This window comes from Vipera ursinii (assembly GCF_947247035.1).
Source record: "Vipera ursinii genome assembly, chromosome: 1".
In the NCBI taxonomy this organism is placed as follows: Eukaryota; Metazoa; Chordata; class Lepidosauria; order Squamata; family Viperidae; genus Vipera; species Vipera ursinii.
The window spans coordinates 337,207,995-337,352,173 of NC_139512.1; the positions used below are offsets into that span (position 1 = coordinate 337,207,995).

At 42.5% G+C, this 144,179-nt stretch overlaps 1 protein-coding gene across 2 annotated transcripts; it reads right to left on the reverse strand.

Annotated features, from left to right (window-relative positions):
* Window positions 1–8,406: 8,406 nt before the first annotated feature.
* ELN (elastin) lies at window positions 8,407–100,828 on the reverse strand. Of its 2 annotated transcripts, XM_083376457.1 has the most exons (32): window positions 100,688–100,828; window positions 61,452–61,499; window positions 59,785–59,826; window positions 55,127–55,159; window positions 53,112–53,183; window positions 51,430–51,603; window positions 49,065–49,100; window positions 45,639–45,686; window positions 45,080–45,151; window positions 44,122–44,154; window positions 43,868–43,942; window positions 43,386–43,430; window positions 41,944–42,006; window positions 41,351–41,395; window positions 40,638–40,736; window positions 39,516–39,581; window positions 29,767–29,958; window positions 26,466–26,513; window positions 24,243–24,362; window positions 24,088–24,150; window positions 23,836–24,003; window positions 22,084–22,137; window positions 20,199–20,399; window positions 18,648–18,689; window positions 17,394–17,552; window positions 16,422–16,469; window positions 15,206–15,244; window positions 13,962–14,030; window positions 10,890–10,928; window positions 10,199–10,222; window positions 10,014–10,061; window positions 8,407–9,208 (listed from the first exon to the last, which is right to left on the reverse strand). In XM_083376457.1, exons 1-32 carry the CDS (start codon window positions 100,767–100,769, stop codon window positions 9,183–9,185), a joined length of 2,373 nt encoding a protein of 790 aa, XP_083232583.1. In that variant the 5' UTR covers window positions 100,770–100,828; the 3' UTR covers window positions 8,407–9,182. The 2 variants fall into 2 exon arrangements, with proteins under 2 accessions (XP_083232583.1, XP_083232584.1); XM_083376458.1 differs by lacking the exon at window positions 49,065–49,100.
* Window positions 100,829–144,179: the final 43,351 nt, after the last annotated feature.

The following is a 144,179-nucleotide window of genomic DNA, read 5'->3' on the forward strand; positions in this document are numbered from 1 at the left end:
GTGGGAAAATCGATTTCCTCCGAGCTACAAAAGCAAGTTAGCGCTACTTTCACGGGGGAAGCCCGGATCGCCCAGGGCTAATCCCCGAAGGCCTGCTTGGCTTCGCTGAATCCAGGACAACTCCTGGGCTGCGTGGAACAAAAGCTCTGCATGCGGACGGTTTCAGGGTAAGGGAGGTGTGCATTTGGGGAAAGGTTTTCTTTTTCCCCTCTAGCAGTTGTCACTTCCACTCTCACCCCCCCCCCCGATATAGGTAGTCCTCGATTTACAATAGTTCATTTAGTTGACCGTTCAAAGTTACAACAACACTGAAAAAGCGACTTATGAGTGTTTTTCACACTTTACGAGCATTGCAGCATCCCCATGGATGGTCAAGTGATCAAAATTGGGATGCTTGGCAACTGGTTCATATTTATGATGGTTGCGGTATCCAGGGTCGTGTGATCAGTTTTTGCAACTGATTTCAAGGCTCTGGTTCAGCTCCCAAATCTTAACAGCCGCGTTACTAACTTAATAACTGCAGTGATTCACTTAACAATTGTGGCAAGAAAGGTCATAAAATGGGGCAAAATTCACTTAAAAATGTTTCACTTAAGGTAAAGGTAAAGGTTCCCCCGCACACGCGTGCTAGTCATTTCCAACTCTAGGGGTCGGTGCTCATCTCCGTTTCAAAGCCGAAGAGCCAGCGCTCCGAGGACGTCTCCGAGGACATGTGGCTGGCATGACTAGATGCCAAAGGCGCACGGAACGCTGTTACCTTCCCACCGTAGTGGTCCCTATTTTTCTACTTGCATTTTTAGGTGCTTTCGAACTGCTAGGTTGGCAGAAGCTGGGACGAGTAACAGGCGCTCACTCTGTTACACGGCACTCGGGATTTGACCCGCCAAACTGCTGACCTTCTGGTTGATAAGCTCAGCGTCCTAACCCACTGAGCCACCGTGTTTCACTTAGCAATAGACATTTTGGGCTCAGTTGTGGTTGTAAGTAGAGAACTACCTGTAATCTGTACTAATAGGGTGTTCCCCTTTTACACCTTCACAACAATCCTTCCAGGTAGGTTAAACTAAAAGAAATACATGACATTCAACTTCACACAGCATGCTTATTTGTAATAAGGGTAGTCCTCTACTTACAACCATTTGTTTAGTAATGGTTTGAAGTTACAACACTGACAAAAATGACTTAGGACCATTTTTCACACTTACGACCATTGTAGCATCCCTACCATCGCATGATCCAAATTTGGATCCTTGGTAACTGGCATGTATTATGTGACAGCTGCACTGCCCTAAGGTCATGTGATCACCATTTGTAACCTTCCCAGCTGGCTTCTGACATGCAAGTCAGATTTCCTTAATGACCACATGGTTCATTAAAATAACTGCAGTAAATTGATTAACAACTATGGCAAAAAAGGTCAAGTGTCAAAGCTCACTTAACAACTGCCTTGCTTAGCAATGGAAACTGTGGTCGTAAGTCAAGGACTACCTGTATATAATTTGACTTAGCTAGGCTGAATTTATTGTTTAGAGTTAACTGCTGTTAAATTTCCTGCGTAGTTCCTGGTGTAGTGAGTGGCTATGGAAAGTAAGTCCCAGGTACACCCTCAGAACTGGGGATGGTCCCAGAATTACGAAGAAGCAGGACCATCAAAGATTTAAGCCACATGTAGGCTGAGCTCACAAAGTTCATTTACAGTGTCAAGTAAAGGCTTAGTAACTTTACTTACATAATATGAAAACTTTGATAGGTTTTTTTGTAGGTTTTTTGTGGTTATTTCAGTTAATTACATACATCCATAAAAAGTCTGAATTCAAGAATCTGATCTACTGTGCTCTGTGTCACTGTTGTAAAATGCTTACATTTCTACTCTAGCGTAGAACCCAAAACTTTTCAAATTACACATATTCAGAAAGCCATATTAGCAATTCACAGTTCCTTTATCTGGGAATGGAAAATCGTGCTTTTCTGTACACAATGTGGCATGGATTCATCTTTCTTGTGCACAGGTAGTCCTCAGCTTATGGCTACAATTGGGACCAGAATTTCTGCTGTTAAGCAAGGTGCTTGTTTAATGAGTGGCACCCAATTTTGTGACCTTTTTTGTCATGGTGGTTAAGTGAATCACTGCAGTTTTAAAGTGAATTATACCATCATTAAGTGAGTCTGGCTTCACCCATTGACTTTGCTTTTCAGAAGCTGGCTGGGAAGGTTTCAAATGTCAATCATATAATCCTGGGATTCTACAGCTGTTGAAAATACATGCCAGTTACCAAACACCTAAATTTTGATCATGGGACAGTGAGGATACTGCACTGGTCCTAAGCGCAAGAACCATTTGTAAGTCACTTTTTTCAGGGCCAATATAACTTTGAATAGTTGCTAAACGAATAGTAGTTGTAAGTTGAAAATACGCTGGTATCTCAGTTGTGCAATGTGGTTTGGGGTGATTTGTGTAATAATTGCTGACATCAAAAAGACACAGATAGGTGATGTGAGCTGCAACTTATGAAACTATATGCCTTTTAATATATTTTGTTACTTAGAAAAGGAAATTACCCAGAAATTACCAGACTCCTAGTACATTCAAGTTCAACTTTCCTCTTTACAGTTTCTGCAGAGAAGTCTTTTTCTCTTTTTCATGATATAAACTGTAGATTGCTCCATCATCTATTATATATTAACTCTTTCTTAACTATGAGTGGATGCCTTTTACCAGCAATGTCTTCTGTTGTCTGTGCTATTCCCAGTTGCTCTGAAATTTAATTTAATTTTAATTTAATTTAATTTAATAACATTTATATACCGCCCTTCTCCCTGAGGACTCAGGGCGGTTCACAGGGCAGAATAAAATAGTGAATACAAACATTAAAAAAGAGATTAAACAAATTGCCCTAGTTAAAAACAATATAAATACAACACTAAAAACCCCAAGAAAAGTTAAAAAACAAAAAATAAAATAACCCCAACACTCCCCCTCAGGCTAGGCCGGCTTGTACAAACAGAAATGTCTTAAGATCGCGACGAAAGGAGCGAAGATCGGGCGCCATCCGGAGCTCAACCGGTAGCTGATTCCACAGCTCCGGAGCGCCCACAGAGAAGGATCTCCCCCTGGGGGCCACCAATCGACATTCTCTGATCGGTGGCACCCTGAGGAGGCCCTCTCTGTGGGAACGCACAGGGCGCAGGGAGCTTGATGCCGGCAGCAGATGTTCCCTGAGGTACTCCGGCCCCATGCCATGGAGTGCTTTAAATACCGTTACCAGTACCTTGAATCTCACCCGGAAGACAACTGGCAACCAATGCAGCTCACGGAGCAGAGGCGTAACGTGGGAGTATCGGGAGACTCCCAACACCACTCTCGCGGCTGCATTCTGTACCAGTTGGAGCTTCCGAGTAGTCCTCAAGGGCAGCCCCATGTAGAGAGCGTTGCAGTAGTCCAGACGAGAGGACACGAGCGCATGAGTGACCGTGCATAAATCGTCCCGGCTAAGATAGGGCCGCAACTGATGCACCAGGCGAACCTGTGCGAAGGCCCCCCTAGTCACGGCTCCTATATGGTCTTCCAAAGTGAGCCGTGAATCTAGGAGGACCCCCAAGTTGCGAGCCCTATCTACGGGGGGTAATAGTTCACCCCCCATAACTAGAGGTGGAATGTCCGAATAAATCCGGGACGAAGGTATGCAAAGCCACTCAGTCTTGTCGGGGTTGAGCTGGAGTCTGTTCCTCCCCATCCAGACCCGAACCGCCTCCAGGCAACGGGACATCACGTTGAGGGCATCACTGGGGTGGTTTGGGGTCGAAAAGAAAAGTTGGGTATCATCAGCGTACTGATGATACCCAACTCCAAAGCCACGAATGATCTCACCCAGCGGCTTCATGTAGATGTTGAACAGGAGAGGCGAGAGGACCGACCCCTGAGGAACTCCACAAATGAGAGACCTCGCGGTCGACCTCTGCCCCCCTGCCAACACCGACTGCGAACGTCCCAAGAGATAGGAGGAGAACCACTGTAAAACTGTGCCTCCCACTCCCAATCCCCTGAGACGCCGCAGCAAGATACCATGGTCGATGGTATCGAAAGCCGCCGAGAGGTCTAATAGGACTAGGACAGAGGAATGCCCCCTGTCCCGAGCCCTCCAGAGATCATTCACCAGCGCGACCAATGCCGTCTCCGTGCTGTGCCCGGGCCTGAAACCCGATTGGTACGGGTCTAGATAATCCGCTTCATCCAGGACCAAAGGGAGCTGATGCGCCACCACACTCTCAACAACCTTCGCAAGAAAGCGAAGGTTGGAGACAGGACGAAAGTTGTTCAATACAGCCGGGTCCAGGACAGGCTTCTTGAGGAGAGGCCTCACCACCGCCTCCTTCAAGACGGCGGGGAAGATACCCTCACTCAAAGAGGCCGATATAACTGCCTGGAACCAGCTGCGTGTCCTCTCCCGGGCTGCATAAACCAGCCAGGAAGGGCACGGGTCCAGTAAACATGTGGTGGTGCTCAGCCTCCCCATGATCCTGTCCACTTCCTCCGGAGTTACAGAATCAAACTCCTCCCAGATGGTATCGACAAGACCACCCGTGTCCTGATCGTCAGACTCTGCCCAGTCAGAGTCCAAACCGGTCCGAATCCGAGCGATTTTGTCCGACAGATGTTGGTTAAACTCCTCGGCACGTCCCTGCAAGGGATCCTCCCTCACCTCCTGATTTAGGAGGGAGCGAGTCACCCTAAACAGGGCGGCTGGGCGATTATCTGCGGACGCAATAAGGGTGGCGAAGTGGTTAGACCTCGCCTCCCTAATTGCAGCGAGATAAGACCTAATATAGGCTCTTAGTCGCAATCGGTCGGGTTCGGATCGGCTGGACCTCCAACCGCTCTCTAGGCCCCGTCTCCGACGCTTCATCTCCCGGAGCTCCGCAGAAAACCATGGAGCCCGACGGGATCTGCACCGGGTCAGGGGCCGCAAGGGTACAACTCGGTCAAGGGCCTCAGTGGCCGTCCTTTCCCAGGCCTCCACTAGGGCCTCGGCCGAGCTGTGAGTGAGGGAGGCAGGTGGGGACCCCAGCGCCGCCTGGAACCTTTGGGGATCCATTAAGCGTCTGGGGCGGTACCATTTGAGTGGTTCCAAACACCCACGGCGGGGGGTGGCAAAACGGAAGACCAGCCGCAGGAGATGATGATCGGTCCATGACAGGGGCATAATAATTGGAGAGCCCCCACCAAGATCATCTAACCACCGTCCAGACAAGAAAACAAGGTCAAGGGTGTGGCCTCCTTCATGAGTCGGTCCCGTAATTACTTGCGTCAGGTCCATGGCCGTCATGGAGGCCATGAACTCCCGAGCTAACTCAGATGATCCTCCCAGCGATGGTAGGTTGAAGTCCCCCAAAACTATAAGTTTCGGGAACTCAACCACCAGCCCCGAGAGGACATCAAGCAGCTCAAATATTCTGCTAGTCTGAAGTTTTATTTCAAAAGATTTTTAGCACATTTTATATACTGCGTTTTCATATAAAGGATCCAACTGATAGCATGATACATTTTTACCATGTTTTTATCTAATCCAGAATTCTACTTCCAATCATGACCAACCAGAAACTTCAGGAAAATCCATAAGATAAAAAATGTTTATCGGTTCCCAGCATCAAATATTCAGATATGTTGCCCTAAAACATGTGATTCCAATTACTTATAATGCCTATTAGTCACTATAAATGCTCCGCTTCACATGTACATTTGTTTTTTAAAAAAATCTTTTTTAAAAGATAAGAAAGTCATGAGCCATGGCTAGATTTGCATTAAAAGACCAATTTACTGAACACGTAACATTCATTGGAGAAATTTATATCCCCTCCCCTTGAATACTGCAATTCTGGGTGGTATACAATAAACAAGATACAAAAATGAAATAATATGGGTTAAGATCAATGAACAACCAGTGATTGGTGATTAAGGAATGACATTTATTATGATCCTGCAGGCACGAACTCATTCTGGCCCCCACACCTGAGCCAAAAATAGAATAGAATAGAATAACAGAGTTGGAAGGGACCTTGGAGGTCTTCCAGTCCAACCCCTTGTTAAGGCAGGAAACCCTATACCATTTCAGCAAATGGTTGTCCAATCTCTTCTTAAAAACTTCCAGTGTTGGAGCATTCACAGCTTCTGGAGGCAGGTTGTTCTACTGGTTAATTGTTCTAACTGTCAGGAAGTTTCTCCTTAGTTCCAGGTTGCTTCTCTCCTAGTTTAGTTTCCATCCGTTGCTTCTTGTCCTGCTTTCAGGTGCTCTGGAGAACAGCCTGGCTCCCTCTTCTTTGTGGCAGCCCCTGAGATATTGGAACACTGCTATCATGTCACCCCTCACCCTTCTCTTCGTTAAACTACACATACCCAATTCCAGCAACCGTTCCCTATATGTTTTAGCCTCCAGTCCCCCAGTCATCTTTGTTGCTCTTCTCTGTACTCTTTCTAGAGTCTCAACATCTTTTTTACATCGTGGTGACCAATACTGGATGCAGTATTCCAGGTGTGGTCTTACCAAAGCATTGTAAAGTGGTATTAGTACTTCACTTGATCTTGATCATTTCAGCAAATGGTTGTACAATCTCTTCTTAAAAACCTCCAGTGTTGGAGCATTTATAACTGCTGGAGGCAAGTTGTTCCACTGATTAATTGTTCTAACTGTCAGGAAGTTTCTCCTTAGTTCTAGGTTGCTTCTCTCCTTGATTAATTTCCATCCATTGCTTCTTGTCCTGCCTTCAGGTGCTTTGAAGAATAGCTTGACCCCCTCTTCTTTGTGGCAACCCCTCAGATACTGGAAGCCTCCAGCAATCATCTTTGTTGCTCTTTCCTGCACTCTTTATATAGTCCCAATATCTTTTTAGATGGTGATGACCAAAACTCAATGCAGTATTCCAAGTGTGGCCTTACCAAGGCATTATAAAGTGGTATTAATGCTTCATGTGATCTTGATTCTATCCCTCTGTTAATGCAGCCTAGAACTGTGTTGGCTTTTTTGGCAGCTGCAGCACACTACTGGCTGATATTTAAGTGATTGTCCACTAGGACTCCATGATCCCTGTCACAGTCACTACTATTAAGCAAGGTACCACCTATGCTATATCTGTTAGATAGCGACCAATGTTCAAGCCTGTCAAGATCCTCTTTATCTTAAGCATGTCTTCTGGAGTGTCGGCTATTCCTGCCAAGTTGGTGTCATCTGCAGATCTGTTGAGTTTCCCATCTATCCCCTCATCCAAATCATTGATGAAGATGTTGAAGAGCACTGGGCCTAGAACAGAGCCCTGGGGCAGCCCACTACACACTTCCCTCCATGTAGATGCCGTTCCATTGAGGACCACATGCTGAGTACGGCCGGTCAGCCAGTTACGAATCCATCTGGTGGTGATGCTGTCTAACCCACATTTTTCTATCTTATCAAGTAGTAGGTTGTGATCTACTTTATCAAATGCCTTACTGAAGTCCAAGTAAATTATATCCACAGCATTCCTATGGTCCAGTAATTTTGTCACCTGGTCAAAGAATGCAATAAGAAGTATATGCTGTGTATATCCTGCCTGTTTGTTTAGGTTTTGGCCCAGTATATTCTGCTAACCCAGAAAATGCAGTTTGATAATCAGGCTAAACATGTTCTAACACATTTAGAGTAATTTATTCTAATAAGAAGGGCTCAGATATTAATAAAATTTAAATCTTAATTCTATTAAGATATTAATTAATTCTGTTAATTAACTGAAGTATAAGGTGAAACCTGGAATTGATATTTCCAATAGAAGCTGTAATCTTGAATATAATTTATAAAGTCAACAATAACAGATAAATATATTCACATTAGGTGGGTGGTTTTTGCTTTGTTTAAGACCAAGGACAACACATAGCCTCAGAGTTGCTGGAGCTCAGCAACTGTATTCTGCTATCAAGGCTATTGGGAAATTAAGTCCAGATCTGATCAGGTAAGTCAATACAGATAGTCCTCAACTTACGACTGAAACTAAAATTTCCATTGCTAAGCAAGGTGGTTGTTGTGCCTGATTTTACTACCTTTTTTCTCACAGTTGTTAAGTGAATCATCTGGTTGTTAAATGAATGTGACTACCCCCATTGACTTTGCTTGTTGGAAGCTGGGTAGAGAAATTGCAAATAGCAACCATATGATGTGTTGGATGTTGCAACCATTGTAAATACATCCAGGTTGCCAAGCACCCACATTTTGATCACATGACCCTGGGGATGCTACTATGGTTGCAAGGATGAGGACTGAGTATAAGTAACTTTTTTGAGTGTTGTTTGAACAGTCACTAAACATATGGATGTAAGTCAAGGACGACTATCTTTTCTGAAAATAGCAAGTGAAATAAAGAGAGAGAGAGAGAGATTACCTTTAAAACATTATTTATTAGTCAGGTTTTATTTATTTTATTTTTTGGAAAGCAGTTACTGTTCTTCTTTATAAAAAGTGTCCCATCCCAGTTACATCAAAGTGATTAAACATGAAGATGTGGAGCAGGTTGGCTGGTCATGTACAGGGGTCCCTGGCCAGCCCGTTCATTGGGAGCTGGACGATGTCATGCCGGCGCCCACATTAGGTATGGTATGGATGCTGTGGCCTGGCCGTGCTAATCCACCCAGGCCTGGCAGCCAGCAGAAGCTCCAGGATTAAGGCTAATCCCATTGGCACTGACAGCTTGGCCTGAGCTGCTCCCCTCCAAACGGGGGCAGTGTGTTCAGGGGGAAGGGAAGAATGGCCTGGCAAGGGGCTCACGGCAAAACTAGGGGCGTCCCCCCCACGCACTTAGATCCAAAGAGGAGCCAGCAGAGAGAGACCAGGAAAGAAGCAGGCCAGCTGGCCGATGGCTCCTGTCCCCCCACTTGTGGGTATGGAGCTCAGGAGTGGGTTAAAGTGCTCAGGCTGCCCCCTCTGAAAGCAGCCCTCCTAGGCTGCAGCACCAAAAGGCCCCAGGGAGCAGAAGGCAGGGACGCTCCCTGTGGGATGGTTGTAGCACCAGTGAGAGGGAGGGGGGCCAGCCGGGGGTGGCAAGGCATGGGGCTGTGTTGGCAGCGGCGGTGGTGGAATCTCTGCTTTTCTCAGGGGGGTGGGGGGGTACATTCGAGACCAGGCAGTAGCACCAAAGTTCATGAGGTGAATGGTAGGCTGTCTGGGCTACTTCCTCTTCCGGCCGACTCCTCCTGAAATCAGAAGAGAGAGACAGAATGACCAAGCAATCCAGCAGGTGGCTGACAGGGGCCAACCCAGAAATGGGCCTGGGGATTCTGACCTTGGCTGGGTGGATGCAATGTTCTTAACCGGTTCGTTGAAGACTTAGTTGTTTTATTTGGACATGTTCAACTTCCAGCAGAAGAAAAATATGTGCAGCTCAAGGCTGAACTGTGGCCTTCTTGGTGCTCTCTGAATTTGGTTATTTGTTTGCAGGTATTTCCTTACCCAACTAAGTAGCTTCATCAGTGCCATAACCAAGCAACCAACCAAGCTAAGAGCACCAAGAACTCCATGCATTCAGCTTGAATAACCTTAATGTTCTTTGTTGTGTTTGTGGGTTAGTGTGATTTATTTAACTGATGATTCTGGAATTTAAATAGCAAAACCGTTAGGCACAAATAAGAAGTTTGGATTTTGGTATTGAAACCTATAGTAGATAGCTTTTATGGCATGCAATAGTACCTAGTAGAATCTATTCTGGACTTGGAAACCAAGCAGGGTCAAACTCCCACCAGCTACTCCTAGATCTCTCCTGAGGATCCCTAACAACTGCCTTCACTGGTTCAGAAGACGATTACTGATGAACAGGGTGTCAGAGGTGCTCAGGCATTTTCCAGCTAACTGGAGCACCAAGTCCACCCTGCTAGAATCAGATCAGCCAATCAGTTGCCCTGTCATCTTATTTCTGACTATCTCTGAGCACGGCGGTTTTGGAAATAAAAAGAAATAGCAGCTCTCAAACAAGTTATCGGTCAAAGCTGTGGTGCCACTTACTTTTGTAGCCAAGTGCCCCCAGGACTCCATAAGGCTTGGGAGGTTTACCTACAGGGAGGGAGGGAGGGAGGGAGAGAGAGAGAGGGGGGGGGGGGAAGAGGGAGAGGGCGTCATTCAAGGCTAGTTAACCAGTTAATTTCTGGATTATCCTTTGCATTTTCCTCCCCCTAAAGTACTGCCCTTACCTCCATAGCCAGGTGCAACTCCACCTGTGAATCCCAAATGAGAGAGAAAACCTTGTTAGCATTGCTGTTACCCCTTTTTAGTTACACCCCCACTTCCCACTATGCCAAGAATCCCTCAGAAAAATAAGCTCATCTAAAGCACTTCTTTGTCAGTGGCTGGATTCATGCATTGCAGTAAGCCATCCTTACTGCCATCCTGCAGTAAGCCATGATGTAAACACAAATGGCTGGTTCCATACAACATGCAAAGCTAAAATCGGAGAAACTGCAACATATACTCAATGAAAATGAAGTAGTTTCTGGCTCTGTGGATTGTGGGAATGCAGCCAACGTGGGTTGAACTAGCCATGGGTTTGAGAGCGCATGATATGAATACGGCAATTGTCTCATTAACTCAGGTTTAATAGATTATGAGAAACCTGGTCATTATGCTTTGAGTGTTGTATCAACTGGGCCAGTCTATTTTCTTTATTAATAACTCCTGCAAAGGGTTTTGAATGGGCATTGCTTTGTTAATAAAAAAAAATTAATCTTACTGAGGTAGTACGGTCACTGGGTGAAAAGCACCATTTGCTAATCATTGCCCTCAGGTCACAGGTTGGCTACTCTGGCCTGTCAGGGATTAGTCAGCCCAAAGCCCCTTCTTGCATTTGGGTCTGCCAGGACCTGAGTCCTTCCCTTGACAACGTACCTGGGTAAATAGGAGATAATCCAAAGCCAGGGCCAGTTGCTGCAATAGAGGGGAACAGGTGGGAGAAAGCATTTTGAAGGGACAAGCATAGAGGACACTTGATTCACATAGTTAAATGAAGTATTGGAGAACTGAGGCAGCCAAAGATTTTGCACACTTGTAAAGAGGACTCTTGCAGTTAGAGTACCAAAAGCAGTGTTTCAAACAACGTACTGAAAGCTAGCCAATGCGTTTCAGCATTGTATGCTGGTTGTATCCTTCCATGTGGTCAGGTTATGCTACAGTTGTTTAGTGTGATTCCAAAAGCTTGGATTAGCTGAATAGATTGTGGTTAAGCTAAGCTATAGACAAGCACATGCAAACTCAGCTGGTGTGCCTCCTGACATCATTGTGGAGTTTTTCAGCCCACTCAGCATCACACAAGTGCAGCTGTGGGCCTGTGAAAGCTTCAGATCCCACTATCTAACTAACATGTTATCTTTTGGTAGAACATTGACTCTTGAATTCCATTCCAATTTACAGCTCTCTGGCATATTATTTTACATAAACTTGGATATTTTTTTCTCCCTCTAGTTAAAAGGAAGAAAGAGAAATGCAGGAATTTGTTTGTCCTTACACAAGATAATCCACTATGTTGGAACAAATGTGGGAAGATGGGAAGAATCTGTAGAGTCTCTGAACGTGCTCAATCTTTCTATCACCATGGCTGAGAGTCAGAAGAAAGGTAAGGTGTTGTTCAATCATAGGAAAGAATGGTATTTTTCTCCACTGACTCAACAGCAATTAGAACACCAGCACTGGAACCCCGCAGAAACAATAAAAATAGCTCTTTAGAAGGGCAATCTCATTGCCCTTATATCATTGATATAACTTAAATCAAAGTTTCTCAACCTTGACAACTTTTAAGATGGGTGGACTTCCACTTCTATAATCCACCAGCTAGCAATCTTTAAGATGGGTGGGCTTCAGCTGCCAGAATTTCCCAGCCCCCATGCTTTAAGATGAGCGGACTTCAGCTCTCAGAATTCGTTCCTGGCTGGGAGAACTGAAATCCACACAGCTTAAAGCATGTGGCTAGGAAATCCTGGGAGTTGAAAGCCATCCATCTGAAAATGGCTAAGGTTGAGAAATATTGGCTTAAATAAGTACGTTTCCAACTACCCATGCATGGTAGAATGATTTATCCAGTTATAAAAGTGTGGACTGAGGATAAATAGGAATGAGATATTTTTGCAAAATCTCACATCTTTTGTGAACTTTGAACATGGACAACTTCTTCTATGAGAAAAAAGTCCTTTGTGAGGATCTTTCATTTCCCATTCTTGGAGATTTGGGTGTTACTTGAACTCTGAGCCTCCTTTCCCATCTGCCATCTATGCTTCCTCCCCTGTTGGTAGAAATCCTATTTTCTTAATATCTGGTTTGGGACTTCACCATCCCCTGGATACTGCAGTCTTGTGCAAAAGAATGAGAGTTGCAGGAATTGGGTATGTCTAGTAATTTAATGAAAAGAAGGACTAAGGGGGACATGATAGCAGTGTTCCAATATCTCAGGGGTTGCCACAAAGAAGAGGGAGTCAAGCTATCCTCCAAAGCACCTGAGGGCAGGACAAGAAGCAATGGATGGAAACTAATCAGAGAGAGAATGACCTAGAAATAAGGAGAAATTTCCTGACAGAACAATTATTCAGTGGAATGGCTTGCCTTCAGAAGTTGTGGGTGCTGCATCACTGGAAGCTTTCAAGAGACTGGACAGAGTTCTGCTTGAGCAGGGGGTTGGACTAGAAGACCTCCAAGATCCCTTCCAACTCTGTTATTCTGATATTTAGTTTTGTCATGTTTGTATTTGTTTTATTCTATCCCAGATGTTTGTAGTCTGAATTAGTTCTATTTAAGCCTCCGAGAGCCTTTTAGGATTGCAGTGTCATAGAAATATGTTAAATAAATAAAGATATTGTCACTTGAGGCTGGAGGCAGAGGTGAGCTCTACCTATGAGTGTAATAAGGTTAAAAGGTGATAGGGAGAAAGATACCTCCCTCATTTGATTAATATTTATTTTATTTATTTTTATTTTAATTCCATTTATATCCCGCCCTTCTCCGAAGACTCAGGGCAGCTTACAAGCTTAGCAGTAGCCTTCATTCTATGTATATGCCTGCTTATTAGGGCTTTTCACACACACCCCAGCGGCATTATTACAAAGTCAGCTTAGTTGCCCCCAACAATCTGGGTCCTCATTTTACCTACCTCGGAAGGATGGAAGGCTGAGTCAACCTTGAGCCTGGTGGGATGCGAACCTGCACTAATTGCAGGCAGCTGGTGTTACTTAAGGAGGCATTAGCCCACTGCGCCACCAAGGCTCTAATAGGATTGTTGCAATTATTTTAGCTGGTTGTAAACCAATTCTGATTTGACTGATCTTGGAAGCTGGTTAGTATGTGGATGGCAATTACTTGTTAATACCAAAGCTAGTCACTAGACTGGAATTATTATTTTTTTTTAAAAAGCAGCCGTAGAGAACTCTGGCAAAACCATTTTACTATACTGCTAAGAAAACTGCATGGATATAATCAGTAAGAACTGGACTTTTTTTTTTTAAAAAGAAAACTTTGAATTGGTTTATAGGTGCATTAAGGTTAAAGGGGAAAAATTTATAGCCTATTGTGGTCACTCGGGTTTCCTTCCTACATCATGAATGAATATTCTTCTATTTTGCATTGCAAGAAGCAAAGTTTGACATTGCTCAAGGATAAATCTAAGCTTACAATGACTAAAATAGATAGCAGTATTTAAAATATAGGGCATGCTAGCTGGGGAAGTCCACACATTTTAAAATGATCAAGGTTGAGAAACACTGATCTCTAGAGTATTTCTACAAATCCCTATTTATTTTTTTTAAAAAATGGTGCATTCTCACATTTAACAGGTGCATTCTCACATTTCCAGTTTTGAAAAGATTTCAAAAGATTTCACTGAGTTTCAGGATGACACAGGTGTGGCTATAATTCCCACCCTGAATTGCCCTCCCCCTGCATCCCATCAGAAGCATCTTTGCCCACTAGGGATCAGACCTCCAGTTCCGGCACCACCTCCGTAACCGGTTCCTCCCAGTCCAGGGACTCCGAATCCTCCTCCAACGCCTGTTTTTTTTTCCAAAAAAAAAAAAAAATCTCCATCAGAAACAAACCATATATCTAGTTGAAATGCAGTAGGGAATATTTGTGTTTTGGACTGATTGCACTTGAATCTACCAGGAAGGATCTTGGAAGAGAAGTAATGCTAATTTTTTTATGTGTAAAAAAGGATAGTGAATTTAAATTACATTAAGAATTGCCAAACACTTGGTTTAAATCTTGGTGAATTAATCCAGACCTGAACATACTCTGTTTAGTATTAATATGAGTTGAAGAAGCCCACTAGAGGCTACAGTCCTAGTAATATAAAAGGCAGAAATTTTCCTGACCCTTTAGATGATTTGGATTTAAATTCCCATGTATCCCTTCCAGCAGAGCCAATAGCAAGGACATGTGAATGTTGTAGTCCAAAATATCAAAGAGTTCTGGGCTAGGGCCTTCTGTGGTCAGCACAACATTAGAAGCTAATGGTGTGAAATGATAATTATCAAAGCCCTATAGAAATCCTGAACATGCCCTACCCAATAGTTGCTAGTTCTGAACATCCTAAAATCCAGTTGCCGTTCAAGCACATCTAACAGAGGCCTCTTTTGGCCTTGGCTAATCCTAATTTAGATAGCAGAGTACTGGGCCAACTGTTCTAAGAGGACCTATGGGATCCACTTGGTGATCCATTCTAGGAGAACTGAGAAGAGGTTAGTCTAAGAAAGAACGGGTAACTAATGGTATGAACAGAAATGTTGGCAATCACAATAGGAGAAGATGAAGTCAAAGTCAGGGAGGTGATCAACATTCATGGTGGCCATTTGAGAACCAAAGCAGGACATTTGGCACTGCCTCTATTCTGGGAATCTGATCCTCCAATTAAAGAACAGACTTCCGGGACAGTTTGATGTGGCCTGGGGAATAACATTGGGCCTTGCAGGTCAGCTGGCTGACAGCTCAGCCGGGCTAGAGAACATTCTTCAAGTTTATAAGCAACAGAATCTGTGTGACAGAGCCTAACTGCTTTCATTCATCACACCCTGCCAAACATATTGTGTTGCATCCTTTTCTCATATTAAGACAACTCTGCATATTCTGGAGTCAGGAAGAATCCAGGCTGAGCCCCTATAGCTAAAGACAGAGCCATAATACCTAAGCCAGTTCCAGCAGTTCCATACTCTGGACAACCATCTTACCTGCCACGCCAGTTCCACCCAATCCAGTACCTGGGATACCTGTCAAAGACGGGGAGAAAGTCTCAGTGGTGAATCCATAGCAATTCTTTTTTCTCCTGAAGGCTGGAGGCTTCCCAGATGGCAGCTACATCCACTTTTCCATTTTTTTCACCCAAGAGATGTTTTGTCTAGAGCTTGCTTTTCCTAATGCAGTTTTTCTTAACTGTAGCAACTTTAAGCTGTGTGGACTTCAACTCCCAGAGTTCTCTGGGAGCCCTGGCTAGGGAATTCTGGGAGTTGGAAGTCCATACAGGTTAAAGTTGCCAAGATGCGAAACTCTGTCCTAATGGTTGTTCTGAGCTAGTACAAGAAATCAGAGAGCAACCATTTGGGAAGACAAAGTTTTTGGCCTTTTGGAGTTGTCTCCAGATACATAAGGGGAAAAAAAACCTGTGCAAGAACAGAAGGGATCCCTGTTAATGGCATCCATTTGTTTTGGTAGGGCCTGAGCAGGACAGCTTCCTGCTAGAACACAGGTCCGCAACCCACGGCTCTGGAGCCGCATGCGGCTCTTTCAGCTGTCTCCTGCGGCTCCCAGTCCTCTGCCATGTGCAGTCCAAAAAAAAAAAAGTGGGACTAAAAAAGTTCAACCAATCAATTCATATATGCAGGGTAGGTGCATATCTCGCCTTGGCTACACTCTTCAGTCAAACCCTGTTCTGCGCATGCGCGCATGTACTCGCATGTGCACACATTTTTTGCGGCTCCCAGTTTTTCCTTTTGTGAGGGAACCGGTTCCGAGTGGCTCTTTCACTGTTTTAGGTTGCTGACCCCTGTGCTAGAATGTATCCAGATGAATATGTCAGTGGCTAAGAAGTACCATTTTGGATCAGTCCTACACAGTTAATGTATGCAGAAATTGCATAAACCAAAAGTGACTTTATTCTAATCTAGTTCTGAGTAACAGCAAAAAACCCCATTTATTTTGCATCATCCTCTCACCCATTATGCTCCTTGGCCTTCTCAAAGCTAAATGTGCTACTCACTCCCAAAAGGTTGTTTTCTCCTGTTCTCAGCTGATTTTTTTTTCTTTTGTCCTCCTTCCCTCCCTCCCTCTCATTCTCTCTCTTTTTCTCTCTTTCACTTTCTCTTCCTTTCATAGACATATTGGTCTGTACCTATTTCGAGGAGTTAACATGATGAATTACAAGCATTTTTTTTCATTCTGCAGAGATACCGTATTTAGGTGGTTTGACTCCTGTTTGTCCTCCAATTATGGGAATGCCTGTGAGATAAGAAGAAATAATTCCCATCAGAACCCTTTGCCAGAGATAATTTTTGCCTGTCAAAATGGGAAATTGTGAGCTAGGCTGATTCTCTAGGAAATTTCTCCTGCCTCAGGAAAATCTGCGTATTACTGGTAGTCCTTGATTTACGACCATTTTTTAACAACGATTCAAAATTGCAATGGTCTAGAACAGGGGTGTCAAACTGCTGGCCTGCGGGCCGGATGCGTCATCCAGAAGCCGCGCCCACCCCATTGCCGGCAATGGCAAAACTGTCCCGATACGATGCGTGACATCACGTGATGTCACGAGTTTGACTTGTCTGGTCTAGGAAAAAGTGACTTACAACCCATTCTCAAAGATATGATTTTCCTACTATTCCTGCATTCATATAATTATAACTTGGGTATATGGCAACTGACTCAAATTTCCAAAGGTTGCAGCTTCTTGTGATCACGTCATCCTGCTGTGAACTTTTCAAAGAGCTTCTGACAAGCAAAGTCAATTGGGGAAGCCACATTTGCTTAATGACCTTGTCGTTCACTTAATGACTTTGTCGTTCGCTTAAGAACCATGATAAAAATGGTCATAAACTTGGGTTTGGTCACATGATGACATTTCATAGCTGCATCACTTAGCCACTGAAATTCCAATCCCAATTGTGGTCAGAGCCATGGTGGCACAGTGGTTAGAATGCAGTATTGCAGGATGACTCTGCCGACTGCTAGGAGTTTGATTCTGACCAGCTCAAGGTGGACTCCATCCTTCCAAGGTCATAAAATGAAGACCCAGATTGCTGGGGGCCATATGCTGACTTCATAAATTGCTTAGAGAGGGCTGTAAAGCCACACTGTGAAGCAGTATATAAGTCTAAGTGCTATTGCTATAAGTTAAGGACAACTTGTACTCAGTGAAGCACAGACCTGCACCAGGAAGTCTGCCCCCAGGTACGCCACCACCTCCAGGTACGCCGCCACCTCCAGGAAGGACGCCACCTCCAGGTACAACGCCACCTCCCGGAAGGACACCACCTCCAGGAAGGACACCACCTCCAGGAAGGACACCACCACCTGGCACAACACCTGTTGTACCATGTATAATGAGTTTGATTTTTTGTTTTAATTGAGGTACAGACAGTATTAAATAAGAGGAAAAGAAAAAAGACAAGATCAAATGTTTCCCATTCTGGCCTTTCATCTCCACTGTTAGGTTTAGATGGCTTCACATAGGTCAGGCATGTTAAACTCCTGGCCCGTGGGCCTGGATGCGTCACGCCGAAACTGTGCCCACCCCATTGCCGGCAATGGGGGAAAAAGTCCCAATATGTCGCACGACATCACATGATGTCACAAGTTTGACATGCCTGACATAGTGTTCTACTCCTGTTATATTCCAGCTTAATAAGGAGTGTTTTTAAGAATCCTAAAATGGCAGCATATCCCCTTTGCTCTTGCTTTTAATTTCTTTGTGCTTTATACTTCCGTGTAACTGATTCATTCATGAATACTGATACTGTGTTAAAAAGCTGTACTTTTTATGCAGTCATATATCTGAAAGTTTTCTTTGTGTTGCCTCATCTCCTTCTGACCCAGACAGGCTGTCAATTGACACTGTCATTATCAGTTGGTTTGGTGCTTGTGTAAGCCAAGTTTTCTCACCTCATTCCCCGCCAATGAAATAATGACCAACAAGAACCTTTCTGACTGAAGTGACAGAGCTATCCCAATCCTAAGATACTCAAGGGCAAAATGTACAAAGGAGTGACTCCATACAAAAATTAAATTAAATTTATATTTAATTTCAATAAGATAACATAAATTGATTGCCATCACAATTAATAATGTTCCCTGCCAGTCACTTCCAAAAGTGATAATTCAGTTGCAAATTTTAGATGGTTCTGGGAACCCCATTCAAAGCTTTCAGAAGCCACATGCAGCCCTAATAGCCTTAAGGTGTGCACTTTCCCTATATATGGTATCAAAATAAATTCCTAATTTCTGCCCTTGGCCCAACTCAGAAATGGCATTGTGGAATAGAGGAACTCATAATTGATCTTGTCAATTTGGCATTTATTCTGAAAAGGTGCAGAGCCTTTTGTTAAATGGGTTACAAAGAGAGAAAATTATATTTCCCAAGAAAAGCTAGCTTAAGTAAGGATGGGTGCAGACGAAACTCACCATATTTGGCTGCTTTGGCGGCTGCTTTCGCTGCTGCTGCAGCTATTCAAGTTATTAGGAGAAAGAAGAACAGAAGAATTAAGCAGTCAGAATGCGAGCAAAGTTCAAGTTTCTAATATCTCATTAAAGCACTGCTTCTCAACCTTGGTAACTTTATGATGTGTGGACTTCAACTCCCAGAATTCCCCAGACAGCAGCCAGGTGGATGGACTCACAGTCTATGGAGATTCTCAGTCATTCAGGTCATGGTGGTCCCAAAGGTGCTTTTTCAAGAGGCAACTGGACTTTCTTGTTTTTCTTTGAAGATGTTTCGCTTCTCATCCAAGAAGCTTCTTCAGCTCTGACTGAATGGTGGGGAATGGAAGGATTTATATTCGTTGCAGACAGCTGGTCATTTGCATTCTTTTAGAGAGTCATTGAGGCCACTTGGAGGTTATCTGTATCCTCAAGGTCACCTGTAGTGCAAATGGGTGTGGAGACTTCTTGGAACTGCTGAAAGGACTGTTGTAGACTGGAGATAGATGATGTCGTATCCCACCCCCTCTTTGAGAGAAGGTGTTCAGTTTTGACATAGATGGCCTCTTTGACCCCTCTTTCAAACGAGAGGTCCTCTCTGTCCAAAATGTGGACTTTGATGTATTCGAAAGAGTGGCCTTTGTCTTTTAAATGCAGATGGACTCTGAATCTTGTCCTGATGGGTTTGTTCTCCTTTGTTGTGCACATGTCCACTGTCTTGTCTTTTGTTTTGTCTTGGCTTGATTTGGTAAAGTTTGATTTTGCTTTGTTTTGCTTTGGATTTCATTTGGTTTTGATTTGGTTTGATTTTGATTTTGTCAGGCAGATCTACCAATCTTTTGAAACACCACTGAGCATGTGTTTAATAACAACAATGAAAAGGCTAAAACAGTATACAAACCATATTTCTTTGTCACGGTTTTCACTGATGGATCCCTGATTTTTTTTTCTATAAACCAGTGTTTCTAATCTCAACAACTCTAAGAGATGCAAACTTCAAACTGGCTTTCTGGCTGGGAATGTCTGGAAGTTGAAGCCCATGTATTTTAAAATTGCTGAGATTGCTGCTATAAACAATCCCGCCTTTTCCTGGATTTCCTGCAGGAGTATTTGAAAATCAAAAACTCAAAGGTAATACAGAATAACACTGCTTTGACTTGCAATACAGCTTGTCAAATACCTGAAGAGAATTTGCATTTCAGCATTTCTAAATAGGAAAATAGAAACAATCTTGGAGGTGCCTTAGTTATGGAACTCTTCGCTCTTAAAGGCTTCCTTGATCCTCTCCTACTAGGTCTGAGGAGGGTAGGGAAATGTTTGCTATTGCCAGAAGTATTTATGCTGCTGGGGAACTTGTTGTTTTGTTCCTTACCATTGTTAATTAAATTTGTAAGGGCATTTCAATGATTTAGCTTAGTTGCCTTGTATTATGAACTGGTCAGAAATTCTGCTATGTTCCCAAAGAAATACTAATGTGTCTGGGAATAATAAAATGAATATAGCTGGCAATAAGTGTTGGCATATAGAATTACTTACCTCCAGCTCCTGGGATTCCTCCAATGCCAGGCACAAGTCCACCACCAGCACCAGGAACCAGGCCGCCAACTCCACCAGCACCAGGATACAGGCCTCCAACACCACCAGCACCAGGATACAGGCCGCCAACACCACCAGCACCAGGAACTAGGCCGCCAGCCCCTCTTCCAGGCACAAGTCCTCTTGTTCCACCAGCTCCTGCTAAGGCAAAGCAAACATTGTTAAGAAAGAGACAGTTTTCTGTTCCATTGTTTAAGACTAGTTTTAAAGTTCTCCAAGGGCGATATTTAGTTCAAAACATGAAGCCTGTGTGCTTTGTACTTTCTCCTACACCACCATCTTTTTTTCAGCATGCTTGCAGGCGGCTACTTGTATTCTTATTATAGTGGTTTTTTCTCTGCAAAATTAGGCTGCTCAATGCAGCACTTTTCTGCAATTGTTTGTGCCCCCCCCCCCCGAATTGTACTGCTAAAATTCAGACATGTCAAACACAAGGCCCGGGGGCCAGATCCGGCCCGTGAAGTGGTTTCATGTGGCCCGCGAAGCCATCCTGGAAACAGTGAGGGAACGGCCCCCACTGCCTTGGCCCTGGCCCAGAGACCCTCCTTCTGCCAGAGACCCACAGATCTGTCCCACTCCAGCCCAGGCCCCCATAGGCACCCTTGATGCGAACCATGTAGAGCTGGCCATGCCCACCCAGTAGGCCATACGCACCTTAGCCATGCCAACCCAGCAGGCCATGCCCACCCAGGCCACACCCACCCGGCCCCGAGGGCAACCGCAATGCTGGTGCGGCCCTCCATGAAATTGAGTTTGACACCCCTGTGCTAAATGATGCAGTGATATTCTCATGGGGAATTGCAGATTTTTGTATTGGACTAGGATTTTACCCTTCTGCTATCATACCATCTTATGCAATTTCTCCAGCTCCAACGGAAAGCCAGATCAAAGTTTGGGCATCTTAGCTACTCCCCACACAATGCTTATGAGCCTCACATTTATAAATCTATTATCTGTCATTTAAATCAGTTGTACTGTATTCCTTAAAATTCTAGAGTGTAGGCATAAAGCTTTTCATTTATAGCAGAAGTAAGCAAGTGTAGTGATGAAGGTTTTGGGCTAGGACTGGGGAGATTCAGGTTCAATTCCACGAACAGCCATGGGTGATATTGCTCTAGTGACTCAGACTAACCCTCTTCAGCAGCTGTTATTACAGCAATAAAATAAAGGGAGATTCTCATGTAAGCATCCTTGAGCATTTGGAGGAAAGTGGGATAAGCTTACTGGTTCTAGCAGTAATAATAACAAGCATCAACTTATTTGCTGGTTTCATCATCCTGCTTTTTTCTCATGGTAAATACGTAACCTTTGAGAATGGTCTGGTGAATGTAGCTTGTATGGCTGTATTGACACACGGGCATATTTTATTTTTAAAGTCCGTGGTTCTGCATGATATGCTGAGCCACCAATGATCAATTATTAAACGATGAATAAAGAGAACCAAGGCCATGGATGGTGAGAGACAAAATAAATCTGAAGCACCTTTTCTGACTCACACAGTTTATTAGCAGGTACAAGCTTTTGTGAGCTGCATCACAGGCTCTGTGCCAGTTTATTAACAGCCTATGCCTGTTAATAAACGTATTCAGAAGAGGTGCTACCATATTCATCCTGATTTTTTTCACATAAACTAATATTCATACAATGTGTATAACAGGAGATAAGAGAGGGATCTAGGACAGAGTCCTCTTCAGATGCTATGTTCTCTCCAAAGGACACAGTCTCCTTGGAGCACAGCGCTGAGTGGTCCCTTTGTCCCAGTACTTCTAACTCAGTGAACAGATTTTCCTAAATTGTTGCCTGTGCTGGACTGAAGTGACCTTACCATATTTTGCTGCCTTGGCAGCTGCTTTTAGAGCAGCTGCAGAACTTCCCGGAACTGCAAATACAAGAGGAAAAAAAAGATGAGGTCTTCATCAGCACCTATTCTGCATAGTTCCCCAGTTCATCGCAGGTTTAGGAATTACCCCAATGGAAGCCTAACTTCAGCTGAATAACCATGAAACCATGATTGCAAACTGTATGTGAGTCAGCCGAGTGTTGTGGTTTCCAAAAAGGCAAACACAATTTTAGGCTTCATTGGTAAACATAGTGTCCAATCTATGGGAATATTCAGCTGAAGTATTGTACCAACTGTAGGCACCAAATGTTAAGGAATCAGAGGATTCAGAACAGTTTCAGAAAAGGTCAACAAAGATAATAACCTGAAACAAACAGAGATTGAAGTTGTTAGACACGTTTAAGCTTCGAGAAAAAGAGTCTGGAGAGAAATATGGTAGCATGCTTCAAATATTTAAAAAGCAACCACATAGAAGAAAATCAGTATCATTACAGAATGCAGGGACATGGAATAATGGATTTAAGTTAAAGGAAGGCCATTTCCAATTGAATGTTGGAAAAACTTCCCAAGGGTAAGAACAAGTGAAGTGTGAAATGCTTGTAGTCTTCTCTTCCCTGGATATGTTCATCCAGAAACTGGATGCCACCTTTTAAGAGATGCTTTAACTTGGATTCTTGCGCTGAGCAAGGACTTATTTATTTAATTCATTTATGGAACAAACTTACATAGCTGCTCATTTGCCAGAAGCAATTCTGGGTGGCAAACAGGTTACAATACAATTCCAACTCACCTCCAACTTGACCTAAATGTTGATATGATCTAACAGGGTAGAACAATGGCTTATGACCCTCTTTTACCGGTCTAACTGTACAGAGCGTCCTCTCGTATGGTATTGTGGTTTGGTATGCTGGTCTGACAGCCGCGGATAGGAAAGTATTACAGAGGGTAGTGAGCACAGCACAAGACATTGTGGGCTGTCCCCTGACACCACTGGATGACATCGCCAGGGCTCGTTGCCTTGGAAGAGTGAGGAAGATTCTCAGGGATGACTCACAACCTAGACGGTATCTCTTTACTCTCCTACCATCCGGTAGGAGATATAGGAGTATAGCCAGCCGTACCAACAGGCTGAAAAATAGCTTTTATCCGTGGGCTGTTAGGCTTTTAAATGGGACATAATCTTATGCAGAATTGACTTGGGAGGCCGGTGTGTGGGGTAGTTGGTTCACATGGTGTGGTAGGATGGAGGGTTTGTTGTCACTGTGTGTTGGGGAAAGGGAGCACGGGGGGAGGCTCAGCTAATCTCAATGTTCACATGTGGTACTTCGACAATAAAGGTTTATTATTATTTATTATTATTACTTGCATCCAGAAATCCACCACCCTAGTTCCATCAGATCGGAGCTCCAAAGCCTAGGGGAAAAGCCAGGTCTTCACTGCTTTCCCGAAGACCAACAAAGTCTGTACTGTACAGGCATCGTGACAGAGAAGGCTTACTTCCAAATTCCCCCCAAGTGACACTATTTCAGTCCAGAGCTGGACTGAATGACCTAAATATACAGAAATTTCCCCCTGTTGAATTAAACTGCTAACCACTCATTCTAGAGTTGACACAAAATGGTTGGTTGTGCTTGGTTGTATGCCACCTAGAATTGACTCTTAGCAAGGTGGGTAGCATGAAAATAACATTGGAAGTAAGGCTGTGCTTTTATATTTCCTATATGCATAACAACTTACCTAGTCCCACTCCACCAGGTCCCACTCCGCCAGGCCCAACTCCTCCAGGCCCAACCCCGCCAGGTACAACTCCACCAGGTACGACCCCGCCAGGCCCGATCCCACCAGGCCCAACTCCGCCAGGCACGACCCCGCCAGGCCTAACTCCGCCAGGGGCAACCCCAATCCCTGAGAAAAAAATATTGAAAAAATAGTCTGATTATATGGACCAATTTGTGTTGCAATGAGAAAAGAAACATGTTGTCTATTTACCATATGCTGCTGCTTTTGCTGCTGCCTTAGCTGCTGCCGCTGCCGCTCCTGCTGTTCCAGCTCCTAATGTGCATAGAAACACAGTTAGGTTACAGGACAGAATCCATACAGGCATGGAGCTGGGACTGCTGGCACCCCAAGAACTCCACCAATACCTGGGATGCCAATGCCACCAGGGATGACGCCACCAGGGCCAACGCCACCAGGGCCAAAGCCACCAGGGCCGACGCCACCAGGGATGACGCCACCAGGGCCGACGCCACCTGGAACCCGTCCTAGGGAAAGAAATTATGAAATTGGAGTGGAAACTCAGCAGAAACTCAATTGGAGTGGAACTTGGTGGGAACTCAAAGAAGATTCACCAAAGTACTTGCCTGCCAGCCATACTTATTCAGAAAACCCATGCAACACCAATGCTGCTAACCATCAGGGCAGACTCAGGAGAGAATTGCCTGCATGCTACTATCTAACGATCATATTAGAGCAAAACCAGTCTATATCAGATTGTGGTTCCCAAAGCACTAATCTCTCCATGCTCATTCTGTAATCCCACCACATACAGGATTCTATTCATGTATATGTTTCCTCATGCAGGCAGTGACACAAAGTTTGAGGGAGATTTCACAGGCTGTTTGTTGGCTCATGACTCTGGTCCCTCAGATTTGTGGGATGCACAGGCACAGTGCCTCTGTTTGGGGAACAGGGATTGGTGGGATGCACAGGCTTATCCTTTTTATGGATGACCTTCTATATGAGGAATTCTCTTCTGTGACAATTCTGCTCAGTGTCTTTTTTGGGGGGGATTTCACTGATTCAAAAGATGTGTTTTATTCCTCAATATTTTCATTAATATCATTGCTACCCTTCCAGTGGTGGGATTCAGCCGGTTCGCACCACTTCGGCAGAACCGGTAGCTAATTTTTTGTTGCCCAGGCCCAGAATGGACTTCCGGAAGTGGCATCCACACAGAGAACCAGTTGTTCACCTATTTGAATCCCACTACTGTGCCCTTCCATATATTGTATGTGTCAGTTTAATGTATGGGTCTGTTTGATATAGTGGTTTAAGGCACCAGGCTAGAAATCAGGATACCATGACTTCTAATCCCATCGTAAGCACACAGTTAAGTGGGACTCCTTGAACCAATCACGCTCTCTCTCTCTGTCCTGGAGAGGTGATTGTGGAGGTTAAAAATCCACATAATGCCCCTCCCCTCCTCCACAGATCACAGAAGTATCACTGCATATAGCCACTACTTCCTGTATAAGTAGACATAGGATATATCTGGGCATTCAAACAATCTACGTTCTGCCTGGAAAGCCTGAATCTTGCAACTTGCACACGTTAAGAAAATCAATTTGATTTTCTAAATTTTTATTTTGCATAATTTATGGTTAGAGGGGGAAAAATTCAAAGTATAATTTCTAGTTTTGTTTTGGCTAGATAACTAGGGAAAGTGTTAAGAAATATGTAATCAATTGAAACCTTTCCTGATTTCAAACATACTCTAGGGCAACAGGCATGCTGCATTAAATCTTACTGCTGTCAGAAAGCAGAAACTCAAAATCTCCTAGTTTTCCCCACAAAAATATTTCTCTGTTCTCCACTGCGCTGCACAGATTGACGTTTCTCAACCTCGCAGTCTAAAAGAGCCTTGGTGGAGCAGTGGGCTAATGCCTCCTTAAGTAACACCAGCTGCCTGCAATTAGTGCAGGTTCGCATCCCACTAGGCTCAAGGTTGACTCAGCCTTCCATCCTTCTGAGGTAGGTAAAAAATTTTTTTTTATTTTTTTTAATTTTAATTCCATTTATATCCCGCCCTTCTCCGAAGACTCAGGGCGGCTTACAAGCTTAGCAGTGAGGACCCAGATTGTTGGGGGCAATAAGCTGACTTTGTAATAATGCCGCTTAGGGGAGGGTGAAAGCCCTAATAAGCAGGCATATACATAGAATGAAGGCTACTGCTAAGCACATTGGTTTCTGCTTCTTAGATTGTAAGCCGCCCTGAGTCTTCGGAGAAGGGCGGGATATAAATGGGATTTTAAAAAAAAAGATGCATGGACTTCAACTGTCTATTTGACAACATTGCAGCATCTTGTTTGCAGTAGTAGTTGTAACTTCATGCTGGATTTACCTACTTGCCCTCTAGTTTGTGAGATGTCACTAAGGTGGCACACTTACTAAGTGCAAGTTTGCCTATCTCAGGAACTACTTTAATGGTGAGAGAAAGAGAGAGGGGGGGAGGGAGAGAGGGAGAGGGAGAGCAGAAGGGAGGGCCCAATCCTACAATGTGCACTGCAGTGATATCTGCCTGCCTTGAGTTTGCTACAGCGACCCTCCCCCTCAATAAAGAGATCTGAAATGATTGGGAGACATACCGTATTTTGCTGCTTTAGCGGCAGCAGCTGCTGCTGCTGGACTCACTCCTTGCAGATTCAAGCAAGAGAAAAAACAGGAGGTATAGCTTAATAATAGAAACGTAATGCATTTCAAATATAGTCTTCCACCTTGCTGTGATAATAATGCAAAACTGACATTACCCTCATTTTAATCTTGCGCTAATTTTAAGAAATACTGTATTGGAAGTGTACCTTAGGGGCCAAAGGGAAGGAGATGAAACAATTTATTCGAAATTTTTGCTGGCATCAGCAAAAGCTTAGCTGGTGCTGGGCAGTTAAATCAGCCTGGCTTGGTTAAAACTGGAAACGGTCCAGTTGTGTAAGGGAGATGAGACCTTCCCAGCCACCACTTCTGCTTTTGTCAAACTTTACTTCATGTCCAGAAGCTCCCTTTAACAGACACCCAGGTAGGGAGTGAAGAGAAGGGGGTTGCAATAGAGGAAGATGAGTTCCCTTGCTCATTTTGGCTCTGGCCACTCGAAACCTGAGCACTGGAGAGGAAAAGTCCCAGATGCGCTTTAATTAAAATACAGGATTGTAGTAAGGTGAGCTTTTTACTGGTATCCTATTATTCTCTTTATTGGCCATGGAATACAAGTAGTCCTAAACTTACAAGAGTTCATTTAGTGACCGAAGTTACAATGTCACTGAAAAAAGTGACTTATGGCCATTTTTCACACTTATGACTATTGTAACCTCACCATGGTCATGTGATCAAAATTTGGATGCTTGGCAACTGACTCATATTTATGACGGCTGCAGTGTCCCGGGTCATGTGATCCCCTTTTGCGACCTTCTGACAAGCAAAGTCAACGGGGAAGCCAGATTCACTTCATAACGGTGTGACTTAATTTAACAACTGCAGCGATTCACTTAACAACTGTGGCAAGGAAGGTCATAAAATGGGGCAAAACTCACTTAACACATGTCTCACTTAGCAAAAGAAATTTTGGGCTCGGTTGTGGTTGTAAGTCGAGGACTATCGGTATATAAATTCTCAAAACGTAGTTATTTTATTCATGTGCGATTGCATTCTTTCCTAGGAAATCACTGCTTCATGCATGCATTCTTTACACTGTGGTTTTCAACGAATGTGATCGTTGCAAAACGTGGTTTTTCATTTCCTCCTTTCCCCTGATTCATTTGCTGTTACCTTGCATGGGAACTTAGGTAAAGGTAAATTTCGTGTCCTTGTGTGTGAGTGTATACGCTTATAACAAAGGACAGACAGCAGCAGGAAGCGAATCAGACACTAATCTTAAAATGTGGGGTGCTGCTGGTGCTGTACTGCATTGCAAGGAAATGGAGTAATACAGAAAGCGGGTGGGATGTAATTTTAACATTAAAAGAGCCTACAGGGACAGAAGGCCTTCCCGTTCAATTCATCGTCTCAAAACGTTTTTAATTCCAGTCAACCTCCTTTTCTGCCACCCCAGAACTGGATTCAGAGGAAGCTCTTCTCACGCTGTCTGCTTGTGTTTGCATGCTGAGCCAATTAATTTCACACTCAGCCGCAGCACACTTCAAAGCATTAGATCTACTAGACTTTTGTTTTGCAGCCCATTTTTAAAGTACGAGTGGCAGGTTGTCTGATTGGTGAAACTCTTCGTCTCACCTTGCCTCCCCATAGAGTCAATATAGCTTTCTATTTGCAGGTTGTTTTTTTTTTAAGTAGCTACATTTCAGGTCCCTCTGATACTGTAGTTCTTCAACTGGGCACATCCTGCGGTTTATGGAGCAATTTGCTTGTTTCTAAGTTAAAGACTCAGTTTGGGAAACTACTGCCTACATGCTTGCATAAAATATAGTCTCTGTTTTTTTGGGAGCGGGGGCGATGACACTATTTGAGACTGGGAAAAACTGGTAATTGGGTCAGACGGCTTAAGAACACTGCTCTTGTATCTACTGCTCAAGTATTTTTGCATAAAGTCAGGCAAAGACACACAATCTCTGATGATCCTATTGTCAAATACAGCCTGAACTGATTGCGTTGTTCCAATTAGAGGTGGGCAGTATTTGTATAGTATCTACAGCAGAAAATGTGTGATGATAATTTGTACCATTACTGTATTAGTTAAAGTAGTATTTCTTAAATTATTTTCATATAATTAATGTTCAGGAGTCAATAAACAATCTGAAATTTCACAAAGGGGTCAATGAGCTGAAGAATTTGGGAACCCCCCAGATTACACAGTGGCTGCATTTGAGTGAAGGAGTTGAGGATGTCTTGATTTTTCAGCTTTCGATTGAAAGACTTCACACCACTACCTCTCATTGCTTTCAATTCTTACCTGCCTTATAACAATTCAGGAAAAGGAAGTAAACATGATTAAGAGTTTGACTGTTTTGCTTTGTTTTCTGTTCCACTCAGCGGGTTCCTGGGCAAGACAGAGTCTAATAATTGTTTCTTTTTCCCTTTTTCAAGGCATGGGGATGTGGGAAGGGACTTTTATAACTCCAGCATCTGTGGCATTGTGAAGCCGAACAATGTTCTTTGTACTCTCTTACTCAGTACCTGGAGAGAGTACCCAGATGGCTCATAAGCTTTTGTGCTCCTTCTCAGCTTTTTAAGATCAGCTGATAGACAACAATCCCAAACTGCTTTTGAAAAGATGAGGAGCATGGACTGAAGCAGCATGAAAGTGTCTTTGGTGTCAGGATGGAGGAAGAATAAATAAGGGGTGGGTGGGTTCAGCTCTGCTTCTTGTGTGGATGTTAAAATTAGGTTTCTGCTTCAGTTACTAGGATCAGAATGACTGTGATTACTGGTGTTGTTTGAGATTGATACTGCTATTTGAGCAGATATCCCCTGCCCTCTGTTCACATATGCAACACAGTATGTGTCTGTCTGTCTGGTAGTATTCTAGGTTTTGTGGTGGTGCAATGGTTAGAATGCAGTATTGCAGGCTAACTGAGCTCACGGCCAGGAGTTTGATCCTGACCAGCTCAAGATTGACTCAGTTTTCCATTCTTCCGAGGTCGGTAAAATTAGGACCCAGATTGTTGGGGGCAATATGCTGACTCTTTAAATTGCTTAGATAGGGCTGTAAAGCACTATGAAGCCGTGTATAAGTCTAAGTGCTATTGCTACTGCACTTCTGCCCATTGGACCCCTACTTGGTGATATAACCTAAAAGCAGTGAATAGATAATATGTTTGAAGCCAGTGAACAAGTTTATAACTGAGAGCTGTTGGACTAAATGGGATTGACTATTTGGGATATAGAAGCAAACTCCGGTTTCATCTCTTCCTCCTCTTTCTCTTCCCCTAAACAACTTACCTCCCACACCAACTCCTCCTGGGCCTACTCCACCTCCAGGAAGTCCACCAACTCCAGGAAGGCCAACACCACCACCACCAACTCCAGTTCCAGGGACTCCTGGAAGGCCAACACCACCAACTCCAGTTCCAGGGACTCCTGGAAGACCAATGCCGGTACCACCCACTCCAGTTCCAGGGACAGGTCTGCCACCTGCAAAGAGAAAGAAAGCCATAAAGGGTACAAGCAAAACAGGCTGGAATTGGGAGAAGGGAGTCATGAATCTCTTGAATGTTGACCAATATTGGTTAGTTAGTGACCAATAATTAGCATTAATTTATTAGAACAGCAGAGGAGAAAAGAAAACGTTAACTGCAGAAAAATGCTTTTTTCAGAAACTTCCATTGATGGACAATAAAGAAATAAGTACACACAAACATACACAATCAGCCATAAAAGGCTGTTGGGTGAAATGATAGTAAAGGTAAAGGTTCCCCCACACATGCGTGCTAGTCGTTTCTGACTCTAGGGGACGGTGCTCATCTCCGTTTCAAAGCCGAAGAGCCAGCGCTTGTCCTAGGACGTCTCCGTGGTCATGTGGCCCGCATGACTAGACGCCAAAGGTGCACGGAACGCTGTTACCTTCCCACCGTAGTGGTCCCTATTTTTCTACTTGCATTTTTACGTGCTTTAGAACTGCTAGGTTGGCAGAAGCTGGGACGAGTAACAGTTGCTCACTCTGTTATGTGGTACTGGGGGTTCAACCCGCCAAACTGCCGACCTTCTGATCGACAAGCTCAGTGTCCTAACCCACTGAGCCACCATGTCCCTGAAATGGTAGTATGGTAATGGTAATCTCCATGGGTAGTATAGTAGCTTTGCAATCCTCAAACCACAAAGAAATGGAAGGATTTGCGGGTGGAAGGCTAGAATAGCACAGTGGTTAGGATAGTAACCTGTGATTTAGGAAATTTCCAGATCACTTAAATCCAGAACTTTAGCCACTTGTTTATTAGGTCAGTCTTCCTGGGGCTGACACCATAATATACGTATAACTTTTAGAAAGAGTATAATTCCATTCATCCATAGCTGACATGCTGACTATTAGCTGGGTTAATAGGAATTATACTCCAGCATAGTTGGACTGCATCAAGTTAACAAAGGCTAAGCAAAAAGGAAAAAGAGTTTTACAGATAGTCCTTCACTTATAAACACAACTGGGACTAAAATTTCCACTGCTAAGCAAGGCAGTTGTTAAATGAGTCACGCTGCCCAATTTTACGACTTTTGCCATGGTTGTTATGTGAATCACTGCAGTTGTTCAGTGAATTGTGTGTCATCAAGCAGATCTGGTTTACGCAGTGGACTTTGCTTGTGGGAGGCCCCTGGGAAAGTCAGAAATGATGATCACATATCCCTTGGATGCTGCAACCAGTGTAAATGGTTGCCAGTTGTCAAGCTCTCAGATTTTGATCACATGGCCCTGGGGATGCTGCAATGTTGTAAGTGTGATGACCAATAGTAAGTCACTTTTTTCAATAGCACTGTAATTTCAAATGGTTGTAAGTCAAGGAGTATCTCCAGTATAGTAATTTGTAGTATATTGCATTTAATAAAACTATATGGTACTTCCCAATGTTACACATTTAATGCATTGTACAGTCAGTAATAAAAATACCAGTACTAACCATAACTAAGTTTATAATAATATTTAATTTTGAAGTATGGGAAAGAACAAAATGACATCAAAACTTTTCTTACAGCAGCCATTTAAAGGAGCTCCAAGGGAGGAACTAAGAATCTAACAGGGACATCCTATTGTAGGAATTATGTCTCTCTCTCCCCCCCACCCTGTGCATTATTTTGCTTATGTGCCATTAAATCAATGTCAACTCTGGCCAGATTTTCTCCAGGTGAATCTGTCCCTAACCTGGTCCTTCAGGTCTTCCAAAGATTGCATTATAGTAATTTAAACGTATGAGGACACCAGAATCCAACATCACAACCCCTTTCATGGACAGACCATTACCTCCTGCGGTTGGGCCTCCGTCACGTCACCCCCCGCTGTCAGGAGGCGGAACCGACCAGGTGGTTCCGCCCCAGGCGCCTGATGGACCCAGATAAATTCCAGATGGCGCTTGGACCGATTCCCACCTCCCTCTCCCACAACCCGGTCGAGTCCTTAGTTGCCTGGCAACAGGCTGCTTCGGAGGCTCTCGACCACGTTGTCCCTTTGCGGCCTCTGACCCGGCGCAAGTACCGACTCGCCTCTTGGTTCTCCAAGGACCTGTGGGAGATGAAACGCCAGAGAAGGGGCCTAGAGAGCATTTGGAGAACCAGTCGGTCTGAGTCTGACCGAACACAGTTAAGATCCTTTTCTAGATCTTATCTTGTGGCAATGAGGGTGGCAAAGCGCGCCTACTTCACCACCCTCATTGCGTCCGCAGATAGCCGCCCGGCCGCCCTATTTAGAGTGGTCCGCTCCCTTTTAAGTCAAGAGACGGGAGAGGACCCCCTACATGGACGGGCTGAGGAATTTAGTAAATATCTGGTGGACAAAATTGCTCAGATTCGGGCTGGTCTGGACTCTGACTGGGCAGTATCTAACGAGAGGAAAACGATGAAGTTGGCCGAGTACATTTGGGAAGAGTTCGATCCTGTGACTCCAGATGAAGTGGACAAGATCATGGGGAAACTAAGTGCCGCCACATGTTTGTTGGACCCGTGTCCCTCCTGGCTTGTCTATGCATCCCGGGAGGTTACACGAGGCTGGCTCCTAGCAGTTATCAATGCCTCACTGAGTGAAGGGTACTTCCCTGCCGCCTTGAAAGAGGCGGTGGTAAGGCCCCTCCTCAAGAAACCGGCACTGGACCCAGCTGTTCTAAACAACTTCCGTCCTGTCTCCAACCTTCGCTTCCTTGCGAAGGTCGTTGAGAGCGTGGTGGCACGACAGCTCCCTTTGAACCTGGAGGAAGCTGAATATCTAGATCTGCACCAATCGGGTTTCAGACCCGGGCACAGCACGGAGACGGCATTGGTCGCACTGGTGAATGATCTCTGGCGGGCCCGAGACAGGGGTTATTCCTCTGTCCTGGTCCTATTAGATCTATCAGCGGCTTTTGATACCATCGACCATGGTATCTTACTGCGTCGTCTTGAGGGGCTGGGAGTGGGAGGCACCGTTCTGCGGTGGTTCTCCTCCTACCTCTCGGACCGTTCGCAGACGGTGTTAGCAGGAGGGCAGAGGTCAAGCCCTAGGCCTCTTAATTGTGGAGTGCCTCAGGGTTCGGTGCTCTCGCCCCTCCTGTTCAACATCTATATGAAGCCGCTGGGAGAGATCATCCGTAGCTTCGGGGTGAAATATCATCAATATGCTGATGATACCCAGCTATTCATCTCCACCCCGAACCAACCCAGTGATGCCCTCGATGTGATGTCCCGTTGCCTGGAAGCAGTACATATTTGGATGGGAGAAAACAGGCTTCGACTCAACCCGGCCAAGACTGAGTGGCTGTACATACCGTCATCTCGTTTAGTCCAAGAGGTTCCATCTCTGACTATAGGAGGAGAGATGTTACCTCCCATTGATAGAGCACGCAAGCTGGGCGTCCTCCTAGACTCACGACTCAGTTTTGAAGATCATATTGGAGTCGTGGCTAGAGGGGCATTTGCACAGATTCGTCTTATATACCAATTGCGCCCCTTTTTGGACCGAGATGCCCTACGTACAGTCACCCATGCACTCGTCACCTCCCGTATTGATTACTGCCCTTGAAGACCACCCGGAGGCTTCAGCTGGTGCAGAATGCAGCTGCACGGGTTGTGATGGGAGCACCCCGATACTCCCATATTACACCCCTCCTGCGTGAGCTACATTGGCTACCAGTTGCCCTCCGGGTGAGATTTAAGGTGCTGGTACTTACCTTTAAAGCCCTACATGGCTTAGGTCCGGGATACCTGCAGGACCATCTGCTGCCGGGAACAAATTCCCATTGTCCAGTACGCTCACACAGAGAAGGCCTCCTCAGGGTACCATCAGCTAGGCAATGTCGGCTGGCGACCCCCAGGGGGAGGGCCTTCTCTGTGGGAGCACCAACCCTATGGAATCAGCTCCCCCCTGAGCTTCGGAGGGCCCAAAACCTCCAATCCTTTCGCCGCGGCCTCAAAACACACCTGTTCCACCAGGCTGACCTGGACTGACAAGTATTGTAATTAATTTATATTTAGAATTTTTAATTTATTTTTAATTTCTTTAATTTTAATTTATTGCACAGATGATTTCAATTTTATTTTTATCTTGATTTCTGTACTTATTATATGTTTTGTTGTTAGCCGCCCTGAGTCCTTCGGGAGATAGGGCGGGATATAAATCCCATCAATAAATAAATAAATAAATAAACATGAACTACTGTAACTAAGTTGTTTGTGTCCAGAAAAGGGTTAAAAGGTGCTGTTTGGTGCTTCTAACTAGAGAGGTTATTATCATCACTATCCATGACAAGGATGCTGCCAAGAAGAATTTGAAACTGTGACTTGTTTTTCTGGAGAATAGCAACTTTACAGTTCATGCAAACTGTTTAAGTCCTATACCACAGAACCATCCATCTGCAATGCTATAATTATTGTAATAGTAATTATAATAATATATTATGAGAGAGAAAGTATGCTTTTAGCTGAGCTTGACTTTTAATAATGTCATAGTTAAATTTTCTTGGCAGTTATCCGGAAGTGGTCACTATCTTTGTCGTCATACAGGAAAACTTTTTTTTTTAACTTCACAGTCTAACCACAGTCCTGGGATTTCCCATGTCAGTGCCAACCACAGCCTGCTTCAGTTTCTGACTTCAAGAGCCACTAGGTGCTGCTGCCTAGGTAGAACTCCTCTTGTTATAAATAGAATCCTATTAATTTAATAATTATTTTATTTACTGCTGCATAAGCTGTGATTTCAGCTTTTGCGACTACTTAATTCAGGGATGGTGAGGATGTAATCATAAAATAAACATAATATTTCCTGAATATTTAGTGCTGCTGCTGAATCCCCATAGGTACAGAGATGAAAACCTCTTGCTTCAGAGAAGGTCTGTCAAAATGGGAAGTTACTGATTATTAAAAGCTTACGGTTTTTAATACAATTTGTTGGTTGGAAAAGATAGCAATAGCAAAAGTATTTGGACTCATATACCACTTCACAGTGCTTTACAGCCCTCTTTAAGTGGTTTACAGAGTCAGCATATTGCCCCCAACAATCTGAGTCCTCATTTTACCCACCTCGGAAGGATGGAAGGCTGAGTCATCAACCTTGAGCCGGTGAGGATCGAACCCCTGGCAGTCAGTAGAATCAGCCTGCAATACTGCATTCTAACCACTACACCACCCCATGATGCTCTTTCTACCTGTTATCTCAATAGTTCTTGACACACGAATCGTGGTAGATCATTGTACCCTCAAGCTACCCTGTGACCACCACAAGCCTATTCTTCTATTTTCTTCTATTTTACTAGGAGGAGCTGCCACAAAGAAGAGGGGTGTGTGTGTCAATCTATTTTCCAAAGCACCAAAAGGCAGGATAAGAAACAACAGATGGAAACTAATCAAGAAGAGAAGCTACCTAGAACCAAGGAGAAATTTCCTAACATTGAGAACAATTAACTAGTGGAATTTATTTATTTATTTTATTTATTTATTTGCCTTATTTGCCTGAATGGCTTGCCTTCAGAGGTTATGGGTGCTCCATCACTGGAGGCTTTTAAAAAGAGTCTGGAAAGCCACTTGTCTGGAATTGTATAGGGTTTCCTGCTTGAGCAGGGGGTTGGACTGGCTCTAGAAGGCCTCCAAGACCCTTTCAACTCTGTATATTCTAGGTCTAGGAAGTTCAAAACCTTGCATGGAATGACATGCATGTTGTAGCCAGAATGATCCACTAGATGGCAGCCTCTTTCCTGGATGGCTCTGACGGGCTGAATCATAGACATGGAAAAGGAAAGAGTGATGCTCAAGGTGACTCTGCTTTCAACACATTTGAATTCCACCCACGCCTCACCTCCACTTCTGAGGAGAAATAAAGACTGCCCATAGAAATCAATGGAAAAATCCAGACTTTCACCGCAACTACCACTGACTAATACATTGAATGGTTTCAAAAAAGTCTTTCCCATTCTTTCCGACACTGCTCAGTTCATGTGTAAAAAAAAATGATAAACATTAATAAATGCAGTCAAGCTGTGTGTAAGATAATGGAACAAAAGATGAGCACTATTTTATTCTTCCATTGGAAATTATGTTTCTGCCTTTCTTGTAAAAATGAAAATGATGTCTCAAAATCCAATGGAGAAATCAAGCTGCTATCATAACTAGGCAGCAGGACCTATGTAGCAACAACCCTCTCACTTAAAATCTTTCTTCTTTCTCCCACTATGTAACTAAAGCCCATATTCTTTCACTTCCTTCCGTTATATATTCAAGATGGACAGTATTTAATATGTATTTGTTATGTATATGTAGGGGTGTGGGTCTATACATATATGTATATAGTATTGTTAGGTATGTGTCATGTATGTATTCTATTTTGAGAGCGGGCAACTAAATTTCATTTTTGATGTGTGCCGTTCTGCCCACAGTAAAAAAAAAGACAATAAAGGTTATATTATCTTATATTTTCCCAAAGGGTAGACTATAGAAAGAAGGAAGTTATATTGTAAGCTAGTAACCTAACTTAAAAACTAGAATTAGAAGCCACTTCTTTATTATTATTTATTATTATTATTTAAATTTCTATACCGCCCTTCTCCCAAGGGACTCAGGGCGGTTCACAGGGCATATATAAATAACGATACAAAAGTTAAAAGGAAATTAAACCAGTGCCCAATTAAAATGCAACAATAATAAAATACTAAAAAACCAATTAAAAACCCATATTCCCCCATCAGGCCAGACCAGCTAATTCAAATAAGTGGGTCTTCAACCCACGGCGGAAGGATCGGAGGTCTGATGCCATCCGGAGCTCAACCGGCAGTTGGTTCCATAATGCCGGAGCACCCACAGAGAAGGCCCTCCCCCTGGGGGCCACCAGTCGACATTCCCTGACCGGAGGCACCCTGAGGAGGCCCTCTCTGTGGGCACGCACTGGGCGGAGGGAAGTTGACGCCGGCAGCAGGTGGTCCTCAAGGTAACCCGGACCCATGCCATGTAAGGACTTAAAGATCATGACCAGGACCTTGAACCTCACCCGGAAGACAACTGGTAGCCAATGCAGCTCGCGGAGCAAAGGTGTAACATGGGAGTACCGGGAAACTCCCAAGACAACTCTCGCGGCCGCATTCTGTACCAGTTGGAGCCTCCAAGTGGTCTTCAAGGGAAGCCCTATGTAGAGAGAATTACAGTAGTCAAGGCGAGAGGTCACGAGCGCATGAGTGACCATACACAGGGCATCCCGGTCCAGATAGGGCCGCAACTGGCGCACCAGGCGAACCTGGGCGAAAGCCCCCCTAGTCACGGCCACTATATGATCTTCCAAGGTAAGCTGTGAATCTAGGAGGACTCCCAAGTTGCGAGCCCTATCCACGGAGGGTAAGAGCTCACCCCCCCATAGACAGCGATGGAACATTTTGGATGTCCCGGGATGCCGGAATGTACAGCCACTCAGTCTTGTCAGGGTTGAGTTGAAGTCTGTTCCTCCCCATCCAGACCCGAACCGCCTCCAGGCAACGGGACATCACAGCGAGGGCATCACTGGGGTGGTTTGGGGTCGAAATGAAAAGTTGGGTATCATCGGCGTATTGATGATACCCAACTGCAAAACCATGAATGATCTCACCCAGCGGTTTCATATAGATGTTGAACAGGAGAGGCGAGAGAACCGACCCCTGAGGAACACCACAAACGAGAGACCTAGGGGCCGATCTCTGCCCCCCTGCCAACACCGACTGCGAGCGTCCCAGGAGATAGGAGGAGAACCACTGAAGAACTGTGCCTCCCACTCCCAATCCCCTGAGACGCCGCAGCAAGATACCATGGTCGATGGTATCGAAAGCCGCCGAGAGGTCTAATAGGACTAGGACAGAGGAATATCCCCTATCCCGAGCCCTCCAGAGATCATTCACCAGAGCGACCAATGCCGTCTCCGTGCTGTACCCGGGCCTGAAACCCGATTGGTACGGGTCCACTCTTTTCTTTGCACCCTTTCCATTTATTGATTGCTTTTCTATCTTTCAAAATGAAATATTGTTTTATTCTGTTCAACATTTAATAAAAAATTTATATATAGTTAAAAAAAGAATAGGGAAGATAGAACATCACTGTGCCTGGAACATCCAGCTTGTACATCTAAACAAACCTAGATAATTCATCCTTTGTAAAAATGGCAACTGCAGAGGCAGTAAAAACAGGGAAGAGAAGGAAGGCTTTCTGGGCTGAAGTGTTGGATTTCAAGATAGCTCAGAGCCCATGTTACACATTTGTTTCTGGATTTTACTTTGAGCCCAAAAGCCACCGATGAGGCGCACCAAAGGAAAAACACATCAGAACTGATGCTCCTGCCCCTTGATTTTAATGCAGGATAGACATTTGGGCAGAACTTCAGGGACTGGAAAATAGCGCACAGTCTCACTATCTTGCTTGGTGAAACCAGACGGTGCTGTGGTTTCCTTAAATCCCTTCAACTGCTTGACTCCCCATTGCCAACTCACTTCTTCAATAAAAAACAGATGACAGGCTGAAACAGTCCAGGAAAAAGTGGTAGAAAGCAGTATTCTACAATTCCTAAAGCTCTCTGGAGAGCAGATCAGGTGCACCTAGGAAAGATGCAGTATTTAGTACCTAAAGAGGAGGTGCTCAAAATCCATCCTGTTTGATCCTACACTTCTTTATTTGAAGCTATCCATGTGACCTTCCTCCATATCTCAGATTCTTTTTTTTTTGAAGAACACAAGAAGCAACCATCAAGCTTAGCATCCTGGTCCCACAAAGACAAGAATAAAAATTGTCAGGAATTCTGGGAGTTGAAGTCCATGAGTCATAAAAAAGTCGAGGTTGCCTACCCCTGGTCTAGGTAGAAAGTCTGGAAGAGTTAACATGGTTTGTCCAGTAGCTAAAAAAAGAGAAGAGAGGTACATTTTTGAGGACAGAAGAAAGGGCTGAAGGCGGAGGATGGATTCCTTCTTCCTGTGCCTAGTTCCTCCATGCATGGAGGCATGATTGTTACAGTCAATTCACAAAGCATCAGGTGAAAAGACCCCAAAGGAGCAGCAACAAGTGGAGAAGAATCAGGCATCTCCCCATATTTCCTCTCTCCAAACCGCACCTTTCTGCCAGTTTTTGTTAAAGCAGATGGCAACATTTGGTTGACCTCAGCAGATCTCAAATAGGGTTGGGCCTGATAAGAACTTAGATGACCCATCACCAGGAAATCCCGAAGTTGAAGATTGCACTAGGAAGTAAAAAGTCTCTCTTTGAGGGAGACGGGCTGCTCAGAAATGTGAAAAATAAATAAAGAAAAAGAAGAAAGAAAAAAAAATGTCACTGGAAGATAAATGATATACCATTTTCATCCTGTTTCCAAGAAAACAACATGGATGTGTCAGTGAAGTCAAAATTAAGCTCAAAGCAAGAGAATTTCCTTTTTCTCTGCCAATTCTAAGTTATTCCACAGAAGATTCTTGGTGCCTTATTTAATTTAGTCTGTACATTCTTTATCCTCCTAAATTTACTTCAGCTTCAGTTCCAGCTTCAATTCTACTTCAAGCTCATCTAAAGAAGATGAACCAACTCACCGTAAGCTGCTGCTTTAGCAGCTACTTTGGCAGCTACGGCTGCTGCTACTGCTGGTCCACCGGCACCTGAAGGAAAGAAAAAGGTGAGAGAAGGATACTTTTCTTACTACCTTTGGGGTGCTGATGTCAACAAGAAAAGATGTTCCTACTCTATCTGGATCATGGAGGGGTGGATTTCAGAAAGTCATGGCTGTGATGGCGGAGGTAGCATGGTTGTGGAGAGCACATTTAGTTGGGCTAAATGAGCCTTACACCTGCATATATTCCCATAGCCATCTAAAACAGAGGTGCCTAAAGTCTTGTTGGACCTCCAAATCCAATGGCATAGGCTCTTCAGCGCTCCATACCCTACTGACCATAAGGGGCATAGGATATAGAGGGAGAGTTAATGTTTAATGTGTCCCCCTCTTTGTTAATGTGTCACCTCCTCTTTGTTAATCTGCAGTCATTTCCATCTAGCTTTTCTCTCAGGGACACATACACAGACATTATCTTGGACTTCCTTCCTAGTAGGATGTAGCTAGCTAGGGACTAGGCTTGGCCTATCCCTATTGTACTTCCTGTATATACATCTCCATTATGTTTTAGTTATAATACCTGCTTCACTAATCATTGATCACATCAATGTGGGTCTCAGGAATGCCCACGTGCACTCACAGAATGCTTCAACCTCCACAAGGTTTATGAGTCCAGGGTCTTTCTGCTGAGCTCTGACTTCCAAATATGGCTGGGCTTATCCACTTCTGTGATGGAACTTCAAGGCAAAGTGAGGATGACTCCTCATGACCAGCTAGTTCTGGATCATTTCAGATGCACTCTACTTTTTTAGGTGAGGGAGAGAGAAGCAATGGGCCTCCAATTTTGCTGGACATGCATCAGCCCTAGCCAAGGTGCCAAGGATAATGAAAGTTGGACATGGCCATCTTCTTCATAGCTGACTTATAATATCTGGGAGTGACTAGGCCTCCAGTAGGTAGGGGCAGAATTTGGGCAATATAGATCTTAATGTTATTCATCGTAGTTTTATTGATATCATGGTAGCCCATAATGAACTGTCCTTATTCTCAGGCAGTCATCCAGCAAGATATATTTGATATATCTTTCCAATATATAGGAAATTACCTATTCCTCCTGGAACACCACCAGCACCAGGCAACAACCCTCCTCCACCAAGGGTCCCAATTCCAGGGATGGTGCCTGCTCCAGGCAGAAGTCCAGCACCTTGTGAGAGAAAAGGAGGGATGCATATTGGCCAAAGTTCCTAGTACTTTGACTCCCAGCAGAATGGAGGGCAAATATTTCTTATCCCGGCATAATCCATCTAAGACATTTGACCTCCATGTCTCCCAACCTCGAGTTACTGTGGATCTCAAGGTCTGAAAAGAGAGGTTCTCTGCAGGATTGAATTCTATAGAAGGAACATCTCCTTTTTTATAGCCAAGAAAGTACTATTAAGGCACTTTGTTCCAAAAATTTTAAAAATTAGAGCAAATATTCTTTAGGTGATGGAGGTTCAGTGACTTGTTTAGGCAGTGGATACTCTTGTATGACGTTGTAGGTTCAAGAAAGTATGAACAAACAAGAATAACAAATAAAAAGATAATTTAAAAATGGCTAAAGTCTCATGAGGTTTCACGTGATAATCCACAGATATTTGAGATTTAGCCACGTTTTTTTAAGTTGTAATTTAACAGTTATGATTAGGAGCCCTAGGGACCACAGAGGCTGCATAGGTTCTAAAACATTAAATATTTATTCACCCTGGAAATCCTGCAGGGTGAATTTTGAGTACGTACTGCAGAAATGCTGGTGGTTCTTTTTGGTTCGTTACTTACCATATTTTGCGGCTGCCTTAGCAGCGGCAGCCTGAGCTCCTACACCTGCAGAAGAAAGCAGACGAACCTCAGACATTTTTGTGGGGGTTTGCTTTCATTTTTTATTCTAGTGGCTTGCCCTGTCTGGTGCCCTGTCACTAGGGTATAAAATGAGAGAAAGCCCCACTTCCTACTAGTATTGATGCCTTACCAGTTTGGTAATGAAACATCTACAAGAAAACAATCGAGCTTAGAGAACACCCAGGACCCCTCAGTTCCTCTCTGTCCTATATTCTGATGAACAAAATCAAGACAGAGTCATCTGAGTTTTATTTTTTTCTTCTGCTGGCTTCAATCTCTTGACTCTGTGATTGCTTCACCATGTCCATCCTTAAATATTCTTTCATACCTTCCAAGGTCATCTCTAAATTCCTTTACAGATACATTGCCAAACACCATCAATCAGCAAAATCTGGAGCGCCACAGGCTCCTCACACCCCTGGCATTCTCTGACTATGTCACAATGCCATATTTGCCCTGAGCTGTAAGACAATAAGACAGGGCTTCGCTAACACTCTTGTCTGACCTTTAGCCAAACACACAAAGACATTTACCTGTACCCGTTGGATAGCCAGGTTTCCCTCCAATTCCTCCAGCATATGCACCAGCTCCCCCACCTAAAACCACAGAGAGAAGGCAGATCTTCTTGAAAATAGGTATTAATATTTTTGTCTAATACAAAATATAAAGAAAATTGGAGGGAAAAGAAGACACTGGGGCTCTTCTTGATAAAAACACCTCCCACATATTGAAAAGTGGGATTATGTCTCCTTCAACTCATCCCTGTTGTCTTAGAGAGACAGAGATCTCTTAGTTCCTAATATTTGTATGCCTTCCCCAACCCGGTCCTTTCCAAATGTATTAGACCTCTACAACCATAATCCCAAGGCAGCTGGAAGGTACAGGATGGGGGAAAGGCTGTTCTGCATCTAATTACGGAACTAGATCTAATTTCATTCCACTCTTATGCTTGTCATTCTGTGGGCAGCAGGCTCAGAAGATTTGTAGATAATTTTCATTTCTGCCTCCTATCCAAAACCACAATTCCAATCAAAGCCATGAGACCTAGAACTAGATTCAAACCAAATGACATAAATTGGTAAGGAAAACTTGCTCACATTCTTAGGCTTACTATGAAGCCTGATGCCAAGCTTCCTTTTAAATGGATGGCTTACCTGGTCCATTATTAATTCCTTATTCAAAACAGTTATATAGCTGCCCGTTTTAAAAACAGATCTGGGTGGCTTACAACTGACAAAACAATATATAAAACAGTAACAAATTAACGGAAACAAAAGCAGACACAGAAAAACTGCTCTGATGCACCCACATTATTGTCCCATCTTGACCTCACCCTATTCCAAAGCCTCTTCCTGAGGGAAGAATCAGGTTTTAATGCTCTCTAGGGGGCCCATCAGTTCTTAAGGCAGAGGCTGCAAGGAAAAGGCACAGTTCCTAGGTCCCATAAGATGGCAATGTTTAAGGGAAGAAAACTGAAGTGTGCCCAATGCATCAACTCTAGTGGGATGGACACATATCTTCAGAGAGGCAAATAACCTGGTCCCACACCATGTAGGGCTTTAAAAGTAATAACCAGCACCTTAGACTGCACCCTAAAAAAAACTGGGAGCCAACACAGCTTCTGCAACAGGGGTGTAATATGAGTGGAACTGGGGACAACTCAATACAGTATGCATTGCTGCATTTTGGACCCTTCGTAACTTTTGGGTGGACTTCATGAGTAGCCCCATTTAGAGCATGCATCAGTAATCCAAACTGGAAGTGACCAAAGTGTGAATGACTATGAGCAAGGCCTCCTGATCTAGGAAAGAGCACAACTGGTATACAAGACAGAGTTGTGCAATGTGGAATCCAGTTGATAATTTAGTTGATTTAAGGTCTCAAGCAGTGCCCATTTCTATCAAGCCCCAGACATTGCTTGCTGCACAACCTCTGAGTAAAGGATTTAGAATGGAAGAATGTCAAGAGGACTCACCGAAAGTCGGCTTGCCAGCACCATAAGGCTTACCATAGTAACTACCTGGAAAGAGAACCATTTGATCAGAACATGCATACAGGAAGCTGGTCCCTTACTGAGACAGACTATTGCTCCAATTAGGATAGAATACAGTCTTGTGGGCTGCTAGGAGTGTTTCTCAACCTTGCAACTCAAAAATTGTGGACTTCAACTCTCAGAATGCCACAGTCAGTCATGGCTGGCTGAGGAATTCTAGAAGTTGAAGTTTGTACATTTTAGAGTTGCTCATTATATTAGGCCAAACCTATAATTTACAAGCCACAACTGTTTCACACAAGAGACTTTATTTTGGGCTTGCAATGTTATGTAAAGAGAGAGAGAGAGAGAGAAAGAGAGAGAGAGAGAGATCACCTTCTAATGTAGTCAATATATATAGATTATTTGGACAAATGTTTCAGAGATGTGTAAAGCAATTTGCTAAATTCTGGATTAAGAATCACCTGGGAGTTTTGGTGCCTTGATGGGATAACCCAGAGGTAGGCCTGGTTGCTGTCCACCTCCAATTCCTCCAAGTCCTGTAACATGAAGAAGAGGGCTGACAGGAGAAAGGTCACAAACTAACAATGACCTAATACATTTTCCTCCTGCACTTTGTAGCCAGGAACCAGAATAGATTGGTCTCTTCCTCAGCTACCACAGAACCAGGGTATATATGTGGTGCAGCCCTATTTTTTTAAAAAAAAATACAACCTACCAGGGATTCCAGCAAAGGCTCCTGTTCCAGCTCCTGAAAGAGGAGAAGGGGAAAGCATGTTAGAAATTGGACATAGCAGTATGAATATGCCAAAAGAAAAGGAGGGGGAAAACCCCCAGTACTGTAGGTAGAGTGTAGGATATTTCAAAACGTATCTGAGTTATAAAGGATTTTAAGATATATGATATTTTTCTATTCATTCTACATACTGTATACAGGTACTGTAGTCATTGGTTAACGATGGCAATTGGGAAGGAATTTCTGTCACTATGATCATTAAGCAAGGACATTGTGTGGTTACCACTTGAGACCTCCTGTCAGCTTCCTTACGGATTTTGCTAGGGGGGGGGTCATCAAAGAAGGTTGCAAATGGTGATCAGATGACCAAGGGGTGTTGCAACATCATAACTGCAAGCTGGGTGTACAGTACACAGTCACGTGACGTGGGGATGCTGCAGCCAATGATTGGTCATAACTGCTACTCATTCAGCACTCTCATAAGCTTGAACACTCATTGGCATGGTCATTAAATAAGGTTCACCTGTAATGTGATTGGTTTTGGTCTTTTCAGAAATCAGGTGTTTGCAGATATTATGTTGCGCTCTTACAAGTGCATCTATGCACATGCACATACATTGAGGCACACACATCTATGCACACACAGAGACAGAGCTAAGTAAATCACAGTATGAATTAGAAGGGCAGTTCTTAAAGAGTGGTCTAGGGAACCCTGTGTCAAGTCAAAGGAATAAATATTTTACAACTCTTCTGTTTTATTTTCTAATACAGTAAATATCAAGAGATACAGTCCACATAAACCAAAACTCTTCGGAGTCCTCAATCAATTTTAAGACCATAAAGGGGTCCTGAGACCAAAATGTTTGAGAATCACTGAATTATAAGATCCTAACAAAACCTTGTTATAAACAATAACGTTTGGAGTAGAAATGCCACTTACCTGGGACTTTCTGTTTGACACCTGTTCCAGTTGGCACTCCTGGCAAGACTCCTACACCAGGATAGCGGAATCCTGAGATTTACAGAAACAGCAGCTTTACGGTTTTATTTAACAAAGTAACAGAGTTGGAAGGGACCTTGGAGGTCTTCTAGTCCAGCGTTTCCCAACCTTAGGAACTTGAAGATGCGTGGACTTCAACTCCCAGAATTCCCCAGCCAGCATAGCATAGCTGGCTGGGGAATTCTGGGAGTTGAAGTCCACGCATCTTCAAGTTCCTAAGGTTGGGAAACGCTGTTCTAGTCCAACAGACAAATGGTAGTCCAATTGCTTCTTAAAAACCTCCAGTGTTGGAGCACCCACACCTTCTGGTGGCAAGTGGTTCCACTGATTAATTGTTCTAACTGTCAGGAAATTTGAGGCTCCTTGTCTCACATAGTAAATTGCAAACATTCCATCATTATTCTTTGGTTTGTTGAAATGTGCTAAATTTGCACCTATGCATTCAACATCGTGTTGCTGAAAGAAGGGAGGGAATGGCCCTTACACAGGCCAAACTCACCTGTGCCAGGAAGTACACCTCCTGGGAAGACTCCTGGAATTCCAACACCTGTCAAACATAGAAAAAAGTTGGTACCATTCTTCCTTCCATGACCTTCTCCCACTGGGGCATTATATTTAGTTCAAATGCCTTAGCTAGAAGAATTCTCTGACTCCTTCTTGGAGTCTCCATCTGCTGAGACCATTTTAATGGTCTCAGCAGGTGGCAGCACAAAACTGATCTTAGAAGCTAAGTAGGATCAGCCTTGGTTTGGTTAATACTTTACTTGGATCAAGAACCACCTGCTAATTTGGAACGTTGCCTTGGGAAGCTGAAATAACATCCCAGAAGAACGTAGCAAACTTCTTCAGTAATGCTAAGAGGCTTTATGAGTTAAAAAGTTCTGGGCAAGAATTTTAACTAGGTGAGAGTCAAAGTCATTAGGTCAACTAGTTTCTACTAAGTCAAAAACACTTGCTAAATTGATTTTAGCTTTCTTTCTTGAACACTTTCATTTTTGTTTATCTGTTGTACAGAATTATAAACCTTCCAAGCAAGTCCTAAAGCAGTCTTAATAGGCATTTTCTCTTTAAATTATCCATTAGCTAGTTCCTCTCTTTCTCTCTAAGATAGCAGGTCAAGACCATTTATGACAATTTTTGTGCAGGGGCTTCAATTTCCAGAATTCTCAGTGTTTGTGCTACTTAGGAATTCTGCAAAATGTAAACACATCTGGAGAGCATCAAATCAATGAAGGCTGATGTTAAATTTATTTATGCATTTAATCAACTTGAATATCTAGATGAACAATAACAGTAAAAAAGATGTAAAAACATCTGATGATCACTGAGACCAAGCCCAATTACACCCAATAACATCTCATCTACCTGCCTTGCCCTCCATGTCCTGGAGCACCTCCAGGTCTTCAGCACTTTCCCTAAGGTCAGCATTGCAATAGAATGGGTCCCATTAGCTGACATTCTTTAATTGAGGGAACCCAAACTGTTTCCTCTTGGATCAAATGGGATGGGTAGAAACATTGGGGAAGATAGCTGTGCAAATACAGTAACCTGTTTCCATGTCTTGAAGTCATCTATAGGTGACAATAAGCACCTTGAATTGATCCAAACACTGGGAGTCAATACAGGTTGTGGAGTAGAGGTGTAGCATGAATATACCGAAATGTGCTCCTAACAGTTCACGTTGCTGCATTCTGAAACATTTGTATTGTGGTAATTCAATTGGGAGATAACTGTGAAAGTGATTTTGAGCAGTGCCTCCTGGCCCAGGAAAGCAACAAGTGGCATACAAATAAAGTTGTACAAAACCTTTCCTTGCCAAGGTTGTTATCTGCTCTTCAAGCAGGAGATCCAAGAGAACTCCAGATTGCATTGCAGTTCCGTTTGGAGTAGTGCAACCCCATGCAGAAGTAAAAATAGAAAAATACCAGAGCCAGAGGCCCTAAAATGTGACTAGGGGGGCCTTCGCCCAGGTTCGCCTGGTGCTCCAGTTGCGGCCCTATCTAGACCGGGATGCCTTGCGTACAGTCACTCACGCGCTCGTGACCTCTCGTTTGGACTACTGCAACGCTCTCTACATGGGGCTGCCCTTGAGGACCACTTGGAGGCTCCAAGTGGTACAGAATGCAGCCGCGAGAGTTGTGTTGGGAGTTTCCCGATACTCCCATGTTACACCCCTGCTCCGTGAGCTGCATTGGCTCCCAGTTGTCTTCCGGGTGAGATTCAAGGTGCTGGTAATGACCTACAAAGCCCTACATGGCATGGGTCCGGAATACCTCAGGGAGCACCTGCGGCCGGCATCAACTTCACTCCGCCCAGTGCGCTCCCACAGAGAGGGCCTCCTCAGGGTGCCACCGGTCAAATAATGTCGACTGGTGGCCCCCAGGGGGAGGGTGTTCTCTGTGGGTGCGCCGGATTTATGGAACCATCTTCCGGTTGAGCTCCAGATGGCGCCTGACCTTCGCTCCTTCCAGTGCGATCTAAAGACCTACCTGTTCGAACAAGCCGGCCTGGCCTGATGGGTGATGGGTTTGGGTTTTATTGTTTTTATGTATTTTAACTTATTGTTATAGTTTTGGGGCATCTTGTTTAATCTTTTTTAACTTTTGTATTCTTGTTTTTTAACATGTATTGCCCTGTTCACCGCCCCGAGTCCTTTGAGAGAAGGGCGGTATACAAATATAATAAAATAAAATAATAAATAAAATAAATAAAACCCAAACCACTCAGACTTATTAGATTGGGCAGACGCTTAAATTGCACAATACCCTTGGCATGAGTCCGGAATACCTTGGGGACCACCTGCTGCCGGCGTCGACTCCCCTCCGCCCTGTGCGTGCCCACAGAGAGGGCCTCCTCAGGGTGCCTCCGGTCAGAGAATGCCGGCTGGTGGCCCCCAGGGGGAGGGCCTTCTCTGTGGGCGCCCCGGCTCTGTGGAATCAACTGCCGGTTGAGCTCCGGATGGCACCGGATCTCCGCTCCTTCCGGCGCAGGTTAAAGACCCATTTATTCGAACAAGCTGGCCTGGCCTGATGGGGAGTTAACTTAGGGTTTTAATATTTGTATATTCTTACTGTTTTATTTTGGGCAATAATTTAATTCTTTTTTAACTTTTGTACTTTTGTATTTTTATTATATGCCCTGTTCACCGCCCTGAGTCCTTCGGGAGAAGGGTGGTATAAAAATTTAATAAACTTAAACTTAAACTTAAACCCTTAATCAAGTCAGTTCATGACTGAGTAATTTTACTGTGCCTTGATATGTTTGAGATGACCCAGTCTATTTAGCTAGTTTATAGCTCAGTATATTATGCAAACCCTAGAAAATGGTTAAATTCAGGTTAAATATATAGTAGTAGGAAGCCAGCTACTTAGCAACAAGGGCCACAAAACTGAGTGAGACCACCTTTTAACCAAGTACCAGTCAGTTCATACTATTCAAGAGGATTGTTTCTGATCCACTGAAGATTGTTGATTGTTGATTGCTGTTCTATTTAGAATTTGTCCTTTTGACCTCTTTTTACTATTTTTGATGGGGGAAAAAGATTCTGCCCAAAAAACCTCACATGTAAAAAAAAAAGAAGGATAAATCAAGATATCCTTAATGGTATCGTTTTACACCAAAGCACTATTCTGTTATTTTCATAACGATGTGAGTTTCTTCTGTCTGTTGGAAATGACCATTAGCTTCCCTCATGGACATGGGGTGGAAGTAATGTTTTAAATGAAAGAAAAAATGTTGTTTGTCTAGGTGGATAATCACAGTGATTATCCACCTAATCCTATAAGTCAGAGAGGAAAAGATGAACCTAAGCTATGCCTTCGGTTTTCATAGCCCACTTAGTCTCCCAGCTAATTAATGTGTAATTAAAATTCTGAACACTCATCCTTATTTGAGCTGAAGTTTCTTGGAGCAACTGGTGACCTACCAGGGATTTTCCCAGGTTTGGCTCCAGTACCAGCACCTGTGGGAGCAAAACAGACCAGTTGATGTAGTGCAAAAGCCTTAGTCCAGCATAAATATTTGTCCATTTTTTTTGCTCTGGTCCAAAAAACAGATTCAAAAAGGATGTATTGTTAAGCAGTAGTGTAAAGGTGCTTTCTGTTGGATCATGCAATCTTTGTGAGATTGTGCAAGTCAAAATCAGCAAATGTATTTCAAGAGTTAGATTGTTGTTGTTGCTAGTTGCAAAGTCATGTCCGACCCTTTGCAACTAACTCCATCCAGCCACCTCATTCTCTGTCGTCCCCATGTTCTCTTGCCCTCAACCTTTCCCAGCATTAGGCTCTTCTCCAGTGAGTCCTTCCTTCTCATTAGGTTGCCAAAGTATTTGAGTTTCAAATTCAGGATCTGGCCTTCTAAAGAGCAGTCAGGGTTAATCTCCTCTAGGACTGACCGGTTTGATCGCCTTGCAGTCCGGGGGAAAGAGTTAGATAGAAAGGACTAATTTATTTTGGACCAAACAAATTAAAACATGGTGGGCTAGAGAGCAGAATTTAACAGGCCATGATTTCAATGGGCAATTTTATTTCATTTTATTTCTTTATTAAATTTAGATACTGCCCATGTCATTCTGAAAAGTGACCTTTGATGCTTACAGTTAAATCATAAATATTAAAACATTAAATACAAAACTAAATACAAAGCAAAAAGGGCAAAATTAATATGCTTCTCGGTTAATCCACCAACCAGTTCCAATGAAGAATGGCTCCCCAATGCTATTGTTCTTTTATTATTAAACTCCTAAGATGAGTTTACAATAAAAAATAATTGCAGTTTGCATAAACCTATTAAACAACTTTGTGCTTGGTCATCTGCCAGACAGGGAGGAACAAGAGATGAAAATTGCAATCCTTGCGACATGCATTTACATCCAAGGTTAAGCCAAAAGTTTGAAAGGTCAGACTCTGCACCATGACATAGCAAATCACTTTTCAATTTTTATTTTTATTTTGGTCCTTAAAGTCTGTAGCGGATGCCTGTCTCTTTGTGGAGTTTAAATGAGCAACTGCTCCAATCAGTGTTATGAGAGAACTTTGTGGACAGCTCAGCATATATACCAACTACAGTAATAGGATATCGCTGTCATCTTATTACTCTTCATTCAAGGGGAAACATTTACGGTTGGATTGGGTTTCATGTCTCAAAAGTTTAAAAGTGATTCTCCCCTCGTCAGAGTATGCTTAAGCCACTTCCTTTCGCTCAATAATCAGTTTGGCATTTGCAAATCATACTGTCGGTTGTGTGAATTTAGCTTGTTTATGATGCCAAGTGTTCTGTGAATTCAAAACAATGCAAAACATGTTATATAAATACAACCAAGGCATCAGGAATGCATTCTATTCCCAGCTGAACAAATGTAAGGTTGATAGGCTGAGATGGATGGGAAGAATTCAGGAACATGATATGAAGATTGGCATCATGATGGCCTCATCTGTAATCACTGATTATTAGATTTCTGAAATACTTTTTGTTTTTAAAAAAAAGCACTCTAAAAATGGCATATTAACATCACACTGGTGATGCTAATATGCCATATGTCTTCTGTCTATTCACCCCATTGGCAGATGAGAAGTTTCAAAGGAGTCAGCACTTAACATCAATCCAATTGATACCACAGAAAAGCCGCCCATCTCCAATTACAGTACTTCTTTTAAAAGAAGAAGTAATTGGAGATAGATGGCTTTTCTGGGTTATCGTGATTATTTACATATAAAAGCTAGCTTCAAATAACATGCTTAACAAGTCATTTTAAGTCCTAATGGCAGCTTAGATAGCATCTACTTTCATAAGTTCTTTGCTATTTAGTGTGTTTTGTGAAGCCAGACCTTTTGGTTAGCCTATAACTTAATGTATTGTTATATTGTGGAAAGGTCCTTTATTTAAATGGTCATTTTCCCCACATCAGCACAAAATAAAAAAATGGGAAATTCAGTGACTAGGTTTATAGAGGCATCTGTTGGAAACCACCACAAATGCCACAATGTCATTGCACAATGACCCCGAATAATGCAAGTAGATGATGCACACAATACCACTTGCTCTCCTTGCCCATGACCAAGACAGGTATGCGGGGGAATGGAGAATTTTTGTTTCATTGTTTCCACCACACCATAAACTGCTTCTCTAACCTGATAAGCAAAATCGAGAGTCCCTCCAACTTTCTCCTAGTTTGAAACATGTAACTAGAAGAAGTTGACCTTGGATTTACTGAAGAACAGTTCTTATTCAGAGCTAAGATTTTTGGCTACAGAAAGGTTGATAATATAATTACTCCATGTTAATAGACCTACCAGGTAATCCGCCCACACCACCTCCAGGTAGTCCACCGATGCCGCCTCCAGGTAGACCGCCTATTCCACCACCAGGTAGTCCACCTACGCCACCACCAGGTAGTCCACCTACGCCGCCTCCAGGTAGTCTGCCTATGCCACCTCCAAGTAATCCACCTGCACCACCACCAAGTCCTGAAGATGATAAAACACATACCTATTGAGGTTTGAGGACTAGTTTGGTGTTGGGATGAAATGGATGATTCCCTTATATCTAGACTTCTTATATCTAAGAGGGGTGATATAGTTTAGAAATAGGAACTATAAATCAATAAAATATAAATATAAATAAAATAAAAAATGTATTTTGGATGACAGAAAATAGAATTTGCTGCTCCTGCAGGAGCACTCTTCTCACTGTTTGCCCACTCACACAAAGACAAAGAAGAGTTATGTGAGAAGGGACAAAGAAAAAAATGAAAAATCAAGTTGTAGGGCATTATTTGAAGGACATCAAGATCGTTAGAAGTAAAAGGGAGGAATATAAAGTTGGTTTATTTGATCAAGGCTAAAATAGATATGCTGTATGTGGACCTTTAATGGAATTTTGCTGGCATCAGGATTGAAATGATGAGGTTTTAATGGATTTGTTTATAGATAAGAAATGGGATATGGGAAGAAGAGATCATTTGTTGTATTTTAAGAGAAGGTGATAAGTTATTAAAATTGTTTATACATGTTAGTCAGTTCTTTATATATTTTTTCTTTTAATTGTATGGTAATTTTTCTTTCCTTTTTATTTCTCTTTCTAGATTTACCTTTACTGCATCTTCTATTTTTTTGTATTAGTTTTTTATTATAAATTATCATCTTTAATAAAATAATTTATTAAAAACAAGAATAAGAGGAGGAGGAGAAGGAAGAGGAAGAGGAGGAAGGAGGAGGAGGAGAAGAAGAGGAAGAGGAAGAGGAAGAAGAAGAGGAAGAAGAAGAGACACCATTCATGGAGACCAATCATAGGAAGTCTCCTCTAAGGGCAGGAAACACAATGCAATGACTTCCATAGAGATAGTCCTTCACTTATGACCATAATGGAGCTTGCCCAGTACAGCTCATGACAGTCATAAAGTGGGTCATCACATGAATGGAGCCAATCACTTTTGTAGCAGTCGCTAAGCAAATGCCACAATTGTTAAGCAAACCCATTATTTACTATGGGGCATTTTTGCTGAAAACTGCAAATATACTCTGTTTTTTGGCAAAATTGTCATAATCCTGGTCATGTGACCGCAGGATTTGGCAAGTGGCCATAAGCAGAGGCCAGTTGCCAAGCACCCAAAATGTATTTATGTGACGAGGGGGGAGTTTGGAACCAGATCGAAAGTACCTTCTGGGGGGGGGTCTGTCACAACTTCAACCAGTTGCTAAGTGACTGTTCATAAATTGAGGATTAATTATATCAGGAATCACTAAGAGTTACTTACCATCTATAAGCCAAGATGGGCAAAAAGCAAGTAAAGGGATGACCTTATAAGAACGAGAGAGTGATATAGGACTTGGCATCAAGTACCAAGAAAGCCAGTAAAGGCAAAGAGGAGTTGAATAGACCTTCACTTCATCCATGATTTTTATCCAAATGGCAAGATGGAATAGAATCAGAATACTGTACATGAGGTCAACTGGTAACAGCAACTTTGACTCACCGGCTTTAGCGGCGGCTTTATAGGCTGCAGCTACAGATCCAGCAGGATAGATACCTCCTGGATATAGGCCACCTGTAAAAAAATGCACCATTCATTTCTGATGGAAACAATTGGGTGTCATTTGTTAAATGGGAAGCCACAGTTGAGTTGCAATGCTATATAAGCTATGCATTATTTAACTGGAGCTTACTGAATAAACCCACAATGGCTAAATTCCTATCACAAGTTAAACCCAAAATAATTGCACTGTGTCTTGACAAAATACACAAACACAGACTTGAGTACAGGCAGTCCTCGATTTACGACCACAATTGAGCCCAAAATTTCTGTTATTAAGTGACTCATTTGTTAAGTGAGTTTTGTCTCATTTTACGACCTTTCTTGCCCTAGTTGTTAAGTGAATTATTGCAGTGGATAAGTTAATAACCCACTTAAGGGACTCCGTTGACTTTGCTTGTCAAAAGTTTGAAAAAGGGGATCACATGACCTGGGACACAGCAACGGTCATAAATATGAACCAGTTGCCAAGTGTCTGAAATTTGGTCACATAATCATGGGGATGCTGCAAAGGTTGTAACTGTGAAAAATGGTTATGTTACATTTTTATTGTCGTTGTAACTTTGGTCACTGAATGAACTGTTATAAGTTGAGGACTACCTGTATGCAGTATCTTCTTTGTGCCCTATTGTGAACAATTCACACAACTAATACAATATGACAGGGAGAGACAAATCCTCAATGGTCTTCTCAGAAGTAACATAAAATTTTCCCGGAATCCAGCAATAAAATGCCAGAAGCTACAAAAAAATGCTGAAAATAGCCTGTCACATGACCACAGGTCAGTGCTGCAACTGGTTGTAAAGGTGAGTGCGTTGTTAAGGGTGATGATGGCACATTTTACAACAGCGAGAAGTACTTTATAGGCTATAAAGCACATGTTCCAGGCACACTATAATTTTAAACAGTTGTTAAGCAACTAGTCATAAGCTGAGAACTACCTGTAAAGGAGTTTTCATCTGCTCTGCATTAAAACTACCTCATGTAATGATAATACAGCCCTCAAAAGGGTAATTTTGAAGTGCGGGTACCATATATATACATTATATATAATACTAGACATTCTGTGACCAGTTGGGTCATCGTTTCAAAGATATTTCCTTACCAGATTCCTCTATGCCTTCAGTAATGGCAGAGCTTCTAATGTAGTTGAAAAATTCTTAAAAATTCAGGGCGATATTCAAAGATGTATTTGCTTTGAAAATAGCCCATGTTGAACTGTATAGTTTAGTCAAACATCAGCAGCTGAGCACAAAAGATGTTTTATGATGTTTCGTATTATAAAATGTTTTATCATTTTTATGTCATGTTTTGTAAAATTTGCCCAAATTTCAATTCCATGGCAGTCATGGGTCCCAGGTCCTGGGCACTTTCTGTAAGTTAGTTATTTGAGGTACTTTGGTTAAAAACACTTTGTCCTGTGATGTACCATTTCATCTAGTTAAAGGTTATGGGAACTGTAGGTAATATAATACAATATAATGCATATGTACATATAAACAATATACTATATACAGTATATTATATGCAGTTTGTGGTATATCAATAGAATTTTACACAAAATAAATTAATTCCCCACAATATTGTTCTTTTGATAGACGCCGGCTGTTGAAGGAGAAGAACCCTACTGGAATCTACAGAAGCTGGAAATTCTGGAAGTTGTAATCACAATACACTTACAGATTGTGGTAGGTGAAGATAGATAAAAATCTCTTTCATAGTGGTTTGACTCCGGTAGAATTCATATCTGTGTCTTTTCTTGCAACACAATAAAATCAATTTGTTTTTGCCTTTTTTTAGAATAGGTTTTCAACTTCCTGATTTAATCTACAGCCCTGTTGATTTCTGCTTAGCTGTTTGAGTTCAGCTACAGTTGACCTAGATGCCACCTGGTTTGATGCAGGCTGAGCAACCTTCTGCCTTGAGGTGAAGCCTAGTTAGTTGAGACAATGACTCACCTGCTCCTCCAGGTCCACCTCCAATGCCAGTTCCTATGAAAGAACATCAAAAAGAGAAGCAATTTTTCCAGATAAATTGTGTACCCAGAAATGTGACATTTCTTGTGAGTTAATTAGATAGATTTTCATTTTGTAATGTCAGTTTAGAAGGAAGAATATAATTTAAGGGGTTTCCCCCCAGCAGATTGGCTATATGGTGAAGGGGGAATAGGGAGGCAACAGTTTCTGCATTCATAAAACAATGGAATGAATACAGTACTGCATAATAGGACTTAGCTCAGGTTTGCAAACTGCCTAGTTCCCTATGATGAACCAGAGTTGTGCAGAGAAAAACCCAAGGACTAATTCTGATGACTAGGTGCATGCAAAATAAATAGGCAAGCAGACATTGTTCCTGGTTTGGTGTTAGGTAAGCAGGACTGACTTGCATTCACATCCATCTGACAGCCCTGCAAGGCTCCAATTGGCCAATTACTTTGGTTGCCAGAGAGAATAGAGCCTTCCCTGGGAATTATTTTTTTTCCAATGGGGAGAATATCAACTTAATCTGTAAGGCTTTTACAAGATTGATATTGTCACATACTCTCAACAAAATCTCAAGAGGGCAGCTGCACTAAACACAGTTCCCAACTGGCAGCTCCCTTGGCAGTAGGTCTTAGAACATCATCAGAGTTGGAAAGGACATTGGAGGTCTTCAAGTCCAACCCTCTGCCAGTGGCGTAGCGTGGGGGGTGCAGGGGGGGCCGGCCGCACCGGGCGCAACATCTGGGGGGGGCGCGCTCAGCGACGAATTCCTAATTTGCATTAAGAGATGCAGATTGGCACACGCAACTTTCCTTTTCAATCTGGATCCTAGTTTTTGGTCTTGGGGCTTTGCATGAAGGGTGACGGTCCTTTGCTGTTCCCGCTTGGAGCACTTTAGCATTGCTCGGCGGCGCCCCAGTCGCCCCCTCCCCGCAGCACTTCAGCGGAGGAGTTAAGCGCAGAGTTTTTGCACCTAGAGAGGAGAAAGGGGGGCTGGGAATCCAGCTTCCTGCCCCTCCATCTCCCCTTCCTGGTCTCTCGACGCCTCTTACGCCAGGGCTGCGGAGGTTCCCCTGGGGGGGGAGGGGCGCCAGGTGGGTAAGGAGGCTCCAAGAGGGGGAGGGCAATCAGGAGGGGGGAATCCCCGGGGGGGAAGGGGAGGAGGGATTCCTGTGGCGGGGGAGGGGCGCCAGGTGGGCAAGGACGCCGCGAGAGGGGGAGGGAATAGGAGGGGCGGGAAGGGGAGGAGGGATTCCTGGGAGAGCCAGGTGGGTTTCCCCCAGTTGCGCCCCCTCCCCTTCCGAGTCTCCGCCTTTCCTCGCGAGTTTTTCTGCTCCGTGGGAAGCGCTGCGCCTTCGCTTCTCCTCCTCCTGGGTTGCGGCTTCCACGAACGGCTCTCTGATCCCCTTCAGATCCTTCCCCCAAGACCCCCTCCTGCCCCGCAGCCCCACCTCTTGGCGCAGCCCGGCTCCCCGCCTGGGAGATCCTGGTGTTTCCCGGAAGGTTGGGCATCCCCGTTCCCATGTTCGGAGGAAATAAAATAATTTTAGGTCAAGTGACAGGTCTGGGAGCTCTAATTGCCTCCACTTCTCTGAGATCGTTCTCAAAACAACTCAAATGCAACTGATTGATGTTGAAAGGACAGTGGGAGATCCAGGGAAGAAAGGAGGAATTTGTTTTATGACTTTTACAAGCAAAATGTTAGAACTGGATTTCCCACTTCTGTACCCACATGGCTTTTCAGTACCGTATTCTCTTGGAGGAAAAAATAAACCCAGGAGTTTCTCTTGTTGACTATCAGAGTGGGGCAGTTGAGAGATACAGAAATGAGCAGGCACTGTGTAACTTACTGTAAATAAGAACCTGTTTGAGGCTTTATAGAAGTAAAATAGAATATAGATTATTAACAAAGTGCTTTGACATTTTAACTTTGCTGTTGGTTCACTTATTAACTACTTTGCCTCTCTATCTACCAAGTAGATTAAGGTCAAATTGGTTGTAAATAGAAGTAGAACTTCATAAATTTTGGGCCTACTTCGTAAGGGAAGGAAAGTAATATTGCTCCAATATATTTATTAATATTCAAGTGGAGGGGAATAATATATGTAAATCTGGTTTTGTCTTATTGATGCACATATTTTCCTTCTATTTGAATATTCTGTATATCCTCCGCTGCGCCGCCCGCCTCCTGGCACGGCCTCGGGTCCCGGCGCTTCTGCCGCACGTGAGGGAGGGGATGCCAGACCTTCCCCCTTTTCCCGGGGGAGGCGTGGGTGGGGGGGTGCGGCGGACGCCCAGGATGCGGGGCTCCCTGCGGCAGACTCGAGTGCTAAAATCCACAGGTTAGGGGGCACAAATTACTTGCCTTGCCCCGGGTACTGACAACCCACGCTACGCCACTGCCCTCTGCTCAAGCAGGAGACCCTTTATTGTTTCAGACAAATGGTTGTCCAGTCTCTTCTTAAAAGCCTCCAGTGATGGAGTATCCACAACTTCTGAAGGCAAGCTGTTCCATTGGTTTATTCTCACTGTCAGGAAATTTCTCCTCACTTCTAGTTGGTTCTCTCCTGGTTAGTTTCCACCCATTGTTTCTTGTCCTGCCTTCTGGTGCTTTGGAAAATAGGTTGATTCCCTCTTCTTTCTGGCAACCCTTGAGATATTGGAACACTGCTATCATGTCACCCCTAGTCTTTCTTTTCACCAGACTAGACATACCCAATTCCTGCCACAGTTCTTCATATGTTTTAGCCTCCAACCCCCTAATCATCTTTGTTGCTCTTCTCTGCGCTCTTTCCAAAATCTCAACATCTTTTTTATATTGTGGTGACCAAAACTGGATGTATGATTTCAAGTGTGGTCTTCTGCTTGTATAAAGCTGAACAGGTAATGCCCTCATGTCCCTTCAGGAAGACCAAGGCCTTTATGGCAGGTTCCTTAGGATGCACACCACTCTGGAAAACCACAGCCTGATGAGGATAGCCCTTGTGTGAGAGAAGCATCTCTGCTGACCTTATCTCAGCAATACTGTAGAAGGAATGCTCGGATAGCAGCAGTTACCCCAGTGACAAACTTTCTTCTCTCACATATAAACATGTGCATTCACATGCAACACATGGATAGAAATCCTTTTTTTAAAAAAACATTTGTCCATTCCAGGAACCACCTGCAACTCTGGAAAATACATTAGGCTGAGGAACTTTGCCTGGGAGTATTTCCATAATACTGTATTTCCACTCCCCCATTTCTTCAAAAGCCAACTTAAAAAATGTCTGCAACCCCCTTTGTGACTGCCCAGTTCACAAGGAGAAGAGCCAAAACTACTACTCTGCCCTGAATTGCCTTAGAATTAGATCCTTAGATACTCTCATCTCCCTTGTATTTACAGTACTGTACAAAAGAATCTGGCAATTTCACTTCTCCTTTTCCTCAGGTTACTGAGGTGAGATACAAAGCAGGAAAACTAGCATTCCTCTTATGAGATCTTTTAGATGGCTGAAACTCAGAGCTTGGAGAAGGGATGAAGCAAGAGCTCCCTCCAATCACAGGGGTACGGAAGTGATTCAGAAGTGGTGCAAACTCTTTATGACAGATTTATTTATTTATTTATTTATTTATTTATTTATTTATTTATTTATTTATTTATTTATTTATTTCCTTGACTATGCCTTCTTCCTCCTATTTTCTCCACAACAACCCTGTGAGGTGGTTTGGCTGAGAGAGAATGCCTGACCCAAGGTCACCTTGTTGGCTTTCTTGCCTAAGGCAGGACTATATGAGTTCTAGTCCTGCCTTAGGCAAGAAAACATGTGTATGTGTCCTGGTTTCTAGCCTGGTGCCTTAACAACTAGACCAAACTGACTCATTTCCAAGCAGACGTCTTATAAGCCAACTAGACAACTGCTGACTTGTGCAGCTTTTTGGAAATGCCACCTAGACAGGCATCACCATTTGATCACTATCTGTCCATTTTAATAGAACTATGGAGTTGGGAAGATGCCCAAGGATTACTTAGGTCAACCCGTGCAATTTGTAGGAAAATTAATTTAACCATCTGTGAGAGGTGACTCTCCAGCTTCTTCTCCATGGGTAGATTGTTCCACGATTGTACAGACCTTACCATCAGGAGATTTTTTTTCTTTATATGATATGGTTTTCTTTCCATTTCTTAGATATGCACATTTCACTGTATATCTCCAAATTCTACCCTTATGAGGGAGGAAGAAGAGATCTTCATTTGCTCCACTCTAGGTCGTCGTCGTCGTCATCATCATCATTTTAGCCATTTTCTATCCATTGCAAGATGAAAGCCTTTTCTGCATGTTTCCAACCAATATGGTCCTGAGCTTTCTTTTGGCCCACAGTACTTGCTGATGCCGTTGATCCATCTTGTTTTAGGTCTCTTTCAGGCCTTTCTATCTTGTCTTGCAATGCCAAGCATGTATCTTTCCATGGTTCTGTTCCGCCTTGGCACGGAGAGCCGTTGGTCATGGGAGTGGAGCGCGGCCAGAAAGGTGCTGCCACTTGCCCGCAGTGAAGTGCACGTTCCGGCCCGCTCTATGTATTATTTTTCAAAACAGCATTATTTTATAACAAAACCCAGTAAAGAATCTTGTTCTATTCCACTAGGGACTTACCTGTGCCGCCGAGTCCCCCTAGGCCTCCGATGCCAGCTCCTCCTGCAGAGATCAACAAATTCTCAGGCAGTGCAGAAAGCAAGGATTGTTAACAATTCTTAGTCATTTCAATAAAGCATATAAAACACTAGTCCCAATCTTGATATCATATTAGTTGTTTTTTCCCCCAGGCAGGAGTTCTGAGCCAAGTATATTCATATCTATATTGTGCACTTGCCACTTAGGGGAGTTTGACAAAGCACTCTGAAGAATGCTTTTTTAATGAAATGGGCATACATAGATTCATTTAGCCACTAATAACATCCCTAATTTTGTGAAGAAAAGAAATAGCACAAGTGGGTAATAACTAAGGCAAGGAAGGAAATGAACTTGCAGATGGTTTTTGGATAAAACGATAAGTGGAAACAAATTGCCAATGAAAGCAAAATAAGATCACACAGTGATTTTCATTTTTTAACGTTCCCCAATAATATTTTCAAACTCTCCTAAGCAAAGAAATAAGAAGACAGAATCTGTCTGGATAGAAGATTCCACACCCCCACCCCATGTGAAATACCAATGTTGTTATGAAGAGCAAAAGAAAAAAGAAAAATCAACCTATTTTATAAATGCATATTTGGTGCTAAGTGAAGATTTTAATCTATCTATGAAATAACCCCTATATTCTAAGGTGGATATGGAAAAAGGCATCCCTGAAACATTGCAGAATGCCACAATTTAAAGTGGATCCATCTAGATCAGTGTTTCTCAACCTTGGCAGCTTTCAGATGTGTGGACTTCAACTCCCAGAATTCCCTAGCAAGTGATGTTAGCTCAAGAACTCTGGGAGCTGAAGTCCACGCATCAGAAAGCTGCCAAGGCTGAGAAACATTGATCAAGAGGATAGACCGGGGGTCAGCAACCTAAAACAGTGAAAGAGCCACTCAGAACCGGTTCCCTCACAAAAGGAAAAACTGGGAGCCGCAAAAAATGTGTGCGCATGCACGTACATGCGCGTATGCGCAGAACAGGGTTTGACTGAAGAGTGGAGCCAAGGTGAGATATGCACCTACCCTGCATATTTGAATTGATTGGTTGAACTTTTTTAGTTCCACTTTTTTTTTTGGACTGCACATGGCAGAGGACTGGGAGCCGCAGAAGACAGCTGAAAGAGCTGCATGCGGCTCCGGAGCCGCGGGTTGCAGACCTGTGGGATAGACCATGCCCTCTGAAAGCACCAGTCCCCACACTGAGCTACGTGATGTATTGAGTGCTCAGTGGGGGGAAAAGAGTCTTTTATAATACTGGAAAATGCTTGAGATATTATAATTTGTTTTGGTATCAGCCGCAACATGTAGAAATATACTATTCTAAAATTTCCATCCAGTTTTCTTGTAGTAGGAAACTAAGAAAAATAGTTGCATTAATCATGTTATAGGTATAAGACACTCATGCAAATTAACATTTCCCCCATTCATAGGGAAGAAAAAACTCTGAATATTCCATTCTCACCGCCCTCAAATAATGTTATTATGCAGAATAATAACATTCTCCCTGGCTGCTTCTTTTCTAGCCTAAGGTTTGAGTTTGATTGAAATTAGTATCATGAGCAGGCACACACAACGCATCATTAATGTTGCACAACCATAGCATCTCTAACACTTAGTTGGGAGGGTGCTAATTCTTACCTGGGTAATACCCTGCTCCTGGAACTCCTGCTCCAGCACCTGGAACCCCTGTCAATAAAATAATAGAGAGAAAAAACTCATTTTTGGATTGCATGGAGAACAAAGATGGAAACCAGTCTAGTCATGTTCCTTAAGTTCATTTCAGTTACCAACCAAAAGATTAAACAGCTTTGGGACAAAGGCTGCCTGCCTTCCCCTTTCCTGCGGGCTGCTTTCTCCCTGCCTTTTCCTTGTTCATGGGTGTTGACAGAGAAGGGGCAAAAAAGTCAAGATGGTGATTGCAAATAAGTAATCAAAGGCCCAGAATTCAAGATGGTGGCCACAACCATGCAGCTGAAGCCTTGCTCTTTTTAAAATGTATTGTCATGTGCCATCTATCCTTTCCTGGCCATGATAAGGTAAATGAATTTGGTGTCTTTATTCAACCACAGCTTTACAATGCTCTTGTATGGAGCAGAAATTTGGGATCTTTATTCAACCACAGCTTTACAATGCTCTTGTATGGAGCAGAAATTTGGGATAAGGTAAATGAATGGGTTGGATTCACTCAACATGCTAAGCCACTAAACAGAACAAAACAAAACAACAATCTATTCTTGTTGTACACTACCCAGAGGACACTTATATACAAAGTGAGCAGCTATGTACAATTGACAAGTAAAAAAAAACACCCCAAACAAGATGAAAATGAAGCAAGTTTATTAGGTCTTATAAATGCCATTTATAAGTTTATTAGGTCTTATAAATGCCATTTAACTTAAAGCCTTGTGCAAACATAACTAGTAAATTCAATAGGATTAAGACGAATATTTTAATTTATAAACACACACACATATTCACGCATGTAATCTCATCCTTCATTCAAAACCAATATAAAACTGTTACCAAAGTCACCTGCTTAATGGCAGAAATGCAGATGGCATAAATGATGTTTCAATTTCAAGAATCGTAAATGTATGATCATCATTTAAATCAGGGGTCTTCAAACTTGGCCCTTTTATGACTTGTGGACTTCAACTCCCAGAATTCCTCAGCCAGGCACGCTGGCTGAGGAATTCTGGGAGTTGAAGTCCACAAGTCATAAAAGGGCCAAGTTTGAAGACCCCTGATTTAAATACATCCCCATATGCACACATAAATTCAACACTTGTTATTCAACTCTAAGGATTGGTGTTAATTCTTTCCAATAAAATGTCAGCTTCTTTTAGCCACCTGTGCTCTTTGCAAGGCAGAACCTAATACAATCCATGCTTGTTACCACATGTTCTCCAGCCTCTCCTTTCTCTTACTGACACTGTGACCTTATGGCTTCTTTCCCCTTAAATAAACACTTGTGTTTGTGTGTTTGAATGCAGCATATTCAAACAATGGGCTGACGTCTTTCAACCAAGAGAATGCCATAATGGCAGAAGCAGCTTTTATGGTCAAAGAACAATTAGTGTGTGTTTAGGTGTGCAGGCACACATTAGAACTACGCAAATATTCAGATGATGACTAGATGCAGCAAACACATGCTTTAAATTCTTTTTGCCACCATCTACTGGGACTTTCAGATGTTTCCAGCTCAGCTTCAGTAGCCTTCACACACACACAAGGGAGCAGATTTTTATGGGGAAGGGGGGAAAAAGAAAGGCTCAGCAGAAAATGTAATCATTAATAGGAATTGGGTTGACTAAAGGCAGCGTTTTCATTCAACTCAGCATTACACAACTTCAAGCCCAGAATATTTTTCTGGTGCCCAATGCAGCTTCAGGAAATATGAAGTAAGTATATGATTCCAAGCACATGCAGAGTGCATTTGTCTTCTAAGCATAAAACCAGAGGCATGCATCAAATTATAAATGTAACTTCAGAACCACTGGCACTTCACATTCTGCAAATGAGAAAAGCCAATTTCTGGAACTGTTAAAGCAGAGTAGGGGGGAAGATGTTATTTGGGGGTTAGAAACACATCTGAATGCAGCCAAAGAGTAACATCCTTGTTTCCGTGATAGGACAGGGCTAGCGGGACACAGAAAGCTTGTGCAGAGAATCCCAAAGATGCTTTTTCAAAAGGCAACTAGTCTTTGTTTTTCTTTGAAGATGTTTCGCTTCTCATCGAAGAAGCTTCTTCAGTTCTGGCTGAATGGTGGCGGATGGATAAGAGCCTTGGTGGAGCAGTGGGCTAATGCCTCCTTAAGTAACACCAGCTGCCTGCAATTATTGCAGGTTCGCATTCCACCAGGCTCAAGGTTGACTCAGCCTTCCATCCTTCCGAGGTAGGTAAAATGAGGACCCAGATTGTTGGGGCAATAAGCTGACTTTGTAATAATGCCGCTTGGGGTGTGTGTGTGAAAGCCCTAACAAACAGGCATATACATAGAATGAAGGCTACTGCTAAGCTTGTAAGCCACCCTGAGTCTTCGGAGAAGGGCGGGATATAAATGTAATAAAAATAAAAATAAATAAATAAAAAGAAGCTTCTTTAGTGAGAAGCGAAATGTCTTCAAGGAACAACAAAGTCCTGTTGCTTTCTGAAAAAGCACCTTTAAGACAACCATGAGCTGGATGACGGAGAACCTCCATAGACACCTATGCAGAGAAATTCTTCTGACACCCCACAGCGACAAAAAGGATAGGCACATCACTCCCTTTCTCACATCAAAGGGTGTCCCATATTTGCCACCACCACTTATATTACATATTACTAGAAAGTCTCCTCCATCGGACACAGAAGACATTTATTTACTCATGTCCTTGACAGAGTGTTAGTCAACTGTAGCTAACAGTTACAGAGCAACAATTGCTGAGAATCTTTAAAAATTTTTTTATCTAATCCAGATCTAGTTACTTACAGCACAGCAATGACTCAGCCACATTTGCTCTCTTGATAAGTGGTTATGGCAAGTTTCCTCAAACCTGCCATCCTCCCGCTGTCTTGGGTTACAAAGCACTTTACTTCCAACCAGTGTGGCCAATGGCTGGGTTGATAGGAGCTACAATCCAGCACATCTGGACAATGTCAGGATGGGGAAGACTGGCTCCTAGAATGAGACTGAGGGACAAGAAAGGAAACTAGCACAGCGCACTAACATTTAACATCTACGCATGTGCATCGAAAGCCATGTGGAAGACAAGCTGAATATCCTCACAAGACAAAACAGAAACTATGCTTTATCCAGGGGCAGTTGGAGAAATTTGATTGTAGGCAGTTCCTGAAGAGGTTAAAGCAGGATGTTTGTTAGTCAAAAAGCCCCGGTAACTGGTTATTGACCCCGTACTAAATCATGTTATGTTAAATCATAACTAAAGCACAATTGTTTTGAGTTTGCACATCATAGTAAAGTTGATTCTTTTTTTAATCACACAAACCCAGCCTGCTTGTTTAGCCTAACCCTAGCAAACCTAGCAATTTAGTATGTTGTAGAAATGTGTTCAAAGAAAAATCCTGGGGATGGCTTATGTTCAATTCTCTTCTTGGGAACTGGACAGAATGTTGTAAAAAAAAATAAATCAATGATTTAGCAACCTCAAAGGAGCCCAAGTTCATGAGACAAAGTTCAATACACAACACACCCTCTGAATATTTAACAAAGAGCACCATCTTTCTGACTGCCGTTAATCTACAAATTGGCCTTCTTCAATCTAGGCCTCTGCATGTCTATTAAATTACAATTTCCATGATTCCTACTTGCTGAGGGGCTGGCAGCAAATCAATCAGGGGTGTTGCAGTTTAACATATGTGGAAGGCCTCTTATTGACGAGAGCTATTTTGCAGTTCAAAAGTATTTGGCGGCAAATATTTACTATCTGGATAAACAGTGAGAAGAGTGGAAGAGGAGTTGACATCTGCAGCTTGTGCATGCTCATGAACAGATGTGCAGGATGTACATGTCACCCTATCCCAGCAATTCAAGGTCAAGAAAATAAGGTCTGAGATGGCTGATGAAGCATCTCCATTATAGGGCATTAGCTCAGCAATGCATATTTATTTGTTTAAAGCTCTCCCAAACAACCCTCTTAACTGAGAGTAGTGTAAGTACTGTAGGATCAAGCATGACAAAGTGGGTTGCTCCTTATCTGGAGATAAAAGCATATTTTTTTTCTCCCCCAGGCAGCCCATTACTTTGCACCTAATTCGTGTTGAGGCACCTGTTTCTAGCTGACTGTCTTTTCTACATTCTTTCCTTAACCCAGGGGTGTCAAACTCAATTTCATTGAGGGCCACATTAGCATTGCGGCTGCCCTCAAGGGGCCGGGTGGGTATGGCCAGGGTGGGTGTGGCCTACTGGGTGGGCGTGGCTAGAGTGCGTATGGCCTACTGGGTGGGCGTGGCCAGCTCTACATCGTTCGCATCAAGGGTGCCTATGGGGGCCTGGGCAGGAGTGGGACAGATCTGAGGGTCTCTGGCAGGAGGAGGGTCTCAGGGCCAAGGCAGTGGGGGCCATTCCCTCACTGTTTCCAGGATGGCTTCGTGGGCCACATGAAACCACTTCGCGGGCCGGATCCGGCCCCCGGGCCTTGTGTTTGACATGTCTGCCTTAACCTGTGCGTGCACTGTGCACATTCAAGATTGGATACATACCTAGCTCTCTCACTGCTCGGGGGACAGCCAAACAATGACAGAAGTTGCCATGACATCACAGAGACACTCCAGATCTGTGTTTCTCAACCTCAGCAACTTTAATCTGTTTGGAAGCTGAAATCCATACATTTTAAATTTGCTGAGGTTGAGAAACACTGCTCAAGATAGTTACATCCAGGAACTTCTCTGGATTGCAGGAAGCAAGCAAGCAAGCAAGCAAGGTATTGTGACAATTGCTGTTACTGTTCTGAATTGGGGATGCAGAGAAGGATCTGAGAGCTTAGGTGGGGGAAAAGGAGACAAGGTCTTACAGGGTCTTGGAAAAACTGGGCAGCGAGGATACCAAAATTAAAGAAACCACAAAGGCAATGCAGTGAGTGAATTAAGCTAGAAGTGGTGTGCTCCCTAGAATGCATAGAGAACCCCACTATTTACATCCACCAACGTTCCCTTCTCTATATTCATAGTTCCCTATTTCCTGCGAGCAGCAGTAGTTTCAATTGGCCCTTAACACAGTTTGTGGCTTTTTTTAACCAGCCCAAATTCTTCTGTCTCTTGTGGCTTCAAAATGTCACCAAGGCTCCAGAAGTGACGTTTCCCCTGAGCAGTAGGAACAGGTTTGGGATTACTATCTGCTGAGCAAGGATTTAAACCAGAAAGGTATGCCCTTCCTTTGTAGTCTCTGTCTGCAGAGAATTGCCCACTGATAGAAAAAGTTGTGCCTGCCACCTGTTTCCCGTCTGTTCCCCTTTTTCCCCTGCTTAAGTTATGTGTGAGAACAAGGCCAGATTAAATATTACCACCTGAAAAGAGAGACAGGGCCAAACTGGAGAAAACCTTTTTCTTTAAGCAAGCTGGAAGGCAATGAAAGAAAGAGACAGCTGATCTCCAGATCAGTAAAATGGCCCAGTTGGTATTTTTCAACCAGCTTAGCGTCCTCCCAAGAGGGACTTAAAACTGGTTTAAACTCCAGCATTCCAGCTTAATTAGTGATGGATGGCAGCCAAAGTTACTGTAAGTCAACACAAGACAGAAACCCCCAGACAAATGAGCCAGAGCAGACTGAAAAACTAACTGGATGGTTAGTGGAAGCAGACTGAGAAACACAATGAAAAATAAGGAATGATATAATAAACACAGACACAATGCAGAGGGTGGGAGGGGCAGAAGAGACAGGCGATCATGGATTCCCGGGGCAGGGCTGGAAGATTGTCCAAACTGATCCCTTGTAAAACCAGATATGTAAACTTTCATAAGTCAAGCCAACATTAGCTATGAAAAGAAAGGAAACTACTAAGCAGCTGTGTATCAAAGAGCAGCCAAAAACCAAGAAGTCCAGTAATAATATAGAATTAAGATACTCAAACAATACTAATTTACTTTATTTATCTGGCCAAGTGTGGTTAGACACACAAGGAATTTGTCTCCAGTACAGAAGCACTCTGTACTTGCAAAACAACCAAATATAATAATCATATTTGATAAACCACCCGGAGTTACTCTATAGTGAAATGAGCAGCATGTAAATTTAATGAATAAAATAAATATTTTGGGTTCACATGATATCCTAACTCTGATCCTAGATTAATAAAATACAATTGCTGTGTTAAAATAACATGTGCCTAAATAAACCAACTCAAGGGATGATCTGGTTCATACAACAAAAGTTGGATTTTCACAGCATGCTACCTCACAATTTACCTAACATGTTGTACGGACTCAGCTAATACATTTAAAAAAATAATTTTCCTATATACTATACAAAAGACATTCAAATATATAAACTCAAGGTTCTGTAGAGTGATGTTTAGTTTTAAGATATTTAGACTTCAACTCCCATAATTCCCCAGAATATTCCCCCCCTCCCCCGGTCACAGGAGAAACACTCCCATAGAGCAACATTAAAATGCAGACAAAGTAACAGCAATAACTCATCAAAGTTATGAATCTGTTATTCTCTTGGCTCCCCCTCTCTCTCTGGGGTTTTAGCAGGCTGAAGTAAAGGATGGGCTGTTTGGCTCAGAGAACGTGGTGGAACCTTGGCTGTCATTTTAAACAGGGTTAAGCAGTTGGAGATGGAGATAGCATTGGATGAGGCTGCATCATATGTTTGAGCATGCCTTGAATCTTCCTTTTATTTTATTTTTTTGGCCAAGAAAGGAAAGCTTTTTAAAAAGCTTTTTTTATTTATTTATTTTTTTTATCCTGACTTTATTATTTTTTATAAATAACTTAAGGCAGCGAACATAATACTCCTTCCTCCTCCTCCTCCTCCTCCTATTTTTCTTACAACAACCCTGTGAGGTTGGGCTGAGAGCAAGTGATTGGCCCAAAGTCCCCCACCTACCTTTCATACCTAAGGCGAGACAAGAACTCACAGTCTCTTGGTTTCTAGTCTGGTGCTTTAACCCAGGGGTTCCTAAGTCCCGGTCCATGGACCGGCACAGGGCTGCACAAACAGGGCTGCCTGCGGGATGCAGGCAGCATGCAAAACCACACCCCCACCGGTCCGTGGAAAAAGCTTTCTCTGTGGACCCCATCCCTGGTGCCCAAAAAGTTGGAAGCTGCTACTTTAACCCAATAAATCAAATTGGCTCTCATCATTTTTTTTCTACATATCCTGCCTCAAAATTCTGGAGAACCATACCACTGATTTGGGATATTGGTTGTCAATCAGAGCTCTTGAAAGATTATAAAAAGGAGAGTGCCAATTTTTCATATAGGAGAATCTTTCCCTATTTACACCTAAGCTCTGCAAAAATACATCTTGGCCACATGTTTCCTGCAGTATATTAATGCCTTTGTCTTCATTATGTCCCTAATTCTTAAGGAGAGATTTAATTCATCCTTCCATCTATCAATGTAAAATTAGGACTTTCCTGTTCTTTTGGTATCATCCAAAGGCAAGGTGACTAAAAGTTCTTAGGACTGTTACTTATGATGCTGGAGAAGAGTCGAAAGTCTGTAGGGATTTGTGGGAAGGACTTTGATTCAACAGTAGGACAGTGATGGTAAATTCAGTCGACAGTGATTCAACTTAAGACAGTGATGGTAAATCTACGCCAGGCCTCTAGACCTTCTGGGAGAAGGCCTTGCTCTCACACAGCTTCTGAGGCGCCAAAAATTGCACAAGCATTCTTTGAGGATCCAAGGGATCCTCATGATTTCCAGAAAGGAGAGTCAGGAGGAGAGGAAAGTCCAAAGAAAAGGTCTACAGAGGTTTCTTTTATCTGGAGGTGGGGAGAGGTGACATGCCAGCAGAGTCATTTTTACTGCCTTAAGATTTTGATTTGGGGCTCCGAAATATAATCTGAAATGCTTGCAGGCCATCAGTGGAGACAAGACGATGATCTTGTTGTGGTCAGAAGTTTAAGTTCCAATCCAAACAAAGCTGGAATCGTGGGGGAAGAAGCTCAATTCTCACTCAGAACCATTTTGATTTGAACCAGTGGAAGCGAGAAAGAAATCACCAAGAAATGGTTGTGAAGCACAGCTGCATATTACTTTTCTTTAGCCTGTGGGGAGCCAGGGCTTTTTGTTGTTGTTGTTGTTTTTGAGATGGAGGCCCTCATATGTTTCCCAGATTTCAGATAAAGGGGCACATTTGACAAATTTAAACAAACTGGGATATTACCCTTGAGAACATTTGCTTTTAGAATGTGCATAAGATGTGCTAGTCATGAGTATACTATTGGGAGACTTGAAAGAACATGTTAGGAACAGATAGTCATGGAGAATATCTATGTTGTTGCTGAATGACTTGATGGTGCATATTTTTTTAAAAACAAAATCTTTCAGAAAAGGCCAATCTGCTGAGCCTCTACATGATTTGGTGTTCCTCCTGTTTCAAAAGAGGAAAATCTAGAGACCCAGCCCATGAAAGCAGGTACTTATCCTTGATGCAAGCCAAACCTGTATTTGCACTGGGAGTGACTCAATGCAACAATGACACTTGACTAACAGACATTAAGAATTGGGTGGTGCATTGTATCCAATGTATCATTGAAGCAAGTAACACTGATCACAAAGAATAACAGAATAACAGAGTCGGAAGGGACCTTGGAGGCCTTCTTGTCCAACCCGCTGCTCAAGCAGGAGAACCTATACCATTTCAGAGAAATGGTTGTCCAATCTCTTCTTAAAAACCTCCAGTGTTGGAGCACCCACAATTTCTGGAGGCAAGTTATTCCACTGATTAATTGTTCTAACTGTCAGGAAATTTCTCCTTAGTTCTAGGTTGGTTTTCTCATTGATTCCATCCATTGCTTCTTGTCCTGCCTTCAGGTGCTTTGGAGAACAGGCTGGATCCCTCTTCTCTGTGACAGTCCTTCAGATATTGGAACATTGCCCTTCTTTTCATTAAACTAGACATACCCAATTCCTGTAACTATTCTTCCTATGTTTAGCCTCCAGTCCCCTAGCCATCTTTGTTGCTCTTCTCTACACTCTTTCTAAAGTCTCAACATTTTTTTTATTGTGGCAACCAAAACAGGATGCAGTATTCCAAATGTGTGGCCTTACCAAAGCCTTATAAAGTGGTACTAACACTTCATGTTATCTTAATTCCATCCCTCTGTTAATGCAGCCTAGGACTGTGTTGGCTTTTTTTGGCAGCTGCAATACACTGCTGGCTCATATTTAACTGATTGTCCACTAGGACTCCAAGATCCTTCTTGCAGTTACCACTGTTGAACCAGGTATCATCTATTCTGTACCTGTGCATTTGTTTTTTCTTGCCTAAATGTAGACTTACTTTTCTCACCATTGAATTACATTTTTTTAGATAGGGTCCACTGTTCCAGTCTGTCAAACTCCTTCTCCACAAAGATTTAGGGGACCTTCTCTTTCAAAGTAGATCTTAAGATTCAAGAGTTTTACATGAGTTAATGTACTTGTTTTTCACACTAATATCCCCTGATTAAAATCTAGATTTACGAAGCACAGTGATGCCAAGCACCGGACTGTCTGCCTCCCAAGAAAAACTTTTAGAGGTCATGGCGGTTATTGGTTCCTAATGCAAATCTTACTGGGAGACAGCCAAATGTTATAAAACAAACAATAACAATGGAACCAAAAGAAAACACAGAGCTGTATAAAGTTAAGATTGGGTAAACTTTGTCAGCAAAGCTCACAATGAAATTTGACTTGAGAAATTCCAGCCCAGCCCTGATCCAGCAGCTGTTTCCCAACCAGCCTTAATGTTGGATGCAGGCAGCTTGAGCTAGAAATTCAGCTTCCTGGCATTCGACTGCATGTAGTTTGTCCAGCAGAGGGTGCTGTGGCACCAGTCTGGCCAGGAACAGCTTTAGAGCATAGGTCTTTCTGGCCTTTATGGAGAGTACTTTGTAAAGAACAAAAAGTTTCTTCCCTTTCTAAACTGGAGGGTGGCCCTAGGCCTGCCTCTCTTCCAGTCCTTGTCTTGGACCAGAACAAGCCTATTCCTGGGCTGCAGAGGCGGCAAGGATGGAAGCAGCTTAACCGCCCTGAGTCCTTCGGGAGAAGGGCGGTATACAAATTTAATAAACATAAACATAAAAAATCCAGCGCAGCTTGAGAGGTGTTCATTTAATTGAGGGCCCTATGATGATTCTTAACTTAGCCACCAGAAATAATTTTTCAGCATAAGTGCAGCTCAAACCTGAAGAGAAAGCTTGAGCATGCGTGTGGGAAAAATACTCTCTTTTTGGTCCAAGCAAGACTCACAGGATAAAGCATAGACTTGCAAAGTTCAAATTATATACAGGTGAAACTCGAAAAATTAGAATATTGTGCAAAAGTTCATTTATTTCAGTAATGCAACTGAAAAGGGGAAACTAATATATGAGATAGACTCATTTACATGCAAAGCAAGATAGTTCAAGCCGTGATTTGTCATAATTGTGATGATTATGGCGTACAGCTCATGAAAACCCCAAATCCACAATCTCAGAAAATTAGAATATTACATGCAATCAATAAAACAAGGAGTGAACATAGAACAATATCGGACCTCTGAAAAGTATAAGCATGCATATGTACTCAGTACTTGGTTTGGGCCCCTTTTGCAGCAATTACTGCCTCAATGCGGCGTGGCCTGGAAGCTATCAGCCTGTGGCATTGCTGAGGTGTTATGGAAGACCAGGATGCTTCAATAGCAGCCTTCAGCTCTTCTGCATTGTTCGGTCTCATGTCTCTCATCTTTCTCTTGGCAATGCCCCATAGATTCTCTATGGGGTTCAGGTCAGGCGAGTTTGCTGGCCAATCAAGCACAATAATCCCACAGTCATTGAACCAGGTTTTGGTGCTTTTGGCAGTGTGCGCAGGTGCCAAGTCCTGCTGGAAAATGAAGTCAGCATCCCCATAAAGCTCGTCTGCGGAAGGAAGCATGAAGTGCTCCAAAACCTCCTGGTAGACGGCTGCATTCACCCTGGACTTAATGAAGCACAGTGGACCAACACCAGCAGATGACATGGCTCCCCAAATCAACACAGACTGTGGAAACTTCACACTGGACTTCAAGCATCTTGCAATGTGTGCCTCTCCATTCTTCCTCCAGACTCTGGGTCCTTGGTTTCCAAATGAGATGCAAAAGTTGCTCTCATCAGAAAAGAGGACTTTGGATCACTGAGCAACAGACCAGGTCTGTTTTTCTTTAGCACAGGTAAGATGTTTCTGATGTTGTTTGTTCAGGAGCGGCTTGACAAGAGAAATACGACATTTGAAGCCCATGTCCAGGATCCGTCTGTGTGTGGTGGCTCTTGATGCACTGACTCCAGCCTCAGTCCACTCCTTGTGAAAGTCCCCAACATTTTTGAATGGCCTTTTCCTGACAATCCTCACCAGGCTGCGGTCATCCCTGCTGCTTGTGCACCTTTTTCCTCCACACTTTTCCCTTCCACATAACTTTCTATTAATGTGCTTTGATACAGCACTTTGGGAACATCCAACTTCTTTTGCAATTACCTTTTGAGGCTTTCCCTCCTTATGGAGAATGTCAATGATGGTTTTCTGCACAACTGTCAGGTCAGCAGTCTTCCCCATGATTGTGATTCCTACTGAACCAGACTGAGAGACCATTTAAAGGCTCAGGAACCCTTTGCAGGTGTTATGGCTTAATTAGCTGATTAGAGTGGGACATTTTGAGCCTAGAATATTGCATCTTTTCACAATATTCTAATTTTCTGAGATTGTGGATTTGGGGTTTTCATGAGCTGTAAGCCATAATCATCACAATTATGACAAATCACGGCTTGAACTATCTTGCTTTGCATGTAATGAGTCTATCTCATATATTAGTTTCCCCTTTTCAGTTGCATTACTGAAATAAATGAACTTTTGCACGATATTCTAATTTTTAGAGTTTCACCTGTAATATTCTCATGCTCATGTGCAATGTGCATTTGCACCACCAAAGAGTAATCCAGTTGGACCAATGCTGCTGTAATGAAAGACGTAGCCTAGAGCAGTGCATTTTAACCTGGGCCACTGCAAGATGTGTGAATTTAAACTTTATATTGCACTCAGCAGTGACTCTGGTTGATTACAGATTGACTGAATTCTTGCAGAATAACAGATTGGAAGGGACCTTGGAGGTCTTCTAGTCCAGGGCTTTTCAACCGGTAGTATGCATACCACTGGTGGTACTTCGGCATCCGGCAGGTGAAGTGGCAGCTGTGCCGCACAAGCCTGGGAGAGAGTCAGCTGGAGCTGTGGTGTTGCCGGGGCTCTGCTGAGGGCCTAGGCACATGGATATTGTCATGTCCTAAAAGTGGTACAATCTGTGAAAAGGTTGAAAAGCCCTGTTCTAGTCCAACCCCTGCTCAGGCAGGACACCCTATACCATTTCAGACAAATGGTTGTCCAATCTCTTTTGAAAAACTTCCAGCGTTGGAGCATCCACAACTTCTGAAAGTAAGCTGTCAGGAAATTTCTCCTTAGTTCTAGGTTGTTTCTCTCTTTGATTAGTTTCCATCCATTGCTTCTTGTCCTGCCTTCAGGTGATACTCAGCTGCAATACAGGTAGTCCTCAACTTATGAATACAATTGGTACTGGAATTGATATAGCTAAGTGATGCGCTCATTAATGAGTAATCACATGAGCAGACTTGATTTTATGATCATTTTTACTGTGGTCATTAAGCAAATCACATGATCATTAAGTGAATTGCACAATGGTTAAGCGAAGCCAACTTCCCCAATTGACTTTGTTTGTCGGAAGTGGATTGGGAAGATCACAAATTGCCATCCCATGATTGGAAGATGCTACGATTGTCATGAGATGGGTGGCAGATAAATTTAATAAATAAATAAAGCAAATAAGTCATAAATGCAGGCTGGTTGCCAAGCACCTGAATTGTGATCATGCGACTGCAGAGGTAATGCAATGGTTGTAATTTTGAGAATAGTTGGAAATCACTTTTTCCGAGGTTGTTGTAAGTTTGAAACATCAGTAAATGAATGATTGTGAGGGCTATCTGTACAATTAATTATCCTATTTTCTGGATTCACATCATGCCCTGAACCAAACCCTAAACCTAGGGTTTGCAGAACACACAAAACCTTGGGAAAAAACCCCCTCAAAGTAAGCAATGCTGATTTAGCTTAGCCTGTTCTGTAAACTGCAGATAACTTTGAAACTGACCTAGTTAAACATGATGTCTGAAGATGACCTCTGTCAGAGTTTACAGCCAGCTTCATTCTAATCCTTTAGCATCAGCAACTCATTCTAAGTCAAGACCAAACAATCCATAAAGTTATGTTTTAGCAAATATGGGAACCAACCAATGACAAGTCTTCGTTGTGCTCTGTCTACTAAATCAAAGAAACCAATGACAGAAAAAATATGAAATTACTGCATTGCATCCATAAGCAGTCAGTGGCAGCTGGAAAGGAGGAAGTAAAATGACTTAAAAAATTTGACATTAGCCATTTATGCCATGGTGGCACAGTGGTTAGAATGCAATATTGCTGGCAAACTCTGCCCATAGCCAGATGTTCGATCCTGACCAGCTCTGCTAAGTTTGTAAAGCCGCCCTGAGTCTTCGGAGAAGGGCGGGATATAAATGGAATTTAAAAAAAAAAGGTTGACTCAGCCTTCCATCCATACAAGGTTGGTAAAACGAGGACCCAGATTGATGGAGGCAATATGCTGACTCTGTGAGCAGCTTAGGGAGTGCTGTAAAGCACTATGAAGCAGTATATAAGTCTAAATGCTATTGCTATTGCTATTTAGTAGTAGTAGTAGTAATGAAAGAAATTGTACATCTTTAGACAAATCAATATGGTACTTCTGAATTCCTCCTGTCAGTAGCTCTATGTCAGACATGTCAAACACAAGGCCCGGGGGGCAGATCCGGCCCGCAAAGTGGTTTCATGTGGCCCGTGAAGCCATCCTGGAAACAGTGAGGGAACGGCCCCCACTGCCTTGGCCCTGGCCCAGAGACCCTCCTTCTGCCAGAGACCCTCAGATCTGTCCCACTCCTGCCCAGGCCCCCATAGGCACCCTTGATGCGAACGATGTAGAGCTGGCCACGCCCACCCAGTAGGCCACGCCCACCCTGGCCATACCCACCTGGCCCCCTGAGGGCAACCGCAATGCTGATGCGGCCCTCAATGAAATTGAGTTTGACATCCCTGCTCTATGTGGACATTCCCCTACCAGGTAGCATTGGGTAAGATTAAGCAATCTGCCACTCTAAAAAAAAAAGGGGATATACCGGTAATTCGCACAATCTGTTGCCATTGGCCCTATTGGCTTGAGCTGAGGGGAATCTGCAGTCTGACCTCTTTGACAATAGCTTTCTTCTGGCACAGTCCAAATCAAGGAATCACTAAAAGGAAAGGTGGGCTTCAAAGTTAGCACCTGGAGAGCAGGTAAAGCCACCTTCTTGCTAAGCAAGCATGTGCTAGACTGCAGCCTTACAACATTATGGTATCTGAGGCCTGATTTTGGGGGGACATTATTAGTCCCTCTGTATTTGTTATGACCTATCCCTAAGTATGCATTCACAGATCTGTGGATTAAGCTTTTTATAGGCTAAATAAACTTTCAGACATTTGCTTTACCACGTATGTTTTAATAATTTAACGTTATCATCCTTCAACCAGATGTTTTGCAAATGAGTTGGATTTTAACTCTTATATTCCCCAGCTAGCATGCACAGCCAAAAGCTGGCTGGGGATTATGGGACTTGACATTTAATTTGCCTGAAAGTCACCAGCCTAGGGAACTTTCTTGCTTTAATATAGTCATTTTTATTTCAGTTTCCTGGCAAGGGGTCTGTGGTTTGGACTGTTACTGTCACTATAACTAACTACTGATCTCAGTTTTAACTTTGTGGGGAGATGCCAAAGAAGAGAGGGAAGCAGGCAGCTCATGTCCACCCCAAAGCAGGAATCAATTCTATCCTCTTTCTCATATGGAAAGGAAGAAAGGGAGAGGAAAGCAAGATGGATGGGTGATATTTTCAGCAGGAAATTTTTTTAAATATTACCATCTGCTTGCACCTCTTGTTGCTATCCCCCAAGAATCATTTGGGACTTCAGAGCCAAACATTTGAGATCTTTTACCGTCTCATCTAATTATACATAGGTCTTTACCATTCACAATTTGCTGACAGCATCAAGAGCTAATTCCTTGGTTTGAATAAGATCGCCCCTCCCCCTTTAAAATTCTGATCGGGAGAGAAAGGCAAATGAGCATTTTTGCTAGATGAGATCCAGGATCAGACAGAGAGTTGAGACAAAAAGGAACGAGGCCAGATGTGGCAAGGGAAGATTCAGATGCACAGGCATTAGATTTTAAAGGTATCTGAGCAGCCATTGTAACTGGAAGCAGATTCCTAGAGAATTTCATTATCTTTTCAGCCCTGGAATTGAAAAAAAATGGCAACTCAGACAAGCAAAGAAAGTGAGCAGGCCTGTTGGTAAGGGCATGTAGAAATGGTAAAGTTACAACACATGGACACAAACACAGACCCACATTTTAGTGACTCAACAATGGGCAGCCAAAAAGTGCAATTCCAGGAAGCAAGGAAACTTCAAGTGGGGGACTTGGCAAAGTTGGATGTAACCGTCTCCTAATTCTAATTTATTGCTCAGTTTGTATCTTGCTTTTCGGCTGAAACCATCTACAAGAGCTTTGTTTGGCCTCACGAAACAGTTCAGTACTATAAGGGGTGTTTCCATTTTATAATATAATTCTTCTACCTTGTTCGTGGAATTAATTGAGGGAAGAAAGAATTCTTTAGAGATGAACTATGGAACTACTTGTAGGGAAGTAAGAAGTGGGGTACCTCAAGGTTCCAAGGGTTAACCCTAACCCTATCCACCCTTGAAGCGATAGTTTACCCAAATCTGTTTGATTTGGGTAACATAATCTCATATAAGGATATTCTGAATGAGGAGGGGGAATTGAAACTTAGGAATGAACTAGAATTACAAGGTATAAAACTCGATTGGTGGGCCTACTTACAAATCCAATCGAGATTTAGGAAGGATAAAAATGAATGGGGGATATATACCTCTGAAACAGCATTGGACAAAATATTATTGGGACCGGACTCTAAACAAATAAGGAATTTTTATAAATTACTTTTGGGATATAAGCTGTTTGAAGAGCAAGTGAAAGACCCCATGTTGACCTGGGCTAACAATTTAGGACATAACATCGACCTAGATACTTGGCAAACAATTTGGGATAGGAATAAAAGGATAACACTGGCCTCATCGTATAAAGAAAATTTATTTAAAATGTTTTACCGATGGCATCTTCCCCCAGCCCGCTTAGCAAAAATGTACACAACAGCATCTCCCAAATGTTGGAAGTGTTCTGAAGAGATAGGCACATACTTCCACACGTGGTGGTCTTGCAGTAAAACACAAAAATTTTGGAGAATGATTTGGATTTGGCTGAAAGAAATTTTGAAACAAGATCTGGAGTTTAGTCCAGAACTTTTCTTGTTGGGAATCACGAAAGAGAAATATCCTAAAGATGTGCTATACTTAACGATCCATATTATCACAGCAGCTAGAATATCATTTGCGCAAAAATGGAAAAAGAATGAGATCCCAGGACAAAAAGAGGTTATTAGGAAAATTTGGGATTGCGCTGAAATGGACAAATTAACTTTGGAATTAAAGAATAAAGATCAATCAGACTATTATAGAATATGGAACAAATTGTATCTTTGGATGGATAAAAAGAAAGGTCTCTATTAGGTTTTACAGACTAGCTCACTGTTTTAAATATTGTGGTATTTCACCGATTTGTAATCTAAGTGTATTTAAGTGTATTTTTGATGTACATATATACATGTATATATATATATATTTAAACATTGTAGACAAAAAGGTTTGTCAGCTCGCTGGTACTGTGTCCAATGTTTTTAAATAATAAATTTAATAAATAAATAAAAAAAAAAGGTTCCGTCTTGGCCCAATACTCTTCAACATCTTCATAAATTATCTAGATGAGAAGATAGAAGGGGAACTCATCAGATCTGCAGATGACACCAAGCTGGGGGGAATTGCTAACAATTTGGAAGATAGGCTCAAGATACAGAAGGGCCTTGTCAGATGAACCCTGGGCTTCAAGTAACAATATGTAGTTCAGTGGTAAGGAAAGATTTTGGGTCAGTCACTCGCTCTCAGCCTAACTCACCTCACAAATTTGTTGCTGTGGGGAAAATAGGGGGAGGAAGTAGTATTATGGAAGTTTGCCACTTTGAATCTCTTATAAAGTAATAAAGATGGGGAAAATGTAATAAATAAATAAGGGTGGGCTCTTTGCAAGAAGAGCGTGCCAGTGACAATGAATGACTTGACACAGGATGCACTCTGAATTATAGGAGAATCTTTTAATGAAGAAGCCTTCATGACCCAGAGGCTTCAGCCTTTGGTTTAAAGGCTTTGGGATTCAGGTGGCAGAACTGGGAAAGATTTCATCTTCCTGAAATCCTGGAGTACTCAGAAAGACAAACAGTAGGGAGATGCCTCAGTTTAATTTATCAATTTATCAATTTCAACTTTATTGTCAAAGTACAACATGTGTACAACGAGATTAGCTGAGCCTCCCTTCGTGCACCCCCCCCACCTCAACCCACAGTGACAACAAACCCACCATCTTGTTACACCATGTGAACATTGCACAATGCACCGGCCCTGCAGGTCTATCATACCTGGAGTTATTTCACGTTCAGGAGTCTGAGAGCCCATGAATAGAACCTGTTCTCCAGCCTGTTGGTGCGGCTGGCTATGCTTCTATATCTGCCTACCCGATGGTAGGAGAGTAAAGAAGTGCTGACCAGGGTGTGAGTCGTCCCTGAGGATTTTCCTCACTCTTCTAATGCAGCGGGCCCTAGCAATCTCATCTAGTGGTATCAGGGGACAGCCCACAATGTTTTCTGCTGTGCTCACTACCCTCTGTAGTATCTTTTTATCTGGGGCTGTCAAGCCAGCATACCAGACCACAATACAGTGTGAGAGGATGCTTTCTATAGGAGACTGGTAAAAGAAGGTCATCAGTCCTTGTTCCACTTTGTTCTTTTGCAAGACCCTGAGGAAATGGAGTCTCTGTTGGGCCTTTCTGGCCACCTGGGTTGTGCTGATTTTCCAGGTAAGGTCTTCACTGAGGTAGACTCCCAGAAATTTAAAGGAGGAAACTCTCTCCACACAGCCCCCCCAACGTAAAGTGGGGTGGGTTCCTTTCTTTTCTTCTGGAAATCTAACACCATCTCCTTTGTCTTGCCAATGTTTGGGTGCAAGTTGTTTTCTGGACACCATTAGGATGGTTTTTGTATCTCCCCCCCTGTACGCTGTTTCGTCTCTGCCTGTAATAAGACCCACTATGGTGGTATCATCTGTGAACTTAATGATCACAGTGGATGGGTCAAATGATACACAATCATACAGGTAGGGACTAAGCACACAGCCCTGAGGCGAGCCAGTGCTAAGCTTCAGGGAGGTGGATATGACAGACCCGACCCTCACTGTTTGTAACTGGTCCCTCAGAAACTCTTTAATCCAACCACAGATGGACTTTTTTGCAAATCAGCCAAACCAATCACATGATTTCCAAGCCATGGTTTCTCTTCTTTCCATGGCTTCTCTCTGGTATCAAGAAAAATACTCTGCATGTGATCAGAGAGGTACTTCTTATGTAATCTAGAATCTGTGGGCTACAACAGAAACTACAACCCAAACCTTGATTAAACCTTTTCCTTTTCTTTGCATTAACAAGGGGTAGTGGGAGAGATACATAGCCACTTGATTGCATTGTTGCAATATTAATTCCCAGAAAAATAAATCAACTTTTGGAAAACTTTCCCTCCCCAATCTCCACCCCCACTTTCCACGATTTGCTATGGAAAACAAAGAGGTGATGTGGGAAAAAAACAACCTCTTTCCTAAACACAAGAATTCTCCAGGGCTTTGCTACAAATATGACTGTTGTTTTTTTTTTGTGGACGCAAAATAACATTGTTTTTGCCCATTATTTTCATCCCAAAGGGTAAGAACAAACTTGGGAGAGAACAGAAAACCAACAGTGGAGTTGAAAAACTTCACCACTTTTTTTTTCAATGTTTACACAACTTCCCTTTGTTGAAGGAAAGATTTTTCTTCCACCAGAAATGTCATGGCTGGAGACAGACTAACAAAGAATTGATCAGAAATGTTATGCATAACCAAAGACGCCTCAATTTGTTTTTGAAATTTTTCATCAGCAACAAGATACCAACTTTTGTAACCGAGAACCAATATCAGGATCAAGCTATAAATAAAACAATCCAACATACAATCACACAAGGTAAAAACCCTGCAGATACAATTGTACAACATGCTAAACTTGGTTAGTGTTAGCCATAGTGTTTTTCCCCGCTGGCTTATCTTCTTGTATGAAGTAGCTGTGTGCACCCAGAAAAAAATCAATTAATTCAGTAACCATTGTAAGTGTGTCATGTGAACGCAGCCATAGAAATCAAATGAAGCCCTGAGGCAGTTACAGGGTAGAATTGGCTCAGTTTTATCCACCCATAAATATTGTACCTTCCTTTGCTGAATTCTGGGAATTGCTGGCTTAGTTTGTATACCTTAAAAATAGTTAACTTCCTCTTTTTACACAACTTTAGCTCCCAGGGCACTTGTATGATGAGACAGAATAAATATGAACCAGATTAAGTTTGTAGCCAGAATAAATAAGAACAGAATAAACTCACTGTTGGCTTCCCGTCATTCTATCTAATCTAGCACTTGGTATCCATAGTGACCAAGTGGATGCTTCCAAGAAGCTCAGTCAGGGCAACAGCATTTTTGTTTGCACTACCCCAGCAACGAAGCTCCTGGTCATGGAGATTCTGTTCAGCTCATTTTCATGCCATGTGTGTGCTATATATTATTTGGATGTCCTATGTGGGCATGTGCACCTGTATAAGGGTCTGCATGTATAAAAAGGTCATAGTACCTGATGCAACTGAAGAACTCTTGCCAGACTCATCCCTGGCGTGGACTTATCTTCCCAGAATGATCTCCTTGGCAGTCTGTTTATGAGTTGTCTGCAGGCCCTATTTGCCAGGGCTTAAAAGGGGTCAGGATGGGTGGGCTGTCTGGGACACTGGAGCTATGGGTTGTGTGTTGCAGCCTCCTTGGGGAACTGAAAGCGCCTGTCTGCTGGCTGGCTGCAACTCATCAGGAGGGGGGGGAGCTGCATCTTCCCTGGTGTTTCCCCCCACCCATCAGAGCTTCAGAGATATGCAGTGCCCTGTTGACTGAACACAGCTTTCCCCAAACCTCCAGAGGAACTGATTCAGCATCCAGACAAAAAGGAGGCAGGAGAACTGGAGCTCTTCTGCTGGGAATGTGCTTTATTCCATGTCGCTTGCTAATCTTGATTGGGTTTCAGGATGGCAGGTCCCCCCCCCCTTGAAATGTCACTTAGAGAAAGTGACAATTCCAGCCTCAGTAACAGAGACTCTGGTTAAAGTCATCCATACGTCTGAGTCAACCAACCTTCAATCAAATCTGGGGCATGTAATGGGAAGCAAAAGGCATTCAGCACATGCTTTGAAATTTGCTTTCAATTAATGCAAGCTATCGCATTCCAGGGTGAATCCAACATTTGGAGGAGTCCCTGGGGGCTTACTCATACAAGCAGAGGAAAGGTGGAGAATTGTTTATTGCCAAATTACTGTTAGCACATCTCAAAGATGGAGGATGCTTGGATGCTCAAGCAAGCGAGGTAAAAACCTAGCAGATACATTTGTCAGCAGGCTAAACTTGGGTAGTGTTAAAGTGGGTTACTTTTCTGTGATTTATTGTATACACACTTCTCATTCACTTATGATTCAAATATTATGCAAACTCAGAAATGAGTAAATTCAGTAGCCAGATTAAAGAGGTTGTCTGAATGTAGCCACAGAACTGGATTATTGGGTCCAATCGCCATCACCACCCATTTTTATAAGTTTCAACAACAATTAGAGTCCAATCAAAATAATATTTACTCAGAATTAAATGTCCATCACATTCCTGCTTTAGAATTTTCACTCCTTGCATCAGTTTTACTTTCCACTCTCTCTGGACTGCTGGGGAATTCTGGAAGTTAAAATTCGCACATCTTAAAATGGCCAAGGTAGAGAATTCTGGGTTGGCCAAGGTTGAGAGTTCTGGGAACTGAAGTCTACCCATTTTATAGTGGTTGAAGATAATAATAATAATAATAATAATAATAATAATAATAATAATAATAATAATAATAATAATAATAATAATAATAATATAATATAATAATAATAATAATAATAATAATAATAATAATAATAATAATAATAATAATAATAATAATAATAATAATGTTGGAAGGGACCTTGGAGGTCATCTAGTCCAACCCCCCTGCTCAGGCAGGAAATCCTATACCATTTCAGACAAATGGCTGTCCAGTCTCTTCTTAAAAACTTCCAGTGTTGGAGCATTCACTTCTGGAAGCAGGTTGTTCCACTGGTTAATTGTTTCAGGAAGTTTCTCCTTAGTTCTAGGTTGCTTCTCTCGACTAGTTTCCATCCGTTGCTTCTTGTCCTGCTTTCAGGTGCTTTGGAGAATAGCTTGGCTCCCTCTTCTTTGTGGTAGCCCCTGAGATATTGGAACACTGCTTTCATGTCCCCCCTCATCCTTCTCTTCATTAAACTAAACATACCCAATTCCAGCAACCGTTCCTTGTATGTTTTAGCCTCCAGTCCCCTAATCATCTTTGTTGCTCTTCTCTGTACTCTTTCTAGAGTTTCAACATCTTTTCTACATCATGGTGACCAAAACTGGATGCAGTATTCCAAGCGTGGCCTTACCAAGGCATTGTAAAGTGGTATTAACACTTATTTATTTATTTATTTATTTTATTGCATTTATATACCGCCCTTTCCCTGAGGACTCAGGGCGGTTTACAGGGAGTTAAAAATCAATCATACAAAAGTTAAAACCCAATTTAAAAAATAATAAATCAACCCTGTACTATTAAAAACTTCACGTGATCTTGATTCTATCCCTCTGTTAATGCAGCCTAGCACTGTGTTGGCTTTTTTGGCAACTGCAGCACACTGCTGGCTCATATTTAAGTGATTGTCCATTAGGACTCCAAGATCCCTCTCACAGTTACTATTATTGAGCAAGGTACCTCCTATATACTATACCTGTGCATTTGGTTTTTCTTGCCTAAATGTAGAACCTTACTTTTTTCACCACTGAATTTCATTTTGTTAGATAGTGCCCAGTGTTCAAGTCTGTCAAGAACCTTCTGTAGCTTAAGCCTGTCTTCTGGAGAGTTAGCTATTCCAGCAGCTTGGTGTTGTCTGCAAATTTGATGAGTTCCCCATCTATTCCCTTGTCCAAATTGTTGATGAAGTTGTTGAAGAGCCCTGGGGCACCCCTCTACTCACTTCCCTCCATGTAGATGCGGTTCCATTGAGGACCACACGCTGAATATGGCCGGTCAGCCAGCTACAAATCCACCTGGTGGTGATGCTGACTAACCCACATTTTTCTATCTTATCAAGTAGTAGGTTGTGATCTACTTTATCAAATGCCTTACTGAAGTCCAAATAAATTATATCCACAACATTCCTCTGGTCCACTAATTTTGTCACTTGATCAAAGAAAGAGATAAGATTTGTCTGATATGATCTGTTTTTGACAAACCCATATTGGCTTTTTGTAATGACATTGTTTCCTTCTAGGTGTTTGCTGATTCGTTGCTTGATTATCTTTTCCAGAATCATCCCAGGTATTAAGGTCAGGCTGATAGGTCTGTAATTTCCTGGACCCATTTTTTCCCCTTTTCCAGTCCTCTGGTAGTTCCTCAGTGCTCCAGGATCTTTGAAAAATATAGTTCAGTGGTTCTGAGATCACATCTGCCAGTTCCTTGAGAACCTTGGGGTATACTCTATCTGGTCCTGGTGATTTGAACTTGTCTAGTCTGGACAGGTGCTCACTTACCATTTTCTTGCCTATTTTAATTTGTGTTTCTAATCTGTTTTTTTTTAAAATTCCATTTATATCCCGCCCTTCTCCAAAGACTCAGGGCAGCTTACAAGCTTAGCAGTAGCCTTCATTCTATGTATATGCCTGCTTATTGGGGCTTTCACACACACACACACACACCAAGTGGCATTATTACAAAGTCAGCTTAATTGCCCCCAACAATCTGGGTCCTCATTTTACCTACCTTGGAAGGATGGAAGGCTGAGTCAACCTTGAGCCTGGTGGGATGCGAACCTGCACTAATTGCAGGCAGCTGGTGTTACTTAAGGAGGCATTAGCCCACTGCTCCACCAAGGCTCTTTTGAGTGTTTTGAGAAACACTGTCTAAAAGTCTTTCTAAAAGTCCAGGAATACTCACTTTGCTGTGATTGCTGCTTTGTAAACTACTACACAGTGTAGCCAGGGTAAGTCCCATATGACTGGCCACAGCCTTCTATCAGAAATGATGAATAGGTCGCGCACATGGAGGCTGAATAAATCAGATGGTGAGATTATCGCAAATGATTTATGAAGGCAAAGAATACAGCATTCTGGGCCAGGATATTAATTTGTCTAGTGCTTCTGGAGAAGGGCCAGAATTCTTCACATATATTACATCTTTTCAACCTTGCGTAAGGTGCTCCAGGAATTCATTATGATCACCATATGGCTGAACTTTGTTTTGGAGAAAGGGAGGATACTAAGCCTGATAGATTGCAGCTTAGCTGTTGGTGTGTCTGTGAGAGAGTTGAACTGGGGTCTTCCTGGCACTGCACTCACACACTTGCAGGCGTTTGGCTGTCAGAATGTGAGGAGGGAAGCTGCTCTGGCACATGAATGCTAGTATGATTGATGGTGCACAGCACACTTTAGAAGTGGAGTGCAGATGGTGCCTAGATGCACATAACTACTTGTGCATGGTGTGTGCCAAGTGTGTAGATGTGCAAGAGAGGCTCCAGGGTGAAATGGCAAATGAGAGATGGTGGTATGTATAGCTTCTGTTCATCTGAATGAATGACTGAGGGCCAACTAAGATCATATTTTCTGTCATACTGTTGGGCTGAATTTACACAACATACCAGAACTGGGTTAAAATGGAATTGTGTAGTTTTGGGAGCCCAGCCATGGTCTGGGTTGTGTGTGAACCAGACCATAACTTTAAGCCATAATACGAATTCTTCATTTGGGCATACCATGCAAACAGCAAAACAGTGTTTTTTAATCCAAATTCAGCATGTTTTGTAATCCAAGTTAGGTGCTTAATCATCAAAGTAATGAGAGGAAGATGGTGTTACTTTACGAAGACTCACTGATATGTTTATCTTGTCACTGACTAAAGGACTTTTTTTAATTTTGAAAGTTTTCAGCCAAGCTGAATTCAATGGCTTTTTATATGCATTGAGATACTCCAAGCTTTAGGACAGTATTTCTCAAGTTAAGAAACTTAAGATGTGCAGACATCAACTCCCAGAATTCCCCAGCCAACCATGCTCAGGATTCCATGCGTGACCCTTTTCTGTGATCCTTGAAATCCCTGATCACTGCTGGTAGAAATCAGATACTGTTTTTTCTATCATTTTGAGACAGGAAAGGGGAAAAAATATAGTTTTAGTAATAAACTATGGGCTTTACCCCATCATGGCTCTTCTCTACTATGTACTCCTGGTGGACTAAACTCCTTCCTGCATTTCTGAAGTTGAACTGGACCTCATGGTCCACCTATTCTGCCTCCTTTGTTGGAAGATGAACCTCATGTTTTGTCTCCTGCATTCTTCTTAGCCACAGCTGGACATCAAATCTGTCTTGGTTAGTGTGACTAGAGTCTTTATTGGGAGAGGCAAGAGAACCTGTCAGAGGTGGAACATTTTATGTGTGCAGGCACACCCCGTAGCCTCATGGGACAAAGGTCTTTGGAGGCAAATGGAGGAAGAAGGACACCCTACACTCACCTCCTGATTCCAGGAAATAGATACACTGCTATTTTTACATTTATAATCCTTCCTGCCCCCTGTAAGAGATGACTATGCCCCTCTGCTGCCTGGCTCCTAATTATTTCCAAATTTTTGAGGCCATCCTATGTTAATTTGGGTTCTTCCAACTCAATGACATTGCAGATCTCAAGTGAAAGAGTGTTGGTGATGACAGGAAGCAGACATGGAGCTGGGGCCGATGGATCAGATTGGGGTTGAGTAATTTGGCTAACCTATAACTAATGGATAGTTGAAGAAACAGAATATTTCCTCACTGTGCAGTTTCCACCTATCTCTGTGGCCAGAAACTATCTTCACATGCAATATGCTACCCTCATTGCCTCTGTCTCCCTCTCTCCCTCTCGCCCCCCCTCCCCTGCCATTCCTGGTCATTATAGTCCCTGAAAGCCTCCCACCAGGTTATGAGTGACATCCAACAGATTTTACCCACCGTAAGACTGCCATTGGATGGTGTCAGAATATGTGGGGGCATATTATATTGATATGGCAAAGGCTGACTGAAGATAGCTTTACTCATGAGCTAGGGATAGCAAGATGAAAGCAAAGGAACAGAGGATTGGTCAAAGAAAGTTGTTGATAGCCAGAGTATATGGAAGTATTGTGGCCCCCATCTTTTCTTTTTTTATTCCCTCCCAGTGGTCACCCGCTACTGTAAGCTAAATATGTTTTTATCCAAGTGAATTCTAGGGAAGCAGGTTTTAATGATGTTGAGAAAACCATACTAGATTACTTGTCGGGTCAGAAAAAATATCCCCTATTGCCACACTTCTCCCCATTCCAAAGATGCAAAACGGATGTTTAGAAAATATTTGTGGATGATCAATACACTAACTTTTTAAGGCAGACGTTAATGAAGTTTTATTCGACTTGGTAAAGATATCAAAGCCTGGAAAACGTGCATTCTTTTTTTCCCCTTTGTGTGCCAAAACTTTAGTATATGGATTCCAGACAATTTTCACACCATCTTCAAGCTTTGGGTCTTCAGTTTGCAGCATGTAAATCAAAGGAATGATCAGTAAGTGCTTAGGAAATTAGGCACTTCCCCTCTCAAAACTGGCCTGGGGTTTTTGATTTCATCATTTCATAGTTGCTAGAGCCTATTGCTGGTATCCAGATTTCAGGGGGGGGAAGGGGGGAGGAGGAATCAACAATACCATATTTCTTAGCCCACTGGATGGAAGACACTCCTGGAAAGTTTACTTTTCAGGCAACTTATTAAAGCTCCACAAAAGCACTTGCAGAGTGTGGATGTAGTGCTCTTGTTTCATTTTCATTGGTTTTTTCCCCCAGAATCCTTTTTCTTCTAAGACTAAAACTGCCAAACAGGCCATAAATCTGTAATCCAGTTTCCTCCAACCTGGTGACCACATTAGTTTCAGCTCTTATAACCTCCAGACTGAAAGCAGATTTATAACTGCTGTCTGCTGCCCCATATACTGCCCTGAGTCTTTTTTTTTTAATTTAGTGGCGTTCTAAATCTAAATTATAATAATGAAGTAAAGATTTGCAAATAGAAGTAGAATAACTGTGGCAAAATAAAGTACCAATAATGATAGGTGCCTTGGGTGCATTTCCAAAACATCTGGAGCTTGAGCACCACTGGCCTTGGCAAAATCACCATCAGTCAATAGGATAAGGCAGCTTTACTTGGAACAGGTTATATCCTGCAAAGATACCATTAGTATTATTAAATAACAACATCTGCCTATCCCAGATCCTTGGGAAGGACTCAATAGGTAGACAAACGTGACAAAATCAGTCTAAACATCTGGATGATTGTGTGATAAACCATAATAATATCCAAATAATATTAACATAATAATAATTTTTAAAAAGATTTGGAGGCCCCATGTGCCACCAAAGGAAACAGCTGGAATTTATTTATTTGTCAAATTTATATGCAGTCCATCTCCCCAACTCTGGGAGGCTTACAAATTGTAGAAACATATACAGGAAAACAATTAAAAAACTAAAACTATGCAAAAATCCAGAACCATGGGGACAGACAGCATGGGAATGAGGTCTTCTTACCCTGTCAACCAACTCCAGCGGTGAGTTGGAATTAAAAAAAAGTCACTGACATCCTTTCCTCCAATTACCTCCCAGCTTTAGGGTGTCTTTCTTCTACCCACCCCTTCTGTTCCAAGCCAGATGTTCTCAAGAGGATTAAAAAATATGACAGCCATAGGTCTTCTTCATTCTATGCACTTGTCATCCTATGTACTTCTGTAGTAAAAGCAATTTGGATTTGAGGACCAATCAAGACAAAAATGCAGAAGAATATTTGTCAGTGAATTCTACTTTTAAAAAAAAAACAAAACAAGCCAAAGGATGGGAGTGGGGGGGAAATGACCACATGTGTCTTTTTGGTCAGGAGCCTGTTGTGTCTGTTAAACAGATTCCCCCATTTTCTTGGAAGCGGTCAATTTTGGACCGAAGAGAAATGTTTAAAATCGCCTCCTAAACTACTTATGTCATGGAGTGCTCTGTCTTGAAATGTACTATTGGTAAGAATCCAAGCTTTGTATGCAGAAACACTGGTCCGAAAATACATTTATATGACACCGTTTGTTCAATGATAACTAGCAAAAGTGTGTGTTTTTGGATCACACCGAGCATACAAATAAAAATAAATCTGCTTTTTTCTGATTTTTCCCCCCAGTAAAAATCTTTTGAGAAACATTATTTTACAATTCAGCACTGTGGGTTTGCAAGATTAACAGACTGAGGCTTACCCTTAAGCAAGATGGTGTGATTAGCCACCCTGTCATCCAAAGACAATCAAGTTATTTATCCTGACAACAGTGACTGCCTAACCATAGAACTGCAATATTCCAGCAAACTTTGTGCTGACTGGCATTTCTTTAAGATCCACAACCGTAAGAATGCTCATAGCTTTCAAGGCAGCTTGTGACTCAGTGGTGATTGGAACCACTAATCCTTACACCGGCAAATTTATTTTAAAAAGAAGTATCTATGCATCTATGAAGGATAAAAAAAAAACCAAAATAGGAACAGAAGAGAAGAAGCAAGAGCGGCCTTAATTTTTGTTCGTTTGATTGTTTGTTCCATTATCCCTGGTGATATCATATAATTTCAAGATGTTCTCCTATTCTTAGACATAGAATTTTTAAAAGAGTGGCCTTGTTCAATTTCAATGCCATTTCAGCCCTTGGGGTTCTTGTATAATATGTAAGCCTGAGTTTCTTGCCAGTGCACACAAGGATTCACAGACACAACTGAAGGAGTTCTAGATAGGGCTATTTTCCTGCCCAAGCAAATCAATGTTGTTTTTCCCCATTCCATACTCAAAATGGATAACAAAGGATTCTTCTGATATCTTCGTATCCTATGAATTTATACTGAGAATGTCCTTCTGCCTTGCTTGCTTACTATCACTGTGGCAGAATGATAACGGAGGTACATGGAAATTAAGGAATTACATTGTTCTTTCCCATTTTTCTTCTCTATATTTTTCCCCCTGATTTTGCAAAAATGAGCCCAAAGTTCTTTTTAAATACATGATGTTCTCTACTTATTCTTTTTCTTTTTGCAGTTGACTGGAGGGAAAAAAAAGGAGATACTTTGCAGAATTTTCTTGAAATATGTGGCAACTGTCATTTTTCCTACAATATCCACCAACAAAATAAAATTGAGAGCGTTCTGGAGAAGGATGGGCTGCAAATGATGGAGGGGAGTGGGGCAAAAAATATTTGGGAAATAATTAACAAACCATGTTCCTTTAAGGCAGGCATGTCAAACTGTCGGTCCATGGGCCGGATGCATCACGCTGAAACCGCACCCACTCCATTGCCGGCAATAGGGAAAAAGTCACAATATGTCGTGCGACGTCATGTAACATTGCAAGTTTCACATGCCTGCTTTGATGGGGAGGCCTATCCCTGAGAAACAAAATGAGCCTTCATTTCCTCTGCTTGTAATAAGGAGAATTTAAAAAGTCTACATGGGAGAACTCTGCATGCTGAATGAAAAGTTGATTCTTTATTTCAATTGTGTGAAGCAAGCTTTCCCTTCTTGTCATTTTTGGAGCCTGTAATCTCTCAGAATCTAACCTTTTGCCAAGGACTTTTGATGATGCCAGGTCCCAAGATCTGCCTGAGGGAAATGTCTAAAGAAATAGATCATCTCCGATTTCCTAGTTGTAGTTTTGCAGCCTCTCAGTTTGAGGGATGCAAAGAGGCCCTATGACTATCTGGGATATTGCTGTTTCAAATCCACCAATGAGAAAAGCCGAAGAGGAGTAATCCATCCCATGAAACATCTTCTTCTATCTTGGCCTTCTGATAGGTCCATCCATGTGCCATACATGTGTAGAACACTCATGTAGAAACTCAGCGTTTGTAGCCCATAATAGCCTTTGCCCAGTCTACAGGTAGTCCTCTCAACTGTTTATTTAACAGTTTATTTATTTAATAGTCTGAAGTTATGACATCCTCAGAAAAAATGACTTACAACTGGTCCCTGAAGTTACAACATGGTTCACTTAATGATCACATGATTTACTTAATGACCATGTGATTTGCTTAAAGGCCATGGTAAAAATGGTTCTAAAATCAGATCTCGTCACATGATGATTCACTTAATGACTACATCACTTAGAAATTGAAATTGTAGTCCCAATTCTAGTCCAAAGTCAAGGACTACCGTACCTGAAATGCTGTTTAGATGCTGTACAATTATGCAGCTGTTATCTAGCCAGAAGGGAGAGTTAGAGAGATTCCCTGGGGGAAAAAAATTAGAAGGCCTTCCCCCATTACCTGTGATCTGAGAATATCCCTGCATAGGGAGGGTGGCTTCAGTAGGTAATATTTTTGGAATTAAGGGTACAATGCAAAGACATTCCATCATTTACACTACCTACCAATATTCTTATTCATTTGATGGACACTTTAGGACTTTTTTCTCCAACACCCACCCTCAATGGTGATGTGCTTCTTTCAGGACCTGCAGTCTGGAGCAGAATGTGCAGGCACAATTAATTTGCCCCCAGTGTGTGTGCGTAATGCACAGTCAGAAGAGGGCCATACTGAGATGGTATTGAAAATGGATTTATAACTGACAGGCCAAGAGAATGACTTAGAAAAGGATGTCTCACTGGAGACAAAGGAAAAGGTAACTGGCTGAGGTTGTAAATTTTAAAGAGAAATACAAATGACAAACCAAGAGAGTGACCAAATTTTTTTTGTTAGATTTACAAAAGAGACTTGTTAAGTCCTTGATGAATGTGATTGGACACAGAAGATATTAAGAGGAATAAAATCCTTTAATAATATTCGAATGAAATAATGATTAAGACTGTTAGAAGTAAAAGGAAGGAATATAAAGTTGGCTTATTATTTGATCAAGGTTAAAACAAGATATGTTGTTACTTCTGGGCACCCTTTATGGACATTGACAAAGACAATGAGTTTGGGTAATTGTTTCAAAGAGATTTTCTTACCTAAACAGAAATGAAATTACCACAGGTGGTCAAAAAAGCAGGTGGGAGTGACTTCCAACTTCTGTTGGCTTCCCCAGGGAGTGTTGTATAAATGACAATCACATGACTGTGGCTGACTAGAACAGTGTGGCACACAGCATCATTGAAGTGATGACAGCTTGGTCAAATCATAGGTCTCAGATTTTGGACTCATTATGTAAGTTAGCCCAATGGTTGGAAACTAACCAAAGAGAGAAGCAACCTGGAATTAAGGAGAAACTTTCCAACTGTGAGGACAATTAACCAGTGGAACAGCTTGCCTCCAGAAATCGTGGGCGCTCCATCACTGGAGGTTTTTAAGAAGAGACTAGACAGTCATTTGTCTGAGATGGTATAGGGTATCCTGCTTGAGCAGGGGGCTGGACTAGAAGACCTCCAAAGTCCTATTCTATTCTATTCTATTCTATTCTATTCTATTCTATTCTATTCTATTCTATTCTATTCTATTCTATTCTATTCTATTCTATTCTATTTTCTGTATTCTAAAGATTGTTGCCCTGTACCATTTTGCCCAATTGAATGTTACAAAGAAATAATCAAACAGTCACGAGAGTTTTAGTAGCATAGATTCAAATGAAGTGGAGAAGCTTTGCTTTCCAGTAGCAATGTGAGCAGTAATCCATCGAAAGAACAGCTCAGTGAAGATAATGCTATTTCAATAAGTAGCATTAATCTCACTAAATCTAGGTATAGGATAGGAAGTGAATGAGAAGCTCTTGAACCTTGGCAGTGTTAAGGTTTCCCAAAAAAGCTCAGAAAGTCTACCTGCCCATTCCCATCTTGTTATATATGGGAAGCGCTCAAATTACAATGGGTCACTTAATGACTGTCCGAAGTTATGACAGACTCCCCCACTCCAAAAGGCACTTACAACATAATTCCGAAGTTCCAATGGCTGGTTACCTGATGAGGTCATGTGACTGTATTTTGGGCACTCAGTAACTGGCCTGCATTTACAGCTATTTCATTCTGCAGTCACATGACCATGATATTTTGTTAAAAACCAGCATTTATTTCCAGTTTCTGGCAAAAACGCACCATGGGTTTGCTTAACAACCATGGAATTTGCTTAATGACTGCTCCAAAAAAGGTCATAAAATTGGGTCAGTCATGCAGTGACCCATTTTTACAACCTTCATGATTTATGACCATAATGGGCAGGCTACATTATGGTTGTAAGTAGAGAACTACCTATATAACATTATACAATATCATCCCTCTACAGAACTACAAAATACTCTGTTGCACTTGCACACATACATGCATACAAGCACAATTCTTCACACACCTTTGTATCCCTCCCATGCTTTCATTATGCAGAATTTGTCTCTTAAAATAGCCATCAGTAATTTCCAAAGGTAAAATCACCACATTGGCTTTCCATGTAAACTGCATTCAGGATACAGCTGAAGTGGTGGTTTCATTGGAGTTGCTGGACAAGTCAAGTACATGTTCTAACACTCTAACTATAGTCCTACATGAATCTACTTCATAGGATTTGCTTCAAAATAAGTAAAATAGTCCAAGAAAAAGCTGGAAACAGAGGATAACTTTTTCAGGTTGTCCATTTCTGAAAAACTCAAATAATTTTTACTTGGACAGGTCAGACCTCAGCACCTGCTTAGAGGCAGGATTATAGGCTTCAGCCAGAATTAAACACCGCCTATGCCTTACCACTTTGCAGCCATATGTGGGCACCCGAATCATTAGTGGTCTGGCAGTAGAATTCTGTCCCAATAACAATGTGGTTGGACTGACTTTTTTTTCATACAGCGGCAACCAGTCTTGAGTCCAAAGTTCAGATCACGGAGAAGGGCAGAAGTTGAAAATTCTGATGAATGCTGGCAGCTTATGCCTAGCCTGAAAAAAGCATCCAGAGCTGCAAAGCTAATCAGCTAATCAGCTTAATGCTGAGATGCTGTGAGGCACCAGGCTGAGACAGGGAAGAAAACGAAAACTACACCTTCAGAGGAAGTGGGCTTCATATCCGCTAGGTAGTGACAGACTCTAGGCAGAAGGAACGAATGATTTAAAAAATAAAATAAAATGGAGAGAAGCAGAAGTGCTTCTGGATATTGTATGAAATACCTGTATTCGATTATGACCATTCAAACTTCCAACAGACCTCCTATGGTTCTACTTGCAACCCTCTAATCTAAAGTTGCTGTGGAGCAATGGTTAAAATGCAGTATTATAGGCTAACTCTGCCCACAGCCAGGAGTTTGATCCTGAGCGGCTCAGGATTGACTCAGCCTTCCATCCTTCTGAGATTGGTAAAATGAAGACCCAGATTGTTTGGGGGCAATAAGCTGAGCCTGTAAACTGCTTAGAGAGTGCTGTAAAGCACTATAAAGTGGTATATAAGTTTAAGCACTATTGCTAATCCTTGCAAACAAACAAACAAACAAACAAAAAAAGATTAAAAGTAGAGGAAATTAATGGAGTACCTGAGAACCAATTGGCCTATTCCTCTATTCGCCTGACTTAGTTTCTCACTTTGAAGAAAGGGACAACGTGATTTAGCAGCTTTAAGCATAGCTCTGCCAATTCTGAAACACACCAAGCTTCTACATACCATTATCTCTATAGAATCCAGGAAGGGGGGGTTGTCTCTCCCCCACCCCCCCCCCCCCCGTCCATGCAAGCCTCAGGTTTCTCCACTTTATATTTTCAGGTCTCTCCATTTTATACTTTATAGAATGAAGAACAAAAATAAACCACAGCAGAAAGTGTAATCTTATCTCACAGGCCTATTTTAACAAAGAGGTTTCACAAGGACACAGTTCAAAAAGAAAATGAAAAGAACACTCGATCAAGTAGAAAGCCAAACATCTTTGCTAATTTGCCCCAGCTTAGTTCCAAGAGCTGCTCAGTCTCTGGCCCCCTTTGGAAGGGACTGGGTTGCAACGAGAAAGCAACTGTTGGAGTTGCCAGGTTTATGAAATTATGAGGTTGGCATGGACTGAGGAACATTTTTCTTTTTCTCTCCTGCTCTGTCCAGCATCCTGTTTTCCACTTATGTGCCTCGAAAAAAACCCAAGCAGCAAGGGGGTCTGCAGAGGAGCGGGAATCAGAAACTCTCTATAGGGCAGTACGTGATTAAAGCCATGTTCTTTTTTTACACGCATTGTATATAAAGGCCACTGCTCTTCTCTGGGGATTGTCCCCCGAATCTGGCTCTCAAACATAGACTGCATCCATACAAAGATTTCTCTTCTTAGACTCCCTGGTAAATAGTACTAATTGGGGATCTAGCAAAAATGTGGGCATGTTTTTAAGCTTCCTCCTTATCAATCTGATTGTCACTATTTGCGCTGTTCATTCTCTACACTGTTCTCTCCATCCCGTTCATTTAAAGAAAAAAGATAGCAAAAATGCCCAACAGAAAATTTGGTGAGGTTGCTTGGCATAAGATGTTGTTTAAGCTGAAGTCATCATATGGTTTCTTTGCTTTAACTTGATGCATAGCCTCGGATGTTGGAGGAATTGCAGGCTGTGATCTATGGTTTCTGGTAAGGGTGTGCAATTAACACCTCCATGCACCCTCCATACCCTTTTCCCCCTGACCCTAAATTCTTCAGGACTGTACTACAGTTGTACAGTGTTCCAGTTTTGAATGAGAAAATAAGCAGTCAAATAAGTGCAGCTTCTAGCATGCTACACACTTGTAAATTATTATTAATAATAAATAATAGAAAGCAATTCTCTGGGCTGCTGAGATTCAGGTTTAAAAGAAGGGCTCCCTCAAGTGGCAGAAAGGTTGCTCAGCTGGTCTTTCCGGGTAGGACAGGGGTAGGCAACCTCGGCTCTTTTATGACTCATGGACTTCAACTCCCAGAATCCCTGAGTCAGCTATGCTGACTCAGGAATTCTGGGAGTTGAAGTCCATGAGTCATAAAAGAGCCGAGGGTGCCTACCCCTGGGGTAGGATAATGTGTGAACATTGTGTTTTATTTGGCAAACAATCAGATCCCCCCCATGTAAAAAAAGGGGGGGTGAGGCTTCAATCATGCAGTCCTGGCTGCCCTCTTAATTACTTTCTCCCACCCCCCCACCCCCCACCCCCATCCATGCACACTCCTGTAATCAATAATTGAAACTTACAACTTAAACAGAATATGTGAGCCCAGCCAATATTTTGCTGAGATAAAAGCAAACATCGGGACAAAGAAAAACTGGGGTTTCTTCTCCTTCTATTTATCCCCCTTGTCTTTCTATTTGACCTTCTCTTTCTCCTATTCGTCACTCAGTAGATATAGTCTGAATTCTTTTTTACATTCTTATAAGTCTTTGCCAGCGTATGATTTCCCAAGATGTTTGTATTTCAGTAATATTAAGCACTGAGAAGTTACAGAGCATCTGGCCAAATATTCAACATTCATTCCTAAAATTTGAAATTCCAGCATTTTGCAAAAAAAAAAAAAAAGGCTTTAAAGCACAATATTGTGTTGAGGATGAAACTAGACTTCCAGAAAAAGCAAGTTCCAACACAGGGAAAAAAAAACAGAATTAAAAAAAACAAACCTTCTGAAGCCTTCCCCTTCTGTCACTTTCTCCCCATAAGCCTTCCTTTTTGGATCTACTTTCTACATCTTCTGAACGTGCCTCCAGAAAACCAACGAGAAAAAAAAACCTGGATAAGTGGGATCAAGTGATTTCTTCAAAGAAACCATGAATGGATAGAGATGAAGCAACAACTCCTGATTTCTGCCTCTATTAATTTCCCCCTAGCACACACACACAAACACTCCTAACTACTTTGTAGCTTGTTAGCCTGAAAGCAGACCTATTGCATTCCAGGTTTTGTGCATGGTTTATGTCACAGCAGATGCTACCACCTGGATGACTTGGCTCATCTTGAAAAAGCTAACCTCAGTTGAACCTGGCTACTCTTTGAATATGAGACCACCAGAAATTTGCAGAGAGGTAGTTGGATTGCAAAGACCTGTTCTAGAAGAAAGTGACACCAAGGCATTTCTCTACTATCGCCAACAAAATTGCATTGATGTGTCCATAGAGCCAGCAAGAATTTTGCTCCTCTTGAGGGAGATTTTTCTTTCTCTTACAGGTCCTACATTTGAGATACTTTAACAATAATGTAATAATTGTATTCTTTGGAATCCTGCGTAACTAGACCCAAATTTGAAGGGCTGTCAAATATGGTATGCATCCTGTTATTCTAAAACCATTCTCTGCAATCTGTTGCATGCTTACTTGGGAGTAAGTCCAATTTAACCAAGTGGGAGTTGTTTCCAGGGACATACAAAAAAAACTGGCTTGCAAGGGTTTGCTTTTTAAGGGAATTTTTCAAGCAAGGGTACCTGCAGATTTACACACTGTTCTTCTATTACATTCTTTTTTACAAACACAAACCATCAGGGATCCCTGTCCAGACTGCATTGCTACTCTACAACACAGTAGAGTGTAAACAGAAATGCAAAAATGCTTTGATGGGATAGGGAAAGTGTGTGTGTGTGTGTGTGTGTGTGTGTATGTGTGTGTGTTTGCATATGAATCCAGTTTCTTTATGTGTTATTGCTACAACCTGAAAATACAATTTAGGTATAAATTCCCAGCTCCCTCTGCAACTTTCCCTTTCAAGGGTAGTCTAAATTAATCCACAAATAGCATGAAAACTGTCCTGTTTTAGTTCTTAGCAAAGAATTTACAAGCCTCTTAGGAATTCATGGCACTTGGACACAGTCAAAGAAGAAAAAAGTCAGCTCTGCTCTGGTCAGTCAGAGCAGAATAGAAGTCTAAGCAGAGGGCTTGAGAGAGTGAGTTCTGGTTGTCTGAAGCCAGTTTTGGTGTCAGCAAAAGAGTATTTACAACAGGTGGCTTTACCCAGCTGAAGTTGAAAAAGCCAGGGTCAGATCTGATTAGTACCTGAATGGGAGACCACCAGAGTTATTGAGCTGAGAGGAAAGTGGAAAAGTCTTCGGTAAGAAGGCAATTTCAAACTAATTCATATTATTACCAAGAAAACTACATAGTCATATATATGTAGACACCAGTAAAATTCAGGAGAAATTTTATCTTCTCATTTACTATGATTCTCTCCTTCCAAAATGTCAAAACTCCCAGACAGCCCCCCCCCAATCTCTTGGGACATTTTTTCCTACATAGTATACAGTTTGTAGAAGGAAATAACTCATATATAATTCTTCAGAATATGCTCTCAAACCTGGACAGAACTTGGGGGACATATTTCTGTGGATTTCTGACTTCCTTGTCTCCTCTAATAAATGTTTCTTGAAAAAAATTCTTGGCCAATGTTCTTGTATTCCAGCAAGAGTGATACCCTGTATTTTTTTTTCTTTTCTTTATTTTTTTTTACTTCTGTTGCAGTTTAGCCAAGAATAAGCCCTATCTTGAATATTCATAGCTCTTGTGCCTAAACCTGTTGTATACACATAGCTATGTCCACAATATAGTTTGAAAGCCCAAGGTGGAAAGGATATTACTCACCCAGACATTCTCCCGAAGTAACCCCATTACAATGTGTACAAGACGCCAACAAGCCAGTTTCCCTGCTCTCTCAGTTACAACAGCGAGATAGACACTGCCTATCCCCCCAAAGTTGAAAGCAATGAAGAGAATTAATTCTTTATCAAAGGTATGCTTTAGGGTCATTCACGTCTCCCTTTTATCATGCAAAGAGTTGGCAAGATGAAAAAGAAAGGATCTGAATTTTAGATCAGACTTTCCAAAGCAATGGAGGATGAGGATGGATGAGAGTGGGATGGATACACTACAGCATGGATTAGACAACATTTAAAAAAATTACACCAAGTTATGGGTGGGGTAGGGAGGATTATCAACAGGCATGAGCTATGATGCCTAAGTGGAACCTGCCAGCTTGGTGCAGTGTACTTCTGGGTGCTAAGAACAGACTAGTAGAGATGCAGCCCTTGTGCACTGCTTGTAGGTTTTCTGAAAGCGTTTCGTTGGCCACTGCTGAACACAGGAGCAGTCAACCGAATACTAGAGGGATCATTGCTGGAATGATCCAACAGACTTTTTTTTAAAAAAAGAACTCATACCAGACTAAAGGGATTATAGAGACAAGTTGATCTGCTCAAAAAACAGAAGGTGTCATCCTCACACTGCAGCTTACTAGTTGTACCAACAACTCCCTTTGTGAAGATGCAGAAGAGATGTTGGATCAGTGTGTTGCCCTCAGAATCCTTCAGGGCAGCAATTCAAGAGATCTTGGGTGTGCCTCTCAAGTTGGGTAACACAGCTTATAAAAGGGATCCAGGCAGGCCTCTGCTGTAGGTGCAATAAAGCATCATTCACTGCCTACCTAGGCAACTTTTTCATGAAGCTGAAAAGAACAAGCTATATCAAATGCTAAGTCTTCCCACTGGAGTCTATAGCTAACTTTCTAGGAGAATTGCTTGTCATCATACCTACGGTAGTTCCAAACCCATCCAGCAGATTTTCCCTATACAGTAAAGCTGTGTGTGTGTGTGTGTGTGTTAAAAAAAATACAAAAAGTCTTTTGACTTTCAGATCACTACATATTCTATCTGGAGTGCCAACAATTCAAAACAAAACAGGTTGGGCACAGAGGAGAGAGAAGGAAAAAATATCCCTTAGCGGGGCATGCGTATAGAAAAATCTCAAGGTTTACTTCATCATCAGCATCACCAGCTACATCCTAAATCTATGGAACTGATTTGTCCAAGAGAAGCAGATCAGTTACAAGGAGTCAGAATATTCAGCAGGAGGAGAGTGAGGTTCCTAAACAAGGGGAATGTCATTAAGAGGGCAGATGGTTCGCCAAACAGCCCCATGGAGGGATGTAAAATCCAAGAGGTGGAGTTGGGTTGGCACAAGATGACTTTCTGGATCCTGTACAGCCAACATTTGTCTTTGTCCCTGAAATGGAGCAATGGGATAATCTTTCTGTGTTCCTACATGGAGAGTGATAAAGAATTTTGGCTGTCATTTATACTGAGAGGGACCCACATGCCTTGCATGAGCCCTGCAGGTGAGGCTTCCTACCAGTGAATGAGACCTTGTAATTCCACTCTACCATAAAAGGAGCCGAAGAAATGCTGGGGTTCACACTGAACCCTCCAACTGGGTCTGCAGATTCTGTGTCTGCTTCAGGAATCTGCCACACCTTCAGAGATGCTCTGATTCTCTTTCAGAACCTGCTTACAGGACCCGGAGTTGAGTGCAGCATTTGGAAACACTTTTAGGGATCCACGTGAGCATTGGTTGTCCTAAAGCACTCTGGATTTGTGTCTTCACATCCCACCTTCCTCCCCACCTACGCCCTTCCTTCCAGATCATCCTGGTTCACGCGGCAGAAGTCTTGGCTTTTGATTTTTGAAAATGCAACATCAGCGCCTCTCTTGGAAGCCCTGGAGACCCCAGAGTCAGACCAGGAAAGGGGGCTCAGAAGACACCCACCCTGCTCTCTCCTGCCAATGGTAACCTGCAGCAGCGGCGGGGTCCTCGCCCCTTCCCTTCTACAAAAGGAGTGGAGAAGCTTTGCCTAGAGTGGGGCGGGGAAGGAGAGCCCAGGGCTTCTCGGAGCTCCCCAAAGCTGGAGCTGGACGGAGGCGACGAGAAGGCTCCGCAGCCAGGGGGCAGACGGCCGAGCCCGGCTTTCAGGAGGAAAGCACCTCAGCGGCGGCTGGACAGAGCTGAAGCCGGCGCAGCCTGCCCGAGGTGCTTCTCTTACCTCCTTGCCACGAAGCCGGGAGGCTGGAAAGCAGGAGAACGAGGACTCCCGGGAGGAGGCACGAAGTCCGCAGCCTGGCCATCTCTCGATGCAATGCCCTAGTCCGCTGGCAGCCCGAGCGTTTTATCCCAGCGGTGCTGCTTAATTGTGGCTTCCAAAGATGCAAGGGGAAAGGCGGGGGAGGGGGGGAGTGGTGGTGGAGGGGAGGGGAGGGGAGGGGAAGGGCTCAGGACACTACGTCATTGGGAAAGGGCAAAGCCACGAGTCTCTCTCCAACTGCTCGGGCTGGCTTCCCTTTGCAATTTTTTCTCTCGCGCTGCTCCGCTCCAGATCGGCGCATCCCTTGCCAACAGCGAGCGCGGCTGCCAAGGAGACTTTAGCGAAGAGGAAAGAGCGGGACGGAACTTCCTCCAGCTTGGTAGAGCAACGCACCCCTCGGGTCCCGCGCCCCACCCCGAGGCCGGAGAAGAGACCCCCGAGGCCGGAGGTCAGGTGTCGGGCGGGGGCGGCCGGTCGCTGGGCGGGAGGGCTCCTTCGGCTTGGGACGCGGTGGCCTCTTCCACTCCGCAGGCCCTGGGGGAGAGAGAGAGCAGGAACAGGCGAGCGGGGCTGGGGGTCCCCACTAAGAGACAAAGAAAGAAAGGGGGGCGCCAGGGAGATGAAGCGGGAGAGTCCCGATCATTTATCTGCAAAGAGTTTGTTCCCTGGAGCCAACTGGCCAGATTTGGTTGTGTTCAGACACAGTGACACCTGGTCCCCGGTGCTCAGCCAGACAGGAGGCAGGATTCCAGATAGGTCAAGGTCCTGCAGCCTCTGTTAGAAGGGAGAACCCATATGCCCTTTGCAAACCGGCCACGGTGAGGCCCTGGGATGCAGAAGTTTCAGTTTGGAGACTTCTGACCTGTCCCACTCAACACATTGGTCTGGGCAATCCACCCAAGGCCTCTGTTGCCCAGATATAAATAACGTTCATCCACCCTCTGACCAAGTTGCTGGAAAGAGCATAAAAGAAAAAATGGCCATACTGTATGCCTGTGTTGTTGTTGTTTTTTTAATAAATGTGACGATTGAGCACAACTCTTATTAAAATAGATCCCTGCCTTGTGCAGCTTATGATTTAATGATGGGAAAGAATTATTCTGGTTCTCAGATGTGTAAATTCAAGCTTTGGGGGATTCGGCTGAAAACTAAGGTGTTGACTTCTCAGAAAAGAAGTCAGCAAAGTAGATGCTGCTGAAAAAGGACCAAACAGTCCTGAACTTCTAAAGGAAAACAATACAAAATTCAGTTTCAAAATACCGGTATGTATATAATGAAACCATTGAAGCCCTCCGTAGAGCTTTAATGTTCTGAGCAACCACTGGGAGTAAAAAGGTTCCCTGAAAGTAAAAAGTGATTAAAAGCTGTCATAAAAGTTTTTAAGGAGATGGTAGGACTACTAGGGAGATCCTGATATATGAGACTCACTAGGTGACTGAAATATATTTTGCATATTCTCAGAAGAACACATTAAAAAGGAGTATCCCTACAAGTTCTAAAAAGTAGGTAAGACATATTCTTAACACTTGTGGTGACTGAAATGTGTTTGTATGCATTCTTAGCATAAATTGACACATTTGCTAGTCTGCTTTGTTAAAGAAAACCTGGGCCAAACGAAGGTTAGGCAGAGAAGTCCACAATCTGGGTGCCATCACCATCTGGGTTTTGCTTCTTCTCATATCACCCAATGTTCTCTGGATAGTGGAGGCACCTAGGACAACAGCCCAAAATATCTACCTTGTTCTTGACAAAATAGATACTGTATGTTGGGAGGAAGACATGGTGCATTTGAGGATTTTAGGAGCCCTCCTTTCCAAGGATATGGACTTCCTTCCCTACCACCTAAGAAGCCCTTTGTTTTATTGACTTCTGATGCCAGAAAGCGATGACTTTTCCAGCACTGGCAGCAAATTCACTGGCCCACTGCCATTGTTTTCCGAAAGAATGTCAACGTTTGGAAGGCACTAAGCAAATCTGTTTGATTAGATCAAAAAATATTCAGTCTGGTGCCATAAACAAGAAAAAATTGAGCTTTGCTGCCAAAGAAGGGCATTTAGAGTGTACTCCCCCAACCCAGAAGATGAAGGGAGGGAGAACTTCCAAATTAATGGGGAACACAATATTATGATGTCTCTTGGAGGAAAGCAGTGCCGGCATCAGAATTCTGTGTGAATTGACAGAAATGAAGAGATAATAATTTAGTAGAACTTAATTTATATCACAGTGTTGAGAAGATGACATCTTAAATGCTTTCTAAAAGGGAATTTGCTGATGTGGCTTCTTTGCCTGGGAAGCCAAGTTGGTTCATATTGACTATAGTCCAATGATTAAGCATATGTTTTGAATGCAAGAGATCACAAGTTCCCAAGGTCATCGTTTTCTCTTTGTGAAGGATTCTATTTGGAACCTAGCGTCACAAGATCCAGTGTTGATTGCTTGCTTAGAAAAAGGGGACTGAGCCAATTTATGGAGGAAGAGAAGATTATGTGTGGACGTACATAATGAAATTCCATGATTATGGGCAGCATTGTTTCTGGGCATCCAGCTGAGAAGAAGCTGAGTATCCAGCAATAGAAAGTTCTATTGAGGGTCTTCCTGGAGGCATCAGATCGATGACTATGAGAAATATAGCCTCTAGAAATATATCCCTGGTCCAACAGGGGTCTTCTGAGATTTTGATAATAGATCTCAAGGGGCAGTACAAAATATTGTAGACCAGTGTTTTCCATATCTTTTGGGACCAAATGTTTTCCATATTTTTTGGGACCAAAATATTGTAGATATACACTGTTCTACAATATTTTGTATTGCCCCTGAGATCTATTATCAAAATCTCAGGAGATCCCTGTTGGACCAGGATATATTTCTAGAGACTATGGGCACATTTGGAATTTTGGAGGTGTTACAAGCACTCTCACAAAAATGTTGCCCTGGAGAGCATGACTGATTCCTGGGTCCTCAAAGTACCCATGAAATCTTTCTTGCACTGTGGGGTTCCATGCCCAACTGCTGGTAGCGTCCATTGCTATTATTCCTTGCAGGTATGGTGATCCATTGATCACGCATGGGTTCTCCAGACTCCAAAGCCAGCTCTTCCACCCCTCCCTACTTTTTCAAGTGAAGGTTATTTCATGGGGACTTTTCCGGATGCCACCAGAAACCCAGAACAGTGTTTCAAGGACGTTGACAAACACTTTCAACATTTCCCACACAAATCGTTGTGTGTACGACAATACTGTTTTGACAAGACCTTGTTCAACACAGATAGTACCTGCCAGGTATTTCCTCAGTTTATGATAAAAATAAAGTCAAGATGGTAACCACATATGTTACATGCAGCACCCACACAAATGGCAGAATTTTTATCAAAGTGTCATGACTGCCATCTTGATTTTTTAAATATTTTTTTTACCATACCCTTGGTATCTGCCTGCTCTTTCTTTTTTCTGGCTCTTGGCCTGCCTGTTTCCAAGCTGTCTGGTACAAAGCAATCTGACTTGGTTTCCCCAGTTTTCTAACATGGGCTGAGTTTAGAAAAGCTAAATGGGTTTATTTGCTAGGAAAAAGGAATGATGCCAAAAGCTATACAGAAGGAAACAATAATTATGTATGCTATTAGAATGGGGTAAAAATCTTTTCTGTTCATACTGGGTTACAGGGGGAAAAGGACATATTGAAGAAGCTTCTAATCCTAAGGGCGTGTTATTATTTGCTTGTTTGTTTGTTTTGGCAGCCAACAGAATTCACATTAGCCAAGAAGTCTCACAATAGCTGGATTAGGGAGAAGCTCAGTTGATCTGAATGAATGCCAGAGCACATAACTCTGGTTAAAAAAAACAAGAAAAAAAATGGCAGCACTGATGATTGAGAAATTGCCTCTGAGCATGTACAGGGACTATGTTTTTCTTTTCTGCTCAATCTAAGCCAATTTCAGCCATGCTGCAAGATGTCAAAGCCACAACATGGTTCCAGCACATCAAAACCTCTTGCATTTAAATTTCTTCAACTTTTCTCTGGGAGCTCAAGACAGCTCATTGGGGGTTTTCTCCTGATTCTGTCTCCTCGAACTGACCCATAATCCAGTGGGGGGGGCCCTAGCTGAATCTCCCCAATGTCAAAATTGCAGAAGGAATGGCGTTTTAGTTTATGTGGTGGAATAAAAATCAGGAGGATGGTAGCACCTTTTCCAACCAACACATTTTTATAAAAGGCATATGCATTTGTGAACATGGTATAGAAACAAAAGAAAAAAATGCATGATGTCTTCAGAAGAAACAGTATAATGCCAGGATTAAAATATTAGACTAGGAGAGATAGATCTAAATTCAAGTCAACCAATAGAAATTCATTGGATTTCTTATTCTCTCTTAGTCCAATAGGAGCATCTGCAGGAAGAGTCAAAACACTTAGGATTATAACTATGATTGTGCAATTGAAGTCCAACTTTTTTATATATATGATCCCACCTTTTAGATTTCCTGGCCCAGCCCACTCTTCAAAACTGTTGGGAGGATAAAGTGAGAGAAGAGCCCCATGGAAGTTATTCTGGGCTCCAGGAAAAAAGGCAGAATATATACCTGGCAAATAAACTTATAAATACACCTGATGTCCTGCCTCACCCACAAATAATAGCTGATTTCCCACAACATGTTAAACTTCAATTTAGCCTAGACTAATGTATAATGTATAGATATGGGACGTGGTGGCTCAGTGGGTTAGGACACTGAGCTTGTCGATCAGAAGGTCGGCAGTTTGGCAGGTCAAATCCCGAGTGCCGCATAGCAGAGTGAGCACCTGTTACTCGTCCCAGCTTCTGCCAACTTAGCAGTTCGAAAGCACGTAAAAATGCAAGTAGAAAAATAGGGACCACTCCGGTGGGAAGGTAACAGCGTTCCGTGCGCCTTTGGCGCCTAGTCATGCCGGCCACATGACCACGAAGACATCCTGGGACAAGCGCTGGCTCTTCGGCTTTGAAACGGAGATGAGCACCGCCCCCTAGAGTTGGAAACGACTAGCACGCATGTGCGGGGGAACCTTTACCTTTACCTTTAATGTATTATATGAACTTAACTCACCTTTCTCTCAACTCAAAAGCTCCTTTGTCTAAAACAGTGTTTTTAAAACTTCGCAACTTTAAGATGTATGGACATCAATCCCCAGAATTCCTTAGCCAGCATGCTCACCAGGGAATTCTGGGAGTTGAAGTTCAAACATCTTAAGATGCCAGGTTTTACTGATCTAAAAAGCTACCCAAGACAGAAACTGGAACTCTTCAACCAATGCAGTCTTTTAACTCTGGTTTTCCTACACATTGCAGAGGGTTGAACAGGAAGATCTTAGGGGTGCCTTCTTACTCTACAATTGTATGATTCCATTATTTAGACCAGTGTTTTTCAACCTTGGCAATTTTAAGATGGATAGGCTTCAACTCATGCTGGCTGAAAATTCTGGGAGTTGAAGTCCACACACTTTTAAGTTGCCATGGTGAGAAACACTGGTATAAGCTGTCCTTCCTTACTTCCAATACTTGCACTCTGAAATTGTCAGAAAGAGGGAAATTGCATCTTAAACATTAGGCTTCTTATCTGTAAGATAAGCAAACATGTTCACAATGAATGCAATGCAGGCGGCTACAATTCTATCTGCTCATATTTTTATTTTTTATTTTTATTAAATTTATATACCGCCCTTTCCCGTAGGACTCAGGGTGGTTTACAGGGCATAAAAAACGTCAATACAAAAATTAAGAACAATTAAAAAGATTAAACTAAATCCCTGAAAAAATATAAAACGTATAAAACCCCAGTTAAAACCCCAATTAAAACTCAGCCTGGGCCGGAAAGCTCGAAGAGCCAGGTCTTCAGGTCCCGGCGAAATGATCAAAGGTCGGAGGCAGTCCTAAGCTCCACGGGCAGCTGGTTCCAGAGGGCAGGCGCACCCACTGAGAAGGCCCTCCCCCTGGGTGTTATCCGCCGGCAATCTTTTACCGGCGGCACCCTGAGAAGGCCCTCCCTGTGGGAGCGCACAGGACGAAGGGAACTTGATGCCGGCAGCAGGTGTTCCCTCATGTGCTTTGGAATTGCAACCCTTGCTATCAAATGGTCTGATACTTTTCTGCACCACAGCCATGTGATGTGGGTGGGGAGCATGATTGAGTGACGGACTGCATTGGGAAAAATACTATAGGAGACTCCCCTCTCCTCCACGCTCATATACACACTTCCAGTCATTCCTATTACAGCTGAGCCTCATAACTGTTGTAGGAATGATACACTTTCACGTACAAAAAGTAAAGAAACCATAGTAGGAGCTTTCAGATGTTTTTCCAGCAAGAATTTGGCTGCTAGAAAGACAAGACACTTGACATCCTCATTTAGGAATCTGCACACTTCATTCCTTCCAAGGCAGCCTAATTTTCAAAGTGTAATTAATCAGCTTTCAGTCAGAAATGGCACCACTGTTGACAAAGGCTCTAACAACTGGGTGGCACTTGAAACTTTGCCATTGCACAATATGGTTAAGCAGATCAGTTAAAAGCCTAGTGGTTATATGTACAAACATGCAAAGAATGGCTACTTTTCATCTTGGTTTCCTTATTTAGGGTGTCATGCAAACCAACCCGTTTGGTTAATTTAGGAGCTAATGGTTTGTGAAAACTCAGAAAAGGGGTAAATTTATTGGGTTGTACGAATGCAGTAGTAGAGATGGATGGTTGGGAAACTGTTTTCAAGCAATCTCAAAAGTTTGCATCTTTCTGATAAGAAACCAGAAGACAGGGGACAGGAGATTTTGCTCTCTAATTCCTGCTAATTGTTCCAGTTTTTTTTCCCTTGGCAGATTAGAAAAATCATTCCTATACTTGTGCCAGGAGAAGGTTCGAACAAACAATGGGAAGGTTTGTTGAATTGAAAAGAAAAAGGAGATTATACAGGTGGAGATTCATTTCATAGCGACAGAATGGTTGCGTTTGCCATTGTATTCCGGTTTTATTTAAAAAAAAAATCCTTGTCTACTTAGAACCTTAGGATTTCTTAGTGGCACTCTATTCAAATACTAACCAAGTTTGCATAGTTTTTTTTTCCTTCTGAGATCAGCTAAGGTTGGTTTGATGCTGCCATCTGCTGTTACAAAGGAAGCAGCTCCTTAGGTGGGGCTGCTTCAAAAAATTGCAGACAGGTACAGTATTATGTTCATGCTACTGTGTTCTCTAAAGCAGTGTTTGTCAAGCTTGGCACCCTTAAGATGCGTGGACTTCAACTCCCAGAATTCCCCTGCCATCATTAGCCACCCCTCCCAGTTAGTGTCATCTATAAAGTTTTTCAGTGTCTGTTCAAGTTCCTCATTCAGGTCATTGATTTAAAAAGCACAAAGCTTTTTAAAGTATCTTATCTGTAGTTTATCCAGATCATATATATCTCAATCCAGTATATCCAGACCATCTTGCCTTGAATAAGGTCATCCCCTTCTCCAGAGCAATACTCCACATTTTCCCTATCTTTTGATGTGAAAGCTGTGCTCACAGAGATCCAACAGTGAGTGTTTCAATCTTGGCAACTTTAAGATGTGTAGACTTCAACTCCCCAAACTCCCCAGCCAGCTCAATACTGGGAGTTGAAGTCCACATCTCTTAAAGTTGCCAAAGTTGAGAAACACTATTCTAAAGCACCTTTTTGAAATCAGATCTGAAATCCTACACGCATACCTACTGCACCTTTGCAAAATTTTCTACACTGGACTGGCCTCCTTGTAATGTACCTGGGAGCAATTCTACTATTTCTGCAACAGAATAGAATAAATTCTTTATCGGCCAAATGTGATTGGATATACAAGGAATTTGTCTCTGGTGCATAAGCTCTCAGTTTACATACAAGCAACATGTGATAAATCATGGTCATAATCATAATACAACCATCACAAATCATAAGATACAACACAGTGATTGTCATAAGATACTAAATAAAAGCAATCAAAATAAAATATAAGATATAAAGAACAAGTGATGGTAAGATGCTAAAGGAATACGGTGAGGGGAAAAAGTATTTGATCCCCTGGTGCTTTTGTATGTTTGCCCACTGACAAAGAAATGATCAGTCTATAATTTTAATGGAAGGTTTATTTTAACACTGAGAGGCAGAATAACAACAAAAAAATCAAGAAAAACACATTTCAAAAAAGTTATAAATTGATTTGCATTTTAATGAGTGAAAAAAGTATTTGACCCCTTTGCAAAACATGACTTAGTACTTTGTGGCAAAACCCTTGTTGGCAATCACAGTTCAACATGTTATGAGAAGCTTTCCAGCTTTACTTGCACCTATCTATAGGCTGAGTATAAAATTGAGCAGGGGTGCCTCACCTTTAACAGTCCAACAATTCCTACTCCCCGAATAAGATCATTAGAAGGAACTCATGTTCTTATGCTTTAGGACAGGGGTCCGCAACCCCTGTTCCGTGGACCAGTACCGGGCTACAGCATACCAGCAACTGGTCTGCACAAACAAGCAAAGCCCCATTCACGAGATGCAGGCAGCACACAAAACCACGCACCCTCTGGTCCATGGAAAAACCTCTCTCCATAGAACCAGTCCCTGGTGCCCCAAAGGTTGGGGACCTCTGCTTTAGGACTTTCTACAAAGGGAAGTCCTCTATCTTCTTTTCAGACCCATTCCAGTAGTGACTTCAACAGTGGGGACGTGGCCTTCCATTTACCAATCTAGAGACAGCCAGGCTGAACTTGACCAGTCCTCTTAAACTTCTCTTCATAAATGCAGGTTCAGTTTAAGGCTTTCTCATCACCTGTTCCCACAAGACAACTACTAAATCACATCAACTAGACCTAAGAGCCACATCCATATAACAGCCCAAGCTTGAATGGTTTTTATAATGCCTTTATAATTCTTTGGTAAGACCACACTTGGAATACTCATCCAATTTTGGTCACCACAATATAAAAAAGATATCGAGACTCTGGAAAGAGTGAAGAAAAGAGTGCAAAGAGGATTGGGGGTGGCTGAAGGCTAAAACATATGAAGAACGGCTGCAGGAATTGGGTTTGTCTCATCTAATGAAAATAAGGACGAGGGGTGACATGATAGCAGTGTTCCAATATTTGAAGAGCTGCCACAAAGAAGAGGGAGTCAAGCTATCCTCCAAAGCACCAGAAGGCAAGATAAAAAGCAATGGATGGAAACTGAACAAAGAAAGAAGCAAGAACTAAGGAGAAATTTCCTGATGATAAAAACTATCAATCAGCGGAACAACCTGCCTTCAGAAGTTTTGTGTGCTCCAACATTGGAGGCTTTTAAGAAGGGATCGGATAACCATTTGTTGAGAATAGTATAGAGCAGGGGTAGGCAACCTCGGCTCTTTTATGAGTCTTGGACTTCAACTCCCAGAATTCCTGAGTCAGCTGACTCAGGAATTCTGGGAGTTGAAGTCCATGACTCATAAAAGAGCCGAGGTTGCCTATCCCTGGCATAGAGTATAGAGCAGGGGTCGGCAACCCGAAAAAGGAAAAGAGCCACTGGGAACTGGTTCCATCACACATAAAAAAAGTGGGAGCCGCGTGCGTGCGTCCATGCACACGCATGCGCAAAAAACGTTTCTTGCGCATGCGTGGACGCGCGCAGTTGCCTTTTTTTTATGTGTGATGGAACCGGTTCCCGGTTGCGTGACGGCGACGGCCCGTCTGCAAAGCTGCCGCTTTCGGCAGCTTTGCAAACGGGCCGCAGCAGCTTTCGCAAAAAGCAGGGCCGCTACCCATTCCGAGAGGTGCGCGCGCACCTCTCCAAACCTCCCCAAACGTCGGCAGGTCTCCGTACCTCCGCGCGGGGCCGCTGCCCATTCGCGCGGAGGTACGGAGACCTGCCGACGTTTGGGGAGGTTTGGAGAGGTGCGCGCGCACCACTGCCCATTCGAAGAGGTGCGCGCGCACCGGGCGGCTGGGAGCCGCAGGAGACGGCTCAAAGAGCCGCATGCGGCTCCGGAGCTGCGGGTTGCCGACCCGTGGTATAGAGTCTCCTGCTTGAGCAGATGGCTGGACTCTCCAAGGTGCCTTCCAATTCTGTTATTCTGCTATTCTGTTATTTGTGTAAACTCAACCAAGAATGCTGGTTTATTTGGTAGCTGGTACAGTTTGTGGTTTAGTAGCAATGTGAAAATCTAACCAAATGCAGAACCGATTCCATAGTTTTGGGAGCCCTAAGAAGGATGGTAAAGGGATGCGGTGGCTCAGTGGGTTAGGACGCTGAGCCTGTCAATCAGAAGGTCAGCAGTTTGGCGGGTCGAATCCCAAGTGCCACATAACTGAGTGAGCACCTGTTACTTGTCCCAGCTTCTGCCAACCTAGCAGTTCGAAAGCACGTAAAAATGCAAGTAGAAAAATACAAGTAGAAAAATAGGGACCACTACGGTGGGAAGGTAACACCGTTCCGTGCACCTTTGGCGTCTAGTCATGCCAGCCACATGACCACGGAGACGTCCTTGGACAAGTGCTGGCTCTTCGGCTTTGAAATGGAGATGAGCATCGGCCCCTAGAGTTGGAAACGACTAGCACGCATGTGCGGGGGAACCTTTACCTTTACCTTTAATGTATTATATGAACTTAACTAACCTTTCTCTCAACTCAAAAGCTCCTTTGCCTTTACCTTTACCTTTAAGAAGGATGGTAAAAATAAAGCTTGGCCAACTTTTCCTTACCCCATTTCCTAGCCCATATGGAGGGGGGCAGGCACCTTTTCTGTGGTCTCTGGAGAGCAGGGATGTCTGTAGGGCGGGGTCAAAAGAGTCAAGATGGTGAGCTTACCAATGCAATACAGCTTTCCGCCCACTTTTTGTGTGGACCCTGTTGGAACCTCTTGAAAATAGGGTAGCATATTTTCTTGCCATTTCTAGATAGGAAACATAGTAAAGCTGCACTGCACAGGATTAATACAGTTTTTCAAAGAAAGATATTTCTCTTTCTGGGGAAGAAAGGAAAAGAGAATCTGCCCGCCTGCCTGCATAAAGATAGTCCATCCATTTTGCATCAGAACTCCGCCATCTTGAATGCATCCCCAGTATTAAGGGCAGTCCTGTTATAGGTAGTGCTCAGTGTAGCTTAGCAACCATTTGAAGTTACGATGGATCTCTCCGGGTTTGCATAGGACCCAGTTCTGAAGTTTCAACAGCTGGTCACATGGCCGCATTTCGCAAGCTTGGCAACCAGTCCACATTTCTGGCCATTTGCAGCATTATGCGGTCACGACTGCATTTTTTATGTTTTTGCCAAAAATTGGCATTTGTTTTTTTTTTAAATTCCATTTATATCCTGCCCTTCTCCGAAGACTAAGGGCAGCTTACAAGCTTAGCAGTAGCCTTCATTCTATGTATATGCCTGCTTATTAGGGCTTTCACACACACCCCAAGCGGCATTATTACAAAGTCAGCTTAATTGCCCCCAAAAATCTGGGTCCTCATTTTACCTACCTCAGAAGGATGGAAGGCTGAGTCAATCTTGAGCCTGGTGGGATGCGAACCTGCACTAATTGCAGACAGCTGGTGTTACTTAAGGAGGCATTAGCCCACTGCTCCACCAAGGCTCTTTTGAGCAAAACTGACCCAATCGAACAATTGATTTGGCCTTCTCTTAATGATTGCATTGTTCTCTTAACTACCCTTGCAAAGAAAAATCATAAAAATGGGTGAGTCAGGTGGAAAACCTATTTTATGATTGTTACAACTTACAATTATAATGGGCAGGCTCTATTATGGTTGCAAGTTGAGTACTATCTGTATAAAAACTTCAGTTCTAATGGGATGTTCACACCACAGATTTAACCAGCATAGGTAAAGTTTAGCTGATGCATTCATACAACATGCTAAATATTAACTTTGGTTGGCTTTTTTGTGGGCTCAGTACAAATTCAACTTCTTGGATTAGTTTATTGTTAATGTATTGTGTGCACGCATGTTGTGTGAATGCAGCCAATATCTCTCATAGCAATACTCCATCCCTTCTTGTTCTTATAATGTCACTCAGCTTGCTTCATGATTAATTTGCCTAATACTTGCCTTCTTTTAATGGATTGGCTTTGATTTTGTGTTATTGTTTTTATATTGCTATAAAGTATTTTCAGCTGATATAGATAAGACATGAAACATCTGACTTTTGTTCAGTAAATAGTAGATAATAGGTGCTGCTTTCTTGATAATCATTGTCCCCTCTTTTTTGCTTTTATTTCCATGCAGTCCTAGTAAGGCAACCTTGTAGGGTTGTCGTTAGGAAAATCTGAGTTCATGACTGGCTTCAGCCTTGTAACCGAGGGGGATCAGAACAAATCTTGGACTGTAATAGGCAAAGGAAGGTGAAATTATTGTAAAATTAACATTTCAGCAGCAAAACTTCACAATATATTATTCTCTGACAAGACAGCTTACATTTTGGAAACAATTTACTTCTAAGCATTGTATGAAGGGAAGAAATAATAGAATATATATTGCCTCTGGGCCCTGTCTAGAAAATATCTAATCCACCAGCTAATGCCACTGGAGACAGAAGGCAGACCTAGAGAGATTTTTGGGTTAGCTAAATGAAGCCTCCATGTTTAGAGGCAATATACCTCTGAAAACCAACAGATGGGGGGACCACCTACAGAGCAAAACTTCATGCCTTCATAAGTTGTTTGTGGGCTTCCTGGAGGCATCTGGCTTGCAGCTGTTGGAAACAGGATGTCGGATTAGATGGACCTTGGTTTGATCCAAGAAGACATGCCAGCTCTTCTCTGGGTTTCAGGAAAAGTCTCTACTACAAGAGCTATTTTGGTACTCCTCCTAGCATTATGAGAGGAAAGCTCTTCTATATTGTGCATATTATAAATATAAGCCATCTTGGATTCTAGAAAGAAATTAAACTATAAATATCAATAAATAAAATGTTGAATTCTTTTTTCAATTTGTTGTAATCTTGGCAAAAAGAGTGAACACAAAAAACTTAAAAAGCAGAATAAAAGGTCTTCTTTGCTATGCATAAAAGTCTGGTTTATGTGTGTCTATGTTTTATTTGCTTTTTATTTATTTGATTCGGTATGTTTTCTATTTTGGTTTTATTACAACACATATATAAATCAGAGAATAAAATCCACACAAAAATTGTGAAATTAAGACAGCAATTTTTTTTAAAAAAATTAAAGATCATTTGGTGCCACTTTTAATGGAGGTGACCTGGGCATTAAGAAGGAGCCTTTTCCATTAGCTATTAAGCTGTTCCTGGTATCCTTGAAATAATGGAACACCAGAGTGGCCAGGCCATCTAACAAGGAAACTCTTGTAGGAACAGACGCTACTGCAGGTTAGAAGTTAACATGAATGCAATTACGAAAGAGATGAAAATGCCACCAGAATGAAAAAACCCTGTGCAGCAGTGGACTTATTGTACTCAGTGAGTAGTCCTCAATGGTACTACATCCACAAGGAGAGAAGTAAGCAGTGTGGTACCACAAGGCTCCATCTTAGTCCCAGTACTCTTTAATAACTTCATAAATGACTTAGATAAGGGAATAGAAGAGGAACTCATCAAATTTGCAGATGACACTAAACTGGCAGGAATAGCCAACACCCCAAAAGACAAGCTCAGGATCCAAAAAGATCTTGACAAACTTGAACAATGTGCCCTATCCAACAGCATGAATTGTAATGTGGAGAAGAGCAAAGTTTTATATTTAGGCAGGAAAAATCAAGGGTATAAGTACAGATTAGGCAAGACCTGGCTCAAAAACAGTAACTGTGAGAGGGACCTTGGAGTCCTAGTGGACGATCACTTGACTATGATCCAGCAGTGTGCAGCAGCAGCCAAAAAAGCTAATACAGTCATGGGTTGTATAAACAGAGGCATAGAATCAAGATCACACGAAGTATTAGTACCGGTTTATAGAACCCTAGTAAGACCACATCTGGTATACTATAACCATACTACAAAAAAGATGTTGAGACTTTGGAAAAAGTTCAAAGAAGAGCAACCAAAATGATCAAAGGCCTGGAGACTAAAACATATCAAGAACGGCTGCAGGACTTGGGTTTGCTAGTCTAAAGAAAAAAAGAAACGGGTGACATGATAGCATTATTCCAGTATTTGAGGGGCTGCCATAAAGAAGAGGGCATCACACTATTCTCCAAAGCACCAGAGGACAGGACAAGAAACAATGGTTGGAAACTGACCACAGAGAGAAGCAACCTACAATTAAGGAGAAACTTCCTAACAGTGAGGACAATTAACCAGTGGAACAGCTTGTCTTCAGAAATCGTGGGTGCTCCATCACTGGAAGTTTTTAAGAAGAGACTAGACAGTCACTTGTCTGAAATGATATAGGTTCTCCTGCTTGAGCAGGGTGCTGGACTAGAAGACCTCCAAGGTCCCTTCCAGCTCTATTCTATTCTAAGGTTGTTCAGTCAGCCATTTCCTGCTGACCCCAATCCTGGTGCCTGGAGAATTCTGGGAGATGAAGTCCACGCATCTTCAAGTTTCCAAGGTTGAGAAACATTACTTTAATCCAGGGGTTCCCAGACGTTATGCCAGGGGGTGCAAAAACTTGGGTTTTTCAAAACTATAGCATATATGCATAATTCGTTGCCGTTATTTTGAACTTTTGTAAGGGGTGTGAGAATGTATCAGAAGCGTTCTAGGGATGAGGGATATAAAAAAGGTTGGGAGCCGCTGCTTTAATTCATTGTTCTAAGCTGCCATTTGAGACTATAGGCTCCAGTTTTTTGCTCATATATTGAAAATTACCCTCATATTTCCCCTTAATCATCATTTAAGGAGGCTAACATGTACCTGAATTCTGTAATGATTCCTCATAAGGCGTGGTTTTAGAACTTGTTCCAATTTATCACTTTCCTTTCTAAACTGGAATGCTGAAAACAGGATTCTAAATGGGGTCTGATGAGGACAGAGTTACTTCCCCTGAACTAGACTCTCTGCTTTTGTTAATGCAATCCAAGGTACGTTTTAGCTGCTGCATGATGTTGCTGGCTCGTACTTAATTTGTGATTGACAAATCTCTTTCACATTTCCTATTGCCAAGCCATCCTTTACTTGTGCCTTACATTTTATGCTACCCAGATGTACAAACATACATTTCTCCCTGTTAAATTCCACCCGACTCATTTCATATCACAATTAGAGCTTGCTTACATCTTTGTGAATCTTCCCGGTTTCATTCTAAAGCAATGATTCCCAACTTTGGCAACTTTGAAGATGTGTGGACTTCAACTCCCAGAAGTCCCCAGCCACAATTAGCTATCCCTCCCAGTTAGTGTCATCTACAAACTTTTTCAATGCCTCTTTAACTTCCTCACTCAGGCCATTGATAAAAAAAGCACAAAGCCCAGGACTTAGCTCTGTGGCACTCAAGTTGAGACTCTTAGCAATGTGAAAACAACTCTGAGTGACATGTTCCTAATGCCTTTGTTGCCTTTCAAAAATCACTGCGGGAGTTATGTCAAATATTTGTTTTGCTCCATCGTTGAATCATCGTAAAAACAAACAGTCTTTTTTTGTGTGTGAAAGCAATCATCAAATAGAAAGCTGCTGGGGTGGCTGATGAGGACAGAGAAGGCTGGATGAACAGGGAAAACAGGGTGTTATTATCTTTTTGGACCAGTGAGCAGAGCTAGAATTTGGAAAACATGGCAAAGGTGGTGCCATCAAATGGGTGTCATGAGAGGTTTGCTTATTCACAAAATGGTGGTGCCAGTTGCCAGTAAAAAAAATGCTCAAGAACGCAATATCACTAGTTTATTTTTTGTTTGCTTGCCCCACATACAGTATTCAACTTGATTATTGAGTTAGCTATTATCTGGGTTTGCCCATAGTATTGAAACATAAACTACCGTAATAAAAAAAGCTGAGTTTGAGCAATCTTTTGGGAATCTTTTGGGAAGGGGTTGCATCAATACAACATAGGTAATCCTCAAATTACAAACATTCATTTAGCAACTGTTACAATGATACAATGGTATACAACAAAGTGACCTATGACCAGTCCTCACACTTACAACTATTGCAGCATCTCTACAGTCATATAATCAAAATTTGGGTGTTTGGCAACTGGCATGTATACGTGATAGTTGCAGTGTCCTAGGGTTACATGACTGCCATTTACAACCTTCCCAGTCGGCTTCTGACAAGCAAAGTGAATGGGAAAAGCTGCATTCACTTAACGACCACATGATTCACTTAACAACTGCATTGATTTACATAATGGTGGGAAAAAAGGTGGTAAAATTGGGTGTGACTCACTTAATAACTGCCTTGTTTAGCAATGGAAATTCTGGTCCCAAGTGTGGTTATAAGTCGAGGACTATCTGTACAGACCTCACCCGTTTTGCATATGCATATCCCAAAGGGGTGGATTCAGTGGTGGGATTCAGCCAATTCGCACCAGTTCGGTAGAACTGGTAGCTAATTTTTTGTTGCCCAGGCCCAGAATGGACTTCCGTAAGTGGCATCCACACAGAGAACCAGTTGTTCACATATTTGAATACCACCACTGGGTGGATTTTGTGGCACGATGCATCGGTGCATTGATGCACAGGAGCATCAAACAGCAGAAGCTTTGGGTGACCATGCTGGGTTCATATAACAGGCTGAGCCACTGTCCCCAAAGTCAAGAAGGCATTTGTGACCATGTGATTGAAGCCGTGTCTCCCCTGTTGCATTTCAAAAGGGCTGGATCTTTGACTGCATTGTTAAGCTGTCATCTTGACTCTTGTGATCTCCTGCGTGCGCGTGCACGCACACGCACACACACACACGCACAATAAGCTAAACCTAACTGAGCACAGCATGTTACAGTATATGAACACAGCCATAAATGTGCTTTGCAAATCTAAGGCAAGCTTTCAGCCTCCTGCCATTTAACCTTTCCTATGTTTTTTTCTGTGAGGCCTGCCTATAATGAATGTGCTGCTGCTACAGACCGATAGCTCTCTTTGTAAAGTGCCACCTTCCCTTTTTTTAAAGAGATGTCAAAAATGGAGAATGTTTCCATTTTCAAGTGGGGAATGAAGCTTGGCACGCCACAAAAGATGTGCCAAAATCATTTTGAGTCCCTGTGTTTTCTTATTTGAACATTTTGTGACCCTGGCAGGGGCCTAGGCCTTTTGGCTTCCCAGCACAGGCCCTGTAATGGAAAATGGCTGCCACACATTGACACACCATATATGCAAATTGTCCTGAAAGGTTTCCTTCCTTCCACCTCTAGGAATGAGATACTGTCTACACCCATGCAGACCTTTACAAGTTTTGAAAGGGCGAGGCAAAAGCAAACAATGATTGAAGAGGAAAATACTGTACAAAGCATGTTGGCTTGCTCCGTCAATAATGTACAGCTTGATGGCGCACCATCTCTGAAGAGGCCAGACTGTGAGAGACCTCAGCCAGATGTTTGAACATCCAGCTGTTATATGCCTGGCAGAACTCCTCAGGTCACTGACCAAAAAGCAACTGAAGTGCCCTCAATTAGAGGCGGCCCTGCCTTTTGTGGGCCCAGCTTCAGCGGTCTCCATTTTGCTTTTCTGTCTCTCAAGTGGGTTTCTTTCTTTTTCCATTTGGCTCTGGATAGCTCCAGATGGCCTGTCTGGACGGATGTGAATTCGGCTTCTGAATGAACAGAGCCTTTCCCTCCACCCGCCACCCCCACCCCTTTTCTTCTTTCAGTTCTTCTGCAGCTGCGGGACAGAACTGCAAAACATGGCAAAACGAGCATGCCGGGATGTGAGACAGGTTGAGCAGAGCCTGCGAGCGGCTGCACAAGAGGAACCACACAAGTTGCACACGATCTTGCTTTCCTCTTGGGGATGGGGTGGGGGTGCGAGGGAGGAATTGGCCCAACTAGCACAGTGGAATTTGTGGGGTGTCGAGACAGCAGGAGGCCATTTCAGGAGGAGACGGGAGTGGCTGGCAACCAGTGAGTTTTGACAGGGCAAGAAAAGGGTAACTCCGCTTCCCAGAAACTGTGTCATGTCCATTGCTGCAAAGGATATCAATGAGCAAGGAATATAGATAGTCTCTGTTTAGTGATCACAACTGTGACCAGCAACTCGGTTGTTAAGTGAAGCTGTCGCTAAGAGAAACCCTAATTGCTTACAATCTTACTTCAGCTTTTCTTTGTTTTATAGTCCTGCAAAGGTCATAAATGCAAGGATTGGTTTTAAAATGACTTTTTCATCACTGCCATAACTGCATATGTTGCTATACAAGTCAGTCGTTAAATGAGGAGTACCTATAACTTCCATTTGCCTTATGGGAAATGCAAAAAAAAACAAAAAACCTCCCACCCCACCCAGTCAGCCAATAACATGCTCCTCTTGGTTTCATAGCAAGGAGGGGGGGGGGGAAAGGAAAAACTTAATTTGATCTTTTCGAGAGCAGAGTTATAAACTCGGGCCTTGGGAGACTGAGGAAGATGAGATGGTAGATGGTGGAAAGGCATTTGCTGTAGGGGCAGGAGGGAAATTGCAGGGGGCAGCATAAGTTGGAGTTCATACTATTGGGGTACCACCCACTCACAATTCCAGAGAAAATGTTGCCAAGCTGTGTTCACAGGCCTTGAGTTTAAATGTTGTTGGCAGAGCTTTAGAAAGCATCATACCACAGCGTTACAGAGAAATGGGGATGGCACTGACCTGAGATTGGCATAGGTCTTGCCTCTGGATGATTGTTGTTGTTTGCAGGAGTTTACAAATGTGGACAGTATTAGATTTCAGAATCATATACTTGTCAGCTGCCAGGTATCTGCTACTGAATTTGGACAGATGAATAACAGCATGACATTAACATGTATTGGCAAGACTCGACTGATTGAGATCAGAACATTTAGAAAAGGTGCCACCTGAGGCTTTATAAACCAGGAACAGGTAATTCAGAGTTCATGGGCCACCTGCAACCTCCAGCATCTCTTCCCCCTCAGCAGCCTGGAATGCATGTGACCTACTTTACACTTATTTTGCCATGCTGGAAAGGAAACATGCTTCCTTTCTTTCTTGTTTTGTTTAAGGAATGAAATGTGCTCCTTAACCTTTGTAGGGATTTACTATTACACCTCTTTAAATGTTCATAAGCTCCTACTGAATTACAGCAATTTTTCTTATTTTGGGAGAGTTTTAAGGGAGCATCTAATGTACGGTACTCTTTTAATTCTGCCTCACAAAATAGGATGGAAATATTCTCCAGAGGCACTGTGAGATCACCATCCATACCCTCAGCATGATGGAATCCTGGGAGTTAACACTCACACATTTTAAAGTTGTCAAGTTCAAAAAACGCTGATCTAAGTTAAACATATGCCCCCCCCCAGTAAGTTGCTGATCTGTTATAAACAAAAGGTAACCAATCAAATTGGATCAGGTCTCATGATACTTTCATCATATCATATAGCAGTTTGGTGGAGCAGTGGGCTAATGCCTCCTTAAGTAACACCAGCTGCCTACAATTAGTGCAGGTTCGCATCCCACCAGGCTCAAGGTTGACTCAGCCTTCCATCCTTCCGAGGTAGGTAAAATGAGGACCCAGATTGTTGGGGGCAATTAAGCTGACTTTGTAATAATGCCGCTTGGGGGGTGTATGAAAGCACTAATAAGCAGGCATATACATAGAATGAAGGCTACTGCTAAGCTTGTAAGCCGCCCTGAGTCTTCGGAGAAGGGCGGGATATAAATGGAATTAAAAAAAATAAAATAAAAAAGTTTGTCCAGTTCACTACTATCATTTTCCAGATGCTCATCACCAAAAACAAGAAGGATATTCCGTTAATCAGAGTGACTTTGGGTGGGATACACTCTCTCCCTCTTCTTACTGAGGAAAATAGGAAGCAGGAATATTAAGTATGTTCCCTGCCTTGAGGTGATCAAAATATGGTTAAAAGATGGGATAAAAATATCACCATCATCCCAACACTGTTTTAATCCTATAAAGCTAGTTGCGGATAATTCATGTCGCTATAATTAAATGTTTATTTTAATATATTTTATTTATAGTGTTTATAGAAGACTTCTTTGACATAAGACTCTTTATTCACACAAATCAGAATTTTAAAAAACTTCAGTCATTTGGAAATAGTTTCAATTATTTTCAAGGACAGAATGAGAAACTTTAAAATTTGTGGACTTCACCTCCCAGAATTCCCCTGGCAATGCAATTTCCCTTTAGTCTTCACTTTCTCCCTTCCATTGGCAGAGGCTGCTAGACTGTCCAGTTCAAATTCTTTTTAGTTCTTTGTTCACAATCCCCCAACACTGATGTGTATGTGTGTGTGAGTGGTGTTAATTAATAAGACTGAAGCATTGATCTGCCCAACACTTCCAGGGTTGGGAAGATATAAACCGAGGCCACTATAGTATAAATTCTTGGCATAACCTCTTGAGCAAAATTGTCCTTTTATTAAGCAATGAAACTAAATATTTCACTGATTATTTTTCACCTTATATGAAAAACTGAATTCTGTTTTCTGTAAAGATGCAGCCTCCTTGTTCATCTCTTAAACTTCTTGATTGTTTGATCTTCTTTTACAGCCCCTTTCACAAATTTCCTGATGATTCCATTCTACTTCAGCCAAAGAAATTGCAATAGCCAAATTCATGATCACCAATGTTAAATAGCGGGTTCTTTGATGCAGGAATGAAGACATGGAACAGAGTACAGGATAACTCATTGTTTATTTCGTGCTGGAACTGTACTGGGAAAATGTCTGCAACAAGCCACAATACATAGTCTAGCCCCTAGGTGGCAGCCAATAGGTTTGAATCAACCATTGCTGCCTGGAGATAGCCAATTGCAGCACAGGAGACTTAAAGTCTGGGTTGCTGGAGAGCCATTAGCTGCTCCAGCAACCCACGTGGTGTTTAACAAGAGCCCAGTACATAACAACCATCTTGTCCTTTTTCCAAAACATCCCCATTGCCCCTAAGCAATGGAACTATTTATTGTGAATTCACACAGCCAAATGTGGTTTGTTTGATCTTGGCTTAATCTGTTAGGTTTGCTTTCACCCAGCCATGGTTAATCTCACTACATTTAATTTGTTTTAATGTTTCCTTAGTAATCAAATACTATCTTTAAAATATGCTCAGATGCTCAATCAGGTTATTTTTATATATAGTTTCTCAGCTTTCTGTGCCAAAAAGGATTTCAGAGTGTAACATCTCTTTTCTATTTTTTTTATAGATATTGTAGGCGAAGGATTGCATTGCTATATGATAGGCCGAAATCAGAAGACATATGGCTGTACCTTTTCAGACTAACACATTTTATATACCTTTTAGTAAAATGTGTTAGTCTGAAAAGTGCAACCATACTCCTGATTTTTCTTCTTTTGCTGGGGTGAAGATGACTTGATAACTTGCTCTTCTACAGACCTAAGTTAATGTCTCTCGTCAGACAGTATTAAATCTCTGGCAGGGGCAGAAGAAAAAGAAGATAGAGCATCTGTCATTGTGCACATGTAGACCAATCCATATGTCTAACCACTAAGCTGATAAGCAACCCACAATCTTTCACCCACCACACTTGACGGCATATGTTTTGAACTGCAGATAACACACTGCAGGAAGCTCACATTTCTCAACCTCGGCAATGTTAAGATCTGTTGACTTCAATTCCCAGTGTTCCCCACCAACATGCTGGCTGAGGAATTCTGGGAATTGAAAACCACAGATCTTAATGTTGCCAAGATTGTGAAACAAAAGGGGTGGAACTAGAGCTGAATGAATCAAGCCACTGAGAAAAGCAGAATATTCAGTGTTGTAATTATCAATGTGGGTAGGGCAACTATTGTTATTCAGAATTGTGTACTAGAAGCAGGGCACTAAAGGTTTTCCACACACACACACACACACAAAAACTTTATTCAATTTCAAAAGAACATAAAATACAAAAGAACAACCCACAAATATTTCTGGGGCCAATTCACAATCCTATTTCTCCAAACATTCTCCACTTTTCAAAGCACCTGAAGGCAGAACAAGAAGCAATAGATGGAATCTAATCAAGGAGAGAACCTAGAACTAAAAGGGAAATTTTCCGACAGAACAATTAATCAGTGGAACTACTTGCCTCCAGAAGTTGTAAATGCTTTAACACTGGAAGTTTTAAAGAAAAGATTGGACAACTATTTCTTTGAAACAGTATAAAACAGAGGGGTGGACTTCCAGCTCTGTTATTCTGCTAAAGTGGTAAAGCAACTGGAGAGCACTTTCCTGTAAGAATGATAAACTCTGGAAAGTTTGTGAATAGTCTGTGTCATCACAATAGCTCACCTATGTTGGTTAGTAACTGCTTGTCTTTTCAAAAATTTGTAGGATGATATTCATTTAAGTTAATTCTGTTTTTAGTCAAAGACACAAGGATGGCCTAGGGAATCAACCTGAGATTTGCCAAGGCCGTGTGTTCAAGCCCGGTGGAGCGCCGAGTGTCTGTTCTGTGAGTCACCCTTTACTATGTTTAGAAGCTTCACAGGACACATTTTGCTCAGAGTCCAAAAACATCTTTCCTTGCTGAAGTCAGGGCTCCAATAAAAAAAGGGCGAAGATGAAAGACTGGCTAATTCCAAGAGCTGTTCATGCTGGGACCGGCAGGCGACCGGAGTTTTGTTGACCTTGGCTCTTTGCAGGCTTGGCATGTTCTTGCCTCACTTGGCATCACTTTCAGAACTGATCTCCATCTCCAACTAATCTCAACTTGCTTCCCCCCTCCCCCCCCCCGCCATGAAAAAAAGTGAGCAGCAGGAGAACCTTGTGATGACTTCCCAAGAAATGGTAGGGCCCAAGCCTAAAAGTGGGGGTGAGTCTATCCAACATCCTTGCAGGGGAGCAAAGCCTCCAGCTAATCAGGACTGGAGCCAGAGGCACGAGACGCCTGTCCCAACCCCAAAGCAAATGAAACTTCTAGTGAAGCTGAGAAGAGAACATTTAGAGCACTCGGAGGAAAACGCCTCTTTGCACAGTGCAATTAGCTTATGGAACATACCGTAGCAAGATGTAGAAAAAAAAACCCACTGGCTTAAATGACCTTTAAGGAAAGATTTATTTGAGGAAGATGGGATGTAAATTATCATGGCTACATGGAACCTCCAGATCCAGCAGCAGGCTACCTCTGAAAATAAGTTGAAGGAAATAATACAGCTGAAATGTTGGATCTTCATGCCCTGTGCAGAAGCTTCCCTTCTGCTTGTAGGATTCATGTGTAAGAACAGGAGTGTAGACTAGATTGCTTATTGTTCTGAGAACCAGGACCCCTTTTGATGCTATTACTATAACAGTCTGACTTGAGAAAAGAAGAATTCTGTCATAAAGAATTCCATCGTAAAAGAAGAATAAGCATCTTCAATAGCTAAATGACCTAGTTGTTCTATCTTTCCTTCTTTCCCTCCATATACAGTATTCCCATTTCTGCCCATGGAAGGAGATAGATATTTTCCTTGAAAGAAGAACAGGATGTGCCTCAATCCTACAAGCCTGATATTTTTAGAGGTATTAAGCAAGGTACTCTGTGATCAGATACTAAAATATGGAAATGCTGTGATTGGATTTTTAATGGCTGTACAGTTACATGTCTCTGCTGTAACACACATAGGGTTCTCTCTTGAAAAAATGAGTATGATTTCCATAATTTTGGCATTGATGCTGGAGGAGAAGTGAATCTGGGTCTTTTTCTTTGGCTGGCTGGATCCTCCCTCTCCGTGTAAGATATCTCTCAGAATTGACTTGTAATCTTTTTCTGAGGAACATAACTTTTGCAGACTTACTTAATTAACTTCTGGAACTCTTTGTTAGAAGATGCATAGATAATGGTTGCTCGCTCCATTGGCTTTAAAAGGAGACAAGACAAACGCGTGGAGAATGAAAGATCTGTCAATAGACATTAGACATGTTAAGGTTAAGTACTACCAGACTGAAAGGATACATATTGTAGCTATTTGCCCAAAGACAAATCTTGTCCTCAGGTCAAGACTTCTCATCCATTCTCTCTCTCCCTCCCTCTCTCCACCCCCCTCCCTTTCAAAACGAAGCATTCAGAAATCAAGATCACCAGAAGAAGTAAACATTTGACTATTGGTACAAAGAATGCATGTTATGTAGTTCAAGAAAATAAAACAATATTATTATTGTAGTTGTTTCTTTTTAGCCCAATTTTTAGTACAATACTCAAGATAGTTTATAATTTAAAATAACATAGCAACACATGGAACAAAAACGAGTGCATTAAAACTCAAATAATAGCAACAGGGACCTAAAATGGCCCAGCTTTGCAGAATTTCTAAAGGCAGAGACAATCAAATGCAATCCCCAAAGAAACACACTATTATTTACAAACCCTTTGCCATTATGCATAATTTCGTTTGGGGGTCTTATCAATCACTGAATGTACAGAATTCCACCAGCCAGGGATTGGAAATCTCTTTCAGACATCATTTTGGCTTCTGGAACTAAATTATTCAATCACACAATTCCATACTTATCTTCATAGCTATGAAAATACGGAACTTGTTTACTTTTAAAACAGAAGGCATCATTTCGTACCATGTACCAAAGCCTGATTCTCACGGTATCTCAGCACATGTATAGCTCTTTATGTAAATAGTTTTATCATCCAAATTAGCAGCATTTTAAAAAGAGCCTGTCAGCCCGCTACAGTTTTGCTGGAGAAGCCGTTGGAATCTCCTGGTCCTCAAAAGATGAGAAAACCAGAGAGGAGCCAAAGGGAGGCTTGAATGCAGCAGAAGTCCTTGTTAGGGGATGTGCTCTTGAGCATATGCAGAGTTCTAAAAGAACAGCGCGCTCTTCTTTGTCTTCATCTGGCTGCTTGCCCTTGGGCTTAAAAGCTCATAGATGTAATCTCCAACGCAAGGTTTGCACACTGCATTTAACAGTGGATTAGTATAGAAACTACAATAGGTCTCACCATAGGTTAAGCCATAGCCGTGATTTGCAAGCCACAGTGGCTGGGTTTGCCTATCACATTCAACCAAAGCCAAGCAACCCACTGTACATCACAGCTTAATGTGGTATCTTTTCAATCTTAGCAACTTTAACTCCAACTCCTAGAATTCCTCAGCCAGCCAGTTCTGGGAGTTGAAATGCGTATTTCTTAAAAGTTTCCAAAGTTGGAAAACACTAGCTTGGGGGCAACCTGAGAACTTGGTGAATATCTTCCCAGTCTAATTGTATGGGTGGCTGCTCCTCTTCTACTGTCTCGACCTTTTCATAAAATGGATTAAGTACAATCCATTAAAGAAATGTCTTTGGAGGAGCATCCAGGCCCCCCTGAAGTGCTGTGCTTTTGATGATGCTTTTATTCGCACGCTTCTACCCTTCCTGCTTCCTACATGCCAAGAGCCTGCCATTCTGGATTAGGCCTTGGCAGTCTCCAACGGTGACATAAGGCACAGATTTGTTCATGAATAGCCTCTATATTTATCTCCAGGTGCTGCATTCCAGACACTCATGGCTCTCCACAGCAAGACAAAGAGGCTTAGAAAATGGCTGGCACAGCGTATAGCCTCTTTCTCCAGAAACAGCATAAAAAGGGTGAGAGAAGCACTAGGTATGCTTGCAAAGAAAATGGGGGATAGGTGTATCCAGCTGATCAAAGAAAGCCCATGCACAACATTGGGAAGGAGAGCCACTGGGCAAGGTGACCATATCTAGCGGGAAGAGATTGTCCCACAGCTGATAGCAGCCCCAGAATACCCACCCCACCATTACTGGACTAAAGTAGAGGTTCGCTTGGTCAGAAACAGCTGCAAGTGTTTTGATATCCTGGCACTGAGTCCAAGAACAACTTAATGACCAAGGCTTTTGACTACATTTCTTAAAGAACAAACTGCCAGATTTGACTTAAGCCAGAGGTCAGCCTCTGACCCATGAGTTCAGACGTGGACTTTGTTTTCATGATGCTGGAAAAATTACAGCTATGATGACCAAGGCGAGGTGGTTTCTGAGCTCATGCAGAGTATATCTTCATTTTCTGGCATGTTCTCCCTAGAAAAGCATACCAGGGAAGGACTGTCTTTGTTTAGAAGACAGACTAAAACGTTCCTTTCCAGTTGGGCCTTTGGGGGATTACAGACAATGGGTTGGTCCTCAAGAAAAATAGGACTTTGGATCTGGCTGTGTTTCAGATGTTTGTACATTTTCAGGGAAGGGGCCATGCCTGGGAGTAGCCAAAGGCACCACTGTTTTAATCAAGTCCCAAATTGTACTCTTTTGTAAAAGAACAGACAATTCACAGAGAATTAGAGGGCTTGATAACCAAAGGAATCAACCAAAATGTCACACACAATACATTTGTAGTTTATCCAGACCATATATATCTGGATCCAGTATATCAAGACCATCTTGATGGGTGAGGCTTCTCCTTCCCCAGAACAGTACCCCACAAGCATTTCTCCTATTCTTTGATGTGAGATCTGTGTTCACAATTACTTACTCCAGCACTTTGTTTCTCAACCTTGGCAACTTGAAGAGGGGTGGACTTCAACTCCCAGCATTCCCATTCCCCAGCCAGCAGAAGCACAACCGAGCCTTTTTTTAGCTGCTCTGTGCTCCCTGAGCAGAAGAGATATGGGGTAGCTGAGAGTGGGGTCTACGAAACTGTTTGCCAGAATAGCAAAAAGGCCCCCTCATCTTCAGAGTATCCCTGTGAAGAACAGACAGCTAGGGCAAATTATAAGAAAGAACTTTTTTCTTCAACCCATTTGCAGCTTTGCCTGGAAGCATCTGGCTAGCCTCTCCTAGTTGGAATCAAGATGTTTGGTAGGATGGAACTTGGTTAAGCTAGTGAAGCTGTTCTTATGATAGGAAGGGGGGGGTTGTTTGTTTTTAAAGCAGGAGACAGATTTACTCTGCTTTTCACAGTGAGCAGTGGCTTTTGTCTTGATTTTTTTTTATAAAAAAAGTCCCTAATTTGTTGCATATGGTCTCCAAAGTAGATATTTCACAATAAGACACAACTTATCCATTAATATAAGAAAATAGCCTTGTGGCATTCGGGAGATGTTAGAGAAATACATCACGGCCGTGGATGGATTCCAGCCTTCTATGCAAACTGGGAGTGGATTCTACTTTTAAACTAAACAAGAAACAACAACAAACCCATCAGAATGGTGTGGGTGGAAAAACCTCAAATTTCACCAGAAGAAAGAGCTCTCTCCACTCTCCTTTTTTCCCTTTTATGTTTAGAATCAGTTGCTTAACATATATTTAGGGAACCATTTAAATAGCTCAGATTTTGGTTGTAATATTTGGTAAAGGGGCCTCTCTTACAAATAAGAGAAAGTGGGAGGCCTGGGACTGGATGCTGGGAAGGCTGTTGGTGCAAACAGCTTAAGGTTCTTCACCACGCAGCTTCACCAAGGATGATTCAGCCATGCTTTGCTATGATCTTCTGGGATGTTCATTGATTTTCTGGTCTAGCCTATAACCCTGTTATTTAGGAGTCGAGCTGCATTTGCAAAAGTCTTTACCATGTGAAAGGACTTTGTCCTTTTCTGCGATCCAGAGTGTGTCCACTCTGTATCCAGAGTGTGACACTTTCACTCTCAAATGCTTTGAGTTATGGCTGGCAAATCTTTGCACAGAATGGGTCACTATGAGGTGACAGCCACCAGAGGGAGCCCTTCTAAAAAGCCTTCCTGAGCCCCTGGCTTTTGTATTTGCCTGTCAATTGACAAGAGCAGAATTGGGTAACGCAGTGCATGATGGCAGATTTTGCTCTGACTATTAATGTCCCTGGGAAGAGCACATCAGGACTGTTTGCTCCAGTCACCTGACCCCAGTTAACACCCATAGTTTGGAAAATGCCCCATAAAAATTCATCATTCCTTAAGGATGATGCCCAAGGCACTGCAGGAATCAGTTCCAGGGATGCTTCAGGATTGTCCCTTGAAAGGTTGGTTGTTTGCAAACTGCTGGATTACAGCAAGACTGCATAAGCTTGCAGGGGAGGCCTGGACTGATTCATAATGCCTTCAAGAGTCACTCGGGGACAATTAGTGTCACCAGAAGTGACAAATCTAATTAAAGCCGATGCTGAATTTCCTTCCCGAGACTGCATTCCCTGGCCTCTAATTCAAACCAATTCCACTTGGGTTGCGTTTTCTCAGCTTGATCTTGAGCCCGAGGTGACTTTTTAGGAAAGTTGGAGAGACAAATAGAGTGGTTGTTTTATAGGTTATGCGCGTGCGCACGGGGACATGCATGGAACAAACCGTCCAGAGAGAGAGAGAGAGAGACTGAGACTCAGTCTGCCCAGCTGGGCTGGAACATGTCGAACTTAGCTGCTGGCTTGCTTTGCAGTGTGTGCTCCAACCCCTTGGTGCAGGTCAAGGAAATTGCCTCCCTCTTTTTAGAATGGGCCCTCTCCAAGAAGAGAATGAGAAAAAAACCAAATATTCTAATTTTGTAAAAACACCAGCAAGATGTTTTGTTCATCAGCTAAACAGATATATGAATGAGGGGCCTCTAGTTCAACCACTGTGTTGGTGACTTTGAACCCCTTTCTGAAGTGTTAAGGCTGTGTTTCTCTCCACCTGCCCTTCATTCACTGTTTCCTGAACACAACCCATTGGCAGAATTTATTTGATCACTGAAGTTAATTAAATTTTGCTGCCTTATCTTCAATGCTGCTGTGATTGACAGTTACTTTTCAAGGGAAACAGAAGTTATTTCAGCAAGTGCTACCTCAGAACTTCTATTTCAGAGGCTGGTGACTTTTTTGAGGAGTGGGTGCCACTACAAGATGAGGCCAATGCCCCAAAAGATTTTAAAAATTAACATTTGCCAAAGTCTTGTAGGATACCACAGTTCCTGAAGGCTCCAAGAACACTGAAACATCATGAGATTTCAGCCGTAGTTAATTTATATATGTAAAGTAAGTTCCATGGGCACCACTAGTGTTCATCTGCACATCCTTCTTGTCTTTAGATACCCACTGATTTATAAAGGTCATGTCCTCACACACTGCCTGTATCTTATTGCTATCACACTGCTAAATCAGACAGACTTTAGGTACTCTGGGATGAAGCTGGGTTTTTATCCCATTACAAATCCTTGAGTTATGACTGTAATGGAGCCTTATGGTTATAAGTCGTAACTGTCATAAAATGGGTCGGTCACATGACCGACTCAATTTTATGATTTTCTTTTTGCAGCAATCATAAAACGAACGCTGCAGTTGTTAAAATGAACACCCTGGTCATTTAGCAAACCAATTGTTCATCAGGGGAGTCATTTTTCCCCAAACCAGAAGTAACTGCCAGTTTTCAGCCAAACCGTTGAAAATTGGGGTCATGCTACCTAGTGGCTATAAATGCAGTCGTGATGACAAGTGCTCAAAGTGCAGACACGTGACTGCTGCAGAACTTTGGATTCAGGTTATAAATCTGTTTTTTCAGGCTGTTTGTAACTTTGAATGGTCGCTAAGTAATTGGTCAGAAATCAAAGACTACAGTAGACAATTTAGTATGGATTATTTAGCATGGATTATTTTCCAAAGCACCAGAAGGCAAGACAAGAGACAATGGATAGAAACTAATCAAGGAGAGAAGCGCCCTGGAATTACAGAGAAACTTCCTAACAGTGAGGAAATTAATCAGTGGAACAGTTTGCCTTCAGAAGTTGTGGGTGCTCCATCACAAGAGGTTTCTAAGAAGAGACTGGTCAGCCACCTATCTGAAAGGATATAGATCTTTTGCTTGAGCAGGGGGCCTGACTAGAAGACCCCCAAGAAGGTCCCTTCCAGCTCTATTCTGAATTGAGGAAGAGACTGCTCCCCACCATGCAGTCCTTGATCACTGTGCCTCCGTGGACATTTTGGCTTCAGCTATGAAGGAGACTTGATGCCTCAGGTGGGTATCCAATTCAACTTTGAGGGGAGTGGGGACTGGACACAGGAACATCCATTCAGTACAAGACCAGATGCAGCTCTTCCAGGAGACTGATATCCCCATAAGAAAACAAAAATTAATCAGAAAAGTCTTTGTCCCTTAAAAGGCTCCAATCTTTTCCAGATTGAGAGATGGATGTTTTAGAAATGATTCCATAGTTTCCAAGCCGCTGAGTCTGGATTAAAGCACTACAGATAAACAAAAACAACAACAACAAGTATTTAAAATCAACACTAATTGCTCATACATTCTTTTAGGGAAGGGTAGTGAGTTCTCTGATATATGGATATCTTTTTCTCTGACAGGACTATTGATCTCAACAGACTGATAGTCTTATGAAATATTTTCAGAGATACTCCAATCCAGAGGTCATCTCTGATCTCTAATACGGATTCTAATCTGTAATTCCAACCTGTAAAGATCCAGATGATCTCTGTGTCAGCGGCCCCAAACCATTTTTGCAACAGGAACCAGTTTTGTGGAAGGCAATTTTTTCACGGACGGGGGGAGGAGGAGAAGCACGCAACCTAGATCAGACAAATGTATAGTTTGCTCACCCACCGCTCATCTCGAAACGTGTGGCCCAGTTCCTAACAGACCATGGACTGGTACTGGTCTGTGGCCCACGGGTAGGGGACCACTAGTCTACATAACAGCATCTATGAAAACACTTCACAGGAACACAACATGCTTCAATGTTATATTTTATCTCTTAGCTTCTCTGGTGAATTTTTTGTCAAAATGCTGTTGTAGGTTGATAGGTTGTTAATGAGGCAAAAAGTTAGAAGACATTTGATCGGGAGGTATGCCCAGAGTACACAAGCACCACTACAAGCACTGTTATAGTCACACATCCTATGTAGCAGTTGGCTGCAATTTCCCCCATAGCTGATGATATCGGACAGACTGGAATTTCATTCAGATGAAAAAATTGAATGCTGGGTTCTGGATACACATTACAGGCATGGGTGGGGGGTGTAATTTATGGTGACCAAATCCCTCCTGGTTTCAAGATGGGAGGAAAGTATGGCAAAGTGTCTGTGTGGTTGAGCCTTTAGAGATGTTGCAGACAATGTGGTGTTCTCAGGGACCATGATGTCAAAGTTGCTTTATGTGAAGATGCTAGTAATTAAATTTCAGACATTCTGCATGAAGACTAGAGCAGGGGTGTAATATTTCATGTGTTTAACATAAACACAAGGCACATGCCTTCTAGCTGTGGGAAAATAGGAAGGGCTAAAGAGATCACAAGTTTTTGATAACAATGAGCTTATAGATTCAAGTCAATGACTCTGCTGGCAGGGGACTTGTGGGAATTGAAGTCCAGCAACATTTTATATACAATGTTTGTGTGTGTGTGTGTGTGTGTGTGTGTGTGTGTGTGTGTGTGTGTGTGTATATATATGATCATATATGGACAGTACAATATTAAATTAAGATAAACCATAATAAAATCACCATAATATGGGCCATAGAATTGCAATAGGATGAATATTATAATTCAAAATCTAAGGAAGCTAACTAACTCAGTGGTTTTCAGCCTGTGATCCATGGACCCCTGGGTAGCCACGGTGTCATCACAGGGGGTCTATGAAGGCTTGAAGAAATGTTATGATTTAAATCTTGCATTACGTCTTGTGGGGGGTCCGTGGGCATGGCCAGAAAAGGAATTTAAATGGAGTCTGTGGTGAAGAAAAGGTTGAGAGCCACTGATCTAATTGTTTCTGGTGTGGCAGTGATGAGATCAACCCAGATGCCGTGAAATTTCCCAAGGAGACATTCTTGAACTATCTAGGTTATAGCTTGTTCCAGAGCACCATAGTTGCATTGGAGGCTCTCGGCCATTCCCTACTTAAAGAGCTTTGCCTTAGTTCTGGCATGGTCTGTCCTGATTCTATTCAGGTGGCTCTTTATTTTTCAGGACAACTGCTTTCCTGGAAGTGGTTTTGTTGGATCTGCTTGGTTGTGGTTATTAAGTCACCCATATTAATCACTATTCATCATCTAGATCATAGGGCTGTGTATGTTATTCCAAATTGGTTTCCTAGACTTAAGCCTGGAGAGAGGTAGAGAGTCTAATATTTTATGTATTGAAAGATCTCTTGGAGTTGATGGCATGTTTATTTTATACTACCCTTGGACAGTCTGTTGCTGTCGCCTGAAATCAGGAGAGGAGCTGTGAGAACAGTGTAGATTTAAGGGTTCCAGATATTATTCTCATTGGGTCATTAAGGTGAACCAACATACTTGTTGGTATGACAATTTCTTCCACATACAGGTGCGCAGTGTTCAGCAGCAGAGTATACTAATGAGTACACCACTATACACAAAGGTTTTGCTTGTTCTTCCCAGCCTGTTCCTGTGATTCTCCTAATCAATTTCTTCCTGGTTTCAAATTTTTGTCCAATTACTTCGAGGTGTTTTCCAAATATAAGGGATTGGTCAAGGATTATTCAGAGATATTTTGGATGGCAATTGTGTTTTATCCTCTTTCCACAAAAGATACATTCAACTCTTTTTTTGCTATATGATTGCTTAGATGGAAGATGCATACTTCAGTTTTATTTGTGTTAAGGCAGAGCCTCCACTTCTCAGAATATCAGTTTAGTGACTTCAGATCCTTAATAAGAATGTATTTTGCTTCCTCAAAATCCTTGGTTTGGATAACTATTGGTATATCATTGGTATAGGAAATTTTTCAGATTTAATTTCTGTTAAACCACTAGTATATAGATTAAATGGGAGTGGGACTAGAACTGATCCCTGTGGCAAGCCATTCTTAATGGAAAAGGATTTTCCTGGTGCCTCCTACAGTGACCTTGAAGGCTTGTTACTTTTAGACACAGAATAATTTTCTTCAATTTGAGCGTCAAACCACCAAGCCACATCATGTCATAAGCTGCAGTCAAATCAATAAAAGCCATAGTTTTTAGTTCTTTTTCGAACCGGCTTTAATAAATGAAATGAGTGTTCTGTACCAGCCTGCTACTGGCCCTGCAGAAAAGGCAGGGACAACCCCTTTACAAACGGCAAGAGGCTGGAATAAAGCCTGCCAAATTTATTAACATAAAACAGACACCAACCATGAAACAGGAGCTATGAAACAGGAACTATCCAAGCGGTTGCCTTCAGCAAACCAGCCCTCCCACACATTCCCCTTAAATACAGCTCAGGGCGTGGCCTCTCTCTGCCTCCTTCTGAGGTGCCCCATTGCCTTCCTCTGTTTACTCCTGATTGACTGCCTCCTGCGTCGGGCGTCCTTGAACAGGGCCAGCTGTGGGTCATCTTCATCCACGCTGTCAGGCTCACACAGCTGGGTCTCCACCAGGTGGGAGGGGCCTGGCTGAGGGCTCTGCGGAGCCTCAAAGCCATCATCAGCAAGCTCTTCAACACCCCCCTCCTCCTCCTCTGAGTCGTCCGACCCAACTGCCGAACCCACAGGCTGACCCTGAATCACAACAATGAGAGTCAGAAGTTGCTCACTGTGAACAAGTTCTAAGGAACTACGAACATTGATGAATAGTTGAGTTGACCATTGTTAGATGTGAAGTTGTGTGGGAATTCACAGAAGTCAAAATTCTCAGAAATCACTAACGGTAGTCCTCCACCTACAACAGTTCATTTAGTGACCACTCAAAGTTACAACGGCACTGAAAACAGTGATGTATGACTGTTTTTCAGATTTACCACCATTGTAGCATTCCCATAGCCACGTGATCAAAATTTGGATGCTCAGCGACTGTTCATGTTTATGATAGTTGCAGTGTCCTGGGGTCATTTGATCATCGCTTGCAACCCTCTGACAAGCAAAGCCAGATTCACTGAACAACCATGTTACTAACTTAACTGCAATGATTCACTTAATTGTAGCAAGAAAAGCTGTAAAATGGAGCAAAACTCACTAGATTTTGAGCTCAATCCTGGTAGTAAGTCGAGGGCTGCCTGTGTTCAAGAGCAACAGTCACATAAATAATTTAAAGTGGTTTTCTTCTGACATTTATGCACTGTGACTTTGATGAGGGTGAAGGCTTGTTCTCCCATCTTGTGGAGAACGAGCTTTCTAGCTTTCATTACCAGCTAGGTAGCATCTTCAGCGGAATTTAATGGATGTCAGTGTCAGAGTTCTTCTGTTTGTAAAGGTTACGTGTGGCTAGTAGGTCTTGCGATGGGCCTTGTGATGGGTCAGGTGGGAGTCATCAGTCTTGTGATGGGTTTTGTGTTGGGGAGATTACCTCAGGTCAGGGTCATAGGGAAGTGAAATGATGGTGGAGAGCTTGCATGGGTTGGTTGAGGGTCGATGCTGTCTCTGGTTGGCTGTGTGGTTGATTTGAATTCTGACAGGTTCATAGGCTGTTTGTAGGTCAATGTGTCTGTTGATGGAATTGCTTGTGGAGTTCTAGGCTTTGATGAGCTCACGAGCATGGCAGGTAATAGTGTGGCCAATGATTTTTGTGTTGTTCCAATCGAACCGGTGCTGTTTGGTGTCAGTGTGAGTAGAGATTAAGAATGTGGGATTATGCCATTTGACTGCCAGCCAGTGTTCTTGAATCCTGTTTTTAATTGACATGATGTTCATCCCACCTAGAATTGGTTGCAAGGGTTACAGTTGATTTTGTAGATTACATTGTTTCCTTCTGTATCTTATCTTTGGTTCTGGATAATTCCTGGTGGAGTGTGGCTGTGGGTTTGTGGGCTATTGCTATTCCTAGGGGTTGGAGAATTCTGGCTGTGATTTCCGACACCCCTTTTGTGTATGGTAGGGCTAGTTTTTGCATGGTGGTTGGCTGTGCAGCGTGTTGTGGTTTGGGTGTATCAGAATATGAAGTTTTTTGGATAGCCATTAGGGAGAAAGATGTCAAGCAGCTGTTTCTCTTCTGCTTTTCTTAGTGTTGTGGTGCTGCAGTGTGTCTTGGCCCTTCTGAAGAGGGTCTGGACACAGCTTCTTTAGTGTGCAGTGGGGTGGTTGCTTGCAAAGCTGAGGATCTGGTCTGTGTGCGTGGGTTTGCAGTAGATGTAGGTTTCCAGTTCTCTGTTGTCTAGTTTCCTTCTGTTGATGTCGAGGAATGGGAATCTGTTGTCTGTTTCCTCTTCATGTGTGAATTTAATCCCAGAGAATATGTTGTTGAGTAGGTGGTGTGTTTCTTCAATTTGGGAATGTTTGATGATGACGAAGGTGTCATCGACTTTGAGCCAATCTCACTCTCTCAGTCCTAGGAGGAAGGCAATGGTAAACCACTTTTGCAAATGATGATAAGAAAAGTTCAAGTAGTTGTCCAAGCAATTGACAGAAATCACAAACACAGACTCACATGAACATATATAAAATTGGCTTGACCTGGGAAGCTGATTTGAGCCAGGTCTTGTCAGTTAATGGGTAAAAGCAAATAAACAGACTTCCAAAGGTAGGGTCTAAATTGGTGTTTCTCAACCTTGGTAATTTTAAGATTGGGAGACTTCAATTTTCATGTTGGCTGGGGAATTCTGGAAGTTGAAGTGTTGAGAAACACTGGTCTAAATGGAGACCTAAGTTTTATAGATCGTATGAAGACAATCTTTTCCTCAGTCTACGTATTTGTAAAGCAACCTGAGCAAGAATGGATGGACAGATAGAAACTTGTAACATCTCAATGCTTACTCTGACATTTTCTTTTGAAACTCATTCCCAATATACTTTTGAATACTTTATTGAATTAAGTTGTGTGACCTGGGACATTTTGGCCTTCCTCCTCCCCTACCATCACCCAGTTTTAATATATTTAGCAGTTTGGCACAAATCTTGTCCTGCTTGTGCTTTGAGATAAAATGCCTCCATCTCCTTCCCCCGGTAGCTGAATTCATGAAAACATGTTTAAGCTGTACTCCTATGTATTTACAGTGGGTCTTACTGAACGCTAAAGGAATGTATCCTATTGTGTTGTGCTTTTTAAAGATATAAAACAAAGCCAAGAATAGGGGCAGAGATTCGTGAAAGGCAGCGGTCAGCAACCTGGGAGTGTCCCTCACAAACCTGGATGGTTGGAGCACATGAGAGTGAAGACAGATTTGTTGCTTTACCGTCTGCCTCTTGACATTCGGGGGACTTTGCTCCTGCCAACACCTGGGCTTAGAACCCAGAAGGGCTGCTTGAGCTTGGTGCCAGTATGTCCTTAGGACCTTATCCAGAGGAAGTGGTGTTTCCTTTGGCTGGCCAAACTCATTTCCCCTGGTGACTCACCTCAGCCACTTTCCTCTTAATGCCACATTGGCACCTTCGAGGCCTCTGATTTGGTGCCCTCTCCCTTCCTTGGCACAGAAGGGAGCAAAATGCCCATCTTATCATCATCCGGCCATTCCCAGGTCCCTGCTCTTGGAGCCAATCCTCACACCTTCTTCGCCTTGCTGCTGACCCAGACATGCACTTAAACTGAGCGGTTGGGTGTGAGCAGGAGGTTTAGGGTTCAGAGACAGGCTAAATTTCTCCAGGCCTGTTGGAGTGGCCTCACTGGGGCTTGGCTCCTGGACGTGCAGAGCAGCCACCTGTGGGCGGTCCAGCTCTGCTTTTCCTTGAAGAACTGGCAGGCCTGTTAAATATTATTCTGCTGTGCATGCAACTGCATGCTGATCTCTTTTCCCCTATCGCTGGAGCTTAAACTTAAAACATACCGAACTTCATGTTTAACTTATATGAGCTTGCATTCATGCAAGCATGTGCATGCAAAGACATAAGAGAAAAGCATCTGGCTTCTTTTCTAACCTCACTTTCTGATGCCTACGCAATAGTAAGCAAGGCTGGACTGCATTCATACCACCTGACAACTTAGGGATGGCAGCAAGGAGACTGGCAGAGGACTGGGAGGGACTTGATGCAGCAGAAGAAAGTGGGAAAATCACAAAAGTGGAAGGAAGAAGCTAGGAGAGGAGAGGAAACCTGGAAATGGAAGGCCTGTGGGAATAATGAGGGAGCAAAGAGAAGGAAACGACAAGATTAAAATTAGAGACATAGGTATCTGCTCTATAATCAGTCAAGATCAGTCAATATAGTGGGGGGGAAAGTAAGGGAGGGAAAAAACTTTAGAAAAAGTGCTTTTTAATTCCCTTTTGGCGAAAAGCAGGCTGGCTGCAGGTGACCTATTTGTGGACCATAATTGGCGATTTCCAAATGAAAACCGAATGGGATAACTGCTCCGTTGTTTTGAAGGAGGTGTGTTTTCCTGACATCTGGGCACGTTAACCCAGCAAGAAGTAAAACTAGGAGTACTTGCTCTAGCTTTATTCTTAGTTAATATTAATAGAATCTTTCAAGACTGGAAGAATTTCTCCTCTCTTTTCTTTTTACTCTTTGGAAAACTTTGAAAGATCTTTCTGAAAGCTTCCCACATCCTCTGTCCTTCTGTGGACTGAGATATCGTTTTATATACCCAGCTGTCCATTCTGAGGCTGTTTGTCCTGTCTCCAAGGTCTCCTTGTCTGTAATGGAATATGCGAGTGACCTTGGGGGACAAGGGAGAGAGACGCTATCTAAGAAATGATCAAACAAGAGAGAGGAGAGGTCACATTCCCCTAATGGTCAGAAAAGTAAACTTAGGAAGGACCTACCCTAATTGATCAGACAGTTAAAAACGGTGGTGGGAAGTTTGTACCTTCAGACTTGCAAGACGGATATCAGCCCTCCTGGGTAAACCAGGCAGGAGACATGACTAAATAAGCTAAATCTATTTTATTGCAAGGCTACATTAATAAAACCTTGCAAATCTGCCCAGTTCAGCTCATAGTGGCATGATGATACAGGTATGTAAGGAAGGGTTTGTTGACTCACACCACTGCAGAACAAATGTCTTTGGTGCAGTCAGATGCTTTAGGTTAACCTCACAATTTCAACTCCCTGTGAAATTAGGTAGTATGTGATTGATTGTACTCACCATGACCGTTCTTTTATCTATTGCCACTCCCAAGATAGCCATTTATAATCTCAAATATATTTCAAATTTCAAATATACCTGTTAGTTTCCATCCCATTGGGGAACCCTAATCTAAGGCCTACTGATCAGAAATGCACTAGCTGAGTTCACACAACATGCTTAATCAGCCCGAGCATTTGCACAACATTCTAAGCTTAAGTTTTAACCTTGCTTAGATTTTTTTTTTCCTAAAAAAATCTCAAAGACCATCTACCTTCTCTGCTCTCCTTCAGGCAAGGGTCCAGATGGAATAGAAGAGGGCAATGTGCAGAAGAGGGGGGCACACAGGGACCACTATTCTGTATCTTTCAAAAACTCTGCCCTGGTTATAGCTGGTAGTTTGATACTCCTTGTTTGGAAAGAAGAGAGGAAGATATATAGAAGCACATAATTTCAAGATATGCTACTTGAGCGAAGCACAGTGGGGGGTGGGGGGAAACATGGAGCATGCAGCCTTTTTCACGTTGAACTATTTAACGACAACAATACAGACCAACTAATTCAAAAGCAAAGAAAAACAGTAACTTAATTATGTTTTATGCAATTGCCTTAATGTACTTTAAGGTCAGTTGTGAATCACAAACCTTTTGCAATCTCTTGCTGCCATGCATGATATGGCAACTTTGCTTCAAACATTTGTTGCATAGCTCCTGGGAATGGCTCTGTTTCCCCTAAAATAGAATCCAGAGTCCAAGCAGGAAAAGTCTTCGGGCTCTTAAGGGGCTTTGGCAACTCTGGGATAAATCCAGAGTCCCCTGGAAGGCCTAGATTCCAAAAATTGCAACCAGTTGGAGTAGCAACATTGAGCTAGATGTGCTAAGGGTCCAATTCAGTGCTGCAATCAGGAAGGGATTGGCTCATTTGCAGCTTAGCATGTTATGTGTACCCAGCCAACTGCAGTTTATCCAGTAAAGTGTTAGTTAAACACTTTATGAATTAGCATGATATCTAAACCTATTTAAATAATCATATGGAACCATGTAGTTCCCAACTTTTCTATTCCTGATAGTCAGTTTATAGGACTAGTGGAATTGCCATCAATAGTGTAGGAGTTGTGATCAATACTAAACTAAAGAGTACTGTATGAGAAAATAAGTCTGGAACTGGTATTTTCCAAAGCACCTGAAGGCAAGGCAAGAAACAATGGATGGAAACTAATCAAAGAGAGAAGCAACCTAGAACTAAGGAGAAATTTCCTGACAGTGAGAACAATTAACCAGTGAAATACCTTGCCTTCAGAAGTTGTGGGTGCTCCATCACTATAGGCTTTTAAGAAGAGACTGGACAGCCATTTATCTGGAATGGTATACAGTCTCCTGCTTGAGCAGGGGGTTGGACTAGAAGACCTCAAAGGTCCCTTCCAACTTTATTATTCTGACTTCTGATTCTGATTTGGTTCAAGGTTGAACTCTTTTTTAACAGGCTGAATTGTTCTGAGTAAAAAGCACTCTTTTGAGGGTTTACTGTTAGTTGTACCTAGACTAGGACCCACCAGATGCATTAGTCTACAGTTTTCATCGTGAGGGAGTCAAGGTATTCAGGCATTGATATAATGTAACTTGTAATAATGGTAGTGGGTAACGTGTGTCTCCAGACCCCTTTCTTTTGCCTGTAGAAATTTCTGACTGATCTGTGTAACATAACAACAACAACAACAACAACAACAACAACAACAACAACAAAGTTGGAAGGGAACTTGGAGGTCATCTGGTCCAACCCCCTACTCAGGCAGGAAACCCTATACCATTTCGGACCAATGGCTGTCCAGTCTCTTCTTAAAAACCTCCAGTGTTGGAGCATTCACCACCTCTGGAGGCAGGTTTTTCCACTGATTAATTGTTCTAACTGTCAGGAAGTTTCTCCTTAGTTCTAGGTTGCTTCTCTCCTTGATTAGTTTTCATCCATTGCTTCTTGTCCTGCCTTTGGGCGCTTTGGAGAATAGCTTGGCTCCCTCTTCTTTGTGGCAGCCCCTGAGATATTGGAACACTGCTATCATGTCACCCCTCACCCTTCTCTTCATTAAACTAAACATACCCAATTCCAGCAGCTGTTCCTTATAGTTTTAGTCTCCAGTCCCCTAATCATCTTCGTTGCTCTGATTGATGACAATCATTATGAGATGGGAAGCATGAAAACTTGCATAATCCCTAAAGTAAATTTAAGTCTATTTCAGAAGTGAAGAATTCTCCTAAACCCCACTTCCAAAAATTCGGGGGGGAAATGGAAAATCCCAGTACAGATGTGTGACTTTGGCACACATCTATATGCCCACCTTATATCATGGACTTTCGGAGTTGTTCCCTGCAGATGTTCAGTAAGCCCCCAAAGGTTCACCACCCTTGATGTATCCACCTTTAGGAATGAAGAAATGTGATGGACCAATTCTTAGAGGTCATAACAATTAAAGGCTATTAGCCTCTGAAGGCCCAATCTAGTTGGTCTGGCTTATGTTCTTACATTATGCATTTATGTGGTATCATCAGCACAAATGCTGGGCTTGTTCAACGTAGTGAATCTGGATGCTTAATTAATCTATTTGCTGCATATGCCCAACATACTGCATCATACAAAACAAACCAAGGTTAAAAGTAACCAAGACGCGTGCTGCTTTAAAACGATCAAAAAAGAGAAAATAGTAAGATTAGCAGAAGTCTATAGAACTTTTACAACGTACTTATAGTCAAGTAATGGGAGGTGGGAAAAGATTTGGGTGAGGAATGTAAAATTTTATATAAGCTTAAAATTTAAGAGAGAACTTTTACAAAATGTTTTATAGATGGTTTTTAGATCCTAAAAAGTTAAGTATGTATCTGAATTGTTAGCCTAGATGTTGGAGGTGTGGTGATGAAGACGCAATATATTTTCATATGTGGTGGATTTGTGGAAAGGTTGAGGCTTTTTGGATGAAAGTTTGGTGGAATATACAGAAGATTTTTAAATGGAGGTTAAAGTTTTGTTCGCAACCTTTTTTGCTTGGAATAATTACAGATGTTACAGTTCTGGACATTAAGTTGATGTTGAATTTAATTACGGCAGCAAGACTTTTGATAGCTCAGTACTGGAAGAGGAACTGCCGACTACAGAAGAGTGGACTTTAAAGTTTTCCGATCTGGTTGAGGTGGCGAAGATTTTGGTCAATTTGAAAGATTATTTGTAAGAATGTTATATTATGGAATGGAGAAAATGGATTGAGTTTATTTAGGACAAGTATAGGGTTAAGAAGTATTATGTAGTATTTGAATAACTCTTTTTTCTTTTCTTCTCTTTTTATCTTGGGTTTTTTTTATATATATATTTAATATTATTAAGGTTTGTTTTATCCTATATAAGCTAGAGAGTGATAGATTTTAGAGTTTAGGGTTGTTAGCATATGGTTAGTTATGTTTGCTTTTTTTCTTATATATACCTTGTATTTAGCTCTGGGAAGTGGGGGGGGGAAGGGGGGGAGGAGGGAGAGGAAGGGGGGGAGGGAGAAGGGAGGGGGAGGGGGGATTTGTAAGGGGAAAAATTGTATGTTAAAACTTTTTAATTAAAAAAAAAGGTTAAAAGTAACCAAGATTAGCATTTTGCATGCTGACCTGATTAAACATGTTGAGCGAATGCAGCCATGATTGCTAATTGGCTGGAATTTAAATTATCTTCTTTAAACTGATAATTTAAAACCAAAAGAAAATGACGCTTAAGGACCTATTCAAGGGGCCAAGAAACAGATTTCCCCTCACTGAAAATATTTTTTATCTGCTAAAGGCACTCCTTAAAAACCTTTCCCCCTCCCAGTTCACACCACACTGACTTTGAATTCCAGGGTTATGTTTGGGTGGGCCTGTTTGTGACTGAGTAGCAAAGATATGGAGAAAGACATAGTTTATTAATTATTTATCTGGGCTGCATAAATCCAGATGGTCACAAGATGGGCAGAAAAGCAAAGGAGAAAATGCTCTTTGCCCCCATCTGGTGATAATCCAAAATGTTGCTGGCCGCTTATGGCAGGCCTACTCTTGATGGATGACCTGGAGAAACGTCTTATCAAATCCGAAGTGAGAATGCCTTTCAGGGCAGGTTGTAACACTTCTAGATTGAGGCTTGTTTGATGAGAGAGTCAGTAAGATAATAAATCCAGTTTGTTGGTTTCGAAACAATCAACATGACTGAACTTAAATATTTCATCTATGGTCTTGTTGCGGCAGGAAATTTGATGTAAAATTCCCAGATCAATTTCTCAGAATAAATAGATAACCCCAAAGACAATTCAGCTTGTTTATCATATTTTGAGATACATGAACTAATACACCTATTAACAGCTAAGGGGCCTCTTTCTTCACACAACTGTTAACAGAACATACATTTTAACCTGTTGGTTAAAAACAACAACTAACTAGGTTTAGCATATGGGGTGAATGAACTACTAGGTCTGACCTGGTTAATAGTTTTGTAGAATGTACTTGTAGAATGTCATCATAAGTGAGCCCTGGGGGTGCAGTGGTCAGAATGCAATATAACTGGCTACTTCTGCTGATTGCTGGCTGCCTGAAGTTTGCAGTTCGATTCTCACTGGTTCAAAGTTGACTCAGCCTTCCATCCTTTTGAGGTGGGTAAAATGACGACCCAGATTGTTGAGGGCAATATGCTGACTTTGTAAACTGCTTAGAGAGGGCTGTAAAGCACTGTGAAGCGATATATAAGTCTAAGTGCTATTGCTATTGCTAAGTTTCTTTTTGGATTGGGGAATGAAGGAAATACTGTAAAGAAGAGGATAACCAAACCAAAATCAAATATGAATGATTGATGTTTATGTGAAGATGTAGAAGCTGAGGCAAGTCTGCCATTTCTGGGATGCAAACAAACAAATGCCCCCTTGATGGCAGCAAAGAGAGTTTTCAGTATTTCCTTACTGTCCTCTAGTGGTTGTCTGTGTGCGAGCGCGGGGGAGGGCAGGGAAGGAGGCCGCTATTGGGTGCAAGCGAGAGAAGGGGAAGGAGGGAACGGTGCTTGGGAGTGAAGAAAGGCCAACAAGGCTGGGAGGGAGTTACCCAATCAACTTGGGACCTTCCCTGCCGGCTTCCTCCTGGACTTCGCTTGTGGGAAGAGAAGATCAGAATGGCAATCACGTGACCCTGGTGAGCTGGTTGCCAAGTGCCCAAATTTTGTTCACATGACTACAGGGGCACTGGAACGTGAAGGACCTGTTTGTTCAGTGCCATTGTAACTTAAAACGGTCTCCGAATGAAAAGTCATAACTCAAGGACTACCTGTAGTTTATCCATCTCAGGAAGATCTGTCAGTTTCACCAACCATTGTGGGTAATATCAAATCTTTTCATCTCATTGCAGTAAGAAGGCATCCACTTACTTCCATGTCAGTTATAGAGATTAGGCACAATGTGCCTTTGAGGTGAATTCTATGCATACCGTTCCTTCTTCAGTAAAGAAGGAAAGCCAAAGTTTTCTCATGTTGCATTGCAGAACGGCTAACAAGCCTGGCTAGATTGGGATAATGGTCCATGTAGTCCAACAAGCCATATAATAGAGTGTCCAACCACTTATATATCTATGAAGCCTACCCAAATGTGGACAGAAGGCCTCTTCCACTGTTACTTTC

Coding starts and splice junctions, on each gene's coding strand:
- ELN (XM_083376457.1), bottom strand. CDS start 100,769: ATGGCCAGGCTGCGGACTTCGTGCCTCCTCCCGGGAGTCCTCGTTCTC. Junction 45,152..45,638: donor AGGTGTACTTCCTGGCACAG/GTGAGTTTGGCC, acceptor TGTAAATCTCAG/GATTCCGCTATCCTGGTGTA. Junction 24,004..24,087: donor AGCAAAAGCAGCAGCATATG/GTAAATAGACAA, acceptor TTTTTTTCTCAG/GGATTGGGGTTGCCCCTGGC.